Source organism: Oncorhynchus nerka, linkage group LG4 (assembly GCF_034236695.1).
Source record: "Oncorhynchus nerka isolate Pitt River linkage group LG4, Oner_Uvic_2.0, whole genome shotgun sequence".
Classification (NCBI taxonomy): Eukaryota; Metazoa; Chordata; class Actinopteri; order Salmoniformes; family Salmonidae; genus Oncorhynchus; species Oncorhynchus nerka.
Window position 1 is genome coordinate 50,869,912 of NC_088399.1, and position 144,179 is coordinate 51,014,090.

At 42.6% G+C, this 144,179-nt stretch overlaps 4 protein-coding genes, 1 long non-coding RNA gene and 1 pseudogene across 9 annotated transcripts; 4 read left to right on the forward strand and 2 right to left on the reverse strand.

The window, feature by feature from the left end:
* The first annotated feature begins 1,838 nt into the window (after window positions 1–1,838).
* On the forward strand, window positions 1,839–2,555 carry LOC115128965 (uncharacterized). Its single transcript, XR_003863576.2, has 3 exons — window positions 1,839–1,947; window positions 2,073–2,134; window positions 2,265–2,555. It is a non-coding gene; the product is annotated as an uncharacterized LOC115128965 (long non-coding RNA).
* A 4,317-nt stretch (window positions 2,556–6,872) lies between these two features.
* On the reverse strand, window positions 6,873–40,480 carry LOC115127299 (ribosome-recycling factor, mitochondrial-like; annotated as a pseudogene).
* Window positions 40,444–60,996, forward strand: rbm18 (RNA binding motif protein 18). 3 transcript variants are annotated; one of them, XM_029656939.2, is made up of 6 exons: window positions 40,444–40,632; window positions 41,622–42,047; window positions 49,464–49,590; window positions 50,322–50,408; window positions 54,533–54,621; window positions 59,576–60,996. In XM_029656939.2, exons 2-6 carry the CDS (start codon window positions 41,629–41,631, stop codon window positions 59,733–59,735), a joined length of 882 nt encoding a protein of 293 aa, XP_029512799.2. In that variant the 5' UTR covers window positions 40,444–40,632; window positions 41,622–41,628; the 3' UTR covers window positions 59,736–60,996. The 3 variants fall into 3 exon arrangements, with proteins under 3 accessions (XP_029512799.2, XP_029512792.2, XP_029512804.2); XM_029656932.2 differs by having other exon boundaries at window positions 40,446–40,732; XM_029656944.2 differs by having other exon boundaries at window positions 40,450–40,732; window positions 50,322–50,402.
* A 1,602-nt stretch (window positions 60,997–62,598) lies between these two features.
* On the forward strand, window positions 62,599–77,565 carry LOC115127336 (LIM/homeobox protein Lhx6-like). 3 transcript variants are annotated; one of them, XM_029656954.2, is made up of 9 exons: window positions 62,599–63,143; window positions 63,919–63,993; window positions 64,304–64,486; window positions 66,022–66,143; window positions 73,859–74,079; window positions 74,621–74,721; window positions 75,027–75,122; window positions 75,277–75,466; window positions 75,784–77,565. In XM_029656954.2, exons 1-9 carry the CDS (start codon window positions 62,856–62,858, stop codon window positions 75,864–75,866), a joined length of 1,359 nt encoding a protein of 452 aa, XP_029512814.1. In that variant the 5' UTR covers window positions 62,599–62,855; the 3' UTR covers window positions 75,867–77,565. The 3 variants fall into 3 exon arrangements, with proteins under 3 accessions (XP_029512814.1, XP_029512822.1, XP_029512828.1); XM_029656962.2 differs by having other exon boundaries at window positions 75,277–75,451; XM_029656968.2 differs by lacking the exons at window positions 63,919–63,993; window positions 64,304–64,486.
* A 3,044-nt stretch (window positions 77,566–80,609) lies between these two features.
* Window positions 80,610–97,038, reverse strand: morn5 (MORN repeat containing 5). Its single transcript, XM_029656977.2, has 5 exons — window positions 96,677–97,038; window positions 96,361–96,508; window positions 95,608–95,719; window positions 94,818–94,943; window positions 80,610–80,823 (listed from the first exon to the last, which is right to left on the reverse strand). The coding sequence occupies exons 1-5, from the start codon at window positions 96,721–96,723 to the stop codon at window positions 80,705–80,707; spliced, it is 552 nt and encodes a 183-aa protein (XP_029512837.2). The 5' UTR covers window positions 96,724–97,038; the 3' UTR covers window positions 80,610–80,704.
* Window positions 97,039–97,266: 228 nt separating this feature from the next.
* On the forward strand, window positions 97,267–116,926 carry ndufa8 (NADH:ubiquinone oxidoreductase subunit A8). Its single transcript, XM_029656986.2, has 4 exons — window positions 97,267–97,432; window positions 97,884–98,047; window positions 107,724–107,889; window positions 116,446–116,926. The coding sequence occupies exons 1-4, from the start codon at window positions 97,382–97,384 to the stop codon at window positions 116,581–116,583; spliced, it is 519 nt and encodes a 172-aa protein (XP_029512846.2). The 5' UTR covers window positions 97,267–97,381; the 3' UTR covers window positions 116,584–116,926.
* Window positions 116,927–144,179: the final 27,253 nt, after the last annotated feature.

A 144,179-nucleotide genomic window follows, 5' to 3' on the forward strand; every position in this document is an offset into this window, starting at 1 on the left:
TTTATTAAAGATTCTGACTTTACATTACCTATTCAACATAATGTTTCAGGATGATATAAAAAGATATAGTAGCAGGGTGTATTCATTAGTGGTATTCCTTTACAAAACATTTCGTCTGTTGCAAAAAGGAAACTGTTCACTGTTTATTCTAGGAACCAAACGGAAGAAACAAAATAGGGAGGACCTACCGGAATTTGTCCAATAGAAACTCTCGTTTTCGTTGCAAAACGTTTTCCGTTTGGAGTAAAAGTTTTCTGTTTCAAAACATTGTGCAACAGACTTAGATTTTATGTATTTTACCATGTGCAACAGATAAAATATTTTGCAACAGAATCCGACACCCCCCAAGTTGCACCACTTGTTTTTGTTGTTCTGTTTTCAAAAGGGACTTTACATTGATTGTCTGTGTATTCGCAGCAACGAGGACTGTCTTAAAAATGCAAGTAAAATGTGGTGTTAGCTCAACAACCTCAATGGCTTTGCAACCACATGAAATCTCAAACTAACTGTAATACGTTCAGGGACCTCTCCAATCCAAAGCAATACGTTTGGTTATTTTTTACTTTAAATAAAAAAATACTTCCTTAACTTAAAACCACCCCATATCACATGTAGGAACACAACCAACTGTTATTGATTCAGGGATCTCTTCCCTCCAATCCACGGCAATTACTGTACAACTTTTTTACTCAATTTTCATTGCAAATACTTCCTTAAAACCTCAGTAGCTTCCACCCCACATGACTTTAATGAGTACAACCAACTGTTGATTCAGGGATATCTTCCCCTCCAAACTACACCAATTACTTTTGCACGTTGTCTATTTTTTATGAATAGGAATTCCTAAAAGTCAAAGATAAAAGCAAGGGGTGTAACTTGTTTAATACCGTCAGCTGATTTAGAATACAGAGAGCGGCTGCAGGTACCAATTCTTCGGAACCCTTATCTCGATAGCTAAAGATCCAAAGCTTCTGCGCACGTGTCATTTCTATCATCCTGGCACGTTCCATTGAAAAGGTATTGACGAGCATCTATAATATCAAGTTGAATGAAAGCTATAGCTAGCTAGCATAACTGGCTACATTTCAAGTTGAATTTCAAATAATGAGTAGAATGCATACATTTTGATCAACCGCTTAGCTCTGATTTATTCCAATAAGCTGTCTATTACCCAAAGGATGTGGACTTGCTGATTTCTTTTTTCCTGTCACAGCTTCAGATCGTCTGTTGTTCTTTGCTATCGTTGCTATTGGGGGGCTCCCGAGTGGCGCAGCGGTCTAAGGCACCGCGTCTCAGTGCCAACGTTATATTGCAGTGAAACCTTAGCGGCCTCCAATAACTTTACCCTGTTGTGTGCCCCTTTCGTCTTTTCACCCTTAAAACTGGTGCCAGAACTGCGAAATCTGATGTTGCAATATGCCTCATCAACTCCTCAAGTTTACATAAGAGTGCCCACTACAATGAGAGTTGTTGTTGAGTTGTTGAGAGTGTGTTGTGTTGGATTGTTTTCCATCCTTTTAGTATTTTCATCCTGTCAATTGAGACATACGGGGTCATCTCCTGGGGGTTCCTGCTCTTCTTCCTACTGGGGGTTAAGGACATGTCTACGGTACTGCCAGCTTCAGGAGCCAACAAAGAAGACTACGTCATCTCCTGCATAGGACGGTTCTGCATTCAGGTGTGTGTGTGTGTGTGTGGGAGTGAGGGAGGGATCACAGATATCTGTCTGTTCTTAACTCCTACAGCTTGTTATGGTTTACAGGTCTTATCTGTAAGGCTTAACTGTGTTCAGGAGTAGTGTTGTTGTATGAAGCTACCCGTCGTTCCTGTAGGTGCTCAGTGGCTGGCTACGGGGTCATCCCAGCCGTCCACTGGGTCTGGCTCAATGGAAGCTTCAGCTCTGCTGTCGTCCAGATGAGTGATCAGATACCTGAATTACAATATTAGGTAACACTTTATTTGAAGGGTACCTACATAAGGACTTAATAACACATACATAAAGAGTTCAATTATGCATCGGTCAAGTATTCTGTTAACGTGAATGTCTTACCATCTGTTATCTCTGTCTGCAGTTGTTCCTGCCTCTTGATGGTGATGTATTAGATAGCTGGAGCTGAGTTCCTCTTTTACATCGGTAAAATCTACAAATCTCATAGCAAATAACCACTTACATGTGTCATTCTGCAATTTGTCTTGCTCAAACTGATACCTTCAAACGCGCTGAAAATGTCAAGTGACCTTGTGATGCTCTTTGACCTACACAGGTCAGATGAACTACCTGGTTGCCAGCCAGCAGGTGTGACATGTCCTGGTGGTGTTTATGCTCTGCTTGTGGCACCAGACTTCTGTGTATTTAATGAACTTCAGGCACCACCAGCCCTGCCTCATAGACTGGCCCAGCCAACAACCGAGCTGCCACAGACTCTACTGTAGCCACTCAATGCAAACCAGACTACAACTGAACCTTTAACGTAACGTAACAAAATGTGGAAAAAGTCAAGGGGTCTGAAAACTTTCCGAATGCACTGTATATACTAAAAGGGACATTTCAATGTATCTGTATTAAGGCATGTCTCTCTTTTGATTATTTTAAATGAATAAAGAATGCATTGTTCAATTAATGTTAAGAATTTTTGAGTCATGATTTTTTTGTCATGATTTAGTCATTAGTCATGATTAATTTTGCGTAATTTGATCAGATGCTCAAAGTCTGTCCACGAGAGATTACGCTCAGATTTACTTTCACTTGAAGATAACAATAGCTATTAGAAAATGCCTTCCTCCTCAAAGTTAACAAGAGACCAGCTTGTCTTCTCCATGCCATCAAATGTCTTATACCAAGGTATAGTATTCGCATATTAGGATGACATTTTCTGTAATCCCATTCTATAATCTGTAGTAATCTCTGACCTGCCAGTGCAAATTGAAGGATTATACTCTACAACCATTGTTCTTTTCTTAGAGACACTAATTAGAATTTGAAAGGAAATGGTTAGATCGTCCCAGCACAGACAACAAAGCTCAAGATTACACAGTCTTGCCTGAGATAATGACAGAGATCATCTCTCTTCACAACAGTCTGTTCGCAAAACATTGCAGAACCACATTAGGAGGATTTATCAGAGGATCTTTTGGAGACCTCAATCTTAGTCTTACTTGACACATTGTCTTGATTTTCAGGTGCAGACAGAGATGAAAAATTCCTGCCATGTAAAACACCACTCACACGTTATATCAGAGAATTGGGCTAAACAGCTTTCACTGGTTAATCACCCCATTGCATGGCAACTCAGGAGTCTGCACTGTTCTGGGGATTATAGGGTGAGATCAGGGCTTTGTATTACGAGAGAGACTCCATGATAACTGACAGTTCTGAATCAGATGTGAAAGTTGTTGCTTGCAAATCCAATGCAAGCATTTTTGTAAAACCTCTTTTCAGGAAAACTGGACATAAAATTGATTAAATGCCCATTGCATTCAAAAATGTGATTTCCTGTGTTTTATATACACTGAGTGTACAAACCATCTCTTTCCATGACACAGACTGACCAGGTGATGCCAGGTTACCCAATTATGTTTAAGCCTTGAAACATGGATTGTGTATGTGTGCCATTCAGAGGGTTAATGGTCAAAACAAAAGATTTAAGTGCATTTTTACGGGGTACAGCAGTAGGCGCCAGGCGCACCAGTTTGAGTGTCGAGAATTGCAAGGCTGCTGTGTTTTTCTTCACGCTCAACAGTTTCCCGTGTGTATCAAGAATGGGACACCACCCAAAGGACATGCAGCCAGCTTGACACAACTGTGGGAAGAATTGGAGTTAACATTGGCCAGCATCACTATGCAATGCTTTCAACACCTTGTAGTCCATGCCCTGACAAATTGAGGCTGTTCTGAGGGCAAAAGGGGGTGCAATTCAATATTAGGAAGGTGTTCCTAATGTTTTGTACACTCAGTGTATACTTCCACACTATGACATGAAACTTGTGGAAAAAAACTGTGAAATTGTGAAAATTATGATAATACCCTTTTAGTGTAAGAGCTGTTTGAAACTCTTCCTTATTGGTCTATTAACTAATTTACCGCCTGTTGATGTCACCAGGCAGGCCAAACACCATCCCACCAAAACACCCAAAAACTTGGCAGAGGTTTGAAAAGTTTTGAAAAGACTGCCTGAAATTTCAGCCTTTTCAAATCTCTGCCAATAACAGCTAGTTTCCCCCTCCCCACGCAGACCACTCCCAGGCAGTCCTAGTAAAATTATTGCTTGAGAAATTGCTCACAAGCCCCCCCCCCCCTCCCCTTTGACTGTTTTAATTGAAAACCATCACTTTAAGGTTACCCAGAAATGATTTGATATTGAGATAAAAATGGCTGCATTGGACCTTTAACTGAATCACTGCTACTTGAACGGCCTTTGCTAGTATTCTACCGATTATATGACGCTTCGTTTCCCACCTACTGGATTAAAGACCACATTACAACCAACTGTTAGTTTTAATACTACTCTTCACTCTAAAACAGATAAAATACCTTCCCTCTTTGTACCTTTAATAATTTGGGTAATACCACCAATGCAGGTTTGTCCTAATGAAATGCATTCAGTCCTCAGTAATGTTAGCAATCAATACATCAGAAAGAGCTCAATAAGTGACTCTGGCTAAAGAATCCTGGTGTGTCTGCTGATCAAACACATTACATGATCGAAATGCTTCCCAATGTAACACTTTATGAACACTGAAACAAACATATTGATGATTCTCAGGGAGAGTTACTAGACAAAAGCTAACATGTAAAGGATCTTCCCTGCAGAGTAGACAGGAATGGACTCGTGTCAGTCATCCTCACCGCAGAGCTTCTCCATAGCTTCCCACTGAGGGATCAAGAAGATTTTCACATGGGCAGGGTTATATGATGACTGACTGACTATAATGTATAGTCACAGATCCTATTTAAAAGGACTTACTGATCCAGACCCGAGTTCCACGCCTGGGAAATGGTCCATTAACCCAGCAAGGGAAATAGAGTCGTTCTGATGGCATGGGAGTGAAACAGCACCTCATAACAGCATGTCTCATATTCCAGAGAGAGAGGGAGGTAGTACTTCTCAGGCACTAGCATGCATTGGCTTGCACTGATGTAGCGTGGGTACGCAGCTATTTGGAGGCATGAGCAGGTGGGACTGGGAGGTGACGTGAGCAGCATTGCTTAGCAGAGAGAATCCTGTAGGTAGCTCCTCCCACTGGAGGTGGGGTTGGCAAATCACTCAGGCAGGGGGCGGAGTTAATCAGCATCTCCTTCACAGATGATTTTCAGAGTGTTAACAAACTCAGCAAATAAAGAAACGTCCTCTCACTGTCAACTGTGTTTATTTTCAGCAAACTGAACATGAGTAAATATTTGTATGAACATAACAAGAGTCAACAACTGAGACAAACTGAACAAGTTCCACAGACATCTGACTAACAGAATTAGAATAATGTGTCCCTGAACCAAGGGGGTGGGGGGTCAAAATCAAAAGTAACAGTCAGTATCTGGTGTGGCCACCAGCTGCATTAAGTACTGCAATGCATTTCCTCCTCATGGACTGCACCAGATTTGCCCGTTCTTGCTGTGAGATGTTAACCCACTCTTCCACCAAGGCACCTGCAAGTTCCCGGACATTTCTCGGGGGGAATGGCCCTAGCCCTCACCCTCCGATCCAACAGGTCCCAGACGTCCTCAATGGGATTGAGATCCGGGCTCATCGCTGACCATGGCAGAACACTGGCATTGCTGTCTTGCAGGAAATCACACACAGAACGAGCAGTATGGCTGGTGGCATTGTCATTTTGTAGGGTCATGTCAGGATGAGCCTGCAGGAAGGGTACCACATGAGGGAGGAGGATGTCTTCCCTGTAACGCACAGCATTGAGATTGCCTGCAATGACAGCAAGCTCAGTCCGATGATGCTGTGACACACCGCCACAGACCATGACGTACCCTCCACCTCCAAATCGATCCTGCTCCAGAGTACAGGCCTCGGTGTAACGCTCATTCCTTCAACGATAAACACGAATCCGACCATCGCCCCTGGTGTGACAAAAGCGTGACGGTGAAGAGCACTTTTTGTGATGGTGGGTTTGTGCCCATAGGCGACGTTGTTGCCGGTGATGTCTGGTGAGGACCTGCCTTACAAGCCCTCAGTCCAGCCTCTCTCAGCCTATTGCGGATCATCTGAGCACTGATGGAGGGATTGTGCGTTCCTGGTATAACTCGGGCAGTTGTTTTTGCCATCCTGTACCTGTCCCACAGGTGTGATGTTCAGCTGTACCGATCCTGTGCAGGTGTTGTTACACGTGGTCTGCCACTGAGAGGACAGTCAGCTGTCCGTCCTGTCTCCCTGTAGCGCTGTCTTAGGCGTCTCACAGTACAGACATTGCAATTTATTGCCCTGGCCACATCTGTACTCATGCCTCCTTGCAGCATGCCTAAGGCGCGTTCATGCAGATGAGCAGGTACCCTGGGCATCTTTCAGAGTCAGTAGAAAGGCCTCTTTAGTGTTTTTATAACAGACCTTAATTGCCTACCTTCTGTAAGTTGTTTGTGTCTTAACCGTGCCACAAGTGCATGTTGATTAATTGTTTATTGAACAAGCATGGGAAAATGTTTAAACCCTTTACAATGGATTTTTACAAATTATCTTTGAAAGACAGGGTCATGAAAGAGGGACAGATTTTTTGCTGAGTTTAGTTACTGGATGCTTCCGACTGCCCAGGCAAGAAAGAAACGGCAAAAAAAAATGCCTTTTCATGTTGATCGGATTGGTTGACCAAATGATAAAAATCACAGGATAGAAAGGTTGGATAGAAATATATTTTTATTTCATGCCAAATTTAAAGGACAATTTAATAAGTGTACAAACTAAGGTAAACATTTTCATGAGTTCAAATTCTATGCACCTACGTCGCAGCCTGGTGACCTAGAGGCCAGAGAGGGGGCACACGTGACAGTACCCTCTCCCCGGCGCCAGCCGCAGTACACCAACCACAGGGACGATCCCGGGGATCTGGAGCAGACCGGTCACCTCCACTGAGGCGCAGCAACCTGACGAACCGGCTGAGGAGTAAGAGCCTGATGAGCCGGATGAGACATCCCCGGTTGCCTCGACTGAGGCACGGAAACCTATTCATCCAGCTTAGGCATGGGAGCCTATCCAACCCGCTGAGGCATGGGAGCCTACTAACCGGCTGAGGCCTCCCAGGTAGCTCCGCTCCAACACAGTAGTCAGCCAATGCACGCTAGGTCAATGCACGCTAGGAAGTGACACAGAGCTGTGACTACACAACTTTTAACGTTTATCATCTAAAGCATTTAGTAACATTGTTACTTCCATCACAGAACATAGTCATTTCAATTGACAGTATAACGTCAGGCTACACATTCCAATAGCAGTAGGTGTGTTGCTTAGGCATTTAAACATAATTAGAATCTAAATAAATCTGAAATAACGGTCTGAAACGCAACCAGTCTTTTTTTGAGATCATAATAACATTCTGTGGAACGGACTTGATTACAGTCGAGGAGATCGTAAAATAACTCTACTAAACGACGTACCTCAGCGTGTCATGCACTCAATAGTCATACGTTTTCCAGTTTGACAATCAGAGAAGGCTACACACCTTTTTACTAGAGTACAGAAGGCAACGCCCACAGCAACCGGTGGAAACTCATTCACTACCATACCCACAGCGGTCACTTCTTGGGAATATTCCCAAACCCCTCTTCATTTTACAGTGGACACCTGTGGTACAGTCATACTGAGGGTATTATTTCCGGAAAAAGAACATGCATGTTATTTCATTGTCTTGGTGCATGTTGATTTGATTGTCTTTCCTGATACAAGTGTTCCAAAACCATTAGAAACGTGAATACATTGTTGCACTGTCTGATCATCACCATATACATTGCATCAACAAGAGCAACTGATCACAACTGGATGATTAGTCACTACAGATATACCACCACTGGAAATGACATTGAAATATGAATGAATCCATATGGGAAAGTCCTTAACTTTATATCAACATGTAAACAGGGCCTATTTGAATTGACCTGACCAATGTAGTGACATTCCCTCTCAGGAAATCTGTCAGATACAGGGTTATTAATAACTCCAACGTGGTATTTACACTGTGAGGGAACTGTAGCTGGTGTGCTCAAGACTTAACTATGAACTGAATATTATTCCTCTTCAGAGTGTACTGTAAACAGTGCTCCATATAGCTCATCACTGTGTGAGATCATAGCTATTGGAAGGAGTGGGATGACGTGGTGATTGCGGTCTCTCACCGAAGTGCTAAGTTATAGATACATGGAATAAACAGAATTGCTTAATCAGTGAAAAAAACCACACAAATGCAATGGCCACAAGACAAGGGGTTGTAAAAACCATCATGGTCAGCATTTCAAGCTACAACAACTAGAAACGGTTTAAGTTTTCATCTGGACAAAACAGTCAATGCCCAGGTTTGTTCAAGTAAATCCACTTTCAATTGAAATGTACAACTTCAGGCCAACATCCGCAAAAACCTCCTTTTAGTCTTTGCAGATTTAAACGTTGGGGAGGACGACGCAAAAGACACCACAACACCACACATATCACTTACACATAAACAGTTGAGTTGAGCCATGAAACAGTTATCTTATCTGGCCGTGACATCACTCCCTGCGGGTGTCTCAGGGGGAGTTGGGATATGCAAGAAAAGCATTTCCATTACACACTTGCAAGTGTGTAACAGGACAAATATTTATTACCATTATTATTATTTTTATTATTATTATCGTCATCATTATAAGTTGAACTCTCACTGGGAGTATACATGGTCAGTCCCCTGAGTCTGTCTGCACTTTGGCATCTCTAGCAGCAAGAAATTATAATAAGAGGTAATAACTAAGGCATTAACTTGTTATTGTAAGAAATGTGAGAAAACAAATCCACAAAGTTTTTTACTTACCAGTGAGAAGGTTGCTTGTGGCAAAAGCAAACACCGCCAGAAAACTGGAGGATCGCCGGTTCAAATCCCAGGTCTGACAGGCAAATCTGATGGGAAGTGAGTATCTTAAAGTGAGCACTTAACCTTTGTCCACAATCTCTTTTGGTGTGACCTCTGAACTCTCCATGCCAGTTTTCTCCTCCTGGTTCTTACAGCACAGGGAGTGCAGCAGCACCACACAGACACACAGGTAAACAGCCACCACAATCTACACCACCACCCCAAACAGGACGAAGGTCAACAGCTTACCGTCCACGGTCCATCACACTCACACACCCATAGGTGTGGAGAGGGAGAGAGAGAGTGATAAAAGAAGTTGCAGTTTAAACAATGTATCTGTGTAGTGGAAAAACACAGACTGTCTGAGCAAGGCGTAGCTTAACGTTCTCGTGAATAAACTGTCCTAACCTTTTGCATAAGCTGAGTCTTTGCCTAATCATTATTAAACCCATGGTCTTACAAACCTCGGGGATTGGTCAAAGCTATTGATTGTTAGTTATGATCATTGGGATTGAAAATTCTCGTGACAGAGGAAAGAAAGAGCGGGATATGGTGAGATAGAGGCCCTATTGACCTTACAAATGGACAGGCAGTGTGCAGACCTTAGTGACCAAAAGGAGGAGGACAGAATAAGTATGAATAGTGCTGCATCACACCAATTGGTTCATGTTCATGTGTACATAATGAACCCCTACTTATCTGTTCAACCCAGACTAAATATAGAAACAAACTATGTACAACCTGTCACCCACATCATATTATGGAATAATAAAGTGCAGAAAAGGTAGGGACTGTTAGTCTCTGTCTCCCTCTGTTGGCTTAATAAAGAATAACAATTGTAGGTCTAGGTCCCCCTGACTGTATTGAGGCTGAAGATTGTGTGTGTGATCTGAACACAGACTCAATATCTTAACTTCAGATTGGTCATTAGCGAACACAGCAGATGATAATATAATATGGAGGGCAAGAAAGTTACATTATATTCTCTGGGGTAAGGAGGACTGTGGGTAAAGGAAATACCTAGTCAGTTGTACAACTGAATGCCTTCAACTGAAATGTGTCTTCCGCATTTATCCCGTCGTATAACCATAGAAAATGATATAGAGTTGTCCTCTCAAAACCCAGTCCAGTTTTCACCACTTCTACACTCAAAATGCAATTTTCCTCTCAGGAAGAGCTTTTTATCAAGCTATTTTTTGAAGTCACCATTTGTCTATATTCTAATCTTGAACACTTGTAGAGAGAGATTGGATCTTGGCTCTTGAGAGTGTGAGGTTGAAGGAGCGGTTTGCTGTGACTGTGAGTCAGAAGAGAACAGAGAGTTTCATCACTGATTATTCACGAACGCTGTGGTTTAGTGTTCCATTAAAGAGAGAGAGAGAGACCTCTCAACACGGCTGAAGGAGCACTGAGCTAAGCTCCCCAACTCTATTGATTCTATCCCATTCTATCTATCCTATTATTTAAGCCTATTTCATTTATTTCTGCATTAGTCTCTCATGTCCACTGTTATTTTACTATTTTAATTTCTCACTTATTGTTTTCCTTGTCTATATTAAATGTATATTTTTATAGAAAACATATTGCGTTTTTTTTTCTCCCCTCCCTTAGTACTTGAAATGCGTTCTCTTACTATATAAATAAGGTTTGATTAATTGATTGTCAGATGTTCATGTAGCATAAAGACTTTACAGTCCATTATGGGCCTACAGTCCGTCCATACAGGCCTAATCAGTCACAGACAATCAGATAAGACTAATTCCTTAACTTAAACAACAAAAGCATAACCACATCAGGAGTTACATCTCTCTTCCTGGACTCAGCAGCAATGATTACAAAAAAAGAATAGCTTTTTGTAACAAAAGATACGTGTAAAAACATGATTCTATCCCCATCTCTGTGTGCAAATCAGATTGTTAGTTAATGTACTGCCACAAGGTGGTGCCCTCTCCTCTCCGCATAAACACATTCACACTGGTGTCGTGAGGGTGTGGACTCAGAGTTACTATGGAAACCAACCATGCCTTAATAAACTAAGTGGGTGAATGTAAAAGAGATTGATTAGAAATAATATGTGTTCACTATGGGCATCAGATGAATTAATACTCTGCTCTGATGCAATGATTTAGTTTGAAGCCTATATCCAGCTTGCAGATTCCATGGCAAGCTTCTCCTTCTGGGAAAATTCTATCTGTACGAGAGAGAGAGAGACGGAGGGAGAGAGAGAGACAGAGGGAGAGTGACAAAGATAAACAATAAAATAGAGACATTTTTGTCTGACTCTTCATCTGCAAAGGACCTTTTGATTAAAAATAAACCAACAAACACATCTTCTCTGGTTGACATCAACAGGAACAGAACATATGTTCTGCAGCTTCGGATCTTTCCTGTTTGCGTTTGACTTTTCGCATGTGAACTGAGAAATAAATGACATGCTCCAAACCATTCTCTCGCAAACCTGTGCCATAAATACTTTTAGACCAGCCTGAGCCAAGCTCCTCCTGTCTTAAGAAGAAAAATGCTACTTCCTCTGGAACTGGAACACCAAATGTCTGATCCCCTCCCCGAAAATGACAGTTAAACCCATCACATAGGACTTCCTCCTATGCGTTAGTCCCCACTTCCTCCTGCAATATCAACCTAGAGACCAAAAAGACTATGTCTGTGTCCCAAATACCATTCTCCCTGCATATGGGGAGTATATGGGCCCTGGTCAAAAGTAGTGCACTATATAGGGGATAGGATGTCATTTGGGACGCCGACTATCTGGTCATTAATATTCCAAAGGAAAGGGGGAAAGCATCAGGAACCAATTACTCAATAACGCTTTCCCCTCCTCTTACCTCCTTGGTTGTCTCCCAAATGGTACCCTATTCCCTATATACTGCACTACTTTTGACCAGAGCCCACCGTTGCGTTATATTGGGAATAAGGGTGCCATTTGGGATACGTGGTTTATAGTCTAAATGAGAGAGACAGCGCGTAGGCAGACCTGTGTCGGTCAGGGTACACCTCAGTTTGGGCTCTTACCCCTTGCCATGGAGCTGTGATGTGGCCTTGCAGGTTCAGAGTCAGATTAGGGGTCCGGTATCACTACACCACCACCAGTCAGACCTGGGTTCAAATACTATTCGAAATATTTCCAAATATTTTATGTGTGCTTGGTTGAGCTTGTCTGTTGCAATGGAACCAAAAGAAAAGTCCCAACAGTCCCCAAACCCTGTCACTCCAGGCAGGTTAAAGCAAACGGACAAAGTATTTGAAAGATTTCAAAGACTATTTGAACCCAGGTCTGATCAGGACACCACCACTATAGCACCAGGACCGCTAACCAACTGACTGAGGTAATTGAGATCAGATGGGCCATTGAGGCGAGGAGGCAACCTGGGCTAGGCAGAGTAACCTGGAAGCATTTATTTTATGGGAAAGATGTTTAGTTAAGTGCAGTGCTGAGGCTAATGAGTCTGGGCCTGGCCGGGCCTGGCGGCTGTGATGAATATGATCGGTGAAAGCTCTGAACGCTGGTTCTTGAGTCCTTCCTTCCTCCCGGATCGGGTTTCAGATTAACAGACTTCCTGTCCAATCCGTGGCATTTGGAAAGCAAATGATCACCTCTTTTTTTATGAGGGGAATTATCATGTATTAGTCTAGTTCAGGATATCTCAGAGGATATCTCAGGACCGGTTAGAGTTTAAGGGGCCTAAAGATTGGAGTCACGTTTCGGACTGTGTGTGTGTGTGTGTGCCAAGGCATTTTTCAAAGAGCTTTTGGGATGCAGAAAACTATCTCGTAGTCAAGATGCTTGGGGTGTCTGTTCACGCTTGTGACCTCCAGAGTCACAAACAAAAGTAAGAAACAAAGACACTGGCATGAGCATCGTTCCCAGTAGACTGTTCTAGTTCAAAAGTACCTATCAGTACAAGTCACTGTTGTAATTAACAGGTATCGCCTGTTTGCAAGTCGGTGGCAACACAAGTCCGGGAAAAACGGCAAGTACAATCTCAAATCACAACGTAGGCTCTTGCATCACCCATCATGGTGACACGTTGAGAGCACCAACAGCCATGACATGCCTTGCAAGTCTGATCAGTTCATAGAGTAAGGGACACAGGTCTTTCTCAAGGTCATGTACACGGTTGGAGAAGATGAGGAGTAGGGCCTCCCGGGTGGCACAGTGGTTAAGGGTGCTGTACTGCAGCGCTAGCTGTGCCATCAGAGACTCTGGGTTCGCGCCCAGGCTCTGTCGTAACCGGCCGCGACCGGGATGTCCTTATCTCATCGCGCACCAGCGACTTACCAAGGTTGCCAGGTGCACGGTGTTTCCTCCGACACATTGGTGCGGCTGGCTTCCGGGTTGGGTGCGCGCTGTGTTAAGAAGCAGTGCGGCTTGGTTGGGTTGTGTATCGGAGGACGCATGACCTTCAACCTTCGTCTCTCCCGAGCCCGTACGGGAGTTGTAGCGATGAGACAAGATAGTAGCTACTAAAAACAATTGGATACCACGAAAAAGGGGTAAAAAGAAGAAGATGAGGAGTGTAGAGACGCTCGATGCAACAATAGGTTCTTGCAGCAGTCCGACGTCATTACACTTGAGCCCTTGTGAACAACGAGGATGCAGGCAATCGCTTTGTGATGATGTTAAACATGGGTTCGCTATAAGCTTCGTAGGCTATATACGTTTGGGGGACTTGCATGAGCACCTTCACATACTTTCAAATATAGGCATAGCCATCTACTTATGAATGTATTACAGTCTATACTGTAGTAGGGGGTTCTGAGTCATATGCAGATTAGAATAGGAACACAGAACACTGTGTCATTTATGATACCCCGGCCCCATCACACCCTCCTACCCTCCTCCCCCACCACCATCTCATTTCCTCTCTCTCCTCTTTGCCTCTCCGCTCCGAGGCCCTTGATTACAGTGTTCCCAGGGGACGAGTTCAACTCCTCAGAGATAGGAACCGTCGAGGGTACCAGTCACTTAAGATCAAGACGGGGGGGAGGAAATCGCAGCGAACATAAAGCTAAATATATAATTCCTCCCGTGCCGGTAATCACGACGTCCAGGCGATTTGGAATGACATTTTAACCACTTCAGACTAAAGCAACGCTCTACTCGAGAGACAGGCGCACGGGCAGCCGGGCCCGTGGCGAGGCGTGCACTGACCCACCCAGGGGTATGACCCCACCCCCAAAAACGAGTGCACGTTCCGCCTGTGATGCTGAAATGGCTCGCAGGCCAGGTCAATTCAGTCAGATGTTAGACAAGAGGAAAGGAAGGAAGCAATTTCTCTCCCCAGTATTAGTTACCTGAGGATTAAGATCCTCCACTTCCTGCTAATGGTGTTTCATATATGCAACCACTATAATAGACCTATTCTTGAGACGGGAGAATGGCTTTTAAGGGCCTACATTAGACCCATGCTTACAGTACAGCATCTTATAGGCTCAAAACCTCTGCATTAATGTTTATCATTCATCCTACACACGTATTTGACCATATGACCCCAAAGTCACACATACCTGTTATCAGGTAGACCTCACATGATATTCCATTAGTCCTGAACCATATGCACAGCAGGCCATCTATATTGTAGCCTACCAAAGTAGGCCCGCAAGGGCAGTCGTTCTTATCGGAGAACCGACTTAATTGTATTTCAAACAATGCCACCAAATATGAATAATGGATCAGCAACTGTGCAGAGCCTATTCTTTTCTATCTCTTCCTAGCTCATGAGACAAGGGTCTCTCTCTGCCCACCCTCCAATTTTGCCCCCTCCCTCCTAACAGCTTTCTGAACATCAAATCGGAGTTAATTTCCAGTCTGATTTACATATGCAGCGAATATGCCCCTATGGCACAAACTACCTGGCTGAAAGTCTTTCCCATCACACCAGAAGTGCATTTTCTACATCCTCGCTGATTGGATTCTTGATGAGATCGTCAGGTGGCTCGCACACTTCACATGGCGAAGACGCGATGGGCGTACGGGTTGCCAATTCTGAGGCCACTGAAGTGCTTCACGGCTCTCTACATCTCACTCTCTCTCTCTCTCTCTCTCTCTCTCTCTCGAAACCTCCTAACCACCGTTCAGAACATGGGCTGGGTGTTGGGTGTGTAATCAGAGCAGTACTGGCAGGGAGGTATGATAGCCTGCTTCATGCCTGCAAAACCCCTCAGCCAGGCTCCAACGAAGTACTCTCTTACTCTCACCAAATCTAACCGGCATATCAATGTTACACCACAGTCACAAGACTCTCACAAGACGCCAGAAATGAATCATTAAATCATGCATAATCTGCACGCAAAGTAAAGTAGGAAGACGAGGCCCCTGGGAGAGAGAGAGAGACTTCCTTACTCTTGCTCAGATAACCAGGGAGGAACTGTAACATACAGTATCTCTGACGACAAGAACTGACTGCAATTACCTCTCCTCTTAGTTTATCCTCTCAACCAGCCGCTGGTTTATCTAAGGGGGGTACACAAGTCTAAGACTATCAATTCTAGTAGTGAGTGTTAATTTGGACAAGAGGCACAAACAAACAAAAAACATTTCCCCTCTCCTCACCGTTCCGGAGGACCAGTAATTCAGTTGATAAACGTCAACTGAAATGAAGCTATCAGCTGAAAGCAATTTCCAAGGCTGCATTCGGTGCCAGGGATTTGAGATTTTCACTCCTCCATCGATCATGAGCCTCTGCTTTGGGCCAAGATACACAATGCCCCCAAATTGCTGACATGTGGACCTAGAATCAATGCCATTTCCCTCCTGTCTGGGCTCTCCTCCTCTAAACCGTTGTTTATCCAATGACCCTCGTCTGTTTTTCCCATTAAAGACCAAAATAACGTCTCAGGGTGTGTGTGTGTGTGTGTGCGTGTGTGTGTAGCGTCTCAGGGTGTGTGTGTGTGTGTGTGTGAGTGGTGTCTCAGGGTTGGGCCAAGCAAACCATCATATTATATACTACACCTAATGGATGAAAGACCGTAGTGGTGTGGTGCCATACATTCTGGCTTAGTACACAGGGAGAATGTAGACGATTATCACTCTAACTAACGAAGGAGATTTTAACATCCTACTCACATGAAAGGCAAGGAAAGAAGAAAACACATAACAGAGTTGATGTACAAAGCAGCGTTTTGATTAAAAGGGTGTCCATAAATACTGGTGGGTGCCCACTTTCTTGTGTTTACATTTGGTAGCTGTAGGATTACTCCTCGACAAACTGACAGAACAAATCAGTGAGTTCGGAGTTAAAGGGAAAGTTGAGCAATTTAGATATGTTTCCTTTCCTTGATATTTGTTTCCTTACCTTGAAATATCAGCATTAGTTTGCAGCGGTTAGTTTAACAAAACCAAACTGTGGTTTGCCTTGTCCGTAGATTGCTTTTCAAGGTAAATAAATACATATCTAAACGTGTATTTTACATGAACTATCCCTTTAATGCTGAATCTGAAACAAATGTTGGCTGTTGGCACCACGTTAATATCTCTATTCTTCCTGTCCTCTGGGAGACTGTCTCGGTGTCTCAGGCCAGGAAATTCACACAGTTTACAGTGAGTGTGGTGCTTTTTACATAAACACTGCTCTCTGTGGCCTCAGTTTGATTAGGAGGCTCCCAGATGCCATTAAAAGTCCATTTCTCCTCTCTGTGTTTGTTTTAAGACGAGAGCGACAGAGAAACCCAGCAGCCACTGTCGTGCCATGCCAACTCCTGTTTACGCATGAGTGGAACACACAAACAACCCCAGAGCTAGCGCCAACCGAACCTACAGTACAGTACAGTACAGTGTGTGCTCTCCCTCAATTCTCCATCGTTAAACATACACTTTTGTTTTTGTTGAGGATTCGGTATCGTGTTCAGTATCGTGTTCAGTGTCGTGTTCATTATCGTGTTCAGTATTGTGTTCAGTATCATGTTCAGTGTCGTGTTCAGTGTCGTGTTCATTATCGTGTTCAGTATCGTGTTCAGTATCGTGTTCAGTGTCGTGTTCATTATCGTGTTCAGTATTGTGTTCTGTATCATGTTCAGTATCGTGTTCAGTGTCGTGTTCATTATCGTGTTCAGTATTGTGTTCAGTATCGTGTTCAGTGTCGTGTTCATTATCGTGTTCAGTATTGTGTTCAGTATCATGTTCAGTATTGTGTTCAGTGTCGTGTTCATTATCGTGTTCAGTATTGTGTTCAGTATCATGTTCAGTATTGTGTTCATTATCGTGTTCAGTATTGTGTTCATTGTCGTGTTCATTATCGTGTTCAGTACTGTGTTCATTATCGTGTTCAGTATTGTGTTCATTATCGTGTTCAGTATTGTGTTCAGTCATATTTGCAGGAGGAACCATTGCAAACATGATTGTATCAAAAATAGAGTTGTGGTAATTTTAGTAATGTCACCTTTGGTTTTGGCGGACAGCTGCATGTCTATATCCGCTGCAAAAGCTGTTTGCCATTTTGCCCTACCTGAGAGAGTGGAGAAGAGGAGAGAGAACACTTACTAGACAACTACGACTATTGGTATTATTATACAAGTACTGTGAAATTATAGAAAGGATTCATCTGAACATTTGTAGCTGCTGATTGTATTTCTGCCCTCTGACTGGACACGTATCCCTGTCTCAGTACTTGTTTCTCCACCAATTGGATGGTGTCCTCTGACACGGTCACACCCTCCTCAGAGACTCCTTGGACTTGATAGTGAACTGGCCGGCTCTCATGTACTCACGCGTCACCCTGTAGGGACGGATGGACAAACGTGCCTATGTACGCACATACACACACAAACAAGTGTGCTCAAGCACGCAGGGGCAACACACACACACACTGTTTAAAATGCCTGCAATGAGTTATGCGTATTTTCCCCCTCTATCTCCATTACATGCCATTTAATTCCAATAAACAAATACCTGGCTTTCTGTGCCACTTGAAAAATAGTTTTCAAGGTCGCAGTGCAGTCAACAACTTTGTTTTTGGTTTGCTTTGATGCCGGGTGATAACAGTTTATTTTCCTTAATTGGCATTTTTGCCTGGGACTATTTGCAAACAATCCAAAAGTGGAGTCTATTTACTGCAAACAATAATGCGTAATTACTGAGTCTGGGCCAAATCAAGCCGCTCGCTCTCTTTGGAAATGCAAATGTGGGTTGCGTGCCGACACTGATTGAAGAGGAAGAAGGCGTCCGTCCGTCCCACTATCCAGCACTGCCAGACAAGCACCTGCTGTTGCCGGGGCTCCGCTTACTTAATAATCACACATATTTTGTGGTTTAGCGAGTGACCGCAGCACGTCAAAGGTGGTTCGTCCCAAAATGGCACCCTATTCGCTATATAGTGCACTGCTTTTGACCAGGGCCCGTAAGGAATAGGGTGCCATTTGGGACAGAAGCATGTTATTGGATTTGGCAGGGAGCTGAGCTGGACAGAGGACTTTTGACCAAAGTTGGTGTTGTCTAACTGCTACAGTCGGTGCGAATGAGTTAAACGAATATGTCAGAAACACATTTTAAAAGGAGACGGTAGGTCAGGTAAGGGACTGACAGGAGAATTAATAAAACGGGGGGGGTGATGGATTGAGGAAAGTGAGGAAAGATGGTGAATAATGAGAGTGAGAGAGAAGGGAGAAGAGAGAGAGGGGAGTAAGAGAATAGAGAGAGATAAAGAGAGTGAGAGAGAAGGGAGAGGGTGAAGAGAGAGGGGAGTAAGAGAATAGAGAGAGATAAAGAGAGTGAGAGGAGAGTGACAGAGCGAGAGTGAGAGGAGCGAGTGACAGAGCGAGAGAGAGAGGACAGCAACACAATTAGACCCAACCAAATCATGAGAAAAAAAAAGATAATTACTTGACACATTGGAAAGAATTTACAAAATAACAGAGCAAACTAGAATGCTATTCGGCCCTAAACAGAGAGTGCACAGTGGCAGAATAGCTGAACACTGTGACTGACCCAAACTTAAGGAAGGCCTTGCCTAGTGGTTAGAGCGTTGGGTCAGTTACCGAAAGGTTGCTAGATCCAATCCCCGAGCTGACAAGGTAAAAATATTTTGTTCTGCCCCTGAACAAGGCAGTTAACACACTGTTCCTAGGCTGTCATTAAAAATAAGAATCTGTTCTTAACTGGCTTGCCTAGTTAAATAAAAGGTTACTATGTACAGACTCAGTGAGCATAGCCTTAGGCGGACCTGACTCTCAAAGAAAGGCTATGTGCACACTGCCCACAAAATGAGTTGGAAACTGAGCTGCACTTCCTAACCTCCTGCCAAATGTATGACCATATTAGAGACAAATATTTCCATCAGATTACACAGACTCACAAAGAATTTGAAAACAAACCCAATTTTGATAAACTCCCACATCTATTGGGTGAAATACCACAGTGTGCCATCACAGCAGCATATTTGTGACCTGTTGCCACAAGAAAAAGGCAACCAGTGAAGGCCAAACACGACTGTAAATACAACCCATATTTATGTTTATTTATTTTCCCTTTTGTACTTGGAACTATTTGCACACAATATGACATTTTAAATTATTTTGTGAGTGTAATGTTTACTGTAAAAATATTTTTGACTGTTTATTTCACTTATGTTTATTATCTATTTCACTTGCTTTGAAAATGTAAACATATGTTTCCCATGTCAATAAAGCTTCTTAAATTGGAATTGAATAGAGAGAGAGAGAGAGAGAGAGAGAGAGAGAGAGAGAGAGAGAGAGAGAGAGAGAGAGAGAGAGAGAGAGAGAGAGAAAGCTCTCAGGACTGGCTGACTTACTTGGGAATAAGCACCCGGATGATGGTTCCGTCCACCTCAGGGTTGAGTTTCATGCTGCTCTCACGCAGGGCGCGGGTGGCAGCAGCCATGGCCTGAGGACACATCAAACACACATTAGACCTAGACCAAATAACTTCCAGCTGGGGCTTGGACTGGGGCTGGAGCTACACTACCTGCAGACAGACACCCAACCACCCAGCCAGGTCCCAGCCCCTATCCATTCACCAGTCCCAGCCCCTATCCATTCACCAGTCCCAGCCCCTATCCAATGTACGAGCCTGTGAAAAAAATATGTATTTCTTGGGCAACAATAAATCTAATCTAATTCAATATAATGCACTCACCCTCAAGACACCCACCCCGCCCCTACCAATCCACCCCAGGCCCCCACCCTTAGACTGCCCTGGCCTCTCTCCTGCCCATAGGAGCACCAGGAAGCAGACCTTGGCTGTCCCTGGTCAGGTTGGCTTTGATACATGGCGAGCTGGGTGAACTGTGTAGCATCTCCCCACAGAGCAACTCTGGAGTGGGGGGGGGGGGGGTTCAGCCCTGGCCGTGGCAGGAGAAGCACATGCGGTGTGGAAGTGCCGCGGGGCGCTGTCAGAACACAGTCCTCTGGGAACGGGCTGAGGGGTTGCAGTGCAGGGCGATGACCTCTGGTAACCTCTACGGGATGGGAGGAGTGGGACGGGGCAGGGCGGAGGTGTGTGTGTGTGTATGTGCCTGTGTGTGCGTGTTTGTGAATAACTGCGGGAGTCCTGGCTTGGCCATATACCCACAATGCATTAGACTAGAGGATATGTCTGTGTAACATATTAGAACTCTAATGGTGGTTGGACTCCAAAAGGCAATTAAAGAAAATGCTGTAATCTGGATATGTGATTTGTCTGTGTCTGCTAGTTGTGGGAGAGGTGCCTGAGAGAGAGAGGCAGAGACGGGACAGACTGAGGCCTGTGGAGACTCCAGTATGTGTTCTATTTAATTCTATGATATGGAGCCTGTTCAGACACATATTAAAAACAGGCCGTGTGGGGACAACATGCTAAGACTGAACACACTATTGTTCAACCGTCAGGTACCCATCACCAGTGGTGGAAACAATACGCAATTGTCATACTTAAGTGACTCAAGTAAAAGTGAAAGTCACCCAGTAAAATACTACTTGAGTAGTAAAAGTGAAAGTCACCCAGTAAAATACTACTTGAGTAAAAGTATAAGAGTATATTGTTTTAAATATGCTGAAGTATCAAAAGTAAATGTCATTGCTAAAATATACTAAAGTATCAAAGTAAAAGTATAATTCATTTCAAATTCCTTTTATTGATCATACCAGAGGGCACTCTTCAAAACAGACGTAATTTACAAACGAAGCATTTGTGTTTAGTGAGTCCGCCAGATCAGAGGCAGTAGGGATGACTCGGGATGTTCTCTTTATAAGTGTGTGAATTGGACAATTCTCCTGTCCTGCTAAGCATTCAAAATGTAACAAGCACTTTTGGGTGTCAGGTAAATTGTATGGAATAAAACGTATATTCTTTTCTTTAGGAATGCAGTGAAGTAAAACTAAAAGTTGTCAAAAATATAAATAGTCAGGTAAAGTACAGATACCCCCAAAAACGACTTAAGTAGTACTTTAAAGTATTTTTTACTTCGTACTTTATACCATTGCCCATCACAACATTACCAGATAGATCCCAGCACCAGATAAAAATCCCCTTCCATCCCCTCACACCCGCACACCGGCAGCCCCCTAACCTCCCATTACCTAACAGTCTAACAGCCCTGCTAAGCCAACACAGAGGTGACTGTACAGCACCCAAAGCAAATAGGATTATAATTATTCACATCCATTACCCACGTTCCTAACGAGAGGCCATTGTTTTCCAGTCATTCATTACTACAATGTCCAGTACTGCAGTACAGTGTTAAAAAAGGCTGTGTGTGTATGTCTTAGTGTGTGTGTGTGTGTGTGTGTGTGTGTGTGTGTGTGTGTGTGTGTGTGTGTGTGTGTGTGTGTGTGTGTGTGTGTGTGTGTGTGTGTGTGTGTGTGTGTGTGTGTGTGTGTGTGTGTGTGTGTGTGTGTGTGCGTGTGTGCGTGTGTGTGGTATCCTCCACATCATTAACAAGGTGTTTTAGCTCTGTTCGTTCCTTTCGGCTGTGGCTGTGGCTGTGTTTTAATCAGAAACCTCAGCGTTATCCCACTTATTTTCGAACATATTAACCAGAACCTAACCTGGTGTTTACGGAGCTACCCAGAACAGAGCACAGCATTCCCCACAGATTTCCGTAACTGCTGGAGCTGTGGGGAAATAATGATGAATTCAATGCTGAGAGCAATCAAACATAGGTATGGGCTGGATCTATCATTCTGGAGTCAAAGACAGGAACCACAGATTAGGAGAGGCTGTTTAAAAAAAGAAAAGAAAATGAATTTAACATGCAAGGCAATAGGCCTTGTGAAATAATACACACAAATAAATCCTTTAATCTGGCTGCCAATTCTTTCCCCAGTGGTTTAGACCAGAAACTGGATGGGAGAAAAAAAAGAAAAGAAGAAATTGATACCCCTGCTCTCACATCACACATTTGCACCCTTTTAACATTTGGTCTGAAGGAATTGTCATGTTGCAGCAGTAACGCTTGTACATGTGTGATGGTACCAGTGGGTTTTTTCCCCCGGCCCATTTGAATATATATCGTTTGTAGTTTCTGTCTGAACTTTCTCGCTCAGATATGGTGATATGTGTGCAACATAATGTCTCTGCGCCTCTCCTCTTACAGGTGACTTACCTCTATTGAACTGATTCAATGATATATGGTAACATGCGTGTCATATACGCGCAATATGTGTGTGTTTCCAAATGAAGCACACATATCATCAGGCATATCTGAAAGATGTGATCCCTCCGGAACATTGTACAAGAGTGGAGGCTGCTGAGGGGAGGACGGCTCATAATAATGGCTGGAATGGAGTACAACGGATGGAATGGGCGAAGAAAGAAAACGCACGAAAACCATGTTTTTGACACCATTCCATTAACTCCATTCCAGCCATTATTATGAGCCGTTCTCCCCTCAGCAGCCTCCACTGTTGTACACCTATTGTGGCTGAGTGCTGCTGAGTTCCAGGCTGAGCTCCTCAAGGTGAAGCAGAACTGTGCTTCACTACTAAATGAGTCAAAGCCCAAAAAAACAACAATCTCCCTTTAAAACGGATCCCAGCATCAGACAGGGACAACCCTCATTCATAACAACATAGGATGAAGGAGGGAGAAAAGAGAAGGGGGAGAGAGAGAGAAAAAAAAGAGAGAAAGAAACAACACAGGGAAAGGAAAAGAGAAGAATGAAGACAGGGAAATAGAGAGGTGTGTATGTGTGTGTGTGTGTGTGTGTGTGCGTGTGTGCGCGTGCGAGAGAGCATCACTTGGAGCAGTTAGTCCTCCTCCTTCACAGAGGGTACAGCACGGTCACTTCCTGCTGATGACAGCTGACCACAAAATATTGGCCTTTGTTTCAATCGCTCGAGATCAAAGGGCTTCCCAGAACCATCGATCACTACGGCTGAACACGAGGCTGGAGAGAGAGCGCCCGACTCAGGTTTCAGATGGAGAAAGAGAAAGAGAGACAGAGAGGGAACGAGAGAGACAGCGAGAGAGAGAGAGAGAGAGAGACGCGTTCATTTCACAGTGCGTTGCCGTCAGCCCAGTGTGGTTCATACAGAGGAGAACCCTAACCCACCCAGCCAGCAGTGTGTGGGAAGCCGGTCATGTTGACCACGATGAGCTGAGGGGGTTTCATGGACATCTGACCCAACTGGTTCAGGGGGAATTTGTCGTGTGCACCACGATATGATCCAGAGCTCCTGAAAAACAAAGGACCAGAATAAAACACGAGTCGAATATACTTCAATGATAAACGTAATTGATTTCCCAGAGGGGAAATTGGATGTCACCAGCATGTAACACAAGACATGCCCAAGCATATGACCAAAACAACTTAACCATTATCTAGGCCCGCCTAAACCCTCATCACCAAAAACAGCATTGAGTACACGATCCAAACCAACCTCCCCACAATTCAATTGGCAGAGTGTAAGCTGAGGCTTATGGTTGCCGTGAGGAACTGAGAAACAGCTTCTATCTTCACCCAATACCCTGCCCTGAACTTTAGTCACTGTTGCTAGCCAGCTACCACCCGGTACTCTACCCTGAACCTTAGACACTGCTACCTTATGTACATAGTCATTGAACACTGGTCACTTTAATAATGTTTATATACCGTTTCACCCACTTTATAAGTACACTGAGTGCACAAAACATTAGGAACACCTGCTCTTTCCATGACATAGACTGATCAGGTGAATCCAGGTGAAGGCAGTGATCCCTTATTGATGTCACTTGTTAAATCCACTTCAATGAGTGTAGATGAAGGGGAGGAGACAGATTAAAGAAGGACTTGTAAGCCCTGAGACATGGATTGTGTATGTGTGCTATTCAGAGGGTGAATGGGCAAGACAAAATATTTAAGTGCCTTTAAACAGGGCATGGCAGTAGGAGCCAGGCGCACCGGTGTGAGTGTGACAAGAACAGCAACACTGCTGGGTTTTTCACGCTCAACAGTTCCCCGTGTGTACCAAGAATTGTCCACCACCCAAAGGACATTCAGCAAACTTGACACAACTGTGGGAAGCATTGGAGTCAACATGGGCCAGCGTCCCTGTGGAATGCTTTCGCCGCCTTGAAGAGTCCATGCCCTGACAAATTGAGGCAGTTCTGAGGGCAAAAGGGGGTGGAACTTAATATTAGGAAAGTAATCCTAATATTTTGTACACTCACTGTATATACTCTATTCTAGACATGGCTCATCCTATATAACTACTGCAGTACTCCTATTTTGTATTCATATACTGTCCGTACGTTATATGTATATATATTTATATACATTATATGTACAGTTGAAGTCATACTTAGGTTGGAGTCATTAAAACTTGTTTTTCAACCACTCCACAAACTATAGTTTTGGCAATTCGGTTAGGACATCTACTTTGTGCATGACAAAAGTAATTTTTCCAACAATAGTTTACAGACAGATTATTTGACTTATAATTCACTGTATCACAATTCCAGTGGGTCAGAGGTTCACATACACTAAGTTGACTGTCTTTAAACAGTTTAGGAAATTCCAGAAAATGTCATGTCTTTAAAAGCTTCTGATAGGCTAATTGACATAATTTGAGTCAATTGGAGGTGTACCTGTGGTTGTATTTCAAGGCCTACCTTCCAACTCAGTGCCTCTTTGCTTGACATCATGGGAAAATCAAAAGAAATCAGCCAAGACCTCAAAAAAACAAATGGTACACTTCCACAAGTCTGGTTCATCCCTGGGAACAATTTCCAAACGCCTGAAGGTACCACGTTCATCTGTACAAACAATAGTATGCAAGTATAAACACCATGGGACCACGCAGCCGTCATACCCCTCAGGAAGGAGACGCATTAGGGCTCCTAGAGATGAACGTACTTTGGTGCGAAAAGCGCAAATCAAACCCAGAACAACAGCAAAGGACATTGTGAAGGTGCTGGAGGAAACAGGAACAAAAGTATGTATATCCACAGTAAAACGGGTCCTATATCGATATAACCTGAAAGGACTGGTGCACTTCACAAAATGGCATGAGGAAGAACAATTATGTGGATATATTGAAACAACATCTCAAGACATCAGTCGGGAAGTTAAAGCTTGGTCACAAATGGGTTTTCCAAATGGAAAATGCAAAATGGCTTAAGGGCAACAAAGTCAAGGTGTTGGAGTGGCCATCACAAAGCCCTGACCTCAATCCCATCAAAGATTTGTGGGCAGAACTGAAAAAGTGTGACCAATAAACTTTGATTTGGTTTGGTTTGGATGGGGTGCAGGAGGTTTCTGAGACCCCCCCCCCCACCCCCCCTTACCATCATCCCCTCTCTCTCTCACCCCCTAACACTGCAGACTGCAGAACCAGAGCTACTCTCCGACATGAGTCAACTTTCCTCGTCTGGTTTACCTCAGACGCCGCTGTTTCCTCCCTCTCTGTCGTCTGCCTTACATCACCAACTCAATGGTGGGTGGGTTCAAGATTATTCTACCACTTGTTTTGTGTAGGAGAGGGACTACCGCCATTCTGGGTACCTATACTTGTGCTTTAGAAAGTAAAACAGTATGTTTACACAAGCTATTGCTTGCTTCATTCTAATTTCCGGGTGCAAAGACAGGCCCTTAACAGATTTGGACGCATTCAACACCAACGACCAAACCTTAACTGTAACTGAGTGCAACCGGTGTGAAATCGCTAGCTAGTTAGAGGCGCGCGCTCGTAGCACTTCAATCGTTATGTCACTCACACTGAGACCTTCAAGTAGTTGTTTCCTTTGCTCCACAAGAGCCGTGGCTTTTGTGGCGCGATAGGTAACAATGATTCGTGGGAGGCAGGAGAAGTACTCTCAAACATGTTCAGAGGGTCCCTGGTTCGAGCCCGGGTTGGGGCAAGGAGAGGGACCCAGCTATTGGGAACAGTGAGTGCATGCCACAACAGAGCTATTCTGGTCTGAGATGTTGTCTGGTAGGAAAGACTTCCTGTAAGCCATGTCTGTGACTCTGGGCCCTTACTTCAACCCAAGGCAAGTACTCAGTGCCTGTATGTATTACCTGAAAGTAATAGGAATTTGTGATAATATACAGTACTTTAAATAAACTTGATTTTATACTCCGTGTCAGCCTAACTAAGAGCCAGCCTGTGCTACCTGGGCCCTTGCCTCTTCCCCAGGCTAATTGGTAGAGCCGGCAGGTGGACGAGAGAGACTACCTGGGCCTCTATGGACGTGTGCCTGGCTGCCTGCTCTGCACATCTGCTTACACTTCCAGAGGGCACACAGGAATTTCCTAAACGGCATGAGGAGGGATGTGGATCGACCGGGAAGCCATTAGCCAAATGGGCTCTTCCTGGTCAGGGCACAGGCAGCTGACCCACAATGGCGAAAGGTAGACAAGTAGTCAACAATATAGGCTTCTCAAAAAACTAAACATACATATCAAATCAAATGTATTTATATAGCCCTTCGTACATCAGCTGATATCTCAAAGTGCTGTACAGAAACCCAGCCTAAAACCCCAAACAGCAAGCAATGCAGGTGTAAAACTCCCTAGAAAGGCCAAAACCTTGCTTAAATTCACACAGGACACCGGATAAGACAGGAGAAGTACTCCAGATATAACAAACTGACCCTAGCCCCCCGACACATAAACTACTGCAGCATAAATACTGGGTTGTGTTCAGTAGGGCACACCGTAGAAAAACATTTTGCAACAGAATACAAACATGTATTATCATAGGAAAACATTCAGGTAGTAGCTAACCCCGTTTCAAAACATTTTCTCCCTAGTACTGAACACGACCCTGGCTTCCTCATGATAAAGTCCTATCAGAAAGCAGACTTTGAGTTGTTTCTTGTGTGACTTTATACTGGGGATGTTTAGCGGGTGGGTGCCCTAGACTGGAGGGCGTCTTGGGAACATGAGGATGACATGACATTAACTAATCATTTTGAACTATGGAAGCCTGTGCAAACCCATTTCTGGGTGACTGGGGTCCTGATCTGTTATATAAATGGCTTTCCTTTCACAGTGTATTAATCTGAGCCAGTATACACAGAGCTGTCCAGCGAGGACTGGATATCCTGACGTTCGCCCAGCATTCCCATGGAAAAGAGAGGTTAGTCTTCTTCTAGCAGAGGAACTGACAGTGGCAGGCTATAATACCTCCCGTGTGTGGTTGTATTTTTTAAGAACTAACAGCTGACTGAAGACGGGACGTTCGGGCATTTGTGAGGTTGAGTCCGTTTCTGCAATAACAGGGACTATTAACAATGTGATTAAACTTCGTTGCCCCGTGCTGAAATAAGCAAAGTGTTAAATCAAACGATGAATAGAATGGAACTAGTCTGAGTACCAGTCTCTTTTGCTAACATTCCACTCCTTGTCATTGTCAAAGAGACTGACCTTTCAGAAATCTCAACGTTCAATATGCAGCTGGATTTACGGCGGATTTGCTCATTGGTTGTTGGAAATAACATTCATATTTGACATGACACCACGTGGAGCCTCCAAAATAGAATGACAATTTAAGTCAAAAACAAACATGTAGCTGTTAGCTAGCGTAAAACAAAACTAAGACGTATTTTTTTGGTTGGAATTGCAGTAGCTATGCATTTACCGTAAAACTCAAATGAATTGCCCCGGGCGTTTATTTTGCTTCAAACGCGGAACACAACCGTTGGTTTTTTAGAGACAGGCTTCTATTTGAGCCAGGTGTCTATTTACCTTAATGCGCACAGCTTTTGCTCAATAAAATGTTGTAAAGACTACCAGACTGTTTATTGTGACCAGTATAAACATTACAATACAAATCCATCATTTCTTGCACAAGTTCGATGGTACTCGATGAAGTTCACTTGTAAAACAATTCATTTAGATCTGGCAATGTGTGCCAATGCCTGGCTATTAAAAGAGACAGGCGGCTATTTGAGACTGCCATTCATTTAAGTTTACGGTAGTTTGAGAATTTAGAAGTGAGCTACCAACTATTCACACACTGTTTCGCCTGGACAAACAAAAAGAAGTAGAAAACTCATCTTTACACGTGTACTTTTCTGGAGCGTAGTTTTGAAGTTGACTAAAACAAGCAGACAACAAGAAAATTGTGTCTGAAAATGATCAAGTTTTCGCTGTGAGCCAACGGGGTACCCAAGGTAACCATGGGTTGTTTTCCCCACAGGCGGGCGGGACCGCAACGTTCTATTTAATACCGAACTGGGACTATGGGTACACTCGTAATGGCTGCCAGTCCAACCATTATGCCATCATTGACTTGAATGGGGATGCCCATTGTATTCATTATATTTCTATGGCAGAACATGCAGTCAGGACCGGATGAAAAGAGAAAATGTGTGCAACATGTTTTATATATATATATACAGTGGGGAGAACAACTATTTGATACACTGCCGATTTTGTATGTTTTCCTACTTACAAAACATGTAGAGGTCTGTAATTTTTTTAAACAAAAATCCAGAAAATCACATTGTATGATTTTTAAGTAATTAATTTGCATTTTATTGCATGACATAAGTATTTGATCACCTACCAACCAGTAAAAAGTCTGGCTCTCACAGACCTGTTAGTTTTTCTTTAAGAGGCCCTCCTGTTCTCCACTCATTACCTGTATTAACTGCACCTGTTTGAACTCGTTACCTGTATAAAAGACACCTGTCCACACACTCAATCAAACAGACTCCAACCTCTCCACAATGGCCAAGACCAGAGAGATGTGGACATCAGGGTTAAATCGTAGACCTGCACAAGGCTGGGATGGGCTACCGGACAATAGGCAAGCAGCTTGGTGAGAAGGCAACAACTGTTGGCGCAATTATTAGAAAATGGAAGAAGTTCAAGATGATGGTCAATCACCCTCGGTCTGGGGCTCCATGCAAGATCTCACCTCGTGGGGCATCAATGATCATGAGTAAGGTAAGGGATCAGCCCAGAACTACATGGCAGGACCTGGTCAATGACCTGAAGAGAGCTGGGACCACAGTCTCAAAGGAAATCATTGGTAACACACTACGCCGTCATGGATTAAAATCCTGCAGCGCACGCAAGGTCCCCCTGCTCTAGCCAGCGCATGTCCAGGCCCGTCTGAAGTTTGCCAATGACCATCTGGATGATCCAGAGGAGGAATGGGAGAAGGTCATGTGGTCTGATGAGACGAAAATAGAGCTTTTTGGTCTAAACTCCACTCGCTGTGTTTGGGGGAAGAAGGATGAGTACAACCCCAAGAACACCATCCCAACCGTGAAGCATGGAGGTGGAAAAGTCATTCTTCTGGGATGCTTTTCTGCAAAGGGGACAGGACAACTGCACCGTATTGAGGGGAGGATGGATGTGGCCATAATCTTGGCCAACAACCTCCTTCCCTCAGTAAGAGCATTGAAGATGGGTCGTGGCTGGGTCTTCCAGCATGACAATGACCCGAGACACACAGCCAGGGCAACTAAGGAGTGGCTCCGTAAGAAGTATCTCAAGGTCCTGGAGTGGCCTAGCCACCTGAACCCAATAGAAAATCTTTGGAGGGAGCTGAAAGTCTGTATTGCCCAGCGACAGCCCCGAAACCTGAAGGATCTGGAGAAGGTCTGTTTGGAGGAGTGGGCTAAAATCCCTGCTGCAGTGTGTGCAAAACTGGTCAAGAACTACAGGAAACATATGATCTCTGTAATTGCAAAAAAAGGTTTCTGTACCAAATATTAACTTCTCAATTTCTGATGTATCAAATACTTATGTCATGCAATAAAAGGCAAATTAATTACTTAAAAATCATACAATGTGATTTTATGGATTTTTGTTTTAGATTCCATCTCTCACAGTTGAAGTGTACCTATGATAAACATTACAGACCTCTACATGCTTTGTAAGTAGGAAAACCTGCAAAATCAGCAGTGTATCAAATACTTGTTCTCCCCACTGTATATGTGTGTGTGTGTGTATATATATATACAGTTGAAGTCGGCCGTTTACATACACCTTAGCCAAATACATTTAAACTCAGTTTTTCAATTCCTGACATTTAATCCTACTAAAAATTCTCTGTTTTAGGTCAGTTCGGATCACCACTTTATTTTAGAATGTGACATTTTAGAATAATAGCAGACAGAATGATTTATTTAAGCTTTTATTTCTTTCATCACATTCCCAGTGGGTCAGAAGTTTACATACACTCAATTAGTATTTGGTAGCATTGCCTTTAAATTGTTTAACTTGGGTCAAATGTTTCGGGTAGCCTTCCACAAGCTTCCCACAATAAGATGGGTGAATTTTGGCCCATTCCTCCTGACAGAGCTGCTGTAACTGAGTCAGGTTTGTTATCCTCCTTGCTCGCACACAGGTTTTCAGTTCTGCCCACGTTTTCTATAGGATTGAGGTCAGGGCTTTGTGATGGCCACTCCAACACCTTGACTTTGTTGTCCTTAAGCCATTTTGCCACAACTTTGGAAGTATGCTTGGGGTCATTGTCCATTTGGAAGAGCCATTTGCGACCAAGCTTTAACTTCCTGGCTGATGTCTTGAGATGTTGCTTTAATATATCCACACAACTTTCCTCCCTCATGATGCCATCTATTTTGTGAAGTGCACGAGTCCATCTTGCAGCAAAGCACCCCCACCCCTGTGCTTCACGGTTGCACAAAGTAGCTGTCCTCACCGACTTGCCAAAACTAGTTTGTTAACAAGAACTTTGTGGAGTGGTTGAAAAACGAGTTTCAATGACTCCAACCTAGGTGTATGTACCCTTGCGACTTCAACTGTATATACAGTGCATTTGGAAAGTATTCAGACCCCATGATTTTTCCCCACATTGTTTTACATTAGAGGCTTATTCTAAAATGGTTTAAATTGTTTCCCCCCCCTCATCATTCTACACACAATACCCCATAATGACAAACAAAAAAACGTTTTTTAGAATTATCACAATTACATAAGTATTCAGACCCTCTACTTAGTACTTTGTTGAAGCACATTTGGCAGATATTACAGCCTTGAGTCTTTTAGGGTATGACGCTACAAGCTTGGCACACCTGTATTTGGGGAATTTCTCAAGGACATTTAAAGACTTGTCCCGAAGGGTCAATGTCCTGTTGAAAGAAGAAACTTCACCCCAGTCTGAGGTCCTGAGCGCTCTGGAGCAGGTTCAAGGATCTCTCTGTACTTTGCTCCGTTCATCTTTCCCTTGATCCTGACTCGTCTCCCAGTCCCTGGCGCTGAAAAACATCCCCACAGCATTTTGCTGCCACCACCATGCTTCACCGTAGGGATGGTGCCTGGTTTCCTCCAGATGTGACGCTTGGCATTCAGGCAAAAGAGTTCAATCTTGATTTCATCAGACCAGAGAATCATCATGGTATGAGAGTCTTTAGGTGCCTTTTGGCAAACTCCAAGCGGGCTGTCATGTGGAGAGGAGTGGCTTCCGTCTGGCCACTCTACCATAAAGGCCTGATTGGTGGAGTGCTGCAGAGATGGTTGTCCTTCTGAAAGGGTCTCCCATCTCCAGAGGAACTCTGGAGCTCTGTCAGAGTGACCATCGGGTTCTTGGTCATCTTTCTGACCTAGGCCCTTCTCCCCCAGTTGCTTTGTTTGGCCGGACGGCCAGCTCTAGGAAGAGTCTTGGTGTTTTCAAACTTCTTCCCTTTAAGAATGATGGAGGCCACTGTGTTCTTGGGGACCATCAATGTTGCATAAATGTTTTGGTACCCTTCCCCAGATCTGTGCCTCGACACAATCCTGTCTCGGAGCTCTACAGACAAATCCTTGTCAACTGTCAACTGTGGGACCTTATATAAACAAGTGTGTGTCTTTCCTCCAATCAGTTGTAGAAACATCTCAACTCAACTTGAGAAACACCTCCGATGGCATTGATGAGTAGACCACATCAGTCATTGGCTTCATCAATAAGTGCATTGATACCGTCGTCCCTACAGCGACCGTATGTACATACCCCAACCAGAAGCCATGGATTACAAGCAACATCTGCATTGAGCTAAAGGCTAGAGCTTCTGCTTTCAAGGAGCGGAGACTCTAACCCGGAAGCTTATAAGAAATCCCGCTATGCCCTCCGACGAACAACCAAACAGGCAAAGCGTCAATACAGGACTAAGATCGAATTGTACTACACCGACTCTGATGCTTGTCGGATGTGGTAGGGTTTGCAAACCATTACATACTACAAAGGGAAGCACAGCCAAGAGCTGCCCAGTGACACAAGCCTACCATATGAGCTAAACTACTTCTATGCTCGCTTCGAGGCAAATAACACTGAAGCATGCATGAGAGCACCAGCTGTTCCTGGAAGACTGTGGGATCACTCTCTCCGCAGCCGATGTGAGTAAGACCTTTAAACAGGTCAACATTCACAAGGCCGCCGGGCCAGATGGATTACCAGGACGTGTACTGCGAGCATGCGCTGACCAGCTAGCAAGTGTCTTCACTGACATTTTCAAACTCTCCCTGTCCGAGTCTGTAATACCAACATGTTTTAAGCAGACTACCATAGTGCTTGTGCCCAAGAACACTAAGGTAATACGCCGAAACGACTACCGACCCGTAGCAATCTCGATTTCACTCCACACTGCCCTTTCCCACTTGGACAAAAGGAACACCTATGTGAGAATGCTATTCATTGACTACAAAACCATAGTGCCCTTAAAGCTCATCAATAAGCTAAGGACCCTGGGACTAAACACCTCCCTCTGCAACTGGATCCTGGACTTCCTAGCAGGTCGCCACCCGGACCAAGCACGCCCTCATTCTCATCAACGAGGATGCAGTGGAGCACGTTGAGAGCTTCAAGTTCCTTGGTGTCCACATCACCAACAAACTAACATGGTCCAAGCACACCAAGACAGTCGTGAAGAGGGCACGACAAAACCTATTCTCCCTCAGAAGACTGAAAATATTTGGCATGGGTCCTCAGATCTTCAAAAGGTTGTACAGCTTCACCATCGAGAGCATCCTGGCTGGTTGCATCACTGCCTGGTATGGCAACTGCTCAGCCTCCGACCACAATGCACTACAGAGGGTAGTGCGAACGGCCTAGTACATCACTGGGGCCAAGCTTCCTGCCATCCAGAACCTCTATACCAGGCAGTGTCCGAGGACGGCCCTAAAAATTGTCAATGACTCCAGCCACCCTAGTCATAGACTGTTCTCTCTGCTACCGCACGGCAAGCGATACCGGAGCACCAAGTCTAGGTCCAAGAGGCTTATAAACAGCTTCTACCCCCAAGCCATAAGACTATTTGCATTGCCCCCCCCCTCTCCCCCTCTTTTACACCACTGCTACGCTATGTTGTTACCATCGATGCATAGTCACTTTAATAACTACCTACATGTACATACTACCTCGACTAACCGGTGGCCTCGCACATTGACTCCCTACCGGTACCCCCCCCTGTATATAGTCTCGCTATTGTTATTTTACTGCTGCTCTTTAATTAGTTGTTAATTTTATTTCTTATTCTTATTCATTGTTGGTTAGGGGCTCGTAAGTAAGCATTTCACTGTAAGGTAAGCTGTTGTATTTGGTGCATGTGACTAATAAAATGTTATTTGATTTGATTTGATTTACTCTGCGTCTCACAAAGACACGGCGGTTGGAACCAAAAATCTCAAATTTGGACTCATCAGACCAAAGGACAGATTTCCACCGGTCTAATGTCCATTGCTCGTGTTTCTTGGCCTAAGTAAGTCTCTTCTTCTTATTGGTGTCCTTTCGTAATGGTTACTTTGCAGCAATTCAACCATGAAGGCCTGATTCTCGCAGTCTCCTCTGAACAGTTGATGTTGAGATGTGTCTGTTACTTGAACTCTGTGAAGCATTTATTTGAGCTGCAATTTCTGAGGATGGTAACTCTAATGAACTTACCCTCTGCAGCCGAGGTAACTCTGGGTCTTCCTTTCCTGTGGCGGTCCTCATGAGAGTCAGTGACATCATAGCGATTGATGGTTTTTGCGACGGCACTTGGAGAAACTTTCAAAGTTCTTGAAATGTTCTGCATTAACTGATCTTCATGTTTTAAAGTAATGATGGACAGTCATTTCTCCTTGCTTATTTGAGCTGTTCCTGCCATAATATGGACTTGGTATTTTACCAAATAGGGCTATCTTCTGTATAACACCCCTACCTTGTCACAACACAATTGATTGGCTCAAACGCATTAAGAAGGAAAGAAATTCCACTATTTCACATTGAAGAAGGCACACCTGTTAAGTGAAATGCATCCCAGGTAACTGAAACTGCCGGGGCCGCAGGTAGCCTAGTGGTTAGAGAGGTGGGCCAGTAACTGAAAGGTTGCTGGATCGAATCCCTGAGCTGACAATGTAAAAATCTGTCGTACTTTCCCTGAACAAGGCAGTTAACCCACTTTTCCCCGTCAATGACTGACTTGCCTAGTTAAATAAAGGTTTTTAAAAAACGACCTCATGAAGGTGGTTGAGAGAATGCCAAGAGTGTGCAGAGCTGTAATCAAGGCAAAGGGTGGCAACTTTGAAGAATTTTAAAATATATTTTTGATTTGTTTAACAATCTTTTGGTTACTACATGATTCTATATGTGTTATTTCATAGTTTTGATGTCTTTCCTATTATACAATGTAGAAAATAACACAAATAAAGAAAAAGCCTGGAATTTTTGACTGGTACTGTATATATATACAGTGCATTCTGAAAGTATTCAGACCCCTTCATCTCTTCCACATTGTGTTACGTTACAGCCATATTCTAAAATGTATATTAAAACATTTTCCCTCATCAATCTACACACAATACGCCATAATGACAAAGCAAAAACATTTTTTTAGAAATGTTTGCTAATTTCACTAACCAAAAAAAAATACTGAAATATACTGAAATATATGAGTAGGTGTGTCCAAACGTTTGACTGGTACTGTATGTTTATATTATTCTAACGGTTATTACAGAGACTGGTCATTTGGCTAGTCAATTATGGTCATTTTTAATTCCATGACCGATTCAGTCCTACCCAGACGACGGTTCACCACATGAATCCGCCCTCTACAACAGGCCTTCCTTCAGCTAAAGTGACTTTCCTCTCCCCTTTACAACAAACACAACACATAACAAGACCCAGATGAGACTATTATCAAGCATACACATTAACAAAATGATCTGATGATTCCCCCATTCCAGCATATCTCCAGTCAAGATTCCCTGTCAGCTCTAAATCCTGCAGCTTCCATGGATTACTGTGCATCTGGACAGATGGGCACAGGGTGACGGAGGGAGAGGTGAGAGGAAGGGGAGAAGGTAAGGAGGGGGGAATGGAGGGAGAGGGTAAGGAAGATAGGGAGGGATGAGGGGGGTGGGGATGAGCTTCCTCCCCTTCAGGCCCTCCCCTTTAGCCCTCTCAGAGTTGAACTGCCCCAAGGGGAGAGGGGGGACAGGGGAGGGGAAAGGCTGTGACCTGGATGTCAAGGTCAACAGGGGTCAAGGTAAAGGGCAGGGTTCACTCTCACCCCTCAGGGAGAAAGTAAACACATGGAGATGCACTTTTCCTCATCTTTTGAACAATAATTAAATGAGAACCAACAGGGGACTTGTTATGCTTACAAAGATGGACACAGCTCAAACTCAGGCCTGCGGGGCTCTGCATCCCTTTTTGAACAATCGGTGGCTGATATCCACATACAATGAAATAGAACTGAAAAGTATCCTCTCTGTCTCAGCCCAGAACTGAGTGCAGTGACCAGCTACTCAACAGCTACTCCTTTCCATTGAATCAGGGAGTGACCGAGAGTGAGAGCCCCTACCTTAGTCTATGGCCCCTATGTACCTGAAGAGGTTTTGATGCTCAGGTTGCGGCTGAAGTCCTCTTTCAGGGCGGTGAGGACGGCGGCCATCTCCTCATTCACTTCCTCCAGACTGATGATATCCTCCGCCAGCGAGGAGTTGATGTTCACTTTGGCCGCCTGGCCCTTCGCTGCCTTCGCTGAGGGAAAAAAGAAAAGCGGCGGCCTTCACTACAAGAGAGACTTCAAAGGGGGAAGAACAGAAGGAGGATGGAGGAGAGGAAGGAGACCTGCATGCTGGTAGTCTAGTCTAGTCAATCAGAGTTATTACAAATAAAACCAAAATGAGAAAACATAGTGAAGTGGGGTTTTCTTCAACCTTCTCAAAAAGACAAAAAAAAAGCTCTTGAACGTTCCGACCACCACTTCAGTACACAAGCAGAATAGAGACGGATGGATGGAGTTTTGATTCCTACCCCTATATTTCCTGAGCCTTTGAGGGTTTTTTGAGGGCAACATAGACCAAATCAAATAGGTACAAAGCAGTTGAGAGGCAATCGGCTCTCCGCTCACCTTTACTCATCTTGGTGGCATACAGGAGAACGCAGGTGGCGGCAGTGGGGGCGATGTCTCGATGACATGTATTTGGGAACAGCAGTGGGACTCTGGAGCTGACCGCCAGCTGACAGGAAGACCTCAACAAAGGGACCAGGCATCGGCACAAAGCCAGCCACAGTAGGCCCAGCTGACTCAATGCCATCGCTGTCACACACAGACACACAAATGACAGAGATACAGAGAAGCGTAACAAAAACATTCCTTGAGACTTATGCAGATATTATTACAGTCTGATCTTATGATAACACACAAACATAGTCACGCAAAATAACAAATACTAAAGTACTGAAATAAAATACCAACATCTATCTATGTATCTAATTTTCCTTTCATATTAGTGTAGTGATATTTCAGTGCCATGGATGGCAAGCTCTAATAATAGCCAGCAGGGGGCGATACTTATGTCTACCTACATACTGTATGTTGCTGCCTCAAGTGTTCAGCACCCCACTGCTGCTAAATCATGGACGCCACTGAAAAAATGGAATACACCATTTTTTTTATGTGGGTGATAAAAGTTTGCAGTGTAAACTTAAATGACTAAGTCCAGATGTAAAGTATGTAGAAAAGATAATGGAGCAATATAGTTTCAAATAAGATCATCTTTGACAACTAACAATCATCAACCGGTGAACAACCAGCCATGTATCATACCCTGGATGACATCCTCTATTGTGTGTGATGAATTCACACACCTTTACACACCATCAAGAGAAATGGGGCACCACGATATACTATCACACCAGGCGGATAGACAATGTTAACGTCATCCTCGTAAATCACCTCAACAGTATGTTTGCGCGCCAATTAAATGGCACCCTATTCCCCACAAAGTGCACTACTTTTGACCAAAGCTCAGCCCTGGTCAAAGGTAGTACACTATATAGGGAATAAAGTGCCATTTTGGGATGCAACCTACATCTAAGTGTGAAGCTTCAGGCTTGGCTCCTAGTCATAATACCACCTTGCTTTGTGTGTATAGAGAGATGGGATACTGATATACACTCAGTGGACAGTTTATTAGTACACGAAAATGGTTCGCTCGTGGCTTGCTATATAAAGCAGGCAGACAGGCATCAAGGCATTCAATTGCTGTTCAATTGAACGTTAGAATGGGCAAAACCAGTGACCTAAGCGGCTTTGAGCATAGTATGATCGTTGGTGCCAGGCGTGGTATAATCGTTGGTGCCAGGTTCCAGTATCTCAGAAATGGTTGGACTCCTTGGCTTTTTACCCACACGTGTCTAGGTTTTACCGAGAATGGTGCGACAAACAAAAAACACCCAGTCAGCGGCAGTCCTGTGGACAAAAACAGCTAGCTAATGAGCGAGGTCGAAGAAGAATGGCAAGAATTGTGCCAGCTAACAGGTGGGCCACAAACAGGCAAATAACGGCACAGTACAACAGGAGTGTGCAGAACGGCATCTCGGAACGCACAACTCGTCGGTCCTTGTCATAGATGGGCTTTTGCAGCAGATGACCACACCGGGTTCACCTCCGATCAGCTACAAACAAGAAGAAGTGGCTCCAGGGGGCACGCGATTACCAACACTGAACATTTGAGGAGTGGAGAAACATTGCCTGGTCTGACAAATCCTGGTTCCTGTTGCGTCATGCTGATGGCAGAGTCAGGATTTGTCATAAGCAGCATGAGTCCATGGCCCCATCCTGCCCGGTGTTAACGGTACAGGCTGGTGGCTGTGGTGTAATGGTGTGGAGAATGTTTTCCTGGCACACGATAGGTCCCTTTATAGAATTGATCAACGTTTGAATGCCACAGCATATCAGAACATTGTTGCTGACCAGGTGCATCCCTTCATGGCTACAGGGGGCCTGACCCAGTACTAGATGGGTGTGCCTAATAGACTGGCCACTGAGTGTACATCACAAGAAGGCAGGGGGGATCTAGGCAGGCAGGGTGATACTTATGTCTATCTACAGCCTGTATATTGCTGCTGTATGTTAGGACTCCCGAGTGGCGCAGCAGTCTAAGGCACTGCATCTCCGTGCTAGAGGTATCACTACAGACGCCCTAATAAGAATCCAGGCTGTATTACAACTAGCCGTGATTGGAAGTCCCATAGGGCGGTGGACAATTGGCCCAGCATCATCCGGGATTGGCCGGTGTAGGCAGTCATTGTAAATACTTTGTTCTTAACTGACTTGCCTAGTTAAATAAAGGTGAAAAGAACTAACAACAAATCCAGAACAGCCCCTACAACCTCTGTGTTGTTACAGTCAGCAGCGCTTTACTGTATCAATAATATCTGGGACAGAAGGCAGAGACCTTACAAGTGCTTTATTCTCTAAATAAACCCAGGTTGGCTGATTGTATCACTCCCTTGTAAAGCCAGCAGCAGGCAGGCTCACTGAAAGACACGACTGGTGCCTGGTGGTAAAGGCTATAGGAAGATGAAAAGCATGACTCTTTTGTGTTACCTCTAGGGTATATTTAACAATTGGTAGTGTGTCTGAGTCCATTGGAAGCGATAGAGGGGGGATGATGGCTGTCTTTACACGTGAAGTGAAGCAGAAAAACTGTAGCACAGGTGATCAGTGGGATACTGTCTCTCGTTGATATTTCTTCATAAACTGCGAGAGTTCACGACATCACTGAATATTGCTGGCCTATGTTGTTAAAAAGCTACAATTCTTAATTGAAACAATTACAAAGCTATCCTCCGACCATGTTTCACTAAAAAGCTACATTCATTGACAGAGCTATGGATGCAAGGACTGATCACACATGATATTAAATATATCGTTTTAAGCATCTTCAGAGGCTATAGTGTTTGTTTATAGTTACCTTGTTAACAAACATTGGAGTAAAACTTAGGCCTATATTTTGGCTTCTGATGCGTTATGACAGTTGAACTAAGGTCATGAGTCATTTATAAATTGTATTCTTCGAGAATCAATGGGTATGTTACAGTATATCATTAATGTATTAGTCCAAAAGATGATGTAGCAAGGACTAAAGACCTAACTGTAGCATTTTACCAGCCTTTATAAGTCCAGGGGTATTAGATAGTTGACTGCATATCGATCATATCAATATCAATCATGCATGTGACACGCTGACACGAAAGCTAACTAGCGTAGCATGATGGCTACTACTAGCTAACGTTAAAACGTTTGTGGAATGTATCTGTCATTTATGGAAGGAAGGTCGTTGGACATGCATTCGAGTAAGCTTAAAGACATATTGGATCGATACAAGAGTATATTTGATCTTTACACTGTAACTACTGTATTCATGCACTACTTCATTGCATTTTAATGTTACTACTTAGCTATATCTTGTAAAAATGTTTTTTTTTTTTGCGCAAGGCAGTGAAAAGCGTTGGGGAAAATTACCGCATTCAAAATAACTGGGAACAGAAATCCCTGAGTTCCGACTTTAGTGGGTGACAGCTGGGACCTCGGGAAAAAAACAAACTCCGGCTGGGGAAAATCGTTTTGAACGGCCATCCGATGCTAGTCGGACATAGGAAACTCGGAAATATCCGACTTATTGATTCGTTGAACGCGGCACGTGTATAAATAAAACCAGTTAGCAAGTCGGACATTTCAGAGTTTCTTAGTTCCGACTAAAAGATCACTGACGTCATGATTTGACCTCATTCTTTCACGAATACTCAGTTGTCTTGAAAGCAGCAATAGCTGGAGCCGACGCTTGCGTTATTCCTCATATTCATTCAAATAATATGTTTTGGGTGTCATCAATGTGTGTGCTCTTTTTGGGCGAGACTGTGTAAGACGTCATTCACAGGCGCCTTTGTTTTTGCTATCTTGCGGCTAGCAGCTAGCTCACCGGAGCTTTGTGTACTAAGGTATTTTATCTAAATTATAGCATTCTATTGACGTTTTGTTGATATAGTAATCTCTAAACGTTGAGCCGTTCACCGTCAGACAAAGTTTCTACCGAACAAGGTAAATTAAACGTTTGATACATACACTTAGTTCTAGCATAATAACTAGCTTACTTCGTTAGCAAAGCTTGACACCCGTCCGTGTCGAGGGCTCTTGGCATTGACAAATCCATGTTGCAAAGTGAACAGAAACATAAAACAAACAATTGATATATATATATATATATATATATATATATGTGTGTATTTCATCATGGTTTATCTTTAGTCATCTAACTAGATCCATTGCCGATGATAGTTAACTGGATTGCTGTTAACGTAAACTAGCTAGCTAAACCATATTTTGCAGATGTTGTCGCGGGTGTAGCGAAATGCTTATGTTCCTAGCTCCAACAGTGCAGTAATACCTACAATAAAATACACGCAAATCCCCAAAAGGAAGGAGTTCAGAAATATTAGAACGAGCAATGCATGTCATAGTCTGGAATATAAATATAGATGCATATCATGGTGTGTATAGACATTATGGACAGTAACGTATATGAATTGAAAAGGTGTACAACAGCAGTTATTTAACATGAGCTGTTACTAGCATTCAGTATGTAAACATTATTAAAGTGACCAGTGTTCAGTGACTATGTACATAGGGCAGCAGGGTTGAGTACCAGGTGGTAGCAGGCTAGTAACAGTGACTAAAGTTCAGGGCAGGGTACTGGGCTGAGGCTGGCTAGTGGTGACTATTTAACAGTCTGATGGCTAGTTAATGTTTCTGTCTGAACAGTGAACGCAGTGAAACGTATGATCACAAAAAATAGGACCTGTGATTAGCTAGCTAGGCTACTTGATGTTTTCATTTTCATAGGGGTTTAACAGTATTTAATGAAGTTGTGGGCCACATTATTTTGACGAAGGGCACACTCCAAAAGCCTATCTCTCTCTTTCTCTCTCAGGAGACCCATGGAGTCGGCAGTGGAGACGGCGGAGAGTTCCCCCATTGTTACAGAACGCGAGAAACCTATTCGGTCTGCAGTAGAGACAGTGGAGCGTCCTTCTTCTACCATTTCAGAAGGGAAGGAACCCACACCATCAGCCGTGGAGGACCAGGATGTCACCGTAGTTTCAGAAAGGAAGAAAACTACACCTTCTGCAGTGGAGACGGCAGACAATGATGTCACTATCATTTCCGAAAGCAAGAAGCTTACACCTTCTACAGTGGAGACGGCAGACGATGATGTCACTATCATTTCAGAAAGCAAGAAACCCACGACAGCACAGCTGGCAGTGGAGACCGTGGAGAATGCCTCTATAATTTCAGAAAGCTCGTCACACGAAGGCCATCGCCTGTGGATCGGGAACATCGATCCTAAAATCACAGAGTGAGTGAATCCTCTTGGTCCATGAACCTCGAGGTAGAATTTGTCCCTAACCACAGCTCTAGGATCAGATCACCCTACTCTCAAATCCTTGCCTTAACCATCAGGTAGATTAAACATGTATTTAACCCTGAACCAGTGGTACGGTAGCCTCGTACAACCAGCCTAATCTCACCAGCTTGCTACACAGATACGAATCATTTATGTGAGCTTGCGAGATCAGGCTGGTTTTACGAGGCTAGTTGTTAAGGGCAACTTTTACTCTCTCCGCCCCTGACTGGGAGGTGGGGCGCTCGCTCCTCCCTGCCAGGGAGGCAATGCAGCAGCAGCCCAGCGGAGCAACCGCCGTGACTGGCCTGTATGATTGATTAGCCGTGTGTCTGTGAGGGCTGGAGAATGAGCAGACAACGTTGGGCGTGTGAAAGAGAGGCACTCGGGCATGGCGACCTGTTCTGCTGAAGGGCTGCCATCATTTCTCACTTACCTGGCGTGTTTACTCTGTCAACCTGTAGCTTGCTGGCTGCTCTTTTTGCTTCAGAAGAAGGAGTGGGGTGGAGGGCAGCACAGGTTGGGATTGGCTGGTGGGCCCCTGGAAAATGTACAGCTTGCTGGGGCTGGTGTCTAGACAGGCATTTCCTTCCCCTCTACCCTCTGTTTTCCTTTAAATAACCTGGTGTGCATCCCAAATGGCACCCTATTCCCATAGGACTCTGGTCAAAAGTAGTGCACTACATAGGATATAAGGAAAACAACAAAATATGCCCACAGGCTGGTGATTGGTAAGATGAATTAGTTCACATGCTCCAAGTGTTTGTTGTAGCAAGACCTACTTCAGGGCCCTCCTCTCTGTAAAGTGACATGCAGGCAGGTAGCACTGTAGAGAGGTCTGTTCTTGTTTTCTGAGTGAGGGTCTGCATTCAGCTACAGGCACTTTGTTCTTTTTCTTTTTACAGCGAGCCAGGAGATCAAATAAAGTGGGTAATGGAGATGTGAGGTACAAATCTCTGCTGTAATTTCTTAGTTTTTACCGCTAATGTGTAGTCTCTGTCAGAGAGATTGATTGTGGTGTTGAAGAGGAGATGGTAAAAAAAAGTATTGCAATATATAGGGACTAGGGGGCCATTTGGGACAAAGTCTTAGACTCACTGCTTGCTGCAGCATCAGGAGCCATTGATCACTCATTTCTCTAAGGATAAGTCCAAACTGGAAGATTCCCCCAGGGCATCTGGCACTACGGTTGCACTCTGAAATTTGGCGGGAAACGTTGTACACTCTTTTAACACGACCACAAGGTTTCCACAACTGCTACTAGGCTACTTTCTCTCTTTCTCTCGTCCCTCTAACGTTCTCTCTGTGTTTTCTCTCTGTCTCTCTCAGCCAATAATCCTTTATTTTCTCGCTATTTTCCATGCTAATTAATCCACAGGTCTTAATGATGTCAGATCCTCAGCACCATCATCAGTCATGATCTCGAGCCCTCCAGATCTCTGGAAGAATCCAGTCTCGGGACAATGCTGAGCGATTGCTCAATTCCCTGTTTTTTTTCCCCCTTCTCTTGGAGAAACTAAAAGAGTGGTAGAAAAGCTGAACTGAAGTTGGGAGATCATCGGCGTTTAGCTGGTTGAAAAATGCATAATTCCGGGGTCACAGTCTGGATTCTGTGAATGATTCTGTGAATGATATAGGCTGCATTTCATCTGGGAATGCTTTTGTTACCTTCCCCATATCTCAGGGAGCAGAGTCAACACTTTGGCACATTTTGTTTTTGAAGAGGCAGCTGAGCTCTTATAGCAGCAGATGTGATGTCTTACGTAACATGTTGTGCGCCAGTCTCCGTCTCAGGCTGTCGCTAGACAAACACCAGCCTGACTGTGTTTCAGGAGTGTGTCTTTAGCTAAGGAGACAGTCATCAGTTGAGAGGGACAACACCCCAACCCACCTGCTCGACCCGCCTGCCCAGGCACATCTCCCACACACACACACACCACACACATGGCTAGAGTTGGCACAATTACGGTATAACTGTGTAACTGACAATTATGGATGAAGACCGTCATGAAAACAAGATAACCGTTAAAATAACAAATGTGGACAAAACAGCTGACCGAAGAAGGAATTGGCTGGGCATTTGTGCGGTTGAGTCCGTTTCTGCTGTAACGGACTCTACAGTAACATGGACTTAACAACGTGAGGAAATTTTGTTGCTCCTTGCTGAGACGAGCAAGGTGTTGTAACATACACATTTTCTGTTTCAGTGGTTCCCAAACTTTTTATTGTCCCATACCCCTTCGAACATTCAACCTCCAGCTGCGTACCCCCTCTAGCACCAGGGTCAGCGTACTCTCAAATGTTGTTTTTTTGCCATCATTGTAAGCCTGCCGCACACACACATTACAACATATTTATTAAACATAATGAGTGTGAGTTTTTGTCACTACCCGGCTCGTGGGAAGTGACAAAGAGCTCTCGTAGGACCAGGGCACAAATAATAATAATCAATCATTTTGCTTTTTATTTAACCATCTTACATATAAAACCTTATTTGTTCATCAAATTGTGAGTAACTCACCACAGGTTATTGAGAAGGGTGTGCTTGAAAGGACACATAACTCTGCAATGTTGGGTTGTATTGGAGAGAGTCTCAGTCTTAAATCATTTCCCACACACAGTCTGTGCCTGTATTTAGTTTCTTGCTCGTGAGGGCTAAAAAATCCACTCTTACATAGGTATGTGGTTGCAAAGGGCATCAGTGTCTTAACAGCGCCATTTGCCAAGGCAGGATACTCTGAGCGTAGCCCATTCCAGAAATCTGGCAGTGGCTTCTGATTAAATTCAACTCTCACAGAACCGCTTGTTGCAATTTCGATGAGGCTCTCTTGTTCAGATATCGATAAGTGGACTGGAGGTTAGGGCAAGAAAGGGATAACCAATCTGTTGTTTGTGTCATCTGTTTCGGGGGAAGTACCTGCGTAATTGCTCACCCAACTCTCTCAGGTGCTTCGCTATATCACATTTGACATTGTCCGTAGCTTGAGTTCATTTGCATACAAACAAATCATACAATGATGGAAAGACCTGTGTGTTGTCCTTGTTAATGCAGACAGAGAAGAGCTCCAACTTCTTAATCATAGCCTCAATTTTATCCCGCACATTAAATAGAGTTGCAGAGAGTCCCTGTAATCCTAGATTCAGATCATTCAAGCGAGAAAAAACATCACCCAGATCGGCCAGTTGGGAGAAACCCGTCATCATGTAAGCGGTCAGACAAGTGAAAATTATAGTCAGTAAGCTTGTCTCTCAATTTAAAAAAACACGTCAATGCTTTGCCCCTTGATAACTAGCGCACTTCTGTATGTTGTAAAAGCATTACATGGTCGCTGCCCATATCATTGCATAGTGCAGAAAATACAAGGGAGTTCAGGGGCCTTGCTTTAACAAAGTTAACCATTTTCACTGTGGTGTCCAAAAGATCTTTCAAGCTGTCAGGCATTCCCTTGGTAGCAAGAGCCTCTCTGTGGATGCTGCAGTGTACCCAAGTGGCGTCGGGAGCAACTGCTTGCATAGATGGAGGAACTGTAGGCGCTGGGCCACTTCACCGCATGGTTATTTAACAGATGTCCAGCTTGGCTCGGGTTAATGCTTTCACAGAAGAACCCCCTCGAGCAAGGAGATCACTCCTCCCCTCACCAACCCTTAGCTGCCCTCCTCCACCTCCTGCCGGCCAGCACGTTTTCCAACCCCCAGGAGAAGTGCATTGTGGTCTGTTAAAGGCCAGACGTGGTCCCGTCCCCTCCTGTGGTCCTTCCCGGTGTATCAGCCCACTATCAATTCCTCAATCTGTACCAGAAGCATGTCGCAGGAAGACTCTCCATTCTAGCCTGCAGAGGGTGGAGTCTGGGAAAGTGAGAAATTCTGCTTGTCGAAGAAAGCTCCTGGGAGGCCAAGGAAAGACATTAATACATCCAGTCCATGGCTGTATCCACAATAAGATCCTATACCCTATGTAGTCCACTAATTTTGACCAGGCCCCATAGGGCTTTGGCCAAAAGTGGTGCACTATATAGGGAATAGGGTGCCATTTGGGACGTAACCCGGGGTCCCTAGTACTCCCCCAAATCCTGCTCCTAGGCTACATACCTTTCCACGATTTAAAAATAACTGCTGGAGAAATGTATGAAAGCAACAAGCATCTCTGTTAGGCTACTTGTACACAACACAATTCCCAGGCAGTCACTCCGGAAGAAAAAAATAAAGGCTCACCCATGTTTTTGTTTATTTATTTATGTAACATAGGCTATCAAAGGACATTCACATTGTAATTATTTTACATTGTGAAATAACGTAGATATGTCTTTAAACTTAGTGATTAGACTTTCATAGGAAACATTTTGTGTTGTATCTGACCTAAGCTTGAGATCAATAAATACCGGTTAGACCTAGGCTATTGCCTGACCTGAGACACTATTACATTATGTGGAATTCAACGTCAGCCAATGTAGCTGAATGTCATGCTTTCAACATACCTGTGATGACTATGACACAACCACTACCTGTTTTATAAATCAATAAGAGATCATGAATATAGCCAAAAGTTTGGACAAACCCACTCATTCAAGGGTTTTTCTTTATTTTTTACTGTTTTCTACATTGTAGAATAATAGCGAAGACATCAAAACACATATGGAATCATGTAGTAACCAAAAAAGTGTTAAACAAATTAAAATACATTTGAGATTCTTCAAAGTAGCCACCCTTTGCCCTGATAACCGCTATGCACACTCTTGGCATTCTCTCAATCAGGCTTCACCTGGAATGCTTTTCCAGCAGTCTTGAAGGAGTTCCCACATGCTGGGCACTTGTTGGCTGCTTTTCCTTCACTTTGCGATCCAACTCATCCCAAACTATCTCAATTGGGTTGAGGTCAGGTGATTGTGGAGGCCAGGTCATCTGATGCAGCACTCCACCACTCTCCTTCTTGGTCAAATAGCCCTTCTACAGCCTGGAGGTGTGTTGGTCATTGTTCTGTTGAAAAACAAATTATAGTCCCACTAAGCGCAAACCAGATGGGATGGTGTATCGCTGTGGTAGCCATGCTGGTTAAGTGTGCCTTGAATTCTAAATAAATCAGACTGTCACCAGCAAAGCACCATCACACCTCCTCCTCCATGCTTCACGGTGGGAGGGAACCACACATGCGGAGATCATCTGTTCACCTTCTTTGGATCTCACGAAGACGCAGCGGTTGGACTCATCAAAACAAAGGACAGATCTCCATCGATCTAATGTCCATTGCTCATGTTTCTTGGCCCAAGCAAGTCTCTTCTTCTTATTGGTGTCCTTTAGTAGTGGTTTCTTTGCAGCAATTCGACCATGAAGGCCTAATTCTCCTCTGAACAGTTGTTGAGATTTGTCTGTTACTTGAACTCTGTGAAGCATTTATTTGGGATGCAATTTCTGAGGCTGGTAACTCCAATGAACTTATCCTCTGCAGCAGAGGTAACTCTGGGTCTTCCTTTCCTATGGTGGTCCTCATGAGAGCCAGTTTCATCATAGCGCTTGATGGTTTCTGCGACTGCACGTGAAGAAACTTTCAAAGTTCTTGAAATGTTCTGCATTGTCTGACCTTCATGTCTTAATGATGGACAGTCATTTCTCTTCGCTTATTTGTGCTGTTCTTGCCATAATATGGACTTGGTATTTTTCCAAATAGTGCTATCTTCTGTATACCTCCCCTACGTTGTCACAACACAACTGATTGGCTCAAGCGCATTAAGAAGGAAAGAAATTCCTCAAATGAACTTTGAACAAGGCACACCTTTCAATTGAAATGCATTCCAGGTGACTACCTCATGAAACTGGTTGAGAAAATGCCAAGAGGGTGCAAAGCTGTCATAAAGGCCAAGGGTGGCTACCTTGAAGAATCTCAAATATATTTTGATTCAACACTTTTTTTTTTTGTTACTACATGATTACATATGTGTTATTTCATAGTTTTGATGTCTTCCCTATTAAAAAAGAAGAACCCTTAAATGAGTAGGTGTGTCCTACCTTTTGACTGGTACTGTATATTGTGACTCTATGACTAGGTAGCCTTTCTATTCATATGTTCATGCCCAGTCTACACTGTTGATGTTCTTCTGATAACGCCCTGAAGTTTTAGCATGCAGCATAGGCTTTTGGCGTGCACGGACAGTGATATTTGGCTCGGACAATAGAGAGAATGCACTCTCCTACGCACAGACTGCATGCTAGGCTGCCCACCAATACAGACCGTCGACATGGACATATGAAATTGTCTGCTTCTTGTTCAGACTGCTTCCCATTACAGCTTGGACTAAATATATCTCCTTTACTGTTGTCCCAACTTCTCACTCTGATATACAGTAGATGACGTGTGCGAGAACTCTCGTGATCCCTTCTACTTGAACTTCACAGTGTGTAGAATGAGTGTAGGCTTGAAACTTATCCCAAAATGTTGAGTCTTGTGTCAGGGGTTATAACCTCAAGTTCCCTCTGAATCACTGGTACAGCTGTTGGCCACGGTCATGACAAATGAATCTATTGATTGGTACAAGGCCAGGCCAGTACAGTATGTACTGCTGTAAGGGACTCTTCATAGTTTAGCACTTGATAACAGGGCAATGAGGCTACAGTCGAGACCACCTCAAGGGTCAGACGGTCAAGCAATTATTATATATTTTTTTTAATGGATCCTGGATGTTAGTGACAATGAATCCCACTGCTAATAACCTTCTGAATGGAAGGTGGACGCGTTCAATTTCCCACGACTATTGTAGGCTAACAGGCCGAGGCAGTTATGGCAGTTAGCCGCACGCAGCCGTGCACTGTACAGTAGTGAATGTTTTTCTTGAAATCAGGCTTCCTCTTTTCTTTTTTTTTCTCTCTTTCATTGTCCTGCCGCTGTATCCTCTGTATTGTGTGGATGAAAGATTTACTGCGGCTCAAAAGGTGTAAGAGACCGGTCATTCTAATCAGGGGCAGGTGACAGGGAAGGCAAATATAGTCATGATGTTTTATGAATAGGTTGGACTGTCTGTGACCAAAGGAATGTCAGCTCATTTCTGTTATGAGTCATCTTAGTTGATGGTGGAAGTCTGGCGTTGAATGACCTGCCTGTATTGAAAGAGACATTTTTAGTCATTTATTTCGTTTCAACCTATTCTACAGTAATTCAATTTAGTATTTTATATTAATCATAATGTGATTTGGAGATTACGCATGACCACTAAATGTTATTTCAAAGTAATACATGACCGGATTTATCCAAGCAAATCAAATGCATAAACGACAAATACATTTGATTTTTACAGTAGATGAAAAGCACTAGAGTCTCAGTATAAATGTGTGTGTGTGTGTGTGTGTGTGTGTGTGTGTGTGTGTGTGTGTTTTCCTCTGCAGGTATCACCTGGTGAAGCTTCTGGAGAAGTTTGGGAAGGTGAAACAGTTTGACTTCCTGTTCCACAAGTCTGGACCGTTGGAGGGCCAGCCCCGAGGATACTGTTTCGTTAACTTCCACACCAAAGAGGTACGACACCACACCAGCCATTTCACATCTTTCAATTCCAAGAAAAGATAAGTCTCTACCTCCATATGAATTTACATTGGAGTCATTTAGCAGACGCTCTTATCCAGAGCGACATAATAGTGCATTCATCTGAAGACCGCTAGTCGAGACAACCACATTTCACACTCGTTGTGAAGTGAATGTTTCCTAAATGAAGTCGTTATCAAGCTTATTGGGAGAGATAAGTGCGTCGTATAAATATTAACTCACAAAAGTGAAAAGTTGGGGCAAGTCAAAAGCTATACACAGCATAGACAAAAGATACAGTATAGCCAACCGTTTCCCCATCTCTCCCCGTGAAGATATTGCTTCACACATCATAGGGCTCTTCAGGGCTCCACCAAAGCTAAGATAAAGATCTCTTATTCACTGTGAGTGTCTCGAGTGTGATGGGAGGCTGTCCCTGGGGTGTTATTCAGAGGAAGTGTGTATTTATTAGCCTCATGCACACAAACACACACACACACACACACACACACACACACTAGAGCCCCACGGACTGGGTGATCCATCAGTCATTACTGTCTCTGTTATCACTTTATGATAGAGAATAATGACATATTGATTTGTGTAAGAGCTCTTGGATAAGTGTCTGCTAAATGACTACAATGTAATGATACTGGCCTGGTTTTTCATGGTGAAATGTATTTATATTTTTATGAGGATCAAACTCCTTTTTTCCCCATCTCCAGGAGGCTGAGAGGGCGATCCATTGCCTGAATGGGAAGCTGGCCCTGTCCAAGAAGCTGGTGGTGCGCTGGGCACACGCACAGGTAAAGGTAAATGTCACCTGGTTAAACCTCTCGCCTTTACTACACACACACACACACACACACACACACACACACACACACACACACACACAGCATGGCCTGTGATTCATTGTGTGTCCCTCTCTTAGGGCAAAAAGGCTAGCCTAAATCAGGTTCTGAAGTTGTGCGGACTTAAGCCTAAGCGTCCTGCGTGCAGCAGTGTGTTTGCCTGTGGTCTGGTCAGTTTGTGTGTGTGTGTGTGTGTGTGTGTGTGTGTTGTTGGGTACAACAAAATGGCAGCATGGTGTACAGGCCACACATGGACTTGGTAGGAGTGTAGAACAGTAGCAGAAAGGCAGGCGTGTAGGACTGGAGAGGACAGTGCTCCAGACAGTCCCTCTAGGCAGGGGGGGATCTCTTGGACTCCAGCAACCCTGGTCTGTCCCTAACAATAGGCAGCTGCCTGTATGGACTAAGGAAATCCTGTATGGGGCCGAATCACGCCCCTCCTGTACATCCCCTGTCCCCCACTCTCCCCTGAGGGGAATGAGACACCAGTTTCAGGTCAAGGTTAACAGTGCAGCCCTCCTTTGACAATAACAAGCAGCAGACAACTGGTTCCAGACCCCCACCACCACCACCCCCCACTCCTCTCAAGATTCATGACATGCTCCCCACACACAAGACAGATCAAGAATAACAAATCGCATTTTATTTGGCACAGGCTTCGTAAACCCATAGGTGTAGACTAACCGTGAAATGCTTACTTCCCAACATGCAGAAAGGAAGAGATAGAAAAATACACGAGTAACGATAACTTGGCTATATACACTGGGTACCAGTACAGCGTTGATGTGCAGGGGTACGAGGTAATTGAGGTAGATATGTACATATAGGGATTTTAACCTTTATTTAACTAGGCAAGTCAGTTAAGAACAAATTCTTATTCACAATGACGGCCTACCAAAAGGCAAAAGACCTCCTGCGGGGACGGGGGCTGGGATTAAAAAATAAAATAAATAAATAACATAAATATAGGACAAAACACACATCACGGCGAGAGACAACACTACATAAAGAGAGACCTAAGACGACAACATAGCAAGTCAACAACACATGACAACACAGCATGGTAGCAACACAACATGGTAGCAGCACAAAACATGGTACAAACATTATTGGGCACAGACAACAGCACAAAGGGCAAGAAAGTAGAGAACAATACATCACGCAAAGCAGCCACAACTGTCAGTAAGTGTTTCCATGATTGAGTCTTTGAATGAAGAGATTGAGATAAAACTGTCCAGTTTGAGTGTTTGTTGCAGCTCGTTCCAGTCGCTAGCTGCAGCGAACTGAAAAGACGAGCGACCCAGGGATGTGTGTGCTTTGGGGACCTTTAACAGAATGTGACTGGCAGAATGGGTGTTGTATGTGGAGGATGAGGGCTGCAGTAGATATCTCAGATAGGGGGGAGTGAGGCCTAAGAGGGTTTTATAAATAAGCATCAACCAGTGGGTCTTGCGATTGATCAGTTTACAGAGGAGTATAGAGTGCAGTGATGTGTCCTATAAGGAGCATTGGTGGCAAATCTGATGGCCGAATGGTAAAGAACATCTAGCCAGTTACCTGATTTAAACAATGTGTCCGTAATCTAGCATGGGTAGAATGGTCATCTGAATCAGGATTAGTTTGGCAGCTGGGGTGACGATAGAGGAAACCAAGTCTAGATTTAACTTTAGCCTGCAGCTTTGATATGTGCTGAGAGAAGGACAGTGTACTGTCTAGCCATACTCCCAAGTACTTGTATAAAGGGACTACCTCAAGCTCTAAACCCTCAGAGGTAGTAATCACACCTGTGGGGAGAGGGGCATTCTTCTTACCAAACCACATGACCTTTGTTTAGGAGGTGTTCAGAACAAGGATAAGGGTAGAGACAGCTTGTTGGACACTAAGAAAGGGGATAAAATGACGAGGCAACAGGATAGACAAACGGTAACAGCTGCATACGTGATGAGTCAAACGAGGTAGTGCATAAAGGGTCAATACACAGATAGTCCGGGCTATCGGTTAACTATTTAACTAACTATTTAGCAGTCTCATGGCTTGGGGGGTAGAAGCTGTTTAGGGTCCTGTTGGTTCCAGTGCATCGGTATAGCTTGCCGTGCGGTAGCAGAGAGAACAGTTTATGTCTTGGGCGGCTGGAGTCTTTGATGATTTCAGAGGTCCTGGATGGCTGGGAGCTCGGCCCCAGTGGCGTACTGGGCCGTCCGCACGTGTGTGCGTCTGGTCTATTCCCATATCCCATGTCTGACTCACTGAGCCATTCTGTATCGAGTGACATCAATGCCAATAGAATTCAATCATTTTGATTACATTTTTTTTTTTTATGTATATGATTTTTAAGTAAACGGTCACGTCATTCAAGGATCCGTGCTGTTTCATTTGCATGGCGGTTTCATTTTCCTTGTAATTGTCATGTTCTGTATATTATAAAGTCACCATGGCTTAACCAAGGGGATGGACAGGCCGACTGTCTGGACAGGCCGACTGTCTGGAGATCTTCAGCTTTGTCATCAGACATGCGTCAACCACTGGATGGATGTACCCCCCCCCCAGAAACGTTGAGAGTTGGTCGCCTCTGAGCCTGTCCTTTTTGAACCTGTGAACTTAAAGATAATGGAGGGAAGAGGCACTGATCTAAGGAGAGAAATGTGATACGGGTCTCGCGTGCAGTAAATAGACCCGTGGTGCTGGCCTATCCGGAACGTATAGGATGCATTCTTATAGAACGACTTGTAAAAATGGAGGGAAGGGAGTATTTGAGGGTCATTGTTTGACGCCTAATCATGGTCCTAAATGAATGACCTCAGCATCTATTATGACTAGTGGGTTGTTAAGTACTCTGGCGTGAGAAAGCAAGGGCCCGTTTGTTTGCTTTCATTGTAATACTTATTTCCATGTTGCGTTGAGGAACAGTCATCTTCATGACTGATAAGTGGTTGTCTCACCTAGCTATCTTAAAGGGACGTCTTGGGATTCGCTTTGGGGATGAGGCCCTTTCTCCACTTACCCAGAGTCCGATGAACTCATGGATACCATTTTTATCTCTGCGCCCAGCCTAAAGGAAGTTGGAGGTAGTTCAGCGAGCCAATGCTAACTAGCATTTGCGCAATGCCTGGAAGTCTATGGTATCGACTAGCATCCTGGCAGTTGCCATGGACTTCCAGTCGTTGCTCCGACGCCAGTTAGAAATTGCGCTAAACGCTAGTTAGCAACTTCCTTCAGACTGCACACAGAGGCATAGAAATGCCACGAGTTACTCTGACTGCGGGGAGGTAGATAAAGGGCTCCATCGCCAACCTCCTGAAGGATCCCTTTGGGATGGATGCACCAACTGTAAGTCTCTCGGGATAAGAGCGTCTGCTAATTGACTAATGTAAAGAAAAAAAAGGTCATTCATCCATTCATATTGGTTCAGAAAGCGACACTATGCTTTTTGAAACCATGGTGATCATGGCACTTATTAAAAATGCATCCTATTGATCCTAACTGATTACTAGACCTGGTAAGTCTAATATGAGTCTTTTCTTGTATGTTGATGCGTTTTTTTTCCATTCTTCTCTCTACAGGTTCACATTGCATCACTCACGTTGGGGAAGTTGTGAGGGGCGGTTTTGAGAGGAATGAATGCACAGTTATATTGCTGTGCCGTTCACCTTCCCCCACAATGCCTCAGAAAAGGGCATCACAATGCCAGTGAGGGGATTTGACCAAAAGCAGCAGCAGCAGACCAACGGGGTGACCTGGTCCCTCCCTGGTCTATGGTGCAACCGTAATCTAAACGGGCTCCGCTCTGGTTACCTGGTCCAACCATGACCGTACCGTAAGCTAGCTGGGCCCCAAAGCTCTGCTCCATCTGTGGTTACCAGCTCATGTTCTGCTCAGCAGCCAGCCATGTGGGAGGAAGTTGCAGTTCATTCTCTAGAAACTCTCCTTATACCTCATCATGTCCTATGTTACTTTACTTGCATGTCTCACAGATGTTCTTCTCCTTGCTTTTGTTTTTGTATCTCTGTTTGTTTGTCTGCGTCTCTCTCTCTCTCTCTCTCTCTCTCTCACTCTCACTCTCACTCTCACTCTCACTCTCACAGAGATTTGAGGGTTTCAGAGGGGATAAGAATGGTCCTGCCAGCCTGGAGCCGTCCTGCAGCGCAGAACTAGACTTACCAACCAATCTCAGGTTGGTCCAATCTGTCTCTCTGCCCCTCCTCCCTCTCTGACTCTCCCTTCATACTTCACTCACTCACTCACCCTCCCTCCCTACACTATTTTAGATGCCTATGAATTACAGTATGATATACCAGATTAGGGTGTATGTTAGACTCATGATCAACACCTAAACGTCTTAACTTAAATGTATTTAAAAGCTGGAATCCTACATGGTGAAACTGCCACGTCCATTTGCCATATTATAACAACAAAGAAGTTACTGCCGACTACGGACAATGTTTTTTCCCCATCGGCCATAATTGCGCGTGCGATAGAACAGCAGAACATGTACTGCAATGTCTTTCGCAATGTTACGCGAGACGCTCCTCGCCTTCGCTCCGTCAACAAAAAACAAGATGGTGGTGATCACATTTGATTTGATCACATGCGCCGAATGCAACCCGGTGCAGACCTTTACCGTGAACTGCTTACTTACAAGCTGCTTGCTTGTTTCTGGAACGATGCAGTTCATGAAATAACGTTAAGAAGATATTTATAGAGAAAGTTTCAACGTTTAATCACCACGCGCACAAGGTGTTAAAAACAGTACAGTTAATTTCTTACCGAGAGCTCTTTCCCAACAATACGGTGATACTCCTTCATCAATCTACACACAATAACCGATATTGACAAAGCAAAAACAGGTTTTGACATTTTATTTATTTTCATTTGTAATACATTTGCGATCACATTTACATAAGTATTCTGACCCTTGACTCTTGTACTCTGTTGAAGCACCTTTTGGCAGTGATTACAGCATCGAGTCTTCTTGGGTATGACTCTACAAGCTTGGCACACCTGTATTTGGGGAGTTTCTCACATTCTCTCTGCAGATCCTCTCAAGCTCTGTCAGGTTGGATGGATAGCGTCGCTGCGAAGCTATTTTCAGGTCTCTCCAGAGATGTTCGATCGGGTTCAAGACTGGGTTCTGGCTGGGCCACTCAAGGACATTGAGACTTGTCCCGAAGCCACTCCTGTGTTGTCTTGGTCCTGAGCACTCTGGAGCAGGTTTTCATCAAGGATTTCTCTGCACTTTGTTCCGTTCATCTTTCCCTCAATCCTGACTAGTCTACCAGTCCCTGCTACTAAAAAACATTACCACAGCATGATGCTGCCACCACCATGCTTCATCGTAGCAATGGTGCCAGGTTTCTTCCAGACGTGACACTTGGCATTCAGGCCAAAGAGTTCAATCTTGGTTTCATCAGACCAAAGAATCTTGTTTCTCATGGTCTGAGAGTCCTTTAGCAAACACTGGGCTGTCAGAAACTGTCAGTGTGACCCTGACCAAGGCCACCCAATTGCTCACTTTGGCCAGGCGGCTAGGTGTCTGTGGTGTCTTGGTGGTTCCAAACTTCTTCCATTTAAGAATTATGGAGGCCACTTTAAAATCAAATGTTTTATACATTTGCAAAAATCAACTGTTTTCACTTTGTCATTATGGGGTATTGTGTGTAGAATGATGAGGGGCATTTTTTATTTAATCCATTTTAGAATAAGTAACAAAATGTGGAGAAAAAAATGTATTTCTCTGTCATAATGTTCAGGGCAAATATTAGCCCATGAGTAAGCTCTGGCCACCTGGTAAACATGTTATACTAAAAATGTTTAAAGTGCTATAATGGTGGATTACTCAGATTTTGTAATATATTATTTTATTCAGATACTTTGCTGAGGGAGCCTAATTACCCTATAACTCATCTGCCGGTCCTCTCAGCCAAGTTTGCCTCTCCACTGTTGTCATTTTAGTTTTGTTTTCAACTGGTGTAGCTGAAATACGGGGTGCAGCAGTCTACGGCACTGCATCTCAGTGCTAGAGGCGTCACTACAGACCCTGGTTTGATTCTAGGCTGGATCACAACCGGCCGTGATTGGGAGTCGCATAGGGCGACGCACAATAGGCCCAGCGCCATCCGGGTTAGGGTTTGGCCGGGGTGAGGCCGTCATTGTAAATAAGAATTTGTTCTTACCTGACTTGCCTAGTTAAATAAAGATTTTAAAATATATATATATATGAAAAAGCAGAATTCACTCATTTGGGGGGGTGTCTACATACTTTTGTGTGTGTATATATAGTGTAGATAATAATAGAAAATGGAATAAAACATTTAAGTACGAATAAAACCCCACAGGAACTACGATGTGAGTTAAAGAAACACGAGAATGCCAGTATATACAAGTCGGTGTCAGTACCGTATTCAGTGTGCAGGAGTGGTTGACGTGGGTTTATACATAAAAACGTGGAAAGTAGCATTTATAAAAACAAATGGCCTCTTGAGCTCAAATGCAACACTTTTTTATTTTATTGATGAAACAACCATGTCTAAGAAGGACTTTAAAAGAGAACTTGGCTATTTTACAACAAAATCTCAATTGTTGATGTAAATGCCATGTTATAGAAGGTTCCAGACATTTTCTTTTTGCGATTTCACTTATTTTTTTAGAAACTTACCCCAACCAGCGATTCACTTCGTCGTCCTTGTTGTGTAGTACGGGGGGTTTGGAAAAACATGAACAAATGCTCTAAAACACCAAAATGCATACTTTTAGAAATGCTGTCATTATAGTCATGCAGTTTTTTTTAGATGTTGTACACATGAAATTGTCATTCCAAACTTTATCCGCAACATTGAATTCCATTTTCTGCGACTCGGAGCTGTTACCCCTGTCCAGCTGTTCAATTGTCTGTGTAGCCTTCTGCTCCTTCTGCTAGAATGGACGGAAAGGTATCGCTTGAGTCACAAACTAAATGGAATATTACATTGCGGACAAAGTTCGGAATGACATTTCACGTGGTCTACATCTAAAGACCACCACTGTACTGAGACAGGGTTATTTTGGCACTCTGAAATTCAAGTACTAGAACATCTTGAAAATAAGAATTTTCTCAAGTTAGTACTTCAAAAATGATCAAATATGTTAATATAAAAAATGCATTGGTCTTACAAAATGAATTTCCAGGCGGACTACAGAGTTTTATTTCCTCATGTGTTTCGCGCTCTGGTTGCCAGGCAAACTCAGATATTCCACCCACGCTGTCACTCAGCCAGTCAGGTACAGAACTGACTGATCAGGCACCACCAAATGTCACATCGATAGCTAAAATTTTTATTTTATTTTTATTTCACCTTTATTTAACCAGGTAGGCTAGTTGAGAACAAGTTCTCATTTACAACTGCGACCTGGCCAAGATAAAGCATAGCAGTGTGAACAGACAACCAGACAGAGTTACACATGGAGTAAACAATAAACAAGTCAATAAAAATAAATAAACATTTAAGAGTCTATATACATTGTGTGCAAAAATCATGAGGAGGTAGGCGAATAATTACAATTTAGCAGATTAACACTGGAGTGATAAATGATCAGATGGTCATGTGCAGGTAGATTAAATCCTGCCTGGCAGGATATTGATGTTTATGAAGGGGTTTTGCGACCCAACCAGGGATGTAGTTGAGGGTAAACACCATTTACGCACCTTTTTATTTTGTTAATTATAGTTTACGCACTTATTATTGCATTCCCAGCGTTGATCAACGCTCAGAAGCCTTCTTGATCTGCGTTCTAATTGCAAATTATTAATGTATGCTCGTTATGTTCGCCTGCTCCCCCGGATTTGCCTTGTTAGCAGCATATTCATTCACCTCTCTGTCCTACGGGAAACTCGGCTGTGTCAACAGACATTCCCCAAACAAAAACCTCCCTGACTCGGAAGAACGAGTGGACATCTGGTAAATAGTCGCTGATATTTCAGTCAGATGTCTTGCTAGCTTATGTAGCTCAAGGGCTCTGGTTGATAATCTGGTAGCTAGCTATGGCTAGAAGGATGAAGTTAGAAACTAACGTTGAATGGAGGCTGCAAGGAAGGACGTAAAGGAGATACACAGAGAGAGGACGCATTGAAGCAAGTAAGGAGAGAGGTTAGTATTACAGTGGTTCCCAAACTTGGGGTCGGGGACCCATGTGGGGTTCTTTAAAATGTTGAGAGAATCTTATCAAACACATGACTTGTTTCTCTTCAAATGGGTATAGAATATAACATTTGAGAGTAAACTAGGGGCCTTTTACACTGTTAGAATTCACTTTTATGTCAATGTGTTGGGACACCATTTAAATATAAAGACAATGTAATATTATCAGGTACATTGAACTAAAATATTAACACAACATGCCACAATTTCAAAGATTGTACTGAGTTATAGTTCATATAAGAAAATCATTCGATGTCATCAGTACTGACTTACCACTCATGTATGTATGTAATAAATAAGTAGTGAAACGTAATATTGAGTAAAACTTGTAAGGAAGGTAGTGATGATTAGTAAATTCTATTTTTTTATCTGGTTGTGGCAGTATACTCCCATCTGGTGGTGACTAGAAACAATTGCATAATAGGAACTATTATCCTATGGTCCTTGAAAATAAATATTTGTGCATGAAAAAGTACTTCAAAGTCCTTGAATTTGACTTGTCACTGTCTGTACGAACCTTGCTGAGAGCATTTCCATTTCTAAAAGGACATATTTGGTGCAGGTAAGTTTCTCAAAAACAAGTGAAAGTGAACAAGTGAAAATTGCATAACCAAAGTGTCTGGGCCCTTCTATAACATGCCATTTACATCAGAAAATGAGATTTGTTTGTAAAAAAGTTTAATTCTACTTGAAGGGAGAGTCCTCAGGAAAGTGCATTTAATTTAATTTACCATACACTTCAATAACACAAACTCACCAACCATAGACCAGTCAGTGTGGAGGAAGAGAAGGAAGAGTTTCCTTTATTTTCCTTTATTCCTGCTGCCCCCCCTCGCTCTCCCTCGTTTACTTCCCCACTCAGTCACTCACTCTAGCTCTCTCGCAGTCACACTCTCTCCCTCTCTTGCTCTCTCCTACCCACTCACTCTCTCTTCTTCTCCCTCCCATACAAAGTACGAGTGCGAAGATTCGTGCGATCGAGGCCAAGCTTCAGATGATGGAGGAGAACCCAGACGAGGAGTACCAGGGCCCCTCAGCCTACATGTACAACAAGCCTCCGGAGAAGAAACGCCAACAGCCTTACAGCAGACCCTTCCGCAAGTTCAGGAGATGACACACAGGGGACCGAACATCCAACACCTAGGCTTGCAAAATTCCCCCGGTAACTTTCCCCAAACTCCCAGGTTTTCCATAATTCCTTGTTTGAAGATTCCCCGTTTTCGAAGATTCCCAATATCAGAAGGGAATAAGCAGGACATCTGGAATCCTCCAACTAGGATTTCTGGAAAACTTGGGAATTTTGACAAAGTTACTGGAATTTTGCAACCCTACCAATACCTGACTGGCTCAGTGACTTCCTCTACAGCGGTCTCCTGTAATACATTAACAGATTCCAAGACAATTGAAGTGCTAATTAACGTTACCATGATGCGAACGTATATATGGAATATGCTCAGATTGTTAAATTATTATTACACTGTAGTGTTGTGGGAGTTGCCTGATGCCAATCTGTTTGTGCTATTATCCCAACTCCTTGTCACTCATTGACAATGACTGCAATGAAGTTGGCAAGAGCACAAAAAGATCTGGGACCAGGCTATAGTGGGAGTCAGGCCACCAAACTGTATGACTTCAGGTTTGGACAGATGGCGCAACAAGCCATTACATTTTTTTCCTATTGTGTGTTTACTTGGAAGAGGAATTATAATGTTTTTTGTCAAGGAAGGTTTTGTTTTTTTGTAATCTACTTTTCTACAACTTCAGCCAAAACTATTTTCAATGGCTATATGTATTGTATGATGTGTAGAATATCACACCTTCCATTTATCTTACTATTGTTTTTTTGTTTTGATTTTTTCAAATACACTGTTATTGTAATGTTTCATTTCTGTTTTTGCCGTTCAGTGTTGGGAGTTTGACATTATTACCCTTCATAATTCCAATTTGACCTGATGTAGTGGACTAATACAGTATAATACGTTTCCCACATGCTCTGAGTTACTTGTTATCATTAGCTACAGACCGACATTATCATGTTGGTCTGTAACAAAAAAGAAGGCAAGGCATAAAATCATGTATTTTAAAACTGAGTGGTTATCACCATTCTGTGTTTCTTGTGATCAAAGAAGGTTACGCTAAATGTATTTTATTCATAACACATGTGGCTATGTTTGAGTGTGATTTGAGGGTCATCATAAGTGGAGAATGTTGAGCAACTTTGGGCAATATAACTATTTTTATTTATGCTATGCCACCCAGTAAACGACATTGCGACTCAACTCGTAGATTACATTGTTCAATCATAAAATTGTCTTTGAAAACAAATAATATTTGTATTTTTTTATTTCAATGTAAATATACCGCCCTATATCGTTGTCTACGTGTTGTTTTTACATGGCTATTTTATGTATCCCATCATTTGTAGATCTGCCAAATGTTTAGAAGAATCTGGTTCAACTAGAGCAGGAGATTCCCATATCTATTTACCACTCCTCATCGATGTTGTGCACGGTATATAATTTCTATCTTCAATGAGGTGTATATAAAACCAGTCCTCATAGTCTGACTAATAAAAAAACACTAATAGAATTTTCTTCAATCAAGAAATTGGCTTGATATCACATTGGGCTTCTTCACCCCGCTCCCATTAAGTGTGTTGCAAGCATCTGAAATGTGGGCGTCCGATTGATGCCCACATGAGTGGTGCATGGTTACTCTGCCTGCAATCTGAATGGTAAGAAAAAGAGTAGGCCTACCTCACAATATTTGACCTTTGGCAACATTTTTCAATATGATTTATTTAGCAATCTTCCTGTGAATTGAACATGTTTTTACAGTGACATAGCTAACGCCTGATGTGATTGAAACAGCTTCCGGGAAATCACAAACTCTTGGTAGCATTCAACATGGTTATCATTTTGAAGGGGAGATCCGCGCGTCTTCAGTTATGTCTGCAACCGTGACATATTTACTGCCAAAGTTCCAGTTACTCGGGCGGGTCTCAAGATAGTAGTCTGTATATTGGAAATCATGATTATCCATCGTTTCAATCATTAATAAATTAATTACTGCTAGTTGGTATTTTTGATGCTGTGATAGAAAGGCCTATGCGTTTTTAGGATGATCATCATGAGTCAATGAGACAAGCATATTGTCTTCAAGGTCCTAGAAAGACCATATTTGGGGTGAGAATGAGATGTCATGTTAATTTTGTGTCAAATTTTCCATAGATCCTCTTGCAGAATCAAACTTTTCCGTTGAGATTTTAATCCGTCAGTAATCGGATATAAGAAACAATCCCTAATATTAATATTTATTATAATAGTCCATTGACATTAGAGGCCTAATAATAAATTGGACTGTAAATAAACTACCTTTATTTTGTGTCTCGTTTGAAATCTTCTCGCCTATAGTCTCGCAAAGTGAAAGAATCCTAAATAATAAAGTATAGCGTGAATAATTTAACCTTAATAAACCTTTATGGTGCATAATTATGTTGCAATTAAAAAATAAAATAAAAACATGATTCGATGAGGTGCTATGTTTTTAATGACTGTCTTCTTTAGAATGACTTTACAAGAAAGATAGCCAGTTAAATCACTTCCGGAGACACTTTGTTTTGTATGATGGTTTGTGTGAGGAATGCAGAAATAATAGGCGAATCTAAATATGCAATAATAAACACACATTAAAAGGAACTATTCAACACCTAAATAGTTATTTTCAATTCAACCTAAATCATAAAGGATTGACTTGAACCCACATTATCCAACAGCAGACTTACTTTAATTTGGAAATAGGTTATTTATTACGACCCATAACAGAAATTGACAAGTGCCAAAACTCCATTATAGCTGTGCTGTGTCCGAAAATTGGTGTCCATGAACCGTACCTTATTCGCAGCCATAATACAACAAGTTTACCCTCCCCCCTCCAATCCTGGAGCGCAACTAAACTTTCACTCCAGACGAATTGCGCTTGGAGAGACGGTACCCTAACCTGCTCTCACTCGTTGTGTCTCGCGTTCTTGCAGATCTCGAGCAAACCTGCCAACCCATCTACTTCCTGTAGTCAGCAATTCCATCCCTAACAGAGGGAAAAAAAGGGAAGGAAGCATTTTCTAAGTGTTCTAAATAAGGCGTTCTGAAGAGCAACCTCCACTTGGTCGTCCGTCTGCAACACCCACGAGCTTCATCGTATAGATGCCATAACTGTTTCTCATGTTTTATATCGCATGTGTGCTGGGAGGCCGTTGCATCGATCGTGGGTAGAAGTAAAAACACGCCGTGGGTTCAAAACAAGAAGTGTAATTAACCCTGCAAATGGCACGGAGAATACAATAGATGCGCATATTTTCTTGCATGAAAGTGAAATCAGTTCAAACTCCGAGCTTGGGAAGGGAAGGGAACTCGACTTACGTTCTATCAGAATCCCAAGTGCGTTCATGTATTGGAAAAATGAGGTTTTGGCCCCTCTACCAGAGGGAAATAAGTTTTTATCCGAAGGAATTCCCTCAAAACAGGTAATGTGAAGAAAACAATAGCCTACAATAATAGCCTATGCGTAAAATATATGCGTAAAAATCATTTGGATATGAAAGATTGCTTTCTGGTTTAGCATGTATGTCTAAGATACCCACATAGTATTGGTTGATACCATTGTATAGACTACACTAGGATCTTACTGGTAATCTATCTGCTGTCATCATGTTGCTTTCTTAACTGCAACTGTTTTTATGTGTCTTAAATTGATATCATAAGAATCACTGGTTGTGTACAAAGATCAGCTGCGCCTCGCGCCATGAAGAGACAAGCGCGTCTATTATGGAGTGTGATTCGCAGTCCACCCTCTTCAACATGCCAATTCGCCAGAGAAGAATTAGATTTTAATTAGTGCCATTAAAAATCAAATTTGCCATTCTTTGGGTGGCCCGTTGCCTTTTCTGATTGACAGTTGAAATTGACACTCCGGGTCTCCTCTTATCGTGCGCATTTCAAGCTATTTGTAATTGCAGGTAGTTTTTTTCGGTTCCCTGGATTGCGAGGAAAACACGATTACTTTAAGAGCCATGGGTTAAGTGCAGAGAAAAAATCAATCCAAATTGAAATAGCTTCATTAAAACGGCAGCTTTTGTTGCAGGGCCCTAAATACTCCACAACAGTTCAAATCGGGAGTTATTGTTTGAACGCTTTATATAGCTTCAGGGCTGCAATGTCTCTCAAGGATTTCATGGCTGGAGATGGATAGTACGTTAGCCGCGAGTTGACTTCGACTTGCCGTTGAATCTTGTCTTGTAGGTGATTTCTCCAGAAACGCCGCAGAGTACACCGGGTGCCTCGCGCTGCGTGGAAGCCAAATACACACACGTCATGGTGAGAAGTTATGTAAACGTTTTAATGCATTATTTGCAATGTGTGCATTGCTGTTTATTATTATAGCATCTGAAGATTAAATTATTGCCATGCGTAAAATGTAATGTTATTGCTATTAGTTGTCTATTGCCTGTCAAGTATTTATGCAACATATATGGTGACGCTGATAGTGAGCCTGAATATGCTTTTCTATGCTAAAAGCATGACTTCGGTCATGAAGTAGCCTATAGGCTGTAATATGTCAAATATTTTGGTCCAGATGCGCTTAAAATGTATCCCTGTCCTTATTCTTGACTTGTTTCTCGTGCAGTCTCACTCGGACGGAGAATCGCACCGATCGAACATGGAGAGGGAGGACACGCGCTCCTCCCCGAGTCCCCCCTCTACCCCGTATATCTGCTCGCCTATCTCCACCGCCTCCTCGGTGGCGTCCACCGGGAAGAACGTGTGCGCGAGCTGTGGTTTGGAGATCCTGGACAGATACCTACTCAAGGTGCGAGTGCGCGCGTTATTGGTCATGAAAAGGCTAAAACCGCACGAGCATAGGATTTATGTTTTTGCGAATGTAAAACAGATATGGAAAATCCCTTTGACTTGTTTTAGTTTTTACAACTTTACTAACATGTTTGATGTATTTAGCCCAAGCTACATCCACGTTGACTTCATTATCTTCCTTAAATATTAATACGAATATAAATGAAATCATGCTCCGAATTATGAAACCCTGAAATAATTTAGTAGGCTAAAGTGTTGATCTTCTGAAGCTCCATTGTTTTGAACATACTATTTTATTTCTAAAACAAAAGAAAGGACAGTAGCCTAGATAGGGCAGGGTCATACATCGTGTTATGTTTTTTATGTCTTTCAAATTCACTTCAAGAACAACGCCCGGCCTCGCTCTGCGTGCTCCGGAGTAAAAAAAAAACAACTGTCTGGGAGTGTTTTTCAGAGTTGCAGGAAGTGTGTGTTACTTAAATCTAAGGGGATCATTATTCCGCTATCTGTGCTCCATTTCTTTTAAGCCTTTATATGGAAGCGATACATGTGGAAACTATTTTATCAGGAAGCGATGCATGTTCATTTTAATTGCATAGCTATATTCATTTTTGAAATCGATTCTTTATAGGCTATTTATCTTTAAATGATTTGAACATTTTGCTTCTATAAAAAAAAAATGAAATCCACTCATAGAACAGACCCAATGGTCCACTCCACCAAAGCTCGCTGTATATATATATTGTGTTTAATAATCTATATGCCTAATGATGCAAGGACATACCCCTTTATTTTGCACATGGCACATTTTATTATATGGAGAACGAAGTAATAATAGAATATTTGTGTATATCTTAATGTTGACATTTTATTAGTTTCCTTTACTTGGTAGGCTGGGCCTACGTTACACGGGCAAACATCGAGAAGAACAAAACAATTATAAGATATATTAATTACATTTGAATTATTCTTCAACGAACTGTACGGTTTAGGAATCATTTTAACATTAAAGGCAATAATAAAAATCTAACAATATTCAAACCTTTTGCCTGGTCTGCGTATGTATGCACAATTGATGAGTGAATATACAGTCTAGCTGACGTCAAATGGCCCAATGGCCATACGTGTTGATTACATTTTTTTTACGTGCACAATCAAATTGAAAGTTACCGGATAGAGGAAAACATATTTATTATAAAAGTCATAATGTCTTTGTAGCTCCACCAAAATATCAACTAAGTCATGGATGTTTTTTTTTATTGTAACAAAATCAATTGAAAAGTGCATAATAGCCTACACGAATTATGCTATTTTTACAGTTGTTTATTTTGTTGTTATTATTTGACATGTTCATTAATTTAAATCGTTTAGCCTAGGCTACTATTTGAGCAATAATGTCATTTGAACGATTCAATTTGATTTCACATAGGCTACATACAGACATATTGTTATAATTATTATTAATATGATGACGATGATGATGATTATTATTATTATTATTTAAGCTTCTTTTACCACTGTTTTGTTTTGCAGGTAAATAACTTGATCTGGCACGTGAGGTGTCTGGAGTGTTCTGTCTGCCGGACGTCGTTACGTCAACACAACAGCTGTTACATCAAAAACAAAGAGATCTTCTGTAAAATGGATTATTTCAGGTAGGGTAAGTTTTTGACTTTGTTTTCAAAATATTATTATATTATATTATATTATATTAAATATTATGCTTCCGCCTGCCGCCTGCCATACGAAAACCTGCCTCTCCTTTGGGTGATAGTGGACATGCGCATAATTGTATGTGTCGGTTTTTAAAAAGGTATTCAAAAGCTTATAAGCAAAATAAGGGTAGGAATTAACTAACTTTTTATGAATCCCATTGTTGAGGCTACATCGTCGGCCTAAATATTGAGATGTTGTAAAATAAATGTAATTCTGCTGGTATAGGCTTTTGTTATGGGGCGTGTAGTGAGACGTGTTTTGCAGGATTTATAAATTGCTGGGATATTATACGCGCATTTAATGATGAAGATGACATCAATTGGGCGGCAGGTAGCCTAGTGGTTAGAGCGTTGGGCTAGTAACCGGTTGCTAGATCAAATCCCTAAGCAAAGGTTGCTCGATCAAATCCCTGAGCTGACAAGGTAAAAATCTGTCGTTCTGCCCTGAACAAGACACTGTTCCTAGGCCGTCATTGTAAATAATAATTTGTTCTTAACTGACTTGGCTAGTTAAATAAAATAAAAAAGAGCATAACACTGGGCGATATCCATGATTCTTTGCCTTGCAGGTTTGAATAACAAATGTATTAAATCATCTAAAAAAATGATAGTAACAATAAGCGATTGCAAAAAGCCCTAGGCCACTAGGCCTTATAACAACAACGCCAACACCACATCAGTAATAATGATGTTACGACATACAACACGAGTTCATTTGTACAGGTTTACACTTTTTAAATGATCGTCCATGGATCGTCAGCTCAACTTGTCTCTTGATTCAAAAAGCGAAGAGAGATCAACTAATAACAATCTGATTATATAATCGCATACACATTTAGCAGGTGTTATTGGAGGGGGGGTGTAGCGAAATGCTTGTATGATACTGCAGTATACAATCTGTTATTCTATTCTTATCTAAACTGCTATTCTATTGTTTATTCATCTAATACATAACAAAACATGTATGAGTTATGACCAAATATAAATCAAGACTAATCTCTGGACTGATTTCATAAGATTGTCTAACAGAAATCTAATCAAAATCAAATGTTATTTGTGGCATGTGCTGTACACAACAGGTGTAGACATGAAGACATGAGAAGATATTCACAGTAACACTTACTGATAACGATTCTAATCAGTGCTACCCCCAAGATTACAATTTGTTGGGCTATTATCATATAGCATGTTGTTACACACTATTTCTACAGTTCCTACACACAATAACACAATAACACTATTCATCATTGCTTGCAATGCTATTATATTTGTTGATGGTTTCATACTCTTCCACATTATTTAACAGACACAAAATATACATCAAACATAATTGCTTTCAATGCTGCCAATGCTGTTATATTTTCTATAATATTCTATATTTATATAGCTCCATTCATATAACACAATATTTACAAATACCTGTAATTACATACATACGCACGCGCGCACGTGCACCCACGCACGCACACACTACACACACTGCAGAGTAAGAATAACACTCCGCGGCTAAAGCTAAACTGTGAAGTCTCATGCAGCATGCGCGTCTCCAGTGTGTCATGATTGCAGAGCACTCAACACAGAGCCTGAATGCAAGCTCTCAATTGGCCAGGCCTCCTCTCCTCCGCATCCATTTCCAGTCAATGTGAAGTGACTGGCCCTTTAAAGTCGATACTGTGTTTTAGGAGCCGCTGCCTCAGAAGGTTTGTTTTCTGTGTTAGGCTAATAATCTGAAGTGATGCTTCACAAGATGTTTCATCTAAAGCCCTTCACAGAGAGACCCGGTCCCTGTGAAGCACAGTGGATCTATTGAGATAGGAACATCGGGCACTTGTGTCCACGCAATGCGGGCGTGGAGTGTACTTATCAGATCAGCGTCAAGGCTTAGACTACAGAACTAAAAGATGTCAATGTCAACCAAGAATGTATTACTTGAGTTTAGTAATAGATGAACACCATCAGAGATACATGCAGGGAGTGTAAACGTGGTATATATATTTTTTTTTTGTAAATATGATGATTATATAATATGTTTACAAGAGAAAATGATCGATACTGAGCTACTATGATTGCAAAGCTCAAATGAGCCATGAGATGGTCTCTCATAATGCAAGATAAATGTGAAACACTATCTGACTATAGCTTCTTATTTAATAGCTAGAGGTAATGTTCGTCTGAGTTAAAATACTAAAAACTGTATGCACCCTGAGATTATCACACGGAGTTTGTCATTAATAACTAATTATATTGAACTCTTTTGGCTCAGAATTGTTATATTGTCCCATTCATAATAAACTGTAGAGGAAATTGCTTTACAGCTGAGCAAGGCCATTTATTTAAAAAGGAGATCATTGCAGAATAATATTGCCTGTAATTTAATTTACTGGCCGATAGGTTGAAATATTCTAATTTACATATTGGTTGATATTAATGGAAGGTTTTCCAGATGATCGAAACATGTTGGACATTCATCTGGTAAAGTTTAAGCCATACACAGCCAGTCTGACCATCTGTTGTAGGGAAGAGGAGTCCACCATACGCCCCCACAATACAACGCGCAGAACCTCCAGCATTTCTCCTTCATAACGAGTGTCCACTCACGTGAGATGCGGGTCGTGTAGTGTTATGGTGTTCAAAAAGATATTTAAAAACTTGAACAAAAAAAGTGTTGGAACTTAACCGTTGCCACGTTTTTTAAAATCCCATTGTTGTAAGAAATTACGCCCATCTGCTGTTGGAAAGAGGAGTGCAACACTGAACACAATGCAACCCACAGAACCTCCAGTGTTTCTCCTTCATCATTTCCCCCAAACATTCTAAACTGCTCGTTTCTAGTTTTATTTATTTCATTCGGGAATAATTCCACATCTTAAAGACACATTTTTCCTGGTGAAGGACGCAATATTATGTGCCAAACGGCACCAAATCCCCTAAATAGTGCACTGACTAGAGCCCCATGGGCCCTGGTCAAAAGTAGTGCACTGTAGAGAATAGGGTTACATTTAAGACGCTGCCACAAGAGTATGGTGGCATGTTGGGAACATAACTAGAGGCAGAATGTGATTGACTGTCTAACGTATTACTGTGGACATAGTGAAAGGGCTTTAATGGTTCCAAGCTTGAGAGGGAGCTTGGCACTAGAGAGGGAGCCTGGGAACGGTTTATCCCCACAGTCAGTGGGCACAGCGGCATCTCTGTATGTGTGTGTGTGTGCATGCTTGTGTGTGCATGTGTGTGAAAAGTTTCGCACCCCAGGCAAAGTCATAGTCAGTGGGCACGGTGGCATCTCCCTGCTCGGACTCCAATCCCTCAGCGGATGGCAACAGGTCCTGCAGAAAGAGAGGTGCGTGTGTGTGTGCAGGTGCGTGTGGTTGCGCCAGAGAGGTGAAGGGAGTGACCCTGCTTAGGGGGGTGTGATGTGTGTGGGGGGGGGGGGGGTTCTGATGGTAACCTGATACAGAGCCACTGGTCTGAGGTTTATAATCACCAGCAATTAAAGCCCCAAGCCCAGCACCCAGTGTTGTCCGGGTCAACGTGTTTCTGAATGTGATTCCTGTCACACACGCAGGAACACACACATGCATGCACACACGCATTCACGTGCATTCACTATACATCACACACACACACACACACACACACACACACACACACACACACACACACACACACACACACACACACACACACACACACACACACACACTTAGGAAAAATGCCTGATCTTTCTGTCCACAACGGGTGTGTTGTGTGTGTGCATCAGTGTGCGAGAACGTGTGTGTGTGTGTGTGCCTGCCATGGGAACCTGCTTATGTAAAACTGACTGTGCCTACTTCCACACAAAGACCAGCCATCAGTCATTAAGGTGAAGTTTTTTACAACATGGAAATAGTGTATGCATTCTGCTACACAATAATGTTATATGTGACCCATATCAGCATAAGGCTCCCTTGGCCCCATCCCCATTTACCCTGAAACCCCAAATACTTCTATTCCCTCCAGTGGGGGGCAGCAATTAAAATAAAACATGGAGGATTTTGTATTGTGAAATGGACATGGTTGGAAGCCATAGTGATGAATGATGGGGCATTGTTGTGGTTGGGACCAGAAGCATCCCCATATGCGGAGTTCGTTTGTTTACAACCATCTTAACCAGTGACTGGTCAGGTGTGTACAAAACCGTCAAACTGAATTTATTGCTCTGCTGCAGAGAGGGTTCGATTGAAACCTCTCTCTCCCTTTTCCACTGTGCAGCTTGACATTCCACCTCAGTGGTGTTTCAACACCAGTCTACTTGCTAGGCCTGTAGGAAGGGTTAGACTGCCGTGAGTTCTGAGGACCAGACAGAGCTGGGCGTCACTCATTCCTCATTCTGGCTCTGGAGAGAAAAACAAGGAGATATTTCTCATTTGTGTCAGTCTCTCATCTGGCTCTGGACTGACAGCTGTTGTAATGGGGCGTAATAGCAGGAAATCAGAGTGGGTTTACTCTGCCTAAAGGGGGGTGGTGGAGGAGCAGGGGCAGAGGGGTAGAGGGGCATGGGACAGAGCAGACGCTGTAGTAACTAAAGCCCCTCTGTCAGCCAGGCCCCGAAACAGAAACACAGCGAGCCGTGAGCTGCCGTGAGCCGCAGGCCACACAGGAAGTTGCAAAGCACCGCCAATCAGGGGCACCCTGGGATGCTGACACGGTAACCTGAGTGGCCGTCCTCGCCGCTGCGTTGGGGTTGGGGCGGTCAGCGGTGCTAGGGGACGGAAGGTGTGTGCGTGTATGAGGTTGGGGGGGGGGGGGGGCGTATGTAGCCTATCCAGCCGTCCTCATCAACCCGCCCCGCTGCCAGCCTGCTTCCCGCCAGGCACTGATGAGGTCTCCGTAGAAACTGAGAGGAGCATGCCATGAGTGAAACCAGACCTGGTAGAGGCAAAAGAGACTTGAGATGTCAGATTGTCTGACAGGTAGTCAGGAAGGTAAACAAACACACTGAGGCTCAGGACATCAGGATGTGTCTGTCCTTTACTGATTTAGGAGGAAATGAGGTGTTTTTACCTGGTAGGAAAATAGGGTAAGTATCCTGTTTGGATAAGAAAATATGCCTATATCTCATACAATGGTAATTTTGGTCTTCATAAGGAATGCATGTTGGAATGCTTTCATAATAGTACCTGCGGAAGAAAATGTACATGGACATTTCAATAAGAAATTTGCCCATCTTCAGTACTACGTTCAAGCTCAATAATCTTGGGGATGAATATACTTCTCTTCGGCTGTAGGTAGATGAATGTGGAGCTGAGCGGAGCAGAGAGGAGGGCTGGAGGAAAGCTTTGTGAGGAGAATGTTTCTCCTAAAGGTGATAGGGGATTGGCATGCACCCAGAATAAAAGGCAGCTTTTTGATACAAAGGCATAATTAACTACAAAGCTAGTGAAGATGAAGAAAGATGATGATATGCACACACATGTGTGCATGCCGTGCAAAATAACACACAGACACACACACACACACACACACACACACACTTCTGTGTTGTGTCGTAGAGTCTGAGGCAGACAAGCTGTCATGGTAGATTACAGTTCCGTTCCACAACATTTCTTTCTGAACTGTCCTCCACAATGCATCATTAATCAACACGCGGTATTCTCAGTACAGAGGGCCATAGATAGTCGGGTTTAAAGTACACAATAAACTCTGGAATGGTTTCACAAAGTCTGAATAGGCTTTTGTTGTGAGCGGTGTGTATTCTCGCATAATGCCGTGTATACTGTGCCTCCGGTCCTTACCCTCATCATTCAGTAGTCCTATCTATGAACTCAAATGGGTGTAGCTGGAACAAAGCATTTTGGGTGATCGGGCCAGGGAAGGAGAGGTGTGTGTGTGTACCGTGGTACCTTTTCCCAGGGAAGAGGCTGAGACATCCAGCCAGCCAGGTCTGTACAGTCAGTCTCAGACCTGTCTTAGTACGTCGTTGTGTCATTTCTTTGTGGACGTATCCCAGAGTGCTTCTCTTTCAGCACTAGAGTCAGTGGAGCATGGAAGCCAGGCACATAAGAACTCCGACTCAACCTCATGGCGTCATTCTGGAACTGGGATATCCCAAATGGCACCCTATTCCCTATATAGTGCACTACTTTTGACCGGGGCCTACAGGGCCGCTGTGTAGGAAATAGGGCACAATTTAGGACGCCTGGCATTGAGCCGGGGAGATGCTGCCTTCTACCAAATCAGTCTGCTGCTCCCTGCCTGGTCGGCTATGATTGGTGATTGGCTTCCCCCAGCCCCTTATACTTGGCCCTTCACCCCTCATCTCTAGCCCTTTGGGGTTGTTACCATGCTTATGTCACTGTGTTTATGTGAGAGATCTCTGAGCTCTGGAGACGGGGGTCGTTTCCTCTAAGTAGACTGACTCGACTCTCCTTGTCATGCACGCATGAACGCAAGCGCGGACACACCCACAGATGGTCAGGCTAGGGGCCATCTGCAGACCATTAGTACAGCCTTTCTCTGTCCGTCCACATCGGCCCCGCCCTGCCCCTGAAACACTGACTGGGTCAACCCGAATGTCTGGATCTAAACAGGCTGGACATGTCCAGTTCAAACAAACTAACACCTGATCTCTCAAAAGCCTCTTTTATGAAGGTTATGACAAGGCCAGTCAGAAACGATCAACTAAATGTAGTACTTCATTGATAGTACTTTAGTTTGTCATATGTGCCCCTCGTTGCATATACTTACGTGGCTAACAGCTGTGATATTGGTGTAAAACATCAAATTGGCTAAATATTCTTCATGTCAAAATCATGACGGTAGGAACATTTACTTTGGCAAAAATGGAGCCCGGATAGCGAGGCCAAGAAATGCAGTGAACCTATTAGTTTGAAATTAAATAATTCTCCACTTCCATTCAACTCATAATGTAAACTGATGGACTGAACAAGCAAAAACCAAATTCTGCAATATTGACAGACCTTTTCTTTTTTTCAAGTGATCTACAGTAGGCTATCTATTAAAAAATACATCAGCATGATTCTCTCTGTCTTTCTCTCTCTTCTCTCTTGCCCTCTCTTAAAATCAGACCTGAACATGTAATCAGCCAGGCTCTGCTTCACATCTGTAATGTTAGTGCCCTCAGAAGAGCTGATTTGGTTCAGTGTGGAACAAGTGTTGAAAGTTTTAAAAAAAAGTTACGGTTGATATATGGAAGAGGTAATTTATTGAATTATTTGCAAATCATTGGAAGGTGGGGATACCTGATCTATTAAAGGTCCAGTCCGAATGTCTGAATGTTGCTTTTCACATTGTGCATCCATTTAAAGTCATGGATTTGACTAGTTCAATTCAGCTATAAACACGGTCATATTTTGTACATAAAGTTGACATAACAACAAGTCTGGTTATAGACCGTTTTTTTTGTCCTCCTCTATAGCAGAATATTGATGCCACAGCTCTCTCTCGCTAACTCTGTCTCTCTCTCTCCTCTCTCTCTCTCTCTCTCTCTCCCTCTCTCTCTCTCTCTCCTCTCTCTCTCTCTCTCTCTCTCTCTCTCTCTCTCTCTCTCCCTCTCTCTCTCTCTCTCTCTCTCCTCTCTCTCTCTCTCTCTCTCTCTCTCTCTCTCTCTCTCTCTCTTCTCTCTCTCTCTCTCCCTCTCTCTCTCTCTCTCACAGTAAGTTCGGTACAAAGTGTGCCCGGTGCGGCCGCCAGATCTACGCCAGTGACTGGGTGCGTCGAGCCAGGGGCAACGCCTACCACCTGGCGTGCTTCGCCTGCTTCTCCTGCAAGAGGCAGCTGTCCACGGGGGAGGAGTTTGGCCTGGTGGAGGACAAGGTGCTCTGCAGGATCCACTATGACACCATGGTGGAGAACCTCAAACGGGCTGCTGAGAGCGGTGAGTCACTGGGCTCTCTCGAACCTGCTCTGAGTGTGGATTCACTGGTCTAGGGCATCCTATCTCAGTGTTCTCTCTAGAACCTGCTCTCTAAAGTTGCTGTCAAAACGATAACCTACTGTATGTGTACACTTTTATATAGCATACAGCTACACAACACTGTAGGATACACTACGCTACTAAAAAAAGGTGTTATCTAGAACCAAAAAGGGTTCTTCAACTGTCCCCATAGGAGAACCCTTTGTTGAACCCTTTTTGGTTCCAGGTAGAACCCTTTTGTGTTCCATGTAGAATCCTTTACACAAAGAGTTCTACATGGAACCCAAAATAATTCTACCTGGAACCAAAAAGGTTTCTCCTATGGGGACAGCCCAAAAAACTATTTTGGAACATAACACTGTGATGTAACTGTGGGGATAACAATTCTCACTGGGAAAACTCTAAATGTAGCTTTTTCCCCTCTCTCTTTTTTTCTGTCTTTCTCTCATTCTTCCCTATCCTCGCCTTTCTTTCCCCCTGTCTCTGTGCCCTGGTGTCTCAGGCAGCGGCATCACTCTGGAGGGGGCAGTGCCGTCAGAGCAGGACAGCCAACCCAAGCCTGCCAAGAGAGCACGCACCTCCTTCACCGCTGAGCAGCTGCAGGTGAGTCACAGAGGAGGGAACCACATGTCCCTGTCACCCCATTTTCTATTTCCAATAATAGGTCAATAACCAATTTGAATTATTTTACAAATAGGCTGGGGAATATGATTTCTCTGTCTTAGTGACTTTCTAATGGTCGTCGTTGGCAACATTCGTTCATTTCAATAGGCTCCTTGTATTTTAGCTCTGCGGTGGTGTTACATTGTCATTTCTGGACGCTGATACTCCGCTATTTGCTGATATACAGCCAAAATAGCTGAGACAGTGAGGTAATATATTTCTAATAACTTATGTACAATTCCCAGGTGATGCAGGCTCAGTTTGCGCAGGACAACAACCCCGATGCACAGACCCTGCAGAAGCTGGCGGACATGACGGGTCTCAGCAGGAGAGTCATACAGGTGAGGGTCCATTCACGCCGTCTCAAAGCAATGATGTAAATAAGTTGTAAGTTGCTTTGGAGTGTATGCTAAGTGTCACATGACTCATGGTGGTAAAAACAATGAGAATATAGCGACATGTCATATGACAGCTGGTAACATTGCATTTTCATAGGTTTGGTTTCAAAACTGCAGAGCAAGACACAAAAAGCATACCCCCCAGCACAGCGGACCCTCGCAAGGCCACCCCCAGTCCCGGATGCCCCCTTCGCTGCCCGACGACCTGCATTACTCCCCCTTTGGCAGTCCTGAGAGGGCGCGTATGGTGGCCCTGCACGGATACATCGACAGTGAGTGTTACGTTGGTTAGTCTCTTCACTACATCCTCACAAAGCCCTCTACTCTGCTTCACCAACTCCCTTTTCAGTACTTTCCTCCTTACGTCTCCTCTCCGAGGAAATAAAGGAAGACGGATAGAGGTATGAAGAGCAATAAAGAGGAGGGATTTGTCCTTGTCTACTCAGTAGTGGCTGTGTTTCGCTTTGTCAATAGGTCACGTTTTCTAACAATAAAACAAATTGTACTGTGCTTGAGTATGTTCCCTTACCGCTCCCCCATCTTGATTACTGTTCTGAACTGAGTTATAATATTTCACGTGTGTCCCTCTCTTCTGTTCCACCAGGCCACCCATTCTCCGTTCTAACGACACAGAGCCTGAACCCCCATCAAGCCATGTCGCTGCCCCAGCTACCCCTCAGCCGCTAACTAATGTACGCTGCCGCTGCCCCCCCTCAACCTCTGACCCTTGAATCCTGACCTCCCATCAGCAAGATGACTTAAGGAGAGGATCAAGATTTGAGAAGCTCTCTACTCTTGACCTCTCACCCTTAACCACTCGGACGGAGAGCGAAAGAGAGAGAGAGACTGCCTCATCGACTCTTTTCCCACGAACAGGATTATGATTATACAGCCAGTCTGACTGTTGTCATGGAGGATGTGAGCCCTTCCTTTTGCTCACTGGGACTTATTCAAGGCCAAGACACATTGAACCAGACTATGAGCTCCTTGTGCAGAGCTGGACTGAAAGGACTCCTCTCTCCATCCTCCGATGGGGGTGACGGGACCAGGCTAACAGGAATACAGCCTCATGTGCGCTGTCAAATTTCTGAAGATTTACCTATGAGGGGGAAAAAAACGTCAAGGGATTGGACTTGTGAGCTTTACAGAGGACACGGAGGTAAGAAACCTCCCTCCTTTCTCTCTATGATGATACCATGAAGGAATGCGAAATAACTGAGTTTTGTTGTGGAATCTGCTTCGAACTTAAACTTAGTACGATTTTCTTTTTTATAGTCACAGCTGTTAGTATTGGTATTATTTGAGATCATGTGGTAATCAGCTCTTCGTTAATACACTGTCATCAGCAGCCTTCTGTACAGGATATAAGCCTCAGATGAGGGTAGATTGTGTGCCTTATCTTATCCATGATAAGCAAACAGAACGACCCTAATACGGTTGTTTTGAATTATGACTCATTTCCAGGCAGCTGAGGTAAAACACCACAATTCACAGAGAAAACAAAAAACTCAAATTTATTAGGATGATTTAAAAAAAATAGTGGCAAGGTGTAACTTTACATTTTTACTGGTGAAAATATTGAAATACAATTTTTAAAAATGGGGGGGGGGTGATTTTAATTTTCACCATATCCTATCCTCATGTGCAAAGATAAAAATAAATGTATTATTATAATATGGATATGGATATTTCAATCATTTGACGCTCCAAATTGTAAAATTAGGATTTACAGTAACAGCCTTGTGAGGCGTTTGGCATTGACATATCTCTGTTAAATGTTGAACAATCACATTTGAGTATGAGAGAAAGAGAGGGAGGTCTGAAATGTGTCACCCGATAACCTTCCTCCACTTGTAAAGAAGGACTAAAAGACGATACATGTCACATTACATGTAATCCCTACCCTTTTTCTAACCAGGTGTACTGTCACTAAATTATCATTTATCTCTGTGCAGGACCCATGTCAAGTCAGTGTTTTTGTTGCTGTCTTCTACAATTAGTCCAGCCTGTGTGCTTCACTTCTATGGGGTGAAACGGAGATGTGGTACAGCGGACTGGGGATATGATGTGTATATAGACGTTTGTTAGCTGGTCAGCCTGGGGAGAGGGAGATTGTGTGAAACTGTAACTTTTGTGTCTTGGCTGTGGAGTGGAGTCAGTGAGGAATAGGATCCTGTGTTTACAAAGGGACTAAGGGAGACAAGACCTCAATGTTCTCGTATTTATTGAGACAATAGCCTGTAAGCACTTTTTTTTTCCCGGAAATTGTCAACATTGTCTTGTTTTATTAAAAAAAATGAAATGAAATCGAAAGTTTATTTGATTGACTGTGCATCACATAAATGTTTTGTGTACTAAATGCAATAAAATGGACTTTAAAATGTGACATTTGTATTTTTATTTTGACTAACAATTTGATGGAAGAAGCCCTTTTAAGCCCCTAATCCCAAACAATCCACTAGCAAGGACGCACAATCTACACACACTAGAGCCAATTTAGAGCCAATTTAGAAATAGATCTGGGGAAATCAGTGGTTGGTTTCAAGTGATCCTGAGGGGCTGGACAACTGATCTCTGTATGCTCGCTATGTATTATGCTACTCATTGTACATTTGTATATACAGGGCACTCAGAAAGCATTCAGACCCCTCGACTTCTTTCACATTTTGTTACATTACAGCCTTATTCTAAAATGTATTCAATCGTTTTTTTCCCTCATCAATCTACACACAATACCCCATATTGACAAAGCAAAAACTGTCTTTTATCAGTTTTGGCAAATTTATTCAAAGTGAAATATCACATTTACATAAGTATTCAGATTCTTTACTCAGTACTTTGTTGAAGCACCTTTTGCAGCGATTACAGCCTCGATTCTTCTTGGGTAAGACGGTACAAGCTTGGCACACCTGCACTTGGAGAGTTTCTCCCATTCTTCTATGAAGATCCTCAAGCTCTGTCAGGTTGGATGGGGAGCGTCGCTGCACAGCTATTTTCAAATCTCCCCAGAGATGTTCGATCAGGTTTCAAGTCTGGGCTCTGGCTGGGCCTCTCAAGGACATTCGGAGACTTGTTCCGAAGACACTCCTGCATTGTCTTGGCTGTGTGTTTAGGGTCATTGTCCTGTTGGAAGGTAAACCTTTGCCCCAGTCTGAGGTCCTGAGCGATCTGGAGCAAGTTTTCATCAAGGATCATTCTGTACTTTGCTCCATTCATCTTTGCCTCGATCCTGACTAGTCTCCCAGTCCCAACCTCCCCACAGCATGATGCTGCCACCACCATGCTTCACCATAGGGATGGTGCCAGGTTTTCTACAGACCTGGCATTCAGACCAGTGTTCAATCTTGGTTTCATCAGACCAGAGGATCTTGTTTCTCATGGTCTGAGACTCTTTATGTGCCTTTTGGCAAACTCCAAGCGGGCTGTCATGTGCCTTTTACTGAGGAGTGGTTTCTGTCTGGCCACTCTACCATAAAGGCCTGATTGGTGGAGTGCTGCAGAGATGGTTGTCCTTCTGGAAGGTTCTCCCATCTCCACAGAGGAACTCTGGAGCTCTGTCAATGTGACCATTGGGTTCTTGGTCACCTCCCTGACCAAGGCCCTTCTCCCCTGGTTGCTCAGTTTGGCAGGGGGGCCAGCTGTAGGAAGAGTCTTGGTGGTTCCAAACTTCTTCCATTTAAGAATGATGGAGGCCACTGTGTTCTTGGGGACCTTCAATGCCGCAGAAATGTTTTGGTACCTTTCTCCAGATGTGTGCCTCAACACAACCCTGTCTCGGAGCTCTATGGACAATTTCTTCAACCTCATGGCATGGTTTTTTCTCTGACATGCACTGTCAACTGTGGGACCTTATATAGACAGGTGTGTGCCTTTCCAAAGTGTCCAATCAATTGAATTTACCACAGGTGGACTCCAATCAAGTTGTAGAAACATCTCAAGGATGATCAATGGAAAGGAGCTCAATTTCAAGTCTCAAAGCAAAGGGTCTGAATACTTATGTAAATGTGTCAGTTCTGTTTTTATTTATTTATTTTTAGATTGAAGAGGGAAAAAAACGATTTCATCAATTTTAGAATAAGGCTGTAATGTAACAAAATGTGGAAAAGGCCAAGGGGTTTGAATACTTTCCGAAGGCACTGTAAGCCTCTGCGGGTCATTCTGGTGTGTGTGCATTTCCAGTCTCAAATAGCCGCCTGTCATTTAATAGCCAATAATCGGCACACGTTGTCAACAAATAAACGCCTGTTTCAAATAAATGTTATTGTTCACGAGTTAACTTTATTGAGCACCATTGAGAGTGCTCAAAAGTAGATAAAGGGCAATGGGTGTGTTATTACAATGTTTATACCGGTCACAATAAACAGTGTGGTAGACTTCACAACATTTTTCTGAGCAAAAGCTGTGTGCATTAAGGAAATAGACACCTGGTGGTTGTGTTCAGTGATTGAAAAGCAAATAAACGGCCGGGCTATTATTTGAAGTATTATGGTATGTCCGGTGCGTACCTGGTTGTGTGTGTGCATACTTGCATGTCTCGGTGTGTCAATTTGTGTGTCTGTGTGTAAAAGTGTGTGTGCCCGGCGCTGGGCAGGAAGCAATCACAGGCCGATGGCTGAGCTGGCGGGTTCTTCATGGGTCAGTGTGCGCAGTAATGACTCATCTCCTCCCCTCTTCTTCTCCACCACTCTGCAGCTGATTCGTCCGGCAAGCCCAGCTGAGCGCCATCACAGACAGGAAGCCACTGTCAGGCTGCATCGTGAGATTGATCCTCTAACCTAGGTCCTGTTTCAAAGGGCAGCTTTAGCCGAGACAGACTAAAACGTCCCACTTGCAAATATACGCTTGTCTGTCTGGGCAAAAACACTACAGCACAACATTATAGTAGAAAATGCAATTACTGGATCCAAAGCCTTATATTGAGAAATATAGTAAGGCACCTAAATAGAAGCCTGACTGAAACAAAACCTATCGGAAACAGTATATTGTGCTGATGGATATCTTGCATAGCCTATATAAGAGGGAGTCATATTTCATGTTCATTTGCATCCATTAAGCTGCTGAGTCTTCGAGGACACTTGAGAGAACAATCTGACACTGATTACATTGGCCTGCACTGGTAGTACAGTCATTTCGGCACCATGCAGAGAGAGCAGAGCAGGGACATTTAAGGACAAAACATTACAAGTAAACAAAAGGGTTTACAAGTTATAAATCAAGGATTGGTGAGGGGGGGGGGTTCTCTCAGGCTGCATGAAAATGTTTGACTAAATGAGTATATTCTTCTAGCATGACTTCCTCCACATATTTAATTTCAGTAGCTCACATGTGCTCACACTGTGTTTTTGTGCATCTGAAATAGGCTTACCTATTTTGTTTTTATGTATCTGGTCAAATTAAACCTATTTAAAATAAAAACGAACATGTAGGATATTTCAGATTTCACGAAATATAATTCACAGGTAGGCCTGTATGCACCACAGTTGAACATTCCATAAATGAGCTGCCTTTTATTTTTTTTTCCCCGCTCAAGCCTGCAACTCAATGTCCAGTTCTGAAATGTGGCCTAGTTTTTCAGGTGAATGTCCAACGATCTCGTCCCAGCTCTTCCGACAAGTGGACACAATCCACTCATGTTCATAGTCATCTGCAGGAAAATAGAAATAAGGTCAGAATAATAATAATAGGGTCAGAATAAGGCAACAACCTTTTAAAACTATTTTTAAACAGTCAATTCCTCTAAGAACTACAAGTCTAGTATAAACAAATAACCTATTCTAATAGCCTAGTTCATAAAATAACATTTTAACATGTAATCAAGGGAGACGGGGGGAAACGCCTCTGGACTGGAAGCAGCATATCATTGTTATTCAATTCGAGCTTCTGAAACGAACACATTCAACGTATAAGTCCCGTTCACATCTCCGTCAAATCAAGGTAACAATTAGGAGAAAATAACTTCTTAAATCACACACACCAAAAAATGTACGAGCATTTTTTTACAAGGATGACTCGACTACCAAAACAACAGATAATATATTGGTTTTCATATCGTTAAAACTGAAATGAGGTAATCGTTGCAGATCACGGGGTAGCCTAGGAGGCTACAGCTTCTCTGTTGGGACTGAATCGGGGCGTCGCAGCTGCACACACTTGAGTGCTCACCCTGTGGAACAGTGTGTGCCGGGCCCATTGTTGGGAACAGGTCTGAAGCTCTCGCCTGATTGTGTGTAATTGCCTGCGATAGTCCTAACAGCCACTCCGTCGGCTCTCTCGCCACTCTACCTGGCTCACGCGTTCGGCAATTGAAATCACAGTTGCGCCCTGGCCCGGAGCCGCACCAGGCACCACAGCAGCTGCATACGAAACGAAGGCTATCCATCATTTTTTTTGTCGCGTTGTGTTGCCTCCCCTCTTTGCAACGGAGGTCACCGTCAAGAAGGACATCTCATCACTATTTTAAACCAATTAATACCTCTGCACCGGTTTCTGTTGGTGGCGAGGCCTTAGCACTGCAATTACCGTTTCCCTGAGCGCTTATGGTAATGAGATAGAATTCACACATTTTCATTTTTTTTTTGCTGTAATTTCCCCTCTTAGGATTGTGATCGCTTCACAGAGCGTTTAAGTCAATGCTAAATTGATACCTTAATACAATTCTATTTGAGGGCACAGGTGGCCACCATAGTTCGATGCAATCTGAAATAAATGGAAATTCAGAATCTAAACATTTAACACTTCATGTGTTTTTAAATTCTTTGCCTAGTATGGATTTCTTATTTAAACCCTCAATAAAGCCTTATATAATGAATACTCGAAATAGTTTAGGGGCTTTAATTTGCATATATTAATTATTGGGAAAATAATTTTGCCTACACACAAGTAAAAAATATATTTTTAAAAACCCAAATGGATAATAAAAATATTATCCACCAGATCCAAATGATTTTAGCCTGCATGGTTGAATTGTTTTGTTCATTCGTCTACACATCACTGTCATGTAACAAAAAAAAAGATGAACTTTAAAAAACAAGTTTTACACTAGGGTGATGTCAGCATTAGTGGGACATTAGGTGTAGGACTAGTGGTACATTTGTGTTTTAGAGTACTGTACTATGGTAATATTGCAAACCACAAAAATGTGTATTGGGTTGTTGCTGAATGTGTTCTGTGCATGAAAAAAATGGTTTGGTTAGGGTGAAATCATTAGGGTTTTGTGTGTGTGTGGTCAGGTTTCCTAGATGGGGTGACCAGTTGAAACAGCACTGAGATATCAGCTGATGTAAGAAGGGCTTTATAAATACATGTGATTTGATGAACAACCCCCATAGATATGAATCCTTATGCTACAATGATAATGTTGTCATTCTGTCAATTATAATTCCACAATCTAGCTTTGTGTGTTAAAATGAATAGTTATTAGTAGTTCTTTCAAATATAATAACCATTCATGTAAACAGTTATATTTTATGAAAATTTGATTTATAGTACTTTTCAGCTGTAACAAATGCACCAAATTAAGCTTTAAATCCATGTAAAACATTTCCTGCATTAGATATTCTAAAATACATTGAAATGTTGTTTTAGTTGTTCATAACAGCTCTGAATCGATTTTAGACTATATATAGCTATATATAGCAAATAAGCAGCATAGGACAATGGTGGAAGGAATTAGAGGGACACAAGGGAGGAAAGGAAAAGTTTGTCACAAAATGTTTAAAACAGTGTTATTTACAAGCTTCAACAAAGGCTTTTTGATGAAGTGTGAAATGGGACACAATTGTATTACTAATTAAAAAAATTGTGTCCCAGTTAATTTACTAAAGTGTCCCACTAACACACGCTTTTTAAATGTATTTGACCTTAATTTAACTAGGCAAGTCAGTTAAAGAACAAATTCATATTTTCAATGATGGCCTAGAAACAATGGGTTTACTGCCTGTTCAGGGGCAGAACGACAGATTTGTACCTTGTCAGCTCGGGGATATGAACATGCCACCTTTTGGTTACTAGTCTAACACTCTAACCACTAGGCTACCTTGCTGCTCCGCTTTAGCAAAAGTATGGGTGTGATGTTGTTTTAGGGGTTTGTAGCATCCACTGAATGATAAATGATCAAGTTGTTTCATCCCCAAAAAATGTGAACAAGACCTTACATGAAATAAACATTACTTGAGAAGGAGCAAACATAAAAACACCAGAAAGTGTCCCACTCATACATACTTCACCCTACATGTAGACTATATTGCATACTATAAACTGGGTGGTTTGAGCCCTGAATGCTGTTTGGTTGAAAACCGTGGTATATCAGACCATATACCACAGGTATTACAAACATTTTTTTTTTTACTATTCTAATTACATTGGTAAGCAGTTTATAATAGCAATAAGGCACCTCAAGGGTTTGTGGTATATGGCCAATATACCATGACTAAAAACGGTATGCTTTGTTGCTAAGAACAGCCCTTAGCCATTGTATATTGACAATATACCACACCTCCTCGGGCCTTATTGCTTAATTAAATGTCAGTTGGCACATCATAAACATGACATTAATGCTACAAATATTTTCTTGTTGGTTGTCTTCCCATACACTAATTCTGCCTTTCCCCCCCGGCCCTTACTGAGACTGTTTGGTGGTGTCTATAACTGGATATAACTCGTTACCCAAACTCTCTCACAGAGAGGCTCACCCACGAGCAGCAATGTAAAAGGGAAATGATAATGGCTCCTTGTAAAAAAAAGAAGAAAAAGAAGGTGTTTCCTGTCAACTAATGCAGCAGAAACACTTAACAGTGTTAAATGAACGTAATGCCTGTCAGATCAGCTTGACCAATAGATCAGCCAACCAGCCAGGTTAGTTACTTAACGCCTGAATATAGTTGACGTCGGAGTTGTCATTAGTCTGGGAGAGGTTATTTGTTGGAATGAAAATAATCTGAGTGGATTTACAATTGGAGAGTAGATAGTTTCAGGATTCAGTAAAGGACCCTGTGATATTACAGCAAACATGAACATTACTGATTGTATCTTCTGGAAAAAGCTTAAGCTTGATTGCATTCCAAATGGCACGCTATTCTCTAGGCTACTTATAGTGCACTGCTTTTGACCAGAGCCATATGAGCCTTAGTCAAAAGAGGGCACTTTATAGGGAAAAGGGTGCCATTTGGGATGCACTCCTGGACTCACAATAGAGTGGCAGTAGCCAAAGCCAGGGGTGTTTTCCTTGGCAGTGGGATACAGGGCTTTGCAGACCTTTGGGGGGGTGAGGGGGCAGGTGCAATGATAATAAAAGTTTAAAAAACAAGGGCAGCACCCACTCGCCACCACCCTCAAAAAGAGCAAACAATTTAATTACATTTCATAATTCATAACTTGAAATTCAAAACATACCAACTTCCTCTGTAGCCAACATTTCAACATTTATAGGCCTATTTATTTTCCGCAACAACAACACAAGTCAATAAGTATTCAATCCCTTTGATTTGCAAGCCTAAATAAGTTCAGGAGTAAACATTTGCTTAACAAGTCACATAATAAGTTGCATGGTCTCACTCTCTGTGCAATAATAGTGTTTAACATGATTTTTAATTGACTGCCTCATCTCTGTACCTCACACATACAATTATCCCTCAGTCGAGCAGTTAATTTCAAACACAGATTCAACCACAAAGACCAGGGAGGTTTTCCAATGCTTTCGCAAAGAAGGGCACCTATTGGAAGATGGGCGTCCTTCTTAACTCAGTTAACGGAGAGAAAGGAAACCACTCAGCGATTTCACCAGGAGGCCAATGGTGACTTTAAAACAGTTACAGAGTTTAATGGCTATGATAGGAGAAACTTAAGGATGGATCAACAACATTGTAGTTACTCCACAATACTAACCTAATTGACAGAGTGAAAAGAAGGAAGCTTGTACAGAATGCCAAATATTCCAAAACATGCATCCTGTTTGCAACACGGCACTAAAGTAATACTGCAAAAAATGTGGCAAAGCAATTCACTTTTTGTCCAATACAACACATTACTGAGTACCAATCTCCAAATTTTCAAGCATAGTGGTGTCTCCATCATGTTATGAGTATGCTTTTAATCATTAAGGACTGGGGAGTTTTTCAGGATAAAAAAAAAGAAACAGAATGGAGCTAATAAGCACAGGATAAATCCTAGAGGAAAACATGGTTCAGTCTGCTTTCCACCAGACACTGGGAGATTACTCACCTTTCAGCAGGACAATAACCTAAAACCCGAAGGCCATATCTACAGTGAATGTTCCTGAGTGGCCGAGTCACAGTTTTGACTTAAATCTACTTGAAAATCTAGGGAAACACCTGAAAATGGTTGTCTAGCAATGATCAACAAACAATTTGACAGAGCTTGAAGAATTTAGAAAATGATGAATGGGAAAATGTTGCACAATCCAGGTATTGAAAGGTCTTAGAGACTTACCCAGAAAGACTCACAGCTGTAATCGCTACCAATGGTGCTTCTACAAAGTATTGAATACTAATGTAAATACATTTGCAAAAATGTATAAAAAAACATGTTTTCACATTGTCATTATGGGGTATTGTGTGTAGATGGGTGAGAGAAAAATATATATTTAAAACTCCCTACGGTCGATGTCCACTGCCCCGCGGAAAACGAATCAGCCAGGGTGAAACATACCAACAATGAAAACCCAACAGAAAAAAAGATAGAGAAGAATTCGGTGCTGATAGGACTGTGCAGAGATGTAGTGTGTATCAGCTCAATCTGCTCCCGTTTTCCACTATCGACTCTGTCCAGTTTGTAGCGTATATTCTGTTATACTATGGATCATGTACTTAATGTGTCTCTGGCATCAAAAAGCTGTTTAAATAGGCTATTCATGGGAGGTCTGGTGGAGCTGGAGAAATGAGAGCAACTCAGGTCACAATTCTAGGGAAAGAGAAAGGGAAAGTTTCTTCTGGACAGGGCCTAACTATACTGGCCCAATAAGCACTTGTCCTAAAGATATCCCTTATTGGGACAGTGGTTAGGGTTAGGTGTCCTGGGTTTAAGACCCGCTATGGTAATCACCCTACTCGCATATTCTTAGCGAAATATTATTAGACAACTATACATTAAACAACTTTACAGAAAGCTCTTATTTCACTCAAATAAGTCAATCAAATCAATGATTAGAACAGTCAGACTAAACAATAACTGACATGGAGGCGTAGAGGGAAGATCGGAGTACTGTAGGAAAGTTCAAATCCCAGGTGAGGACATAATACCAGTATAAATGAACATGCACAATCTAATCATCTATGTCAAATATGTACGTTGAAAACACTATGTTAAATGCACTGTGTGTGTGTGTCTATCCCTAACCTTGCCAACAGACAAAGAGCTATGAATGGATGTGGTTTATTGGTTTATCATCAGCTCTGCAAAAGTAAAAAGGTGTGATGTGTAATTCAACTTTTTTTTTGGGGGGGGGGGGGACATTTCTTTGGGACCATCAGGTGACATCCTGGCAACTGATACACAGAATGTTCCTGCAACGTTCCCATGAAACATGTCTAGAACATTGATATCTTATATTCTGAGAACATGACAACCATGTTGTGTATGTTTGGTGGGACGCTGATGGAATAATAGAACATTTACGTGTCTAGAGCATTAATATCCTATGTTCTGATTATGTTTGGTGGGACGTTGATGGCATATTCTCCTAACCCTCCGAAAAGGAAACACATTAATTTTCTTGCAACGTTCCCATTTCTTATGTTCTGAGAACATGGTAACTACGTTCTGGGCGAGTTCAATTTAACAACACATTGCATCTCTATGAGCTAAACTGTTTAGGATAGATGACCAGTCCCATATAGTCTTCCACACAATTCATTATTGCTTGTTTTTTTCTCCTCTTCTTCCTATGTTTAAGGTCATTTAGAGCATATTGCTCATAATAATAATAATGAGGATATTTCATTGTTTACGCTTGCATTTCTGTTCCTATATTTAGCTGACTTTTCCCCCCATCACTACCCACCCTAATTTATGACGTCTGCATACTTACATTTAAAGGTCTGAAGGGGTAAATGGTTAATAATTTTATGTTTTATTTTATATCTTTTTCTCAATACCTTAAGACCATAAAACAAATATGCTGCTTTTGAAATTTCATAGATCAGGCTCCCACTCACCACTATGCTTCAACCCTGTTATTATAGTGCAGGAACCGGGTGGTGGTGGTGGTGGGGGGGTGGGGGGGGTTCTGGGTGGGAAACGACCAATGGGTGGGTTTCCCTGTGGGTCCTGCTTTTTGTTTCACATCCATGGGCTTTATAGCAAAGATAATAATGACATCATTGAAGTGAAACTGTCAGCATTTTAGCAACGTGAATTCGTATTTATATCTGTTCATATACAGTGCCTTGCGAAAGTATTCGGCCCCCTTGAACTTTGCGACCTTTTGCCACATTTCAGGCTTCAAACATAAAGATATAAAACTGTATTTTTTTGTGAAGAATCAACAACAAGTGGGACACAATCACGAAGTGGAATGACATTTATTGGATATTTCAAACTTTTTTAACAAAGCAAAAACTGAAAAATTGGGCGTGCAAAATTATTCAGCCCCCTTAAGTTAATAATTTGTAGCGCCACCTTTTGCTGCGATTACAGCTGTAAGTCGCTTGGGGTATGTCTCTATCAGTTTTGCACATCGAGAGACTGAAATTTTTTCCCATTCCTCCTTGCAAAACAGCTCGAGCTCAGTGAGGTTGGATGGAGAGCATTTGTGAACAGCAGTTTTCAGTTCTTTCCACAGATTCTCAAATGGATTCAGGTCTGGACTTTGGCTTGGCTATTCTAACACCTGGATATGTTTATTTTTGAACCATTCCATTGTAGATTTTGCTTTATGTTTTGGATCATTGTCTTGTTGGAAGACAAATCTCCGTCCCAGTCTCAGGTCTTTTGCAGACTCCATCAGGTTTTCTTCCAGAATGGTCCTATATTTGGCTCCTTCCATCTTCCCATCAATTTTAACCATCTTCCCTGTCCCTGCTGAAGAAAAGCAGGCCCAAACCATGATGCTGCCACCACCATGTTTGACAGTGGGGATGGTGTATCCAGGGTGATGAGCTGTGTTGCTTTTACGCCAAACATAACGTTTTGCATTGTTGCCAAAAAGTTCAATTTTGGTTTCATCTGACCAGAGCACCTTCTTCCACGTTTGGTGTGTCTCCCAGGTGGCTTGTGGCAAACTTTAAACAACACTTTTTATGGATATCTTTAAGAAATGGCTTTCTTCTTGCCACTCTTCCATAAAGGCCAGATTTGTGCAATATACGACTGATTGTTGTCCTATGGACAGAGTCTCCCACCTCAGCTGTAGATTTCTGCAGTTCATCCAGAGTGATCATGGGCCTCTTGGCTGCATCTCTGATCAGTCTTCTCCTTGTATGAGCTGAAAGTTTAGAGGGACGGCCAGGTCTTGGTAGATTTGCAGTGGTCTGATACTCCTTCCATTTCAATATTATCGCTTGCACAGTGCTCCTTGGGATGTTTAAAGCTTGGGAAATCTTTTTGTATCCAAATCCGGCTTTAAACTTCTTCACAACAGTATCTCAGACCTGCCTGGTGTGTTCCTTGTTCTTCATGATGCTCTCTGCACTTTTAACAGACCTCTGAGACTATCACAGTGCAGGTGCATTTATACGGAGACTTGATTACACACAGGTGGATTGTATTTATCATCATTAGTCATTTAGGTCAACATTGGATCATTCAGAGATCCTCACTGAACTTCTGGAGAGAGTTTGCTGCACTGAAAGTAAAGGGGCTGAATAATTTTGCACGCCCAATTTTTCAGTTTTTGATTTGTTAAAAAGGTTTGAAATATCCAATAAATGTCGTTCCACTTCATGATTGTGTCCCACTTGTTGTTGATTCTTCACAAAAAAATACAGTTTTATATCTTTATGTTTGAAGCCTGAAATGTGGCAAAAGGTCGCAAAGTTCAAGGGGGCCGAATACTTTCGCAAGGCACTGTATACCTCCAGGAATAACCCATTTGCTACAAGGGCCTGCCATCATTAAATTTGAACTGGACTGTGTGTTTACAGGCAGTTGCAACAGCGCGACTTGGATCATTAAAACGCATTCGCCAAAACATACACCTGAATGGATTTCTGCAAATATGTCAATACCATGGGAGTCCTCTTACATTTGGGAACTTTACAGTCCTATTGCTCAAACAACCATGAAAATGTAGGCTTTCTTTCCCTCAATTAAGCACATCAACAACAAGATCAACAACTAATTCTACCCAGAGCAACATAACTAAAATATAATGAAGGAACATTAGATAAACCCTCTCAAACCTTTTCAGCTGGTTGGCTGTCAAAATTGCACTGATAAACCATGGGGAATTGTAGCCAACATGTCCTTCTGCAGTTTACCTGCCTGGCTAAAGTTGGCTAGCTTGCTCGCTAGCTACTTCCAGACACAAATGAGAGAACACCTCACTCTGACCATTTTACTCGCCCTAGCAGAGCTGGTTAGCTAGGCTGTCGATAGCGCGCTGGACTTCGGGCTAGGAGGTCGAGGGTTCGAGACCTGCTCTTTGCCGTTTCATTACACTAAGTATAAAGGTGGCCTGTCAGAAACTACAACTCCCTACAACCTCACAGTTCAGGCTGGATCTGATTTATCTCTCGAGAAACTGTGATGTGCGCATTGATCTCACAGGGGGAAAAATTAGGGAAATGGAATTCAAATAATTGAACCGACTTTGGTCAATTAGTTGTTTAAAAAAACAGAACATTATAGAAGTTTAGGTTAATCGCTCAGCACTAATAATGATACATAAGAAACTCAAAATTACCATCTGGATTAATGGGGAATACCAAAAAGGCAAAATCACTTTCCTTAAATGTATCCATAATGGAAAGAAAATTGCCTTTATTAATGTATGCTCCAAATTCATTGTTTTCGCCTTGTTCTAAAATGGATTAAATCATTTTTTCCCCTCATCAATCTACACCCAATAATGACAAAGTAAAAACAGGCTTTATTTATTTTTTGTAAATGTATAAAAAATAAAACAAATATCATCAAGTATTCAGACCCTTTATTCAGTACTTTGCTGAAGCACCTTTGGCAGTGATTACAGCCTCGAGTTTTCTTGGGTATGACTCTACAAGCTTAGCACACCTGTATTTGGGGAGTTTCTCCCATTGTTCTCTGCAGATCCTCTCAAGCTCTGTCAGGTTGGATGGGGAGTGTACTACAATTCACACGCAACCAAGGTTTTCCAGCATACAGACTCGTAGAGGCCTACAGTGCCTTCGGAAAGTATTAATTTTGTTACATTACAGCCTTATTCTAAAATGGATTAAATAGTTTTCCCCCCTCATCAATCTACACACAATACACCATAATGACAAAGTAAAAACAGGCTTTATTTATTTTTTGTAAATGTATAAAAAATAAAACAAATATCATCAAGTATTCAGACCCTTTATTCAGTACTTTGCTGAAGCACCTTTGGCAGTGATTACAGCCTCGAGTTTTCTTGGGTATGACTCTACAAGCTTAGCACACCTGTATTTGGGGAGTTTCTCCCATTGTTCTCACAGATCCTCTCAAGCTCTGTCAGGTTGGATGGGGAGTGTAGCTGCACAACTATTTTCAGGTCTCTCCAGAGATGTTTGATCGGGTTCAAGTTCGGGCCATAGCTGGGCCCCTCAAAGACATTCAGAGACTTGTCCCAAAGCCACTCTTGCGTTGTCTTGGCTTTAAGTTGTATTTCCAGGCTCTAGCATTTTGCCCCATCCTAATATTGGTTAAGATTCTTCTGCCCCATGGCTGAGTATCAAGAGAAATATAGTGTATCCTATTGCCCTGGAAGAGGTGGTCTTCAGTGATATATCCCTTAATATTTCCCTTCAGTGATATGCCCATACTCCCAATATTTCATAATAATGCCTTGCGATCTGGAGGGCAGCCTTTGGAACCCCCCAATCGTCCAAATATGGAATCCGTACCCTTACCAATATCATGGACAGTAATGGTTTGAGAACATTCCAAGATTTGAAATACACATTAACGGGCAACTCATTTTTTCTATATTTAGAACTTAGGTCAGCAATGCTGGCCTATGGAGTCCTTTGGGAAACCCAACTACCAAAACATCCATTGATGGGATTTATAAATAAATGACATGGGCTCCCGAAAGGACTGATCTCTACAATATCTAAACATAATATCTGAGCTAGCCATTAAAGAAGTATGGTCTACAGATCTAATTGAATCTGTTCCATGCTTTAACCGGAACAGAATGTGGAAAAAATATAACCCTGGCATCCCGTAATCCGAACCATCAATTTATACATTTCAAGTTTGTTCACAGACTGTATTTAACACCCAGGAAATGTTTTATGATGAAATTGTCCCCAACTCCCAACTGTCCACTGAGTCACTTAAACATGTAAGCATATTCCTTCATATGATGTGGGAGTGCCCTGTAGTTAAATGCTTCTGGGGCAAAGTTATGAAATACATTGTAAAGTGCATAGCGGGGTGGGAAGCATGGTTTCTGGATGGGGAGAGGGAGGAAGTGGGCGGGTGGATGAGTGGGGACTGAGGGGGTGAATGGGTCAGGGTTATCTTTATATGCATTTATTCGATTTTCTTTGTACCTGTAACCACCCTCTGAAAAATAAAAATGACAAAACTAAATTAAAAGGTGGTGGGGCATTGAGATCGCCTTAGACCAAAGGGAGAGTGTCCCCTACTGGCCCTTCAACAGTATCTGATCTCCCATCCAGAGACTGACCAGGACCAACTCTGCTTAGCTTCAGAGGCAAGCCAGCAGTGGTATGCTGCTGGCATTAAGGGAATGGTCTCTTTGAAATATTCCTTGCAGCATAAGAACATTCTTATAAAAACGTTAGTTAATGACCTAATGAAACTCTTTAGGGAAAATGTTCTAAAGTTGCGGGAACGTTTGTTGTTAGCTGGGATGTCAGTCGATCACTGCCTGCCTACCTGCCACCTCGGCTCTGTGCGGTTTGCTCCATGCAAGACGCTCTGTGAAGTTCCTAAACCTCGTTCATACACAAGGCTCTCCTAGCCAGTGTTATTACACATGATCAAGATAATGATGAGGGCTTGGCTTTGGCAACAGCAGTCTTCAGATTACAAAGCCTCCAGTGTCCTGCACTTTCCCTTGAAATGCCCCTATGGCCTCAAAGAATTAGAAGCACTCATTCGAATTCTAACTATGTTCCGATGGTTTCAGGAAAATAACCTTTCATTTACAAAAGTCTCAAGATTTCTTTCGATTTCTATATATCTGTGATTCCTAAGGCTGTTTATTTTTGGAGACAGAGCAGTGCTGGGGTGTGTTTGTGTGTGTGTGTGTGTGTGTGTGTGTTGCCAGGACAGGGGAGAGTGGGGAAGGGTAAAGAGGAGGATACAACGACACAGTCGATTATACCTGGGAGGCAGCCAACAGTGGGCTCCATGTGGCGTTGGTTGACAATCAGGCGGACGAGGACACTCCTTTCTTCCACCCGCACCACCACTCCACTCCCCGGACTGGACCGACCTGAGAGATGCTGGGTCACATCCAGATGATCTGTCTCGCCCCGCCCCTCCTCCGCTGCTGCTGTGAAGACTCAGAGATTCCTCCTCAGGGCTTCCTCCCATCTGCTTTTGTACTTCTTCTCAGGTCTTGGCCCAAAGCCTGGGCATTTCCCTGACTCTTCCTTCCCGGGCCAGCAGCAGCTCTCTGGGCTGAGGGCCCTGCTCCGCTCCCCCGTCCCCCTGCCCTTTTACCCCTGCCTCTTATCTTCCCCTTCTGTTCTTGATTGTGTCCCAAATATCACCCAATTCCCTATATAGTGCACAAAGTGGTGCACTATATAGGAAATAGGGTGCCATTTGGCACACAACCCTTCTTCTGTCCTGTACCACAGCTGTGAGTGCACTCTTTCCTCTCCTCCTCAAAACACGTCGTCCCCGCAGGGAGAGCAGTTCCTCTGGATGTACAGTAAGTGCAGGGACCCTCTGCTTTCCTCCTTCCTGGATGGAAGCCATTGGCAATAAATTCTGTCTTCACACCCATTTTGACAAATGTACCTTCAACCTCTCAGAGATGAAAATAAATCCAGAGGACACAGAGTGTTTTCCTTGTCACGTCATATGGGCTCGAAGCCCAATGATCCCACTCGTACACAGTTCCTCTTACACAAACACTGGATGTTTCCATTAAAAAACCCATATGCAGATTACATTTTAAATTATGCACTATAGAAGTATCTGGATAAGGGCCCAATAATCCATCAAGGAGATGATAATGGATCTGAGAGATTTGTAATGTTGAGTTTGAAATCACAAATCAGTGCAAAAATGAATTAAATATGTCCTGTGCAAAATCACAGAACAAACAGCAGACAGACCCAATTAATCTGAATTAGACTATTGGAACAACAGTATTGTTTTTAAAGCTCCTCCTATTTTTCTCCTCAACTCTACATTTCTTTCCCTCCGTTTCATTGATCAATACCAGAACTGTTATGAAGGACCCAAAGCGAGGAAAATCGGGAACATAATTCTTATTACATATAGTATGTTCAAGACATCTGTTCAGGATGTGCATCTCTTCGCCTGTTTTTGTCTATACACATGAATTAGATTTCCATGCTCCGGATCACACAGTGATTAATATACGGATTCATATATGTATTATGTTTGGCTGGGACACTAGTAAATCATAGGCCGCTGTCTGCCTGTCAGCGATCATCCAAATATACACACTTTGTTTGTGGTGTGCTAATCAAAGACAAATCATAAATATAAATGTTCAAATCATAATTTGTTTTTCAGTTCTTGTATGTGTATGTATAGGCTAAGCTACACTCACTGTTTCCAAAGAATGCTGCCTTGGCTGCAACCTATGCCAAAAGATAACATACAGTATGTCTATTATTTCACAGGACATTATTTCACAGCTGGGCAGTCTCCCATAAAGCACCATGCATCCCATTCACAGAGATACGACTAGATCCATAACCATTCCTAAACCATGACATTGTCTGGTGATGTAAAACTATGAAAAACTGGCACGGGTATTGGAATTGTGATCGGAAAACATGACATACCTCATTGCCTTCAAATCAAAGATCCCACATTTGGGCACTCAATGGGTGGAAAAAAATGTGTTTTACATTTTCCCTTTGAAAACAAAACTAAAATGACTGCAGTGGAGAGGCAAGCTTGGCTGAGAGGACCAGCAGATGATGAGTTATAGAGTAATAAGACTGCCTCAGCAAAGTATCTGACTAAAATAATCTACTATATTAGAGAATCTGAGTAATCCACCAGTATAGTACTTTTTCAGTTTAGTATCAAATGTTTCCGCGGTGGCCGACACTTACTCATGGGTTAATATCTACCCTGAACATTATGATAAAGGAATACATTTTACTTTGAAAGGCCCAACAATTACATAAGAAAGACATATGTCAAAGTCAAATTGTAATGGAGACATGGTGGCACACTGAGCTCTAATGAGATGGAGGTTAGAAACATATGTGATACAAGACGCCAGGATCTGTTCTCACAAAAACCTTGAAGTGAGCTCCAACAGTCTCCACTCACCTGCGTTTCTGAGAAAGTGATGCTCATAGTCAGTGATGACCCTGGCGTTGGGGTCATAGAATCCATCCCCACAGTCATAGCAGCCATCTGGGATGACACGCAATGAGTCTGTCAGCTGAGGCTCCCCTGCCAGGTCAGATAGAGAGGGAGTAAGTGACTGGTTATATGTATTGAGACAAACAACAAAAGAAGTGACATAATTTAAGAAAGACAGACAGATTGTGGTAAAAACCATTGAGATAATATATTATATTCCATTGCTATGGTATAGAGACTAAATAGATGATTACCCTAATTCTTTAAATAAAGTTGCACAATGCAGAAATCGCTCCGCCATTTCCTGGTTGCTAAAACTCTAATAGCTCCCCTAATTTCAGTTCATGTGACAAAATAAGGTGGTGTGGAGAATCATTGTACCATCTAAACCGCTGTGAAATATATTTTTGATAACCAAAATGATTGTTTTTCAGCTGTTTGAAGCTGGTGTACAAAACCGAAAGTAAGACGCAAAAACAAAACTTAAGAATGGGAAGTACAGAAATGGCGCACAAAGAACATATCTACTGTTTCTTAGACTTTCAAATAGAATGATATATCTACAACTCACATTTCTATGAGAATTTGGTCAGGTCGCCCAAAACATTACATATTGCCACTTTAAGGATTTGAGGATTTAGTCTGTTTATATTAAAGATGAACCGGCACTGTTTTAGCACCATTAAATCTTATTAAAATCTGTTCATATACACCCTCTGGAAGATTTTCACAGAGAAAATAAGCTAAAGTTTACCTGCAGGTTTGAGTCCATTGCACCTCTCAGTGTAGAACTGTCTGTCATAGCCATCACAAAACTCCCAGTCCTTCTCTTGGTACTCCAGTCCATCAGAGAAAGTATACTTTCCCTGTGGATTAAACACTTTGTAGTTTCCGTGATTTAAACACTGTAGTACCCTGCATCAAACTGTTTATATTCAGTCAGAAACTTGCATCTAATGGCAAAACAGGGATATTAGGCAAAAAAAAGAGACAAACTTGTGTTTGGATTGGGGAATTACATTTTACCACAACATAGGCCTATGTCAATATGGTTGAATTGTCTTTTAATCACGCATCATTTGTTAAGAGATCTAGGCTATGTTCCACATCCTGTGGAGTTTTTACCATGAACAAAGGGTCTGCGCTGGCTCGGAGTAAGGTGTGTTTGGTCATGGGCTTGCTTGCTTGCTAGATCATGTCTAATGGAGCGTAGTAATCATGATAATAATCGAACTGGCTACTATTATGGCTGAGATACGCATGAATGAACGGTTGACCAAAAAGGAATGTATTTCCTGTGTGGAGCATGCAGAGAGCACATGTAGGGGGAGAAGGTATAGCAACGTAATAATTGCGACAATTAATGTATATCATTGCTAAAGGGGACCAGATGTAATGTCCACTATAACCAATGTGAAACACACACATAGACCTACACACGTATGAAGCACCCCCCCCCACACACACACACACACACACACACACACAGACACAGTATGCTACACACCTGTTTGGATATTCCTTTCTCCCAAGTTCCTTCATATATGCTTCCATTTAGGAAATGGAGTACACCTTTTCCATGGAACATGCCATTCTTCATCTCCCCAACATATCTGGTCTCTGTGGGGAATTTATACTCTCCTTCTCCCTCCATCCTGAAGAACAGAGAAAATGACATCTCTAATTCACCAGTGGTGAGATGAGAACAACAATGAACTTCAACTTGTGCAATAACTGGTGCAAGCTAGCTAGCTTCCCAACATTACAATTTTGACACAGACCAGTTTGCTAAATTTCTATGACAAAAATAGTGATTAATTTACCTGCCATTCTTGAAGCTTCCAGTGTAACTGCTACCTGTGAACTCCATATTTGTTATTTTATTAAAAGCTACATAGAACAACTGGGGTTAGTTTAGCTAATAGCTGTCTGGTTTCTGTGGGCGTCACTAGTTAAAGTCATAAACCCCGCACATTTATACAATTTATCTTATTAATATGTGATGTTTAAACCTAACCGCTGACCTTAATTTAAGAGCAAAAAGCACATTTTCTTTTCCTTCACTTTTACGATTTGGCCAATTTTTATTTCGTGGCTATGCTATCTAGGTGGGAACCAATTTCTGCAACTAGGCCTGCAGGGTGTTTGTTTGACCACGTCGCCGTGGAAACGGTGAAGCTAGGGTTGTGTCTTTTTGACTATTTCACCATTTGCATTACGTTTATTATGCTTAAAGAAGCCGAGCATGTTATCTCTTGTCTGAGAAAAAAACAAGGCTTGTTAACACAATACTTGAGACAATGCAAATTGCTCTAAAAATCGAGTAAAGAGACGAAATGCCTCACATTTTCTCAGTTGTGTGTCGCAAAGAAATTGCGTCACTGAAATGCATTCGAAACCTGCAGACATGCGCAATACACTGACCTTCCTTGTGCGGGTTCGTCCTGTAGGTAGACGAGGACCTTGAGTGTGTTGAGGAGTTTAGCACTTTATTCTCTCATTTCGATTATTCTAACATAAATCGAACCATGCCGGGTTTGGTGGAGGTTCCCACTTTTAACGACTTGAATGTTGAGGAGGTAAGCACGAATCATATTATTGAGGAACAATCTGGTTGGCAATGCTAGCTAGCTAGTTAGATAAAGCACTAGCAGGCTGGAAACCCTTAGTTATAACGTTTCTAAATAGGCTACTACTGTACTGGCTTTAGAAGCTAGGTTTCGTGTGCTAGCTTTTGTGGTGATTGGAAAGTATTGTATACGCATAGCTAGATTGCGATAAGATCTGGGTAGAAAGTTTGCTAGCGTTTGGGACGTACAAACACCGCTGTCTCTAACATGCCCAGGGTTGTTGACTATACCCTACAGTGCAAGATAAGCTAACAATCTAGCGTGTTGTTGTGGAATTATTTTGCAATAGGCAACTAGATTAAGCTGTTAATGTTTGATATCGAAGTAGGCTAGACGTGTCTAAATACGGCATGTGTGTTTGTGTTAAATAGTGTCATATTCTTCCCTTGCTCATGTGTAGATCAGTGTGTCGTCTGCGGTGCTGAAGGGAGCTGCCCACCACTATGGCTCTCAGTGTGACAAGGCCAACAAGGAGTTCATGCTCTGTCGCTGGGAGGAGAAGGACCCAAGAAAGTGTCTGAATGAAGGGAAGAAAGTCAACGAGTGTGCTCTTAACTTCTTCAGGTAGGCAATCATAGTGTTGAGTGACTCCACACCCAAGTGATAAAGGTAGGTCTGTTTTTAACTTGAGCCACTTCAAGACTGTCTTAGTGTCATTAAATAATCAGTGATAGTTGTTATGCGATTAGATGTTGTTGTTTTTTTTACCCCTGTATGTTTATGAATGAAACTGCTGATCCACATTCAGCTCTCATCTCTACAATAGCGTGCTAATCTTTGAGGTCTGCTGTTTTAATTTATCGTTTTTTTTTACCGCTTTGTTTTCATCCAATGAAACTCTACCAGGGTGTTTTGACATTAACTTATTCACCATTGTAAAGGCAACGTGTGTGTTATGTTTGGGTTAAACTTAGCACATGTTTACCTTTCCACTTCTGTTCTGCAACTGACCAACAAGAGTCAAGAGAGGGAGGCTGTAGCTATAGGATAACTATAGGCTGCTGCTTCTCTGTCATAATTGGGATACAGATGGAAGTGGTCTGCCTGGGTTGTCTCACTGTGGGGCATGGTGTCTGTGTTTACATAAGGCTGCTGTGCACTAATAACGCAACCGGACCAGCGGGCGCACGCGTGCACACACAGGCACACACCTCTGCAGTGACTGGAAGCTGTCACTGAATGGGGCAGGGCTTGACATGCAGACTCTCTGTGTCAGGTCCACAAATAGCACCACTTCCAAAGCAGGAACCAATAAACAGTTCTGGTCCCAGATGTAAACATAGGGCTTCTGAGAATGGTAATGCATGTAATTATTGTAATGGTGCCAGATTTGACAAACTTATAATTACACCTGGTTGTTTAGGCTTTGGAGGTCCTACACCCACCTCAAAGTTGTAGCTCACTCACATTGCAAATATAAATAATCCTAGGTGTAGCTAGATAGTAGTATATGCATCTGGAATGTCTTTTAACAAAATCTGGTTCTATTATTATGAACCCACTTGTTAATTTCTCAATAAGAAAGTCAACGCATGTGCTTGTAAAGGGATACATTTAGAACTCTCTCTAGTTGCCTGGGTAAGATGGAGTTGCCGGAGTGTGATTTGGGATATTTGTCAGTGGCCTATTCTCCTGATAGGAGCAAAAGGCTTAAAGGCCGATTGCCATGTGTGTTTTTCTGTTGCTCATGAGAAAAACGAGATTTCAGTCTTGGAGCAGAGTTTTCCGTTTGCCGGTTATAGCCTGTTTTTGGACACATTTTTTTTTAGATAGAAAAGCTGGTAAATAAAATGAGCACTGGCCAATTGTCTGGGAGAAGAAGAAAAATCTCATTGTGAAATAATTATTTTAAAGCCTATTCATTTATGTAAATACCAGTCAATAAATTCATATGACTTGTCATGCTTATTCATTTCTAGGTTAATTTGCATAATTTTGTGGAATTAAATGTACATGTCTGTGCAGTATATATTTGTTATGTATCTTGTTTATCATACAGATACAGAGCCTAGTTTCATCAGAGACTCTGTCCGACAGCACAAGGTGTGCCGCTACAGCATCTAAAACAGCAAATACATAGATAACAGAAGGCAGGCTTTTCCAGCATGTCGCACACCACTTTTCAATGAGCTGGAGGCAGTATGCATTTTGAAAACATATACTTAATTGTTTGAAACCTAAATGTTTTACTTCTTATTATGAGGCATGTCTTGCTTCAAAGTAGCACAGTAACCCACAATATCCAATTACAATTGCAAACCTGCAGAGGTATAACCAACCACCTTCCAGATCACAAATCAAGCAAATTGGCTTCCATCTGTGATCAATTGTAGTGATTGATTAGTTCAGAATAAAATCAGTTGTTCTTAGAGGACTCCACTGCTTAGTAGTGCAATTCAAAGCATAAAATCCACTATGGGTGGAAATGTACATTCAGAAGATCTATGAGATAAAGTTGTGCAAAGGCTTTGCCTATCCCTCGGAGCACAGTTAAGACCATTATTAAGAAGTGGAAGGCTTATGGCACCACCCAGACCCTGCATAGATCACGCCGTCCCTCCAAACTGTATGACCTGGCAAGGAGGAGACTGATCAGAGAGACTACTAAGAAGCCAATGGAGACTTTGAAGGAGCTTCAGGCCTTTATGGCAAAGACTGGTCAATGTGTGCATGTGACCACAATATCACAAGCGCTCCACAAATCTGGCCTCTATGGGAGGGTGGCGTGAAAAAAAACACCCCTCAAAAAAAGCCACATCAAGTCTCATTCGAGCTTAGCCAAAAAGCACATTGTAGATTCCGAGGCCAAGTGGCGAAAGGTGCTGTGGTCAGATGAGACCAAAATTGAACTTTTTGGCCTGAACGCAAAACAATATGTCTGGTGAAAACCCAATACATCTTTCCACCCAAAGAACACCATGCCTACAGTAAAGCACGGCGCTGGCAGCATCCTGTTGTGTGTGTGTGTGTGTGTGTGTGGGGGGGTTCTCTGCAGCAGGGACTGGAGCACTTATCAGGATAGAAGGGGAAATGGACAGTGTAAAATACTTACAGATTCTTGAGGAGAACCTGCATCCCTCTGCCAGGAAGTTGTAAATGGGAAGATGGATCACATTTCAACATGACAATGACCCAAAGCACCGCTAAAGCAACCGTACAGCGGCTGAAGGACAAGAAGGTGAATGTCCTTGAGTGACCTTGTCAGAGCCCCGACCTAAATCCCATCCAGAATCTGTGGAATGACTTGAAGAGTGCAGTCCATGAGCAGTCACCATGTAATTTGACTGAGCTTGAACAATTCTGCAAGGAAGAATTTGGCAAATATTGCAGTCTCATTGTGCAAAGTTAGTAGAGACGTAGGCACAATCCTAGTCATATTAGCAACCCATGCTAGTTGTTTCATATTAGATATCCCCTCTTGAAAAATGTCTAATGGATATTTTTCATTCTGTCACATGAAACCTCTTGCATGTGTGGTGTGCTTTTGACGACTTTCCCGGTAATTGCATTATGGAACGAACATTCACACAGCCTTCTGCCTTGTGCACACTGCTGCACTTATAATGTAATGGAATTGTTAATCAACATCTTAAGCTATATACATACACACAAGTTTGGGGTCACTTAGAAATGACCTTGTTTTCCATGAAAACATGCATGAAATGAGTTGCAAAATGAATAGGAAATATAATTAAGAAGTTGACAAAGTTATAAATAATGATTTTTAATCATTGCTTTAGTCAAAGAATCATCCATTTGCAGCAATTACAGCCTTGCAGACCTTTGGTGTTCTCTAGTTGTCAATTTGTTGAGGTCATCTGAAGAGATTTCACCCCATGCTTCCTGAAGCACCTCCCACAAGTTGGATTGGCTTGGTGGGCACTTCTTACGTACCATACGGTCAAGCTGTTTCCACTACAGCTCAATAGGGTTGAGATCCGGTGACTGTGCTGGCCACTCCACTATAGACAGAATACCAGCTGACTGCTTCTTCTCTAAAGAGTTCTTGCATAGTTTGGAGCTGTGCTTTGGGTCATTGTCCTGTTGTAAGAGGAAATTGGCTCAAATTAAGTGCCGTCCACAGTGTATGGCATGGCGTTGCAAAATGAGTGATAGCCTTCTTCAAGATCCCTTTTACCCTGGTCAAATCTCCCACTTTACCACCACCAAAGCACCCCCAGACATCACATTGCCTCCACCACGATTGACAGATGGCGTCAAGCACTCCTCCAGCATCTTTTCAATTTTTTTGGCGTCTCACAAATGTTCTTCTTTGTGATCCGAACACCTCAAACAAATATTTGTCTGTCCATAACACTTTTTTCCCAATCTTCCCCTGTTCAATGTCTGTGGTATTTTGCCCATCTTAATCTTTTCTTTTTATTGGCCAGTCGGAAATATGGCTTTTTCTTTGCAACTCTGTCTAGAAGGCCAGCATTCCGGAGTCGCCTCTTCACTGTTGACGTTGAGGCAGGTGTTTTGCGGGTACTATTTAATGAAGCTGCCAGTTGAGGACTTGTGAGGCGTCTGTTTCTCAAACGAGACTAATGTACTTGTACTCTTGCTCAGTTGTGCACCGGGGCCTCCCACTCCTCTTTCTATTCTGGTTAGAGCCAGTTTGCGCTGTTCTGTGAAGGGAGTAGTACACAGCGTTGTACGAGCGCTTCAGTTTCTTGGCAATTTCACGAATGGAATAGCCTTCATTTCTCAGAACAAGAATAGACTGACGAGTTTCAGAAGAAAGTTCTTTGTTTCTGGCCATTTTGAGCCTGTAATCGAACCCACAAATGCTGATGCTCCAGATACTCAACTAGTCTAAAGGCCAGTTGTATTGCTTCTTTAATCAGAACATCAGTTTTCAGCTGTGCTAACATAATTGCAAAATGCTTTTCTAATGATCAGTTAGCCTTTATAAAATAATACACTTGGATTAGTTAACACAACATGCCATTGGAACACAGGTGCGATAGTTGCTGATAATTGGTTTCTACGCCTCCAGCTACAATAGTAATTTACAACATTAACAAGGTCTACACTGTTTTTCTTATCAATTTGATTTGATATCTTTTTCAAAAACAAGGACATTTCTAAGTGACCCCAAACTTTTGAACAGTAGTGTATAATACTCAACAATTGTTCCATAGTCCGTTTTGGAATAGTCTATTTCTTTCTCGACAAGCTGACCATCCTCAACTTGCATGTTCTGTTAATATTAATTACCATAATCTAAATGTGATTTGTCATTCTGAGCACTGTGGATGGACGCCCTAATCAGGTTATACACCCATTGCATATGGGTCCGGTAGGTTTCGCAAATGTCCGGTAAATTAAAATGCTGCCAGTCAGAGGTCTGGCGCCACATTTTCCTAACAAAAACCCTGTCTTGGAGGTATGTTTCCTGACCGATTCTGCGTTTGGTTAATGTTTGTCCTCCATGAGACACTGTAGACGCAGAAGCCTATTTCACTTCCTCAAAGTCCCCAAAATGAAGATAACTCAAGAAATCTAGTTGCTCAATTTTACATCTAAGGTGTTTGGTGCAGTATTTCTCAAGTAAAAAAATGGGAAACGTGTTGTCTTAACCTCAAATGTAATGGCAAAATGTAGATTTCCGCCTAAATAGACATACCCAAAAGTAACTGCTATTCATGTGTAATTCCATGATTCTGACATGCCAAAACTTGTTATATTTGGAAAGAAGACATCTTGGAGATTGAGGAAAAGATCAGAAGATAGGAGTTATATCGTTCAGAAAACACAAGATCAAGCACACACACAACTTATTCATTTTGAAAGTCATCTTTCATTGAGTTTGCTTAAAGGCACCTAAAGGACTCTCAGACCATGAGAAACAAGATTCTCTGGTCTGATGAAACCAAGTTTCAACTGTTTGGCCTGAATGTCTGGAGGAAACCTGGCAACATCCCTACTGGGAAGCATGGTGTTTGCAACATCATGCTATGGGGATGTTTTTCAGCTGGAGGGACTGGGAGACTAGTCAGGATCGAGGGAACGATTAACAGAGCAAACTACAGAGATCCTTGAACCCGCTCCAGAGCGCTCGGGACCTAAGACTGGGGCAAAGGTTAAACTTCCAACAGGACAACGACCCTAAGCGCAATGCAGGAGTGGCTTCGACGCAAGTCTCTGAATGTCCATGAATGGCACAGCCAGAGCCTGGACTTGAACCCGATCTAACATCTCTGGAGAGACCTGTAAACAGCTGTGCAGCAATGCTCCCCATCCAACCTGACAGAGCTTGAGATGATCTGCAGAGAAGACTGGGAGAAGCTCCCCAAATACAGATGTGTCAAGCTTGTAGCATCATACTTAAGGAGACTCGAGGTTGTAATTGCCGCCAAAGGTGTTTCAACAAAGTACTGAGTAAAGGGTCTGAATACTTGTGTAAATTTTAATATTGCCCTTTTATTTTTAATACATTAGCAAAAATGTCTAAACTGTTTTTGCTTTGTCATTATCAGGTATTGTGTGTAGATTGATGAGGGGGGGAAAACAATTTTAATACATTTTAGAATAAGGCTGTAACATAACACAAAATGTGGGAAAGGTCAAGGGGTCTGAACTCGGGATGCACCGATATGACATTTGTCCGATATCGATATCCGATATTTTCTTTGCCCCCAAACAAAACAAGCCCCGAAACCGATATTTAACATTTTAGCGGCCTTTTAAGCATTCTAGTACAGTTAAATAGTAAGGAACAGAGTGTCATATGTTCATTTGTTAAGTTAGGAACAGGTTGTTCAATAACTTGTAAATTAGAAAAATGACACCTCCATGAATGTATTTTATCACATAACAGATATTCATGAAACATATTTTAGCTGTCCCACATTAAAGATGGTTAAGTTGCTGGGGGCTCTTCTTACTATCCAATCTTGACCGTATGCTTTGAAAGGAATATTGGTTTTAACTAAAAATGCAGTTCATCATTTTAGCTTTAACTGCTCAAACAAATGACTGTCTCTAGGCTGTCAAATTGCTATAAATGACACAACTTAAGCTTTTCAAATGTGCTCAGCTGATTTGATTAATAAAATGAGAGCAAATTTACAACACATCTAATCTTTCATTTAGGGAAAAAAATACTGCCTTGTATTAAATTAAAATCTTGACCTATACATGAATGAACAACAGAAAAGCCATTCGGCTTAGTAACGTTTCCAGTGACTCTAGATGGCTGGGTTACAATATGACTGCCCATTTACAATTTTAACATTTGAGATTTTTCTTCACAAAGAGGACCTGCTCGGCTTTGTCACGAGAGTCTGTTTCTTTTTTCGTCTACAATATGTGAAGCTGCACTGAAAAGGCGCTCACTGTCCACCCTAGTACAGGGATACATGCGCAAAGCTTTAGCTAGGATGGGGAAACTGCGCTTGTTACTTCTGTAGTGTCCAAGTGCATCTTCATTCTTGGGAATAGTAGGTTGTCAGGTATCCTAGTATCTGCCAATAATGGGGGGGTTAGGACATTTAATACATTATTTTTGCATTCCAAAGGATCATTAGGCATAGATCAACATTAGCAAATGTTGGCCGGTGTAGTAACAGAAAATGAAAATACACCGCCTCACACACACACACACACACACTCTGACCAAAAGTTATTTTGTTGGCATTTACGTATGTCTCCATTACCAGTAAAACATAATCAAAACCTATTTATTTCACTTACTTGCTGTGCTGTTTTGTTCTTTTGTTCGGTCGTTTCATTCTCAACCAGGATTTCATCATGCATGTCAAGCAGTGACGTTTCATCCCTGTCTGTCCGTGGCCTCTGCTGTCGTGGGTCCTCTTCTTCGGTGCGCACCGTCACTGTGTCCGTTTCCATCTTGTCCAGCTGTGTCTGTTAACGTTTCACGTAAACCCTGTTTCTTGTCTACATCGGAGTAGCGGTCCTTGTACCTAGCATCGAGCACGGTGGCGACACAGTAGAGGCTCAGAGAGAATGCATGTTAAAGGAGTAGCGGTCCTTGTACCTAGCATCGAGCACGGTGGCGACACAGTAGAGGCTCAGAGAGAATGCCTGTTAAAGGAGTAGCGGTCCTTGTACCTAGCATCGAGCACGGTGGCGACACAGTAAAGAGGCTCAGAGAGAATGCCTGTTAAAGAAGTAGTGGTCCTTTTACCTAGCATCGAGCACGGTGGCGACACAGTAGAGGCTCAGAGAGAATGCATGTTAAAGAAGTAGTGGTCCTTGTACCTTGCATCAAGCACGGTGGCGACACAGTAGAGGCTCAGAGAGAATGCCTGTTAAAGAAGTAGTGGTCCTTGTACCTAGCATCGAGCACGGTGGCGACACAGTAGAGGCTCAGAGAGAATGCCTGTTAAAGGAGTAGCGGGCCTTGTACCTAGCATCGAGCACGGTGGCGACACAGTAGAGGCTCAGAGAGAATGCCTGTTAAAGAAGTAGTGGTCCTTGTACCTAGCATCGAGCACTGTGGCGACACAGTAGAGGCTCAGAGAGAATGCCTGTTAAAGAAGTAGTGGTCCTTGTACCTAGCATCGAGCACGGTGGCGACACAGTAGAGGCTCAGAGAGAATGCCACCGAATCGCTTGTTCACAGCGTCTAGTAGAGTACTTTTGCAAGTTTTAACCGCACGGTCTGTGTCGGAAGTTGTTGTTGAGCAGGCGTTTCAGTGCCATGACAGAGGGTATCACGTCTGCTGCAGACGCAGTTGAAGAACTTTTTCTCAAGTCAGTTGTTCGAATGGAGCTAAGAGTGTGTTCATGTTTTCAATGAGTCCACTGGTTTGTACTGATTGTTGCAGGTAACTCAGTCAGCTGCGTACACGCCAAGCACTCGTTTTTGTTCCAGCAGGCTCTCGATTATGTAAAAAGTACCGTTCCATCTGGTGGAAACGTCTTGCTTAATTAAGCATTTTTGTTTTCACTCCAAGCTGCTCCTGTATTGCTTGCAGGCGGCTGTATGCTTCTGTGAGTGTTTAAAATGACCCACTATCTTCCTACCTGTTGCCACTATGTCAGATATGCTGCGTTGGGCCAAAACACCTTCGTTCACAGCCAGTTGCAGTGTGTGTCCCATACATGGCAACTCCACATTCTTCCAAAGCTTTTGTCATGTTACGTGCATTATCACGTAGCACAGCGTGTACATTGTTCTTGGGGATTTTCCAAGTTTCAAACATTTTCTCAAATGCCATTGAAATGGCAGCAACGGTATGAGAACCAGCACATTCTTGAGCATGCAATATGGCTTTCCTCGATACGAAATCCTCGTCGACCCACTGTGCTGTCAGACTCGGCATGCTCATGGGGCTGACGTCGCTGGTCCAACTGTCAGTCGTAACGCTAATAGCAGTGACGCCCATAGCAAGTAGCTTGTGGATGTGCGATTCAACGAGACTGTGTAACTCCGGTAGGGCAACATCTGAAAAATAGCGCCTACTTGGTAGTGTGTACCGGGGCTCGAACGCCAACCTCATCCACAACAGAGAGCGGTTGATTGTCAAGGGCAATGAATTCCATTATCTTGGCATTAATGGATTTCGCCTTTGAGTTGTCTCTCTGAAATGTTCTTACTCTTTCAAATGACTGCTTGACTTGAACTTGTTTAGTTGTTGGAAGTGTGCACTTCGTTTTTATTTCTCCTTTTGTTCCAAGTCGTCGATGAACGTCTGGGGGTCATGCACTTTCAAATGAGTAATTAGGTTTGTGGTATTGAAAGATTTCACTTTCTCCCCTCAGGAAATAACAGCAGCACAAGCGTTTGCGTATGGCCTTTTTGTTATCTTCCTTTGAAACTTCCAAATCGATCCACGCAGAAGACATTGTGGGCCAGGTTAGGAATGCTGTGTTGCACGTTTAGCGCTGTATTTTTCGTGGCGTCATTACGTCACCTACCTACGCTATATAGGTATGCACTTCAGCTTTAACATCGGCGTTAAACTAGACATCGGGCCGATGCTGATGTTGGCATTTTTGGCTAATATTGGCCGATTCTGATACTCTCGCTGACTATATCGTGCATCCCTAGTCTGAACATGTTTCAAGGCACTGTACAATGTAGTCAAATGACACTAGAACAACCGTTCATGACTCACCAATGCCATATAAGCCATTTTACAAAGAGATCCTTTTTTAAAGGGAGTCACTCTAATTAAGTCAACAGCTGCCCGGGGAAGTGATTGTCTGAATTGTCACCTTAAAAAAAAAGTGTGTCCTTAACAAATGCTTGCTTCAATTTCTCCTCCAGGCAGATAAAAGGAAGCTGTGCCGAGTCCTTCACAGAGTACTGGACCTGCCTGGACTACTCCAACCTGGCGGAGCTGCGTCAGTGCCGCAAGCATCAGCAGGCCTTTGACAGCTGTGTGCTGGACAAGCTTGGCTGGGAGAGACCCAACCTGGGAGAATTGTCCAAGGTGAGTCCCCCGGAGGTATAATGCCTGCAGCTATACTGCCTCGCGGTATAGTTCTGGGCATTTTAAAAGTTACTCGACAGTAACACCCGGTATGTCGTTAATGTAACAGACTCTCATAGGGCGATTTCAAGCCCCAAGTTCATTAGCAATCATTTAATAATAACCCGATAAGGTCTGGGATTAAAAAGTTGGCTTGTGTTTGCTAGCTAGTTAGCAATCGTTAGCTTTTCATTTCTGTGCAACAGTCTCTGTTTGGGACGTACAAGCAGATGTCTCTAACATCTACTGTTGTTAGATATACCCTACAGTGCAAGATAAGCTAGCTAGTGTGTTGTTGTGGATTTCTTGTTTTGGAATGTGACAAACTCTCATAGGGTGACACCAAGCCCCAAGTTCACTAGCAATCATTTAACAATAACCTTTGTAATGAAAAATATTTCTGATATATTATGCCCCTGACGTGCAACAGTTAATCCACTTATGAAGTATTTTTAGCTTTTGAATGACTAGCTGTATACTGCTGTATACTTGACTTTCAGTCCTCCAGCAGTGTTAAAGGGATACTGCGAGAGTTTGACATTTAGATCATTTTTTTTACTTACCCAGTCAGACAGCCTTAAAAAGTTACACATAGTAATCAATATTTTGTAAATTCGTTCATTTTTACTGATAATAGAAATCGCAACGTATCTGTGAGCGCACGGGCAGTGCCATTGAGACACATATATCGTTGTGATCTCTATACATCTCTATGCGACAACGGGTCAGAATGAGGAAGTGGGTAGAATCTAGTATCAGTCAAATCTACACATTTACTAACTATTGAATGACCACTGTGTTTCCTCCGACACATTGGTGCGGCTTGGTTGGGTTGTGTATTGGAGGACGCATGACTTTCAACCTTCGTCTCTCCCAAGCCCGTACGGGAGTTGTAGCGATGAGACAAGATAGTAGCTACTAAAAACAATTGGATACCATGAAATTGGGGAGAAAAAGGGGTAAAATTCAACAACAAAAAAACATTTTAAAAAATAAACGTGCAATATGTTAGGAGATAAAGAAGATCACGTACTTCATTTCACCTGTCACCAAATTTTTCGTTATGAACCTTTACCGGTAGTCCCCGGTCATGTGGTATTTGTTTACAAGCACACATGAGAGTCCGGAGCCTTTTGAGTCACTCGCTGTTGTACAGCATATACCAGGTGGTCTAGTTACAGTATGGAATTTACAGCTAATTGTTTGCCAGCTAGGTATCTTATAACTATTAAGTTAACTGTCTAAAATGTGATAAATTCTCTGCTGTTGTGCATTTGGTATGCTAATTTAGTAGCTAGTTAGCTATCTAGGTAAGTGGCTAGCTTCTTCCAAAATCAAACTTTGTCCGACACATAACGAAAATACATTACTAGGATGTTAGGGATCAAAATGAAACTGTGGTTTTGGAACAGGAACACAGAACATTTATTTCATGAGGATAGGCCTTACCATTGCTGAGGTCTTATTTTCAAGTGATCGGAAAAGGTCAGAGAGGTCGCGGACTGGTCAATGTTAATCCCTACTCAAAAATGGCTCCAAATCACCTGCCTCAATTCTTTCAACACGTTTTGTCCAGTATCTCAAGATAGGGTTGTCATATTGTTATGACATTTTCAGGGCTGATGTAGAACAGCGTTGATTCAAATAAAAGTAAATATGTATGAAATTAAAATGCTATACTATGCTACTGTGGGCCTTTAATATATACATGAGGCAGTACAGAATACACAATTACAGTAACTTAAGACCAATAATTTAGGGTAGGGTCGTCATATTATTAACAAATCCTTGTGCTTTATGCAAAACTGAAAGTTTGTTACAATTTATGAAGTTAGAATTCTACTTTTTACTACTTTATTGTAGTCCAAGAGGACCATGAGCTGTTGCTATTGATAAGGTGTCTGATTCATCATTTTCAGCTCAAATAGACTTTTATTAGAGGTTGCTTGTTGTGAGCGCTGAGGGAACTTGATGCCTCTTTGTTGCGTTTAAAAAAAAAAAAAATTCTTAGAATTATTATTAACAATAAAACCTTTTTAAAAAAATATATATATATATCACATTTTATATCACATTTTGACTCAATAATGAGCAGATGACTTAGTAACACAATTATGGTTGCACATTTTGGGGAATATTCAGAGGTGGAAACTTTCCATGGGACTATATGGGAATTAACGGAAATATATGCACATTTTATATTAATACAATTTAAATGTAGATGTTTTTTGCATTAGATATGTTTTACCATATCATATGGAGGCAGAAACATGAACCTTTTACCTCATGATAAGTAGACATGATTGCAAATTATTAAATTCTTCCAATAAAAATAAAACAATTTAGTTACGAATTTAACTAGTTGACTCTTCACATGGGATGATTTCACTGAACAACAAATGAAAGGGAATATTGAATGATCCCCAATGATCCATCGCATCTCCCAAAAACGTTTTCAACATACATCTGTAAAATGATAGTGTAGAAACTAAAGTTTTGGTTGTCTTCCTCTTAGGTGTCCATGTCTTCTCCCTCGGCCTCCTCAATGTCCACCTCTTGAACATCAGACTCTGAAGCCTCATCTTCATTGTCAGTTTCCAACCTTGTTGAGGATGGTTTGTTGTCAGGCTCAAAAAGCCTCAAATTTGCCAGGATGGCCACCAATTTCTCAACCCTTGTATTGGTCAGCCTGTTCCGTGCTTTGGTGTGTGTGTGTGTTCCCAAACAAGGACCAGTTGCACTCCGAGGTGGCTGATGTTGGTGGGATTTGGAGGATAATTGAGGCATCAGGGGAAAGAGCCCCAGATCCACAAAGTCCCTTCCACCAGGTGGCTGTTGAGATATGTTGGCACGACTGCCATATTGCATCTCAATCCCAAAGCCCTTGCTTGGAAGTGTACTTCGCCAGACTGCCAAGAACCTTGCCCTCATCCATTCCAAGGTGGCGAGACACGGCAGGGACGACACCACAGGCCTTGTTGATCTCTGCACCAGACAGGATGCTCTTGCCAGCACACTTGGGCTCCAACATGTACACTGCAGTGTGTATGGGCTTCAGGCAGAAGTTCTCATGCTTTTTTATGTATTTCAGAACTGCAGTTTATTGTTGCTTGGAGCAACAGTGAAGTGGGCAGGGCAGTATGGATTTCTTCTCTTACGTCTGCAAGCAGAGCCTGAACATCAGACAGGATGGCATTGTCTCCCTCAATCCGTACAATGGCTACTGCTATAGGTTTCAGGAGTTTCAGGCTGCTTACCACTCTTTCCCAAAATACATCATCCAGGAGAATACTCTTGATGGGGCTGTCCATATTGACAGACTGTGATATGGCCATTTCTTGGAGAGACTCCTTTCCCTCCAGAAGACCGTCAAACATGATGACAACACCACCCCAACAGGTGTTGCTGGGCAGCTTCAATGTGGTGCTCTTATTCTTCACTTTCCTTGATGAGGTAGATTGCTGCTATAACTTGATGACCCTTCACATACCTAACCATTTCCTTGGCACTCTTGTAGTGTATCCATTGTTTTCAGTGCCAGGATGTCCTTGAGGAGCAGATTCAATGCATGAGAAGCACAGCCAATGGGTGTAATGTGAGGGTAGGACTCCTCCACTTTAGACCAAGCAGCCTTCAAGTTCGCAGCATTGTCTGTCACCAGTGCAAATACCTTCTGTGGTCTAAGGTCATTGATGACTGCCTTCACCCCATCTGCAATGTAGAGACCGGTGTGTCTGTGCTCTTGTAGAATACTGGTTGAGTCTACTTTCTCTATGATTTGCTTGACCATCACTTGAACTCTGTTGAACACTGCATCCAGCAAAATAGTAGATACAAGCATGTCTGGTTGGAGGGGTGTATGCTGGGCAAAGAACATTCAGAAATCTCTTCCAATACACATTGCCTGTGAGGTGAACCAGTTGCATACACAGCTCAAGCAAGACATTCATCAGCATTTCTCTGACTACGTTCCTCCATTGAGTTAAAAAACAACAACATATAATTCCAGGAGGACCATGAGCTGTTGCTATCGATAAGGTGTCTGATTCTTCATTTTCACCTCAAATAGACTTTTATCAGAGGTTGCTTGTTGTGAGCACCGAGGGAACTTTATGCACTTGGCTAGATGATTCTGCATCTTTGTTGCGTTTTTCACATATGATTTGGCACAGTATTTGCAAATGTACACAGCTTTTCCTTCTACATTAGCTGCAGTGAAATGTTTCCACACATCAGTTAGTGCCCATGGCATTTTCCTGTAAAGATTAGAAAAAAAGAGTAAAACAAACAAATACAATTCCATATACAGATAACTAGTTAAGCAGTTAGATTAAACAACTCCTTTAAGATAAATGTTTTAAAATGAAACATGTATAGAAACAGGTGAATTAATACTCCTCGGTTAGCAAACTAAAACCCCTGTGGTAGCAAAAACTAACTAGCAGAAATTAACAAGTTAGAATGATTTAAACACACTGCTGTAGGCTACTATTTACTAGTTAACAAAAAATCATGTATGTCATAAAATATATTCGCCCCACCCAGTATTGTAATCAAAACTTACAAGAAAGCATGTAGTCCTTGGCTCAGACAGTGTAGTAGTGTGGGCTCAATAGCATCTCATTCGTGTGCAAAATCTTGAGAATCAGCTGTACATGTGATGCAAGAATGCATTGTGCGTGCAGAGGGTTGCAATTCCATTGAATTGGGGATAGTTTAACCAAAATATGCCACAAGACCTAGAAATGCCTTATGTGTATCCCACAAAAAAGGTTCCCTGTTAACAGGTTCCCTGTTATAAACTTTTTAAAAATGAATTTAAGCAATTTCCCGGGAAGTTTCCGACCCTTTGCAACCCTAGTTGTAACACAACATGACAACAACATGGTAGCAGCACAACATGGTAGCAGTACAACATGGTACAAACATGATTGGGCACAGACAACAACACAAAGGGCAAGAAGGTAGAGACATCAATTCATCACACAAAGCAGCCACAACTGTCAGTAAGAGTGTCCATGATTGAGTCTTTGAATGAAGAGATTGGGATAAAACTGTCCAGTTTGAGTGATTCTTGCTTGCAGCTCTTTCCAGTTGCTAGCTGCAGCGAACTGAAAAGACGAGCGGCCCATAGATGTGTGTGCTTTGGGGACCTTTAATAGAATGTGACTGGCAGAACGGGTGTTGTATGTGGAGGATGAGGGCTGCAGTAGATATCTCAGATAGGGGGGAGTGAGGCCAAAGAAGGTTTTATAAATAAATCAACCAGTGGGTCTTGCGACGGGTATACAGAAATGACCGGATTATAGAGTGCAGTGATGTTTCCTATAAGGAGCTTTGGTGGCAAATCTGATGGCCGAATAGTAAAGCACATCTAGCCGTTCGAGAGCACCCTTGGGTAGGATGGTCATCTAAATCAGGGTTAGTTTGGCAGCTGAAGCGATTATGACAGAGGAAACCAAGTCTAGATTTAACTTTAGCCTGCAGATTTGATATGTGCTGAGAGGAGGACAGTGTACCATCTAGCCATACTCCCAAGTACTTGCTCTAAACCCTCAGAGGTAGTAATCACACCTGTGGGGAGAGGACTGTTCTTCTTACCAGCGAAAGCTTATTGGACACTAAAAAAAGCTTTGTTGTAGAGCATTTAACACAAAATCTGGGGAGGGTAAGTATAATCTGCATATAAATGGATGAGAGATCTTCCTACTGCCTGATCTATGATGTTGATGTAATTTTAGAAGAGTGTGGGGCCTAGGATCGTGCCTTGGGGTACTCCCTTGGTGACAGGCAGTGGCTGAGACAACAGATGTTCTGACATTATACACTGCACTCTTTGAGAGAAGTAGTTAGCAAACCAGGCTACAGACTCCTCAAAGACACCAATACTCCTTAGCCGGCCCACAAGAATGGAATGGTCTACCGTATCAAAATCTTTGGCCAAGTCGCTAAAAATAGCAGCACATTGCTTAAAATGAAGGGCAATAGTGACCTCATTGAGGACCTTTAAGGTAGCAGTGATACATCCATAACCTGAGCGGAAACCAGATTGCATATCCGAGAGAATACTATAGACATCAATAAAGCCAGCCAGTTGATTATTGAAAGGTTTTTCCAACACTTTTGATAGAGGGCAAAATAGAAATAGGCCTGTAACAGTTAGGATCAGCTTGATCTCCCCCTTAAATAAAGGACAAACTGTGACTGCCTTCCAAATAATGGGAACCTCCCCAGAAAGGAGAGAGAGGCTTGGCGATGATGGGTGCAGCAACCTTAAAGAAGCAAGAGTCTAAACCATCTGACCCAGATGTTTTTTGGGGGTCACATTTCAGGAGCTCCTTTAGCACCTCGTACTCAGTGACTGCCTGCAGGGAGAAACTTTGTAGCGGGTTAGGGGAAAAATAGGGAGGGGAGAAGGGGTGGGAGATGAGGAAATGTTGGACGGGCAAGGAGGCATGGCTGAGTCAAATAGGAATTCTGACTTAATGAAGTGGTGATTTTAAAGAGCTCAGCCATGTGCTTCTTGTCAGTAACAACCACATCATCAACATTAAGGGACATGAGCAGTTGTGAGTTTATTCTCCAGGTCTTTAACCGTTTTCCAGAACTTCTTGGGGTTAGACCCACAGAGCGAGAACTGCTCCTTAAAGTAACTAACTTTGGCCTTCCGGATAGCCAGAGTGCACTTATTTGTCATTTGCCTGAACGAGAGCCAGTCAGCCTGAGTATGCTTGTGCCGAGCCTTTCGCCAAATGCAATTCTTGAGGTGGAGTAACTCTGCAAGATCACGGTCGAACCAGGGGCGGAACCTGTTTTTAATTTTCTTTATGGGGATGTGTTTGTTAACAAAACCACTGAAAATATTTAAAAAAGGTCCGACCATCAGAGTGGGAGGATCAAGCTGATTCTATACCATTTTTACAGAGGCCACGAAGGAAGGCTTGCTCATTAAAGTTTTTTTAGCAAGAGTCTATGACCAATCAGGACAGGTCGTTTCACTGAGCAAAACAATTGGCCCAGCGTCGTCCATGTTTGACCGGGGTAGGCAGTCATTGTAAATAATTATTTCTTAAATGACTTGCCTAGTTAAATAAAAAACAGGTGCATGCTTGTCAACAATTGGCATCATAAGTAATTTTACAAATACTTCCAGTGCTGCGTGTCACAGATCCAATACTATTGGGATGCACTGTAGTTGGTTGAGTGATGATCTGAGTCATATTACAGGCATTCTTCACAGTTAGAAGCTTCCTCTTGAGAGGACAGCTAGTTGCTAATCAGTCATGTTCAAGTCACCCAAAAAACAAACCTCTGTTATCACACACTATCAAGCATTTCACACACATTATCTAGATACTGACTGTTAGCAGTTGGTGGCCTTAAAGCAACACCCTAAAATAATAGGCTTCAGATGAGGCAGGTGAACCTGCAACCACAATACTTCAATAACACTTTAATTTATATATATGTGTGTGTTTGGACACCTGCGCCTCACAAAGACACTTCAGTTTCAACCAAAAATCTCACATTTGTGCTCATCAGACCAAAAGGACCGATTTCCACCAGTGTAATGTGGAAATAATGTCCATTGCTCGTGTTTCTTGGCCCAAGCAGGTCTCCTTCTTCTTATTGGTGTCCTTTAGTAGTGGTTTCTTTGCAGCAATTTGACCATGAAGGCCTGATTCACAGAGTCTCTTCATGTGTATGTGACAAATACAGTTTGAACAGTTGATGTGTCTTACTTGAACTCCCAAGCATTTATTTGGGATGCAATTTCTGAGGCTGGTAACTCTAATGAACTTATCCTCTGCAGCAGAGGTAACTCTGGGTCTTCCTTTCCCGTGGCGGTCCTCATGAGAGCCAGTATCATCATAGCGCTTGATGGTTTTTGGGACTGCACTTGAAGAAACTTCCAACGTTCTTGAATATTTCCAGATTGACTGACCTTTGTGTCTTGAAGTAATGATGGACTGTCGTTTCTCTTTGCTTATTTGAGCTGTTCTTGCCATAATATGTACTTGGTCTTTTACCAAATATGTCTGTCTTCTGTGTACCACCCCTACCTTGTCACAACAACTGATTAGCTCAAATGGAAAAGAACCAAAGCAAGAGGGGTGGGGGTAGCCATGTTTATTTCCCTGCTTTTGAAAGGAGCTGGCTACTGTACCTGGAGACTACCAGAAATTGTACTGAGCTAACGATATGCTAACTTCAATTATCTCCAAACTGCATGCAGAGACACATGGTATCCATGAGTTCGTCTGACTCTGGGTAAGTAGGAAAATGACCTAAATCTCAATCCCGCGGTATCCCTTTAAGGTTAGGGTAAACAGTACTATCTCACATTTTGAAAACAGCTTGAAGCTTGTTGACATATTTTAATTGAGCCTATTTACTTGGTTTATGCTTTCTCTTTCAAGCGCAAAACATTCACTCTACATACGCATAGTATACAAACCGGCCTTTTTTTCTCCCTTGTCTTTTCTGAAGTTTAAACCCTTATGTGTTTCTTCTCAGGTGACAAAGGTGGACACCTCTCGGCCCCTTCCTGAGAATGCTTACCACTCAAGACCCCGGCCGGAGCCCAACCCTGTCATCGAGGGCCAATTGCAGCCAGCAAAGCACGGCAGTCGACTCTTCTTCTGGAGCTGGTAAAGGAGGTAGTCAGTACTCCCGGGTTGAGTTCCCCTAGGTACAGATCTAAGATCAGCTTCCCCTCCCCTAATCCTAACCTTAACCATTAGTGGGGAGAACGCTAAACTGACCCCAGATCAGCATCTAGGAGCAACTTCACCCAACACCAAGAGGCAGTCCTTCAGAGCCTCATCTTGCCTGCTGTCTCCTCCAGCACACCCACTATCTTCAGACAGGAAGGGACTTCTTTGTGCACCAGCCATCGTACAGCTCTCCGATCCCTATGTTGTAGAAATGTTAAAGATTGAACAAAAAGCAACCTGTGTTTATTGTTGTGAAATAAATAAAAAATATTTAATTTAAACTTGTTTAGAACTCTCCCGTCCTGTCTAGTAGTTAGTACATTATATCACACATTAGATCTGGTCCATTGCACAACTTGGCCTGTATCTAATCACAAATAATTTCATGCGAATGTTGTGCTGAAATGTTTCGTCTTGAGTTTGTTAGAAATAACACAATTAAATTGGTACGATCTGTAGGTGGGAGACACAAAGTTGATTGTGCAGACAGGAAACACCTCAAATCTTGGAAGTGTAGTCATCAACTTTGTTGCGTAATTGTCTTGTTGGGTTCAGGGTCCTGGGAAGACAGCCAGTTCAAAAAGAACTGGTCAAAGGTAGTGCACTATATAGGGAATATGGTGCCATTTGGAGAGAACACCGCTGTGCCAATATCCACACTAACATTGACAAAGGAAAACGGTTTAACGAGTATTGGAACAAAACTGTCTTAAGGGGTCTTTCACTGGCCAAAAGAGTACTCAATTCAACCCAACTTTGTCCCCACAGGGAATTCACCATATTACTCTGACCTGTTTTGAACTTTTCACAAAAATGTTAACAATCATAAGGTCTGTATTTTATATATATATATATACACACAAAAAGTTATGTTATAGAGGTGTAAATACTTAACTAAAACCATTCCAAACATGGGGAAAAACCCAAGACACCATACTGTACTTTTTTCTCAATGTGTGTGGGCAAGACATAACATTTGATAGGGTCCTACATAGTCATACTAGTCAATAGTGGTTTCATGTCATTCCCATTCCCTAGCTTGCTTTCTTCAGCTGTATGGCCTGATGTCAGAGCAGTGTGGAGTCTGAGAGGTCTTTGGTGGATTTAGCCTGACGTTTCTTTGGCAGGGGGAGAGGCAGGGCTGCCTTTGCCGACCAGGGAGGGCCTGTCTGCCAGGAATACAGATGTGCACCCCAAATAGCACCCTATTCGCTTCATAGTGTACTACTATTACAAGAGCTCCTGTAGGGCTCTGGTGCACTACATAGAGGATAGGGTGCGATTTGGGACATTACCAGCATCACAGCGCACCAGCCGGGCCTCAGAGCCCCAGGGCTGCTCAGGGTATCACATCAAGGGAAACATAACACTGCTCCTTGAGTCTTAGCTTCAGTCCCAAATGGCACCCTATTCCCTATATAGTTTGGTACTTTTGACCAGGGCCCTATAGGTATCTGGTCAAAAGTAGTGCACCACTGGGATGCAGACAGTCGGTGCGTAGCCTCCGAATCAGTCCTGTCACACCACCATTGTAAAATCGATTTATTTCTTCTGACCTATCAGCATGTACCCCCTGACTGTTGGAGGTGGGGAACAGGGGAGAAAGGGTTTCAATGGTGGGCCTTGTGGTTTGACTTCATGTTCCCTTAAAGCTTAAGGCACAACTCTGAGAATTAACCTATGCCATGTGGTTAATTTCTATAGGGACCAATAGGACTGTACGTTTGACAGGTCTCAGACTTAAAACGCAACTATGTGGCCCTGGGGTGTTTTTAAATTATGTAAAGTGGCCTCTTTCCAAAAACCCTGTGGCCAAGTGAACCTACTGATACAGGGTAAATGTAAAATGTTAACATCTACAGATACCCACATTCTAATGTCACTGCTTACGTGAAAATATTAATCAATCTTGAGCGTAGCGGGGACCCAGTCTGTATATTCTTTACATTTTTCTCACAGGTTTCCTCTCCATCCTCTAAAAAACAAATTCACAGATGAGACCTATAGCCTACTTCAGACAGAGCAGCCTGGTATGGAGATGATGCACTCCAAATACAGGCCGATAAACCAGGAAGACATGACTGTGATAGCTACACTCTTTTCCTCTACTGCCCTGTTTGGAACGCCACCCCCCCCGAAATAGGGAAACTCAATTGTTGTCGGAGCCAATTCTGTCTTCTGCAGAAGTCCCCTGATGATCCCCTGAGGTGTGGTTTCTGGTCTGTAACAGTGGCTCGTGCAGGAAGCGTCCGACATCGGTGGTTCTGACCTGGGAGATGTTTAGCAGGATGGAGGGGGAAGGGACTAAGCGGGGATGGAGGGGGAGAGGTCGAGAGGGGATGGAGTGGCACAAGGCCGGGCCTGCCTGTGGGTGGAGTTGAGTGGAGGGGTGGAAGGGGGGCTTAATGCAGGCTAGAGGCTCGAGGCAGCAGGGCCACGGGGCTTGTGACGGGCCGGGCTAAGAGCCCCATACAGGAAAAGGGGGTGGGGTCACCGTCAGTTGACAGGAAACCCACTCTGGCAGAGGAAAGAAATACAATACAGGACTTTCTCAAAGCAACAGCCTGCTCGGGACAGGAGACTGCGGTGCTAAAACACTTAAACAAACCAGCTAATTCACGTTCCCAACTGTCAATATTCCCATTGTTTAGCCCACCGCTTTGGCAGAATCAAATAAATATTTGAAGTGGTGGTGGCTCGTGGGTACAAACAGTCAGTTGCTGCCCGACTCTTTCTCTCCCAGTCATCAGGTCATCTGTGTTGGAGCCCTGGGATGGGGTTCTATGAGGTGTGAAGGGAAGTCACATCGGCACTGTTTCTTTGGTCTTTTTAGTGTTTGGTATATTAACTGACCATCATTCATTGTTAGTTGTAGTAATGCGCCTGCAAAATCACTTTTTGCTCAAGATAATAATCTTGATTTGAGGCATTTCTTGATTGCTCCTAGCTATTAGGGTATTGAATTCATTAAAAAATCTGTCTTGCAAAAATGTAAAGTATCAATACCATTATGAACCTCGTCAAGCGGATGTGTTTGATTTGTTTATCCTCTTGTCTTCTGTTGAGCTCTCTGATCTGTACATGCTGTTGAGCGGAGTTCAGCTTTCATGTTTCTTAATACACAGTCTGACTCTGCCACTCATGGGAATTGTCATTCCGTAGAGTACAAAGAGCTCTGGAAGACTGGATCCCCATCAGTCTAGTTTGAATAAGCCCATGTCCTATTTCTCGTTAAGCCCCGACCTGGGTTCAAACACCATTTGAAATCATTTCAAATACTTTAGATGTGCTTTTCAAGCCCAAAGAGTGGCCCTAGCTCCTAATGTATTTCAGCTGAAGTTGGAAAAATCCTGGCATATTTTTGGAGAAATGCAAAACATGAACCATAACATGAACATGATTAGCAGATGGAGAATTCTTGCATTTTAATGGGATTACTGTCATGTGTTTGACAGGAGGGACCTATTTTACAAACCCCACACAACCACCCAAACCACTGATCCCCTGGCCAATTATAGAAATCAGTGCACCAAGCCAGTTTAGGCCAACAGAGAAAGAACTTTACTGGGTACTAAACTGTTTCTTCAAGATCCTTAGTCTCCCCGGAGGCCTGTTGTTCTAATGAATTAATAAGTAAAGTTAACACTTTTCAACTTTTCAGCCAGATCTTAACCTTCCAAAGTTTTGTTGTTTCAGGGTCCTTTTAAAGGTGGCTGGGTATACAGAAATGTGGCTGGGTATATTAGAGACGTGTACAAATACCATATAAAAGAAACAATTAGCCAGAAAAGAATGTGTTATATGATCACATACCTGAGCCCTGTAAAGATGGAATCGTAGCTGGTGACAGCTATTTTAAAGTGACAATCTCCATTTGCACTCTAGTAGCTTTACATACGGCCTTTTATCTCCAGTGTTTTTAAAACTCCCATGAATGTTTTGGTTCAGCTAACGTTTAGCAACTGCTGTGTGTGTGTGTGTGTGTGTGTGTGTGTGTGTGTGTGTTTCAGCGAGCTAGGTGTGAGCAGGGCAAAGACAAGACAGCACAGGTGAGCCTTCGCACCACGGCACTCTGGCTCAGGTGCCTCTATAGATCTAGTGTATCTTATGTACAGTACGTGAAAACGGGAATCCTAAAAATAAAATAAAAATGTAACTGTTAATAAAAAATAGTATATGTATTCCCCAGTCCGATATCTTTCTATGAAAATGTTTTCATGATCAGAACAAACATTAATTTTATAAACTGTTTTATATTTACTGTAAACAAATGTAGCTTAGTTTTGTATTTGGGTCCTTGAATAGCACTGTGTTTAACACCTTTCTTCTTCAGGATCAGTAGAATGTGTTTTTAGATCTGTGCATCGGTCTAATGTGAAGTGGGCGATGACATGATATGTCTAAAGGTCTGCTATTTCTCCCCAGGGTGTTGTCTCACTGCTTAGCACTCCATGAGTTGTGGTACTGCATCCCAAATCAAATCAAGGTTTATTTATATAGCACATTTCAGACATGAATGCAACACGATGCGCATCACAAGAAAAAACGATGAAAATAAAAACATATCTACTACACAAACATGAGGATAAAAACAAAGAATGACAAAAGCTGACAGACTCTTTTTTTTAAGTCCCTATGGCGTCTTCTGTACAATGGGTGGTTTTGTTATTAAGAGCATCGATGCTCGGTTTGAACATTAACACACGCATCGGTTGCGGTACGGATTTGGAAGCGTGATCTTTCATATCAGCGAGAAGTACTGTAAAAACATTCAATTGATGCACCCCCTGCTTGGGTTAGCGGTCCCACACGGCCATATCTCCATGTTATGGCGCTTGTTTACAGACGACAGACGGACCACCGAGGGACCACCTGTGCTAATTGTCTCAGAACATTTGTGCGCGCCGGAAGAAGGCTGCCAGAAACGTGTTGTTACTGTAAAATGCTTTAGGATACGGCGATAAAGCCGGTTAAAACAGTGTACAGCAAGTGTATATTCTGCATCTGAAATTCATTTTGACGGGATATGTGCTTTATGTTTCAAGAACCGTATCGCAATTGAATATCGATGTACGTTTAGATTGAGAATTTGGTTGTTTTGGCTGCCAGAGCCAGTCTACCTCTGAAAATTAACAAAGGAATAACGGCAACGTTAGGCTCCTTAAGAGTACATCTCGGGTTAGGTCAGCCATAGTACGGCGCCCCTGGAGCAAATTAGGGTTAAGTGCCTTGCTCAAGGGCACATCGACAGATTTTTTTCACATTGTCGGCTCGGGTATTCGAAACAGCGACCTTTCGGTTACTGGCCCAACATTCTACAGTGGTGATTTTAACATGAGCATATTGGTGGGGCAAAGCTCATGTGCATTGAAACCAGTACACTACACTGGCTATACATTGAATGCACTAAAAACCAGTCGAGTTTTGAGTCACACACACAAACGTTATAACATTTAGGTTATGATCAGTTTATGGTTACTCGCCATATCTTTAGCTTTTATTGCACGGGAGACGAGCATACTTGTATAGAGTAAACTAGCTAGTAATCGGTCTGCAATATTGTGACAATGCGTGTGTCTACCTCCCTTTTACACAAAGGGGCCCGGTTAACAATATGCAACGATTCCTTTGCTTCATCTATTGCACAGTTCCAGTTCCATCAAATACATTTCTAACTAACCCTTTTTCTACATGTGGCTCCATGGGTATTACAGTCGGCCATCAAACATCAATATGACATGTAGCGTATAGGTTATTACAGACATCTAGCCTACCTCAAAACTGCTCCATGATCCACCACCAACCACTCAACTTTAGTCTTCTTTTCCAGCTTGCTTCATTTCAATGGATGGCCATATTTTAAAGTTAAGGTAGCTAAGCTAGTCGACATGTATCCGCTAGCTAAACTACCTTGCTTGAAGATGTGGTAACAGTGCATGGGTAAACAACAAGCTAGCTATGAAGTTGACACTTCAGTCCAATCAGTTACCGGGCATAAGACGTTGATTTATCTGTGGCAAATGACAATGAGCCTTCTTGGGCGGGCACTGTGCTTCTATTGTTATCAATGAACTGAAGATGGACTTTTTCTGGCTAGGTCTACCAGCAGGTGCTGTGGTCACATGCAACCAGAGAAGATCAACGATGCCTACGCTCTATAATTTCTCTGTCTGCCCATCCACCACAGAAATCACAGAGTAAGGCTAAAACAGCTGCATATTGGCGCTTTCTTACTCAACTCAATTTAACAAAACAACAATACAATAGGAAAGGGACCACATATGCTTTATTAGATCAAGCATTTACATTTCTTTTTAAATACAATTGTTTGTTTACTGATATGATATTTTTGGGACATTAAATAACACATTTGCATGCAAATCTCCTAGATATTGGTGGGGCCCCACCTGCCGTACATGATGTATCACCACTGACACACTAACCGTTAGGCTACCTGCTGCCCGCATGCATGTGTGGTCCTGGTAACCTCTTACTACACCCCAGGGTATTGTTCATAAACTATCAGGAGGATTTGTATTTGTCCATGTGAGAAATTGAGTAATATTAGTTCATGGGTGGATTGGCTGTCTGGCAATTCTGGCAAATGCCAGATGGGCCGGACCATCTTTTAATGGGGTGGGCTTGTCTATTTAAGAAAAATATATATTAAAACATTTATGGACATGGCCGGTAGCTCATGGGCCTGCTTTTTTTAATGACTTTTGGGGGGGCCCCAGGACCGAGTTTTGGAAACCCTGTACTAGACATTTATACAGTGCTTTTTACTAAGCACAAGTCATCATGTATTAGAATAAAGTTCAATTTGGGGACTGCCTATGTATTTTAATAGTTTTATAAATTTTTATTTTCTAGTGAATCTGTCACTTCAGCCCAGCGAGTGGGTTTATCCACTGCAGTAACAAGTGACTCGTGTCGGATTGGATTACACCGCCACTGAAGGCTGGAAAGTCCCACCTATCTCCCGCTTAATTCATTCACTGAAAGGCCCATCACTTCTTGGCAGAAAGATACTGTCAAACAAAGCACAAAGCTGGAAATCTATCCGCATCCACATGAACTAGACCCGGCTTCGTTCTTTGACAAACGTAGAAGGTTGTATATTGAATTCAATAGAAGAAAATGGGGGGGGGGACTTCCGGTTCCTTAATGTAGCCAAAACATTAAGGGACTGGCAGTCTCTCTTTTTCTCTTTAATTGAATTACACTGAACACAAAGCTACCTCCATACTTCCATTCATTTGTATGGGTTACCTTTAGACGAGTCCCGCAAAACGAAGAACATCATCGTGTTTGTGAGAGTCTCCACTTTCTATTATACTGAACAAAAATCTAAATGCAACCATTTCAAAGATTTAAATAAGGAAATCAGTCAATTGAAATAAATTAATTAGAACCTATGGATTTCACATTACTGGGAATACAGATATGCATCTGTTGGTCACAGATCCCCCTTCTTTTTTTTTTAAGTAGGCGTGGATCAGGAAACCGATCAGTAGCTGGTGTGACCACCATTTGCCTCATGCAGCACGACACATCTCCTTCACAAATAGTTGTTCTGGCTGTTGATTGTGGCTTGTGGAATTTTGTCCTACTCTTCAATGGCTGTGTGAAGTTGCTGTATGTTCGCGGGAACTGTAACACGCTGTCGTAAATGTTAATCCAGAGTATCCCAAACATGCTCAATGGGTGACATGTCTGGTGAGTATGCAGTCCTTGGAAGAACTGGGACATTTTCAGCTTCCAGGAATTGTGTACAGATCCTTGCGACATGGGCCTGTGCATTATCATGCTGAAACATGAGGCTGCGGATAAATAACACGACAATGGGCCTCAGGATCTCATCACGGTATCAAATTGTGCATTCAAATTGCTAACGATAAAATGTAATTGTGTTAGTTTTCTGAAGCTTATGCCTGTCCATATCATAAACCGCACCCCCATCATGGGGCACTCTGTTCACAATGTTGACATCAGAAAACTGCTCGCCCAGACTACGCCATACACACAGTCTGCCATCTGTTCAGTACAGTTGAAACCGGAATTCATCTGTGAAGAGCAGACTTCTCCAGCGTGCCAGCGGCCATTGAAGGTGAGCATTTGCCCACTGAAGTTGGTTACGACGCCAAACTGCAGTAAGGTCAAGACCCTGGTGAATGTAAATAGTCCAGTGGCCATTTGATTAATTGTTCAGCAGTCTTATGGCTTGGGGATAGAAGCTGTTAAAGAGCCTTTTGGTCCTAGACTTGACGCTACGGTATCACTTAGCGTGCTGTAGCATAGGAAACAGTCTATGACTTGGGTATCTGGAGTCTGACCATTTTTGGGGCTTTCCTCTGACACCATGTAGTATATAGGTCCTGGATGGCAGGAAGCCTGGCCCCAGTGATGCACTGGGCCGTATGCACTACCCTCTAGTGCCTTACGGTCAGATGCCGAGCAGGTGCCATACCAGGCGGTGATGCTCTCGACGGTGCAGCTGTAGAACTTTTTGAGGCTCTGGGGACCCATGCCAAGTCTTTTCAGTCTCCTGAGGAGGAAAAGGTGTTGTTGTGCCCTCTTCATGATTGTCGTGATGTGTTTGGACCATGATAGTTTGTTGGTGATGTGGACACCAAGGAACTGGAAACTCTTGACACGCTCCACTACAGCCCTGTCAATGTTAATGGGGGCCTGTTTGGCCCACCTTTTCCTGTAGTCCACGATCAGCTACTTTGTCTTGCTCACATTGAGGGAGATGTTGTGGTCCTGGCACCACACTGCCAGGTCTCTGACCTCCTCCCTATAGGCTGTCTCATCGTTGTTGGTGATCAGGCCTTCAACTGTTGTGTCGTCAGCAAACTTAATGGGGCGGCAGGGTAGCCTAGTGGTTAGAGCGTTGGACTAGTAACCGAAAGGTTGCAAGTTCGAATCCCCGAGCTGACAAGGTACAAATCTGTCGTTCTGCCCCTGAACAGGCAGTTAACCCACTGTTCCTAGGCCGTCATTGAAAATAAGAATTTGTTCTTAACTGACTTGCCTAGTAAAATAAAGGTAAAATAAAATAAAAATAAATAAAAATGATGGTGTTGGAGTCGTGTTTGGCCACACAGTCGTGGGTGAACAGGGAGTACAGGAGAGGACTGAGTACACACCCCTGAGGGGCCCAAGTATTGAGGATCAGCGTGGCAGACATGTTGTTGCCTACACTTACCACTTGGAGGCGGCCCGTCAGTAAGTCCAGGATACAGTTGCAGAGGGAGGTGTTTAGTCTCAGGGTCCTTAGCTTATTGATGAGCTTCGTGGGCACTATGGTTTTGAAAGCTGAGCTGTAGTCAATTAACAGCATTCTCACATAGGTGTTCCTTTTTTTCCAGGTGGGAAAGGGCAGTGTGTTTGAAATTGTGTCATCTGTTGGGTTGGTATGCGAATTGGAGTGGGTCTGGGGTATCTGGAAGGATGCTGTTTGTAAGCCATGACCAGCCTTTCAAAGCACTTCATGACTACCGATGTGAGCTACGGGGCGGTAATCATGTAGGCAGGTTACATTCACTTCCTTGGGCACAGAGACTATGGGGGTCTGCTTGAAACATGTAAGTATTACAAACTCGGTCAGAGAGAGGTTAAAAATGTCAGTGAAGACACTTGCCAGTTGGTCTGCGCATGCTTTGAGCACATGTCCTGGTAATCCATCTGGCCCCACGGATTTGTGAATGTTGACCTGTTTAAAGGTCTTGCTCACATCTGCTGCCGAGAGCGTTATCACACAGTCGTCGAGAACAGCTGGTGTTCTCGTGTATGCTTCAGTGTTGCTTGCCTCGAAGCGAGCATAAAAGGCATTTAGCTCGTCTGGTAGGCTCGCGTCACTGGACAGCTCACAAAAATGTGACAAAATCCCAGCACAAGGTGCACCTGTGTAATAATCATTTTTTATTTATTTTTTCAGCTGCTTGATATGCCATGCCTATCAGGTGGATGGATTTTCTTGGAAAATTAGAAATTCTTACTAACAGGGATGTAAACAAATTTGTGCACCAAATTTAAGAGCAATACGATTTTTGTGCATATGGAAAATGTCTGGGATATTTTATTTCAGCTCATGAAACATGGGACCAACACTTTACATATTGCGTTTATATTTTTATTCAGTGAATATGTAGCCTAATATTTAAACACTTACATGTAGCTAAGTGGGTAGGAGGGCAACACTTGACATGCACTAATTCGAAATAATTAGGTAGGCTTTTAGAAGGTAATATACAGTTCATTCGGAGAGTATTTGGACCCCTTGACTTTTTCCACATTTTGTTATGTTACAGCCTTATTCTAAAATTGATTAAATTGTTTAGTTTTTTCCTCATCAATCTACACACAATACCCTATAATTACAAAGCAAAAAAGGTTTTTATTCATTTTTGCAAATGTATTAAAAAAAAACTTACATTTACATAAGTGTTCAGAACCTTTACTCAGTACTTTGTTAAAGCACCTTTGGCAGCGATTACAGCCTTGGGTCTTCTTGTGTATGACGCTACAAGCTTGACACACCTGTATTTGGGGAGTTTCTCCTATTCTTCTCTGCAGATCCTCTCAAGCTCTGTCAGGTTGGATGGGGAGTGTTGCTGCACAGCTATTTTCAGGTCTCTCCAGAGATGTTTGATCGGGTTCAAGTCTGGGCTCTGGCTGGGCCACTCAAGGACATTCAGAGACTCCTGCATTGTCTTGGCTGTGTGCTTAGGGTCGCAGTCTTGTTGGAAGGTGAACCTTCGCCCCAGCCTGAGGTCCTCAGCGCTCTGTAACAGGTTTTCATCAAGGTCCTCTCTGTACTTTGCTCCGTCATTCTTTCTCTCGATCCTGACTGGTCTCCCTGTCCCTGAAAAACATCCCCACAGCATGATGCTGCCACCACCATGCTTCACTTTAAGGATTGTGCCAGGTTTCCTCCAGACGTGACACTTGACATTCAGGCCAAAGAGTTGGTTTCATCAGACCAGAGAATCTTGTTTCTCATGGTCTGAGAGTCCTTTAGATGTATTTTGGCAAACTCCAAGCAGACTGTCATGTGCCTTTTACTGAGGAGTGGCTTCCGTCTGGCCACTGCCATAAAGGCCTGATTGGTGGAGTGCTGCAAAGGTGATTGTCCTTCTGGAAGGTTCTCCCACCTCTACAGACTAACTCTGGAGCTCCCGAACCAATGATCCCCGATTGCTCAGTTTGGCCGAGCGGCCAGAGGCCACTCTGTTGCTGGGAACCTTCAATGCTGCAGACATTTTTTGGTACCCTTCCCCAGATCTGTGCCTCGACACAGTCCTGTCTCAGAGTTCTATGGACAATTCCTTCAACCTCGTGGCTTGGTTTTTGCCCTGACATGCACTGTCAACTGTGGGACCTTATATACTGTAGACAGGTGTGTGCCTTTCCAAATCATGTCCAATCAATTTAATTTACCACAGGTGGACTCCAATCAAGTTGTAGAAAAATCTCAAGGATGATCAATGGAAACAGGATACACCTGAGCTCAATTTCGAGTCTCATGGCAAAGGGTCTGAACACTTGTGTAAATAAGGTATGTATTTTATTTTAATACATTTGCAAAAATGTCTAAACTGTTTTTGATTTGTCATTATGGGGTGTTGTGTGTAGATGGATGAGAACATAATAATTGAATCAATTTTAGAATAAGGCTGTAATGTAACAAAATGTGGAAAAAGTCAAGGGGTCTGAATACTTTCTGAATGCACTTTATAAGCCAATGGTCATCTATAAGGCATTTATTCAGTGATTTTCTTTTTTTGTCTTATAATAAATCATTTATAAGACATTTATAAATGGTTTCCATTTATTAATCATTATTTCCAAATTACTGAACCATTTACTAATCATTAGTGACGTTTTTTTGCAGTCCCTAATCTCAAATGAGTGCTATTTATACTTTATAATTACTTTATAAGTGTTTTTAGTGACCAGTGTAATTTCTCACAAAAATATGTGCATGCTGTTGGTAGACATTCCTCCAGTACCTGGTAAAAGAACAAACATACTACACAAGATGTTTAAGGAAATATACATACATGTGTGAATATTTAGCTTAACAAACGTTTACAAATATGGGAGTGATGGTTAATAAATGATGAGCAACTGTAAATGCCATCGAACTGGTTTATTATGGACCCTTTAAAATACAGTGTTACCCTAGAATGTTGCTGGACCCCAGCACAGGCAGTGTGAAATGCCAGGGCTGGATTTTTATCCCAGTCTGTCCCTGTATTAGGTTTTGAATTACAGTACTGACAGAATAATTGGATGTTGGGTCCAAAACACAGAGGATACAAAATGGTTGTCTGTTGTTTGACACCTAATTTGATTCAGTGTCAGTGAGGGTAAACCCAGCTGTTGAAAGATGAATGGTGTATGGGTGGATACGGTGTATATGTGTGCATGCGTTACTCACATGACCACACGCATGAACTGTGTGAGTGTGTGCGCGGTGTGTGGGTGCTTGAAGCGGGGGTTGGTTTGTGAGCCCAGCTGAGAGGTGCTGCAGATCCTCCAGGGCTGGCCCTGGCCTGTGTTTGTGTTGGCCCCAGGCCTACATTACTCCTCCTGAGATACCGCTCATACAGCGGTATCTGAGTCAGCGGTATCTGGGTTTTGAGTCCCAAATGGCACCCCTTAAAAGTAAGTGCACTATGTAGGGAATAGGGTGCCATTGGGACACAGGCCTGGCCTCAGGCCTATTTATTGCATCGCCGCACTGTTCCACTGTGGCGTGCGAGCTCCAAATTCTTTTATTTCTCTTTCCTCTCCACCCTGGAGAGATGGAAAGAGCCCCACTGTCATATACGGCATTGTTTGTTGAAACTCCAGCCCATGATTCATCGAGAGCTAGAATCCCAAAAAGTTGTTTCTCTCTCCATTAAGTCCAGGGCCAAGAGAGAGTGCCTCTACATATCCATATTCCACTTACTCTCTCCCTCCCTCCCTCTCCACGACTTCTATTATTTGACCCAACCGATATCGATATAAGCAACAGACCTTTCGATCCTATGATGCCCCTACTTTATTTTCATGTCTACAAGTTAAAGCAAAGTTGTTTTTAAAGCCACTTTTGCTGTCGTCTATCCTTATTAAAGGTCCAATGCAGCAGTTTTTATCTCAATATCAAATCATTTCTGGGTAACAATGATGTACCTTACTGTGATTGTTTTCAATTCAAATGGTAAGAAATAAACAAAAATAGCTTCTTACGCAAAAAGCCATTTATCAAGCAATAATTTAACTAAAACTGTTTGGGAGTGGTCTGAGTAGGGATGGGAAAACAGAACATTATCTGTTATTGGCAGAGAGGTTTGAAACTTTGTTTCATATTGGTCTATTAACCAGTTTCTCCAGGCAGGCCAAAACTCCATCCCACCAAAACAGGCTGAAATGTCATATGTCTTTGAAATCAGCTCTTATGCAAAAAAGGCATTATAATTTTAACAATTTCACAGTATCATAGTGTGTAAATATATATAAAACACAGTTTTTGACTGCATTGAGCCTTTAACGTGTTCCCACACACACATTTAGAATCCAAGCTCAGTGACAGAACTTTAGTTGGCAGTGCTACATGTTTGCTATATGATCCTTTTAGCCCAGTTGCCTCATACCCAATTTCCATGCATTTTTGGCCGATGTCATTTTAATGCAGTTCTGTGTGCGGTTTCCAAGAGGTATATGGAGGCATTCTTCTGCAGTACGTTCATCTAAACAGATTTACTTAAAAGGGGCACGTTACAACTGCAGCGCAGTTCGGCTCCTCCGGTGGTTCCTATCTGACTGTTGGCTCAGCCTGCTAGGGTTTCCTATGCATGTCAAGGTGGGTTAGTCTTTCCCTGCGTCTCTGCTTGCTGGGGCCTTGGTGGGCTATCAGTCACACTGTCGGACCCAGGCCACCTCCCTCCCAGCCTCCCTAACCCTGGCCGCCCTCACTGGGTGTCCACGTCACTTTCCCCTCTTTTCTTCCATCTCCTCTCTCCCCTTTTATCCTTCTCTCCCATCTTTGGTGGCACCCCGGAGGGTCTTTCTCTCCACTGCCACATTTGATCCTCTTCCCTTTGACCTGCGGCTAAACAAATAGACCATTGATTTTCTCTTAATACTGTTCATTTTGCCCCCCCCCCCCTGCCAGGGTAGACCTGAAGTGTCCGGATACACGTATCCAGAATCTGCCTGTTTTAGGATTCTTTGCCCTCAGCTCCCCCTCAGCGATCAAGCCACAAGTTCAACAAGTTGAGATGGAGATATTTTTTTCTGGTAACCACAGCAGGATAGTGTGGGATGCTAGAAATCCTGTTTACTGAATGGGCCCATGGGTTGACAGCTGCTGTCGCCTGTTGGTGGAATTAACACACATCATCAGGCTGATATAGAAAAACACACACACACACACGCACGCACACACACACACACACACACTGCATCCACGTTTGGCAGGGATGCGAGAGGATTTCGCACCTCAGAAACACTGTCTGGAGTGGAAATGCCTTCACACACCATCCGGTGCAATCTGCCACATTCTCTCCACTATGACATCACTTGTTATCCAGGAAGTTTGTAGAATAGAATGCAGACTGGTTGCAGATTATATTGATGGCTGGAGTGTGTAGATGATTTTACAGCATGGACTTGTATTAGCCTCTGGGGAATTGCGCAGGTGTCATTTCAGATTCCAATATGGCATCCAAGGAACATAATGTGCAGTAATATGCAGTAATATCTCCATGTTATGTCAGTCCGCCTACTATATCAGTCCGCCTACTATATCAGTCCGCCTACTACTCCACAGAAACACCTCACTGCTCTTTTATCAGTGCTGGAATCAACAGTGAAATCCCAACCAAGAAGTAGCACCACACAATTGAGAAGGCTACATGTTAAACGAATAGTTCAAATGTAATTTTGGGTGAATTGTCCCTTTAAGATTTGTAAAATGTACTATCAAGCATCTTTCTATGTAGAAGGGTACATTGACATGTTCTGTTCTGCCTTCTGTTGTGAATATTGAATATCATACATTTCTATACTCTTTCATCTACCTTTCAACATTACTTGAGTTTTCACAACACTCTGGATTCCACTGTGTAGCCTATGTCTGTGGAATATTACAGACAGAGATCTTGTTGAAAACAGTCGCACCGTGTCACGGTGTTTCCTCTGTCAAGCTAGTATGTGCTGTGCTGTTGTTGTTCAGGTACTCCGTGAGAGAGTGGCAAGGGCACTCGTCCACAGCCATCTGCAGCTCCAGCCTGCCCAACGCGCATTAGCATCCCAAATGGCAACCTATTCCCTACACCAAAAAAAAGCAGTGCACTAAAATAGGGAATAGGGTGCCATTTGGAGTAGTGCACCATATAGGCAATAGGGTGCCATTTGGGGTGTATCCACAGACAAATAATCACAGCACTTCCACGTTTGCCTTGCCTGTTATTGTCCCGCCGTAGAGCCTGAACACAACTCAATTACCACGCCATTGCTTAATTGTGAACTGCCAGGCAGTTTGTGAGTCAAAACTAAAATAACTTTTTGCAAAGAAAAATAAATGGGATGGGGATTTTTCCTGGAAGGAAACCTTTAGTTTACGATATGACATGTTTCTTAATAGTGCTAAAGTGTTCTGTATTCTTTAAATAAACAAGGGTGAGTTTTGCATACTGGGGCATGAAAGAATGCAGGGTTTCGCTGCCCCTCACACACATGTCAGCAATTTGGCTGCCTTGTGTATTTTGGATGTAAAAAATAAACGCAGCATTTCAAAGTAAACGAAAGAAGGAAAGTCTTATCCGCCTGGCAGCTGTGCTCGGTACCAAATTGCTTTCAGCTGATGCACTGCAGCTCAAACTTGCTTGGGTAATGTCAAGTGATGCATTGCAATACTGAGAAAACAACACAGACAAAAAATAAATAAGGAGGAAAGAAACGGTGGAAAGTTCCTCTGCTTATCCAGCCGAACCCCCCCCACACACACACACACACACACACACACACACACACCCCACACCCCCCACTCCACCTTCACTCTAGTCTTCCTCAGGTCGCTAAAGAGGAGGATTATGGTACATAAAGATACAAATCCATCACCAGGTCGTCATTGGAAATACCAATTTGTTCTTAACCGACTCGCCTGGCTCAAGAAAAGTTTATAAAACCTTTTTTTTTGGTGAGCGATGATAAGACTTGGAACCCACCTCTTGCAAAAAACACTACTTCTCATCAATCTTCTCATCACAGCTTTTGCAGGGGTGAAAATATACAGAACAAATCTTAACACCTTAACTTTCGCCATAATTACCATTCAAGACCCCTGAATGTGAATGTATTACGTGACTTTTATACATTGCTACATAAGGGATGTGTGTATGACATCATGGTTTTTTTATCAATCTTGTAGGCATATGTATGTGATTTCTTGACTGATATAATCATGCCTTTCTCTACTTTAACCGCAGTTAGTTCTCGTGCCACAAATCCCTGTTTAAGTGCACCTCAATGGGCTGAGATCCTTACTTTCAATGATATGAGTAGTTATTTAACTGCCTAAGTGCACCTTTCAGTGGCGGTGTGGAGTGTAGTTGATTATTAATGACTCGAACAGCTTCAAGTCGGATAGTGTGTGCCATTTTTATAATGATTTGTATAAACTCGTATTAACTGTAGCCTCACTGTATAGCCTTATGAACAGTGTGTAAATAGTATTTTTGTTGTGTCTTGGTGTTTGTCCTATATACAGTATAACTCTTATTTTATTTTGAATTTATTGTAATATCTTATGTTGTTCTTGTCTATAACTGTTCTGTACTTCGTCATGTATTTGCTGCATGTGCAATAGCTCATGGGGATCCTAATATTTTTTACAGTACTGTTTCCACTGGTAACTACTTGGCTGGTACTAAATTGTGCATACTAGTGCTTGTTTTAAGAAATCTCAAAGACACACAAGGGATTCATAGAGTATTGCTGTGTTCTTACGATCTCAATATGTCATTTCTAAGAAAATATTTGATCATATCTGTACCGTAACATCAAGTGCTACACTAAAATAAATAAAAAATTGGGGGGCGGGGTACTTTTTACCCCTTTTCGTGATATACAATTGGTAGTTACAGTCTTGTCCCATTGCTGCAGCTCCTGTACGGACTCAGGAGAGGCAAAGGTCGGGAGCCATGCGTCCTGTGAAACTCGCCAATGCCGCACTGCTTCTTGTTACACTGCTCGCTTAACCCGTAAGCCAGCCGCACCAATGTGTCAGAGGAAACTCTGTACACCTGGTGACCGTGTCAGTGTGCATGCGCCCAGCCCGCCACAGGAGTTGCTAGAGCGCGATGGGACAAGGACATCCCAGCTGGCCAAACCCTCCCCTAACCCGGACAACGTTGGGTCAATTGTGCACCGCCTCATGGGTCTCCCGGTGACGGCCGGCTGCGACACCGCCAGGTATCGAACCCGGATCCGTAGTGCCTTAGACCGCTGTCCCACTCAGGAGGCCTGATATACATGTTTTGATTATGCCATTTTCAGTGAACAATAGTCTGTGGGAAGGCTTTCCATTTGGAAGTTTTGGAAGTGTCTGCAGTGTGTCTATCAAACTTACGGTCAGAGTTCTGTCCAGCAAACCCCCCCATCTGCTCTCTCCCAGTCACCCACACCCTGGCTAGGATGAACGAGCCACAGCAGACTCTAATGACATAAGCCACCCAGGGCCTTCCTTTTAACACTAATATGAGACCAGTGTCCGGCTGGACCTGATGCAATGAGGTTGTTACTTACTGTACAGTCATGGTTACAATTTCTACAGCTCTGCTGTGTTGGAGCCTCAACATACATACAACAAACTTGAGCTGTATCCTCTGTCTGAAGCAATGCCAAGCAACTTAACCTAATTAACACTCCCCTACATATTATTTAGACATTAAAACTAAAACTTCTAATTTGGCTCTATACTACATCCAGCATTTTGGATTTGAGATCAAATGTTTAATATGAGGCAACAGTACAATGTCACCTTTTATTTGAGGGTGTTTTCATACATATAATGTATCTGTATTACCGTTTAGAAATGAATGCAGTTTGTATCTAAAATGTGGAAAAAGTCAATGGGTCTGAATACTTTCTGAATGCACTGTATGTATGGAGCATAATGTATTTACAGTTTTATTCACGTTTTCAAGTACTGCTGACAATTGATGCATTCCGATTATTGCATAGATTTTAATGGACACCTACAGTACCAGTCAAAAGGTTGGACACACCTACTCATTCAAGGGTTTTCCTTTATTTTAAATAGATTTTTTAGTATTTTCTACATTGTAGAATAATAGTGAAGACATGAAAACTATGCAATAACACCTATGGAATCATGTAGTAACCAAAAAAGTGTTAAACAAATCCAAATATATTTTAGATTCTTGAAAGTAGCCACTCTTTGTCTTGATGACAGCATTGCACACTCTTGGCATTCTCTCAACCAGCTTCATGAGGAATGCTTTTCCAACAGTCTTGAAGGAGTTTCCACATATGCTGAGCACTTGTTGGCTGCTTTTCCTTCAATCTGCGGTCCAACTCATCCCAAACCATCTCAATTGGGTAGAGGTCAGGTGATTGTGGAGGCCAGGTCATCTGATGCAGCACTATACATTCCTTCTTGGTCAATTAGCCCTTACACAGCCTGGAGGTGTGTTTTGGGTCATTAGTCCTGTTGAAAAACAAATGATAGTCCAGCTAAGCGCAAACCAGATGGGATGGCGTATCGCTGCAGAATGCTGTGGCAGCCATGCTGGTTAAGTGTGCCTTGAATTCTAAATAAATCACAGACAGTGTCACCAGCAAAGCACCATCACACCTCTTCCTCTATGCTTCACGGTGGGAACCACACATGCGGAGATCATCCGTTAACCTCACAAAGACACGGCAGTTGGAACCAAAAATCTAGAATTCGGACTCATCAGACCAAAGGACAGATGAGCCCATAGCCCTTGCTGGTTTTTGTGACTGACCTTCATGTCTTAAAGTAATGATGGACTGTCATTTCTCTTTGCTTATTTGAGCTGCTCTTGCCATAATATGGACTTGGTCTTTTACCAAATAGGTCTATCTTCTGTATACCACCCCTACCTTGTCACAGCACAACTGATTGGCTCAAATGCATTAAATAAGGAAAGAAATTCCACAAATGAACTTTTAATAAAGCACACTTGTTAATTGAAATGCATTCCAGGTGACTACCTCATGAAGCTGGTTGAGAGAATGCCAAGAGTGTGCAAAGCTGTCAAGGCAAAGGGTGGCTACTTTGAAGAATCTCATATAACATATATTTTGATTTGTTTAACACTTCTTTGGTTACGACATGATGTCTTCACTATTATTCTACAATTCAAAACTGCTCCAGCTCCTTCAAGTTGGATGTTTGGGGAGTCTCCTTTCATATGTTTGGGGAGTCTGCCACATGCCTTTTGGCGAACACCAAAGGTGTTCGCTTATTTTTTTCTTTAAGCAATGGCTTTTTTTCTCGACACTCTTCCGTAAAGCCCAGCTCTCTGGAGTGTACGGCTTAAAGTGGTCCTATGGACAGATACTCCAATCGCCCCTGTGGAGCTTTGCTGCTCCTTCAGGCTTATCTTTGGTCTCTTTGCTGCCTCTCTGATTTACTGCCCTCCTTGCCTGGTCTGTGAATTTTGATGGGCGGCCCTCTCTTGGCAGGTTTGTTGTGGTGCCATATTCTTTCAATTTTTTAATATTGGATTTAATGGTGCTCCGTGGGATGTTCAAAGTTGTGGATATTATTTTATAACCCAACCCTGATCTGCACTTCGGCACAACTTTGTCCCTGACCTGTTTGGAGAGCTCCTTGGTCTTCATGGTGCCGCTTGCTTGGTGGTGCCCCTTGCTCAGTGGTATTGCAGACACTTGGGCCTTTCAGAACAGGTGTATATTTACTGAGATCATGTGATAGATCATGTGTCACTTAGATTGCACACGGGTGGACTTTATTTAACTAATTATGTGACTTCTGAAGGTAATTGGTTGCACCAGATCTTATTTAGGGGCTTCATAGCAGAGGGGGTGAATACATGTGCATGCACAACTTTTCATTTTTTTTTTTTTTTTTGAAACAAGTAATTTTTTCCATTTCACTTCACCAATTTGGACTATTTTGTGTATGTCCATTACATTAAATCCAAAGAAAGGTCCATTTAACTTACAGGTTGTAATGCAACAAAATAGGAAAACGCCAAAGGGGATGAATACTTTCACAAGGCACTGTATGTGTGTATCTGCCATGTTTTTTTTCTTTCGAGTAAACTTCCGGAGGTGAATGATCGTAGATGACACACCCCTTCAACATGCATACTGCAAACAGACCAAACTAATCTAATCTCTAATCTTATCTTTGGTTGACGTGAAGAAAAAAAATATGGCGAACATGCACAAACTACCCATCGTTGGATTACTTTCCATTTCTAGAAAGTGTTTTGCTGAATTATTTAGATCAATGTTGAGTTCACCTGTGATGTGATGAATTATAAATAGTAATTGCTATTAGCTAATTCATATTGTGGTTTCTGTCAGCCGAGAGTTATCTAAATATGAATGCTTGTGTTACTTCAATCTCTAGCCTACATTTTCCAGTTTGGATGACTGTGTATGCCGTCGCTACTTCTGTGAATGTCTACAACATTGCATCCAAAAATAGACTGGTCACATTCAGGACATAACTTTGTAAGGACTGCGTTTCTGGAAAATGTTTCTGCTGAAAAAACAGTGTGGCTAGCTCAAATGCTGAATTTTGCGTCAATTGAAACTGTACTTTCTAAATAAGCATTCTAGTCACACCGATTGGAGGGTACGCTGCAGGGACCACTGTAGAATGATCACACCCGTTTGTTGGTACATGTTAAAAGGTTAAAGCAGACTTCCTGTAATTCTACACATTTTGCCATGACTTGGCTGGCTAGATTGGGGCAGGTAGCCTAGTGGTTAGAGCGTTGGAGCAGTAACCGAAAGGTTGCAAGATCGAATCCCTGAGCTGACAAGGTAAAAAATAAATCGTTAATAAACTTAGGGATGTAAATCATGCAGCGCCGTGTGTCACGATCGCAGATTTTAGAGAAAGAACAAAGTTTTGTCCGATTGACAGGTCTCTTCTTTTGGTCTGGGGCCGCTTGGTGGCCTGGGGCCCTAAGCAACCGTCTATGTCGCTTACGGATGGAACCGGCCCTGGCTATATGTCTAAAGATAGCTGTAACATTGCACTTCAATACATATGGGATGAAGATGTAACATATTTTGACGAATGAATTGCGATTTGTGCGGAAGCAAAAGGCTACAGACAGATCATGTTTTCCATCTGACCCTGGAACCTCCGCTGCATACAGGCAGGCTGTATGATTCTGCTTGCTCTGGGATCAAGAGAAGTGACCATGTTATATATCCCTAGTTGATACTAACTTCGAACATGAATGTCTTTCAGCTCAAAATGCAGGTGAAAAACAATTTATTTCTGTATCTTGCAATTTGAAAATGCATCACCGTTATGGCTGATGACAATGACAGGCTTCATTTGCGCAGCGATTGTGCGGGTGTGTTCGGCCGTGTTCAGCCTTAACACCTCTGTTCACACCCATGGGGCTGAAGTGGAGCGGGTCAAGAGCATCGGTGTCCACGTCACTAAGGATCTATCATGGTGCAAACACACCAACACAAGTCATGAAGAGGGCACGGCAACGCCTACCCCATAATGACAAAGCAAAAGCAGGTTTTTAGAAATGTTTGCTAATTTCTTTCTTTTTTTAACTGAAATATCACATTTACATACAGTAAGTATTCAGACCCTTTACTCAGTACTTTGTTAAAGCACCTTTGGCTGAGATTACAGTCTCGAGTCTTCTTGGGTATGATGCTACAAGCTTGGCACACCTGTATTTTTGTAGGTTAATTTTTTTTCTCTGCAGATCCTCTCAAGCTCTGTCAGGTTGGATGGGGAGCGTCGCTGCACAGCTATTTTCAGGTCTCTCCAGAGGTGTTTGATCGTGTTCAAGTCCGGGCTCTGGCTGGGCCACTCAAGGACATTCAGAGACTTGTCTTGAAGCCACTCCTGTGTTGTCTTGCCTGTGTGCTTAGGGATGTTGTCCTGTTGGTAGGTGAACCTTCAACCCAGTCTGAGGTCCTGAGTGCTCTGGAGCAAGTTTTCAAGGATCTCTCTGTACTTTGCACCTTTCATCTTTCCCTCAATCCTGACTAGTCTCCCAGTCCCTGCAGCTGAAAAACATCCCCACAGCATGCTGCTGCCGCCACCACCACCAACATGCATCACCATAGGGATGTTGCCAGGTTTCCTCCAGACGTGACACTTGGTTTTTGCATGCACTGTCAACTGTGGGACCTTATATAGACAGGTGTGTGCCTTTCTAAATCATGTCCAATCAATTGAATTTACGACAGGTGGACTCCAATCAAGTTGTAGAATCATCTCAAGGATGATCAATGGAAACAGGATGCACCTGAGTTCAATTTCAAGTCTCATAGCAAAGGGTCTGAATACTTATATAAGTAAGGTATTTCAGTTTATTAATTTTTTTAATACATTTGCAAACAACCTATTTTCGCTTTGTCATTATGGGTTATTGTGTGTAGATTGATGAGAAACCTTTAAGAAAAACTTTATTTAAATACATTTTCTTGCTCTCTGCATTGTTGGAAACATTTCACTGTTAGTCCACACCTGTTCTTTAGGAAGCATGTGCCAAATAATATTTGATTTGATTTGATCAACGTTTGCACAGTAGCCTGTTGAATAATATTTTATATGTCTAAAACGCATTATCAAAATGCATCATCCAAATGCAACGTTTGCCTATGCTTACACAGATTGACTTTAACAAATGTTTGTATATTTTAAGCCCTCAAACACCAAATTAGGCCTACCTAATTTCAAAATATGCCATCACCGTCAAACATGATTGATAATTCTTCTCGTTTTATGGGTGAAATGTCCAAGCCGCATCTGAGTGTCAACCATAACCATTTGATCTCACTCAGTTACATGAGAATATGCATTTAGATCTTCTTGAGGGACGGGAGTAAATACTCTGAGCGGATTTCAGAGCAGATTATATTAACTACAGATTCGCCTTCCTGTACTGTTTCCATCCGAGCTCTGGTGCGCTGTTATGTTTTGGCCACACCACGTGAAAGAAAATGTGACCATTCAACATAATCATCCTTAATTAAGGCATATGAATACTTTCTCAGGGCACTCTATACGTATCCTTTAACATTTTAGTGGAAAAGTGGTGGAAACGTGTGCCAATTTACCGTTTTTCGCAAATGTTTTCATGCTTAGTACCAATAGATGACATTTAAACACTCTCAACAAGTATATGGGTGTTCCCTGAAGTCCTCTGATTGCAATGATATAACATGATATTATGTGTGGCCTAAATTTTGTCCCATAGGAATGTATTATGTCCAGCAGAGAGACAGGTAACCCATTATGATGGTACCTTTCAGTCTTTACACAAAGTGAGCCAACTACTAATGGCTATAATGCCATTTCAGATTTAATGACCTATTATACTCTGAAAGAAAAGTTTTCCTAAATGACCGCCAAAACCAGCTACACTCTATTTGGACATGATTCACATGGCCATATCTTCATAAATAATTCATAAATAATACAAATAATAAATAACATTCTAAGTACAGGGAAGTAAGTACAGGGGATGTTTATTGTCACATTTCTTGAAATTGAAAAATACGGAATATCTTATTTTATGTCATTGTAATTGGTAGACTGGAACAACCATTTGACAGTGTTTAAATGTAAAATACTGAAAATGTTCACCACTTTACAAAACAAATATTTAAAGGATACATATGCACAGTATACAAAACATTAAGAACACCTGCTCTTTCCCTGACAGGCTGACCAGGTGAATCCAGGTGAAAGCTATGACCCCTTATTGTCGTCACTTGTTAAATCAACTTCGTCCAGTGATGAACATGAAGGGGCTCTGGATAAGAGCGTCTGCTAAATGACTTAAATGTAAATGGAAGAGGCAGGGTTTAAGCCTCGAGACAATTGAGGCATGGATTGTGTATGTGTACCATTCAGAGGTTGAATGGGAAAGACAAAAGATTCAAGTGCCTTTGAATGGGGTCTGGAAGTAGGTGCTAAGTTCACCCGCTGCTGGGTTTTTCATGCTCAACAGTTTCCTGTGTATATCAAGAATGGTCACAACTGTAGGAAGCATTGGAGTCAACATGGGCCAGCATCCCTGTGGAACGCTTTCGGCACCTTGTAGAGTCCATGCGGCGACAAAAGGAGGGGACACAATATCTGGAAGGTATTGCAATATCTGGAAGGTATTCCTAATGTTTGGTGTACTCGGTGTATATGGCATATTTGGGCAATTGTATTGTGTGCTCCAGACCCCCACAAACATTTGAAGCCGTCATTGGGCCAATTATTTATGGAGATATGGCCATTGCAAATCCTTTCCAATATGGCCCTTTTGGAGCTAGTTGTTGGTCATTTTGGAAAACTGAGTATAATCTGGGGTGTAGGGCTGCTGGAGTTTACTTAAGGAATGATTAACATATCCCACATTTGATTGTTTCAGCCTGAATTCAAGATGGATTAAATTGATGTTTCACTCTCACCCATCTACACACAATACCCCAGAATGACAAAGCGAACACACGCTAAGATATTTTTGCAAAATTCTTGAAAATGAAATACAGAATGATCTCATTTACATAAGTATTCACACCCCTTTGCTACGACACTCCAAATTGAGCTCAGGTGCATCCAATTTATTTTGATCATCCTTTAGATGTCACTACAACTTTATTTGAGTCCACCTGTGGCCAATTCAATTATTTGGACATGATTGAAAAAGAAACACACCTGTCTATATAAGGTCCCACAGTTGACAGTGCATGTCAGAGCAGAAACTATACCATGAAGTACAATGAACTGTCCGTAGAGCTCCGAGATAGAATTGTGATGAGGCATATCTGGGGAAGGGTATAAAACCATTTCTAGAGTGTGGAAGGTTTTCAAGAGCACAGTGGTCTCCATCATGGGAAATTGAACAAATATGGAACTGACTCTGCCTAGAGCTGGCTGTCTGACCAAACTGAGCAATCGGGCAAGAAGGACCTTGGTCAGGGAAGTGACCAAGAAGCCAATGAGCACTACAGAGTTCCTTGGCTGAGGGGAGAACCTGCAAGAAGGACAATAGTCTCTACAGTATTTCACCAATCTGGGATTTATGGGAGAGTGGCCAGATGGAAGCCACTCCTGAGAAAAAGGCACACGACAGCCCACTTAGAGTTTGCAAAAAGGCACGTGAAGAACTCGGAGCATAAGGCAAAATATTCGGTGGTCTGATGAGACACAAATATAACTCTTTGGCCTGAATGCCAAGCGCTATGCCTGGAGAAAACCAGGCACAGCTCGGGTCTACCAAGTGGCGCATTGGTCTAAGGCACTGAATCGCAGTGCTAGCTGTCACTACAGATCCTGGTTCGATTCCAGGCTGTGTCGCGGCCGGCTGTGACCGGCCGGCCATGAGGCGGCACACAATTGGCCCAGCATCGTCCGGGTTATGGGAGGGTTTGGCCGGCCGGGATGTCCTTGTCCCATCGCGCTCTCGCAACTCCCGTGGCAGGCCGGGTGCAGTGCACGCTGACAGGTGTATGGTGTTTCCTCCGACACATTGGTTGGCTTCCAGGTTAAGCGAACATTGTGTCAAGACGCAGTGCGTCAGGGAGGACGCATGGCTCTTGACCTTTGCCTCTCCCGAGTCTGTATGGGAGTTGCAGCGATGGGACAAGACTGTAACTATCAATTGGATATCACAAAATTGGGGAGGAAAAAGGGGTAAAAAAAATAAATAAAATAAAATCAACCAGGCACAGCTCATCACCCACCATCCCTACCGTGAAGCATGGTGGTGGCAGCCTCATGCTATGGGGATGCGTTTCAGCGTCAGACTGGTAAGGATAGTGGGAACAATGAATGAAGGCAAATCTTTGATGAGAACCTGCTTCGCAGTGCAAATGATCTTAGACTGGGGCACCCCAAGCATACAGTCAAAGCAACATTGAAATGGCTTCAGAACAAGATTGTTAGTACAGTGGTTGACTGACAGGATCCCAGACTGCCTCCAATCTTTAAAATGTTCCTTAAGGTATGTAGTATTAGTGCCAGTGTTGTGTTTGAGACCACCTAAAGCGAGACCAATTCAAAACGGGAGCAAATCAAGTCCGAGTCAAGGGGGGACGAGACCGAGTCAAGACCGAGACCATGAGGTGGACAATGGGTCGAGACTTATTATTCTTATCAATGATATTCTGATTTAATCTCTTCAATTTTTGTCGGAAAGGAAAGGGTTAACACTGAAGCGAAGAAAAGATCCAATCAGGATTTTCTTTGCTTGTCTCTGGGGGAGATCAATCTAGTTAGCTAAGTCATCCATTGGCTAGGCCATCAGAAGCTTGATTGAAGGCATCTGTCATTAAACTGTATTAGGGCAACACTTTGGAGTGCCAGTGGAATCAACCAATCACATTTTGACTTCCAAAATGATTCCAAAATGACACAATACATTATTTACATTTTTTATTTCTATTGGACACCGCATAATCAGAAACAAAATCAAAACAAACAGAAAATGCATCCCAAAAGTTTGTACGGTCACAAGCTTGATGTAGTCATTATGTGCTAGAAATATGGGACCAAACACTAAACTTTTGACTAAATGAAATACACTGTAAGGGAATTTGTCCAAATACGAATGACACCTTCAAATGGGGGGACTAGATACATGAAGTGCTTTCAATTCTAAACGGTAAAACGTGTATGAAAATACCCTCAAATAAAAGAAAACATTCTGTACTGTCGCCTCATATGAAACATTTGATCTCAAATCCAAAATGCTGGAGGAGAGAGACAAATAAAGGTGCTATCCTAGAATTTCTCAGATTTTCTCTGGTGTGGACCTCAGTGAAATGCATCCGCACTCGGCTGCATTCAAAACAAATCTCCCCCTCCTTCACATCCCATTTCCCCATAATGTGACAGAGACTCACGCTTGAGCCTTGTACTGTTCAAACGGCAGAAAAGTTATCTTTTTTTGTTATTGTAAATATATTTCACAGTGATTTAGATGGTACAATGATTCCCTACACTATGCAGTGCTTGTTTTTTTCATATAAACTGAAAACAGTGTAGAATTTGAGCAACCAGGAAATTACAAAATGATTTATATATTGGCCACTTGAGCTGATTTCCACTAGATAACACAGCCACGAAGTCAAAACAGCTTTCCCATTTTGACAACAGATGCCGCTCTAGCGGGAGAAGTTAGTAATACTGTTAAATAAGTAATACTGTTAAACACTATCATTTCCACTATTACTACAGATAGATTATCAGATAGATTATGGATTATTTTCTGAAATTACAATGCACTTTTATGTTTTAGCTTCACT

Excerpts from the sequence above, each read along its gene's own strand:
- morn5 (XM_029656977.2), bottom strand. The coding sequence starts at position 96,723 with ATGGAGTTCACAGGTAGCAGTTACACTGGAAGCTTCAAGAATGGCAG. Across the intron at positions 96,509-96,676 it reads GGAAGCTTCAAGAATGGCAG|GATGGAGGGAGAAGGAGAGT; the intron begins GTAAATTAATCA and ends TCTGTTCTTCAG. Across the intron at positions 95,720-96,360 it reads AGAAAGGAATATCCAAACAG|GGAAAGTATACTTTCTCTGA; the intron begins GTGTGTAGCATA and ends TTTAATCCACAG.
- ndufa8 (XM_029656986.2), top strand. The coding sequence starts at position 97,382 with ATGCCGGGTTTGGTGGAGGTTCCCACTTTTAACGACTTGAATGTTGAG. Across the intron at positions 97,433-97,883 it reads ACGACTTGAATGTTGAGGAG|ATCAGTGTGTCGTCTGCGGT; the intron begins GTAAGCACGAAT and ends GCTCATGTGTAG. Across the intron at positions 98,048-107,723 it reads TGTGCTCTTAACTTCTTCAG|GCAGATAAAAGGAAGCTGTG; the intron begins GTAGGCAATCAT and ends TTTCTCCTCCAG.
- LOC115127336 (XM_029656954.2), top strand. The coding sequence starts at position 62,856 with ATGTGTGCTGGGAGGCCGTTGCATCGATCGTGGGTAGAAGTAAAAACA. Across the intron at positions 74,080-74,620 it reads CAAACGGGCTGCTGAGAGCG|GCAGCGGCATCACTCTGGAG; the intron begins GTGAGTCACTGG and ends CTGGTGTCTCAG. Across the intron at positions 75,123-75,276 it reads TCAGCAGGAGAGTCATACAG|GTTTGGTTTCAAAACTGCAG; the intron begins GTGAGGGTCCAT and ends GCATTTTCATAG.
- rbm18 (XM_029656939.2), top strand. The coding sequence starts at position 41,629 with ATGGAGTCGGCAGTGGAGACGGCGGAGAGTTCCCCCATTGTTACAGAA. Across the intron at positions 42,048-49,463 it reads ATCGATCCTAAAATCACAGA|GTATCACCTGGTGAAGCTTC; the intron begins GTGAGTGAATCC and ends TTTCCTCTGCAG. Across the intron at positions 49,591-50,321 it reads TTAACTTCCACACCAAAGAG|GAGGCTGAGAGGGCGATCCA; the intron begins GTACGACACCAC and ends CCCCATCTCCAG.